The 133965-nt window shown below is 39.9% G+C and overlaps 1 protein-coding gene across 1 annotated transcript; it reads left to right on the forward strand.

Moving 5' to 3' along the window:
• Nucleotides 1-16389: 16389 nt before the first annotated feature.
• Nucleotides 16390-118141, forward strand: LOC134542897 (uncharacterized). The gene is made up of 7 exons (XM_063387482.1): nt 16390-16464; nt 21818-22273; nt 102244-102495; nt 103657-103766; nt 114286-114553; nt 116432-116591; nt 116878-118141. Exons 1-7 carry the CDS (start codon nt 16428-16430, stop codon nt 117500-117502), a joined length of 1908 nt encoding a protein of 635 aa, XP_063243552.1. The 5' UTR covers nt 16390-16427; the 3' UTR covers nt 117503-118141.
• Nucleotides 118142-133965: the final 15824 nt, after the last annotated feature.

The raw sequence follows: 133965 nt of genomic DNA on the forward strand, positions 1-133965 counted from the left end.
CGTTAACGTGTCCCGGGCTCGACTCTCCGCGGGGTTGGAAACAGTTTTCTTTTTGCGCAAGTTGGAAACGTGGTGGACGTTTCTCCCACTCATAATCACTCCGTCCAACGCTCCATTCTTATCCTATAGTCCTTTATTTACTCTATTGATCTCAGCATCGACTAGACGTTAAGCCCATTTATTCAATCTTTCTTTCTTGAGACGTGTGTCTGAGTTAATAGACATAAGCTTGAGATAACGCATGAGGTAATCTTGAGGAAGTTAAATACGAATAGGCGTACCACCTTCAACCATCAGCTATGAAGTGAGAGTCCTAACGTGCGTATCTGAAGTGATGTTTAAGGATGCTGTAAACAAGCCAAGCTGGTGACGTGCTCACGTCATATGATCTCGGGCACATGTTGCTGTGATTACCAGTAAAACTAAATGAATAAGATTTTTCATAAGTCTGCAAGTGGCACAAAAAATAAAAGAAATCTATATAGGCTAACAAAAGATTTTAAGTGATACGCCTTTCGTCCTATAAACAAATTATGTTTAAAATTTGTACAATACTTTCTGATAGGAAAAATAATAGGCAATAATAGAGGAAAGTGCCCAAAAGTGGACCCCCATTTTGTTTTTTAGTAAAAACACAAAGTAAACTGTAAAAAAATATGTTTTTAAAGCATGAAATATTTACTTGGTTAAGTTGTAAAGTATTTACATTTGTAATTTTGGAAAATATAATTAAAAATTGAGTTAAAAAAATTATTTACCAAACCCTTACACTTTGACGATCTTAAAAATAGTTGCCTAAATCGGACCCCCTGTAAAAACTATCTAAATAACACAGAGTAAAATAACAAATAAGGTATTAAATCAAAGAAAACATAATATCTATTGTTTCAAAATATACATAATATAAACAGTTACTGATTAAGTTTCAAATAATCCTACAGAATGTCAAGATACAGAAGTAATAAACAGAATTACATCATTTAGCGACAAAAGTCGCAAATATAAACGTCCTGTTCAGCCCCTGCACAATCCACATGGGCCCACAGTAAGCACATAACACACATGACCCAAAGTTCCCCTTTAGAATCCTCCGTAAATTTCCTGTCACAAAACATACACGAAGTATCATCATCTTTTATGGGGAGACTCCCGGAAGAAAGTCCAATTTGGATCTTCCAGATGACATGCTGTTTTCATCTTCGGTGCTTGATTCTTTCACATTTCTCTCAAAATTCAAATGCCTTGTCACGAGCACTTTTCCTTTTCTTGATGGCTCTGTTCCTGAACCACGTCCCCGGCCACGATTCCTTTTGCGTCCTTGACCATGATTTCGTTCTTGCTGTTCTGCTTCCTTGGCTTCTTTAGCTTTTTTAGCTTCCACTAATTGGGATTCGTAAGGAGTGGATGTAATGACCGTAGAACTGCAGGCCTTTCGTCCTGTGTTCGAGGTCCTCTTTTTAATTTTTGGGATGGGAGTGATGTCAAATGGGCTTGTCTTAGAAGATGTGGAACTCTGAGGATCCTCAGTTGTAGCTGATGGCCGCGGAATATCATGACGTGCCAAAGACGTTGATGGTTGACTTGGTTCAAACTCTACAATAACTCATGGTTCCTCTGTGTTACATTCTTTTCTGCTCTCTCGATAGCTCTGATTTTCTGCAGTTTGTTTCTTCCACACAGATTCGTAGAAACTTGAATCTCGTTGTTTCTTTAACACAGATTCGTAGAAACTTGAATCTCGTTTTTTGTTTGCCTCTTCAATGTATTCAGCATCAGAGAACAGCTTCTTGTTCAAGGGGTATATGCCTGATATTTTAAATCCATTGATTGCTATTTGAGCAGTTTGACATCTAATATAGGCTTTGCCAAACAGTTCCATTATATCAAAAGGACTGACGGCGCGCTCATTGTGCCTTAACCACTGCCTGATTTCCTCACTGTAATAAGCTTTGAGAGGACCCATGAAACTTCTATCCAGCGGTTGTAGTTTGTGCGAGGAGTGAGGTGGCAGCGACAGAATGGTAACATTATTCGCTTTTGCCAAGTGGATCAGATCAATATTCTGTGTGTGGCTAAAGTGGCCATCCAAGAGCAACAGCACAGGTTTTACATTCGTAGGATGGGCAAACTCGAAGTGTCGAAACCACTGAGTGAATGAGTTGATTTGGATCCACCCTGAAGGGTGCGCTGCAAAGATTGTTCCTGGTGGAGCACCCTTTTTCAACTGTTCACTCATATTTTTCCTCGGAAAAATTACTAAAGGTGGTTCAAATGAGCCACTAGCATTCATACAAGCAACAATTGTTATAAGTGCCCCACGTTCTCCTGATGTCAAGGCAGCAACCTGTTTTTACCCTTAAGGCCAATTACTTTTGCTACTTTACTTTGTACCACTGTAATTCCACTCTCATCAACATTGTAAATTCTGTCAGGAGAAAATTTACCTTTCTCATAAATATCTTCCAGAACATTATAGAATTTCTCTGTATTTTCTTTGCTGAACCCGAGAGCCCGGCTGTAGGATGTTCCAGTAGGCTTCCTTTCTGAAAGTTTGGTTTTGTGGCGTTTAAGAAAAAGTTTTACCCACTTTTTCCCAGCAATTCCGTCTTTGAAAGGATATTCAATGTCATTTCTCTCTGCCAATTGTACAGCAATTCTTCGCAAGTCATTACGAGTAAGTCCAAAAAAAGAAGCTTCCATAGCAAGACAATAATGAACAAGCTCATGTTCAAGATCTTCACCCAAAACTGTAGGTCTGCCTCTTTTTGTCATTGCTGCTTTCTCAGGAGTACCGTACTTCATGTTGGACAACCTCATTAGTGTGGTTTTCGGAACATTAAACTGTTTACTGGCCTTCTTCCAACCCATCTTTTTTTTCCGAACTGCATCAATAGCTTTAGTCATTTTAGATGGATTCCACTTTCTTTGATCAATTTTCCCCATTATCCTTTTAGAATCTGCAACAGAATTCCAAAAGTATAAGAGTATAAACAAATAGAAGCCGATATAAGACATGAATATGTAAGGGGTCCGGTTAAGGGAACAAGGGGTCCGGTTTAGGCAACTGAAGGGGGTCCGGTTTGCGCGACTGTAGCTAACAATTTGCTAACCCAATAATATTTTAATCAAGCATCTAAATGAAACGGGTTTGATACAAACATTTACAGTACACCTTACCATTAAAAAATATATAAAGGTCCAAAGCTTACCTGCCAATATCTTGGAGAAATTATTAATTATGTAGCACACTGCAAAAACTTTTTACACTGCCACAACACACAATGGCGGTTGGACACGCTACAAGTGAAGCGAGCGAGGTGTGCGCTCCGCTACGACATGGCAGAAGCCTGGACTACTGTTTGCACTCGGTACCGCTAGAATTCAGGAGAATGCAGAGCCAGGAGACCGGGGGTCCGCTTTAGGGGGGGTAGTCCGGTTTTGGGCACTTTCCTCTACCACTAAAATCATTAAAATATTAGTTAATGACATAAATTATAAATTGTAAAGCGTAATTCGATCATCGAAATTCTGATTATAAATAAGGAGGTCTGCGCGATTGGAAAAAGTATTTGAAAACTCGATTTAGTCACGTAGAGTTTAACTTGCCTGAATTAAATAATTAATTATGCGGTAATTAAATCCTACCCTTCTTAAAAATTTTATCAGCATTATCTAATGAATCCACCGTAAATGCCACATATTTGTGAACAGAACTGTATGCATGACAAATACAGCTAACGGCTTAGGCCCTAATTGTCTATAATTTCAAATTTTATGACAACCGCCGTTTTCGTATGTTATTTCATTTCAGTTTCTCAAAGTTGTCACCGCTCTCTTCCACCTAAAACTAAGTAACATTGATTTTTTTAGATTATTTCCATTAAAGTTGATAGCATAAATTTTAAGGTTCGTTTGTAACGCAAATTATGGCGCAGCCATTTATGCTTGAAAAGTTGACTGGTAGCAAACGTCTAAGTATATAACTAGCTCTAAAATTGTTCGATGCTTGGTAGGGTTTTGCTATCAAAATTGCGCCGAAATCTAAAATAGAAAATTGTAAACGTTCCCCATACAACCATCCACTGAGGCAACAGTCTAAGATTACAACAAACCGCTTTTAATAGCCATTACACTTGACTATACAAATTTTTGTTTAGGGTATAATGAATTGTATTTCTTTTAATAGCGAAAAAAGAGCTCAAACCCGGGGGGGGGGGGGGGAGGGGAGGGGTGTTTTGTCCACAAACTTTTCATGTATGAAAAATTTGTTACATGGTGGTGGAGATGCATATGGACGTTTAGGAAACTTTTTTTTAATATTCCAGCATTAAATTGCAGGATAAATCTATGAAGTCCCATAGAGGCGCCTCGACGAGAAGACTACACGTTATTTAGATGCCTGGGGCATAGAGGAGAAGAGACGTGTGAGGCGCAAGCCAGAGTCGCCCTTAGCGACCCTGGAGTTGTCATACCTCGTTCCACCCACCACGAGGCCCCCTTAAAATAGTGGAATAATTATACCTCTGTAAAGCTTTACTGATAATAACTAGGTCATCGCGATACCAAAATGTGTCGTAACTAGAGGCATGTAAGTAGTATAGCTTGGCCGGTCCGGAAACAGGCCTCAGGCGGTGGTGCCGGTGCCGGTGTCCGCCATCTTGGATTCTGACGTCACGGCGGCCATCTTGGATGGTTGTGACCTTGACCTTTGACCTTTACCTTGAATTTGATCCCCAAAAATCGCCAAAATTGGGCAAAATTTGCCCAAAATTCCTCAAAAATCGCCAAAATTTCCATTTCTGTGGAAAAAAGTTCCGCCAAAAAATCTCAAAAAATTCCACAAATTAAAAATTTCTCTTTTCGAGGGAAAAATTTCCCGTTTCGAGGGGAAAATTCCCGTTTTTAGTCCTTAAAAATCCCAGCGGCTGAAAATTCCTAAAACTGGCTTAAGCATCCTTAACTCAAGCCTCAGTTAAGCCATTTCTAGGAATAAGGATACAATGACCGCCATACTTGAATTGTGACGTCACGGCGGCCATCTTGGACGAGCGTAACGTGACAATGTGCGTAACGTGACACTTTTTCGTGCGTGCAGCCGGCGTAACAGGACACAGCGTAACGGGACACATCGTAACGGGACATAACGTAACGGGACAAGTATATCACGGTGGCCATTTTGGATCCGTCATTTTTATGACGTCATTGTGTTCTCGAAAATTCAGGCGATGTGTTTTCCGTCATTTTGAATGATGACGTCACCGTTGCAATTTTCGTTACGGCCGCCATCTTTAACTTTTTTATTTATTATCCGATTTTAACGAAATTTTTTTTCAAATTTATAAAAAAAATTAAATTAATAAAATTTTAATAAATTATAAATAAAAAATTACAAAAACGACACGGAGTTCGGAGTCCTCGGTTCGAACCCGGTGAGAGCAAAAAAATAAAAATGGCGACCGATCCTTCCCCTGTGGCGGGGTGCTGGCAGACTGACCCCCACCACTTATGTCAATGCACATATACCATCAGGTAGTATGACGTCATGTCCGCCATCTTGAAATTTGGACGCCATCTTGAAAATCTTTATTTATTATCCGATTTTAATGAAAAAAATTCCAAAATTCATCAAAAAATTAACGTATTTGAATTCTGTTTGATTATATCGATGTACGTCCTTGGTTCGATTCCCGACGAGAGTAAACAGTCGATCCTTCCTCCATGAAAGCTACCTAGACTGATCTATCACCACCAATACCAAGGTATATATCGTCAACTGGTATGACATCATGTCCGAAATCTTGTCTTCATCCACTGGAGACCACCATCTTGTTTTAGTCTGCTAGAGTGTGCCAATATCATGTAGTATAATTATCTGGTCACCACACCTTTGACCTTGACCTTGAACTTTGACCTAGACCTTGAAATTTGACCTTGACCTTGAAATTCGACCTTAACCTTGAAATTTGACATTGACCTTGAACTTTGACCTTGACCTTGAACTTTGACCTTGACCTTGAAATTTGACCTTGACCTTGAAATTTGATCTTGATCTTGAAATTTGACCTTGACCTTGAACTTCGACCTTGACCTTGAACTTTGACCTTGACCTGGAAATTTGACCTTGACCTTGAAATTTGACCTTTACCTTTGACCGTGACCTTGAAATTTGACCTTGACCTTGAAATTTGACTTTGACCTTGAAATTTTACTTTGTCCTTGAAATTTGACTTTGTCCTTGATGTCCATCACGGATCCGTCATTTTATGTTCAGTACATGCTACCAGGAGCGACCACCTGCTGGAGTACACCATCTTGTGCGTGTACTCGTATTACCATCATGCTAGTTTTATTCTAACATGCTACAGTGCAGTAATCATTTATTACTGAGGTACCCACCATCTTAAAATTTGACCGCCATCTTGAAATCATGTAATTATTTAGCTAGAAATGCGGGAAAAATTCCAATAGTCTCCGAAAAAAAATCAATTAATTTACAAATTGAATCGATGGATCCCTGTCCACGGTTCGATTCTTGACCAGAGACAGTTGTAACTAATTATTAAATAAATGTTAGGTTCTGTTTTCCATTACCTTTCGCGGAGTTTATTAATCATTCACTCTACGAAAATCAACTCAAGTCAATATACCGGACCAACGAATTAAATCAGTGCCGATTAGCCTATTATGAAAGTCTAATTTTTCAATAATCTGAATAACATATAAGCCGTTCATGTACAAAGCCACACATATAGATCAATTGCCTTCAGTCCATGAGACCGAGTCATATCATTATCAGATGTATAGGCTAGTCATTTCAGGACCACATGACCTTCGTAATCCATCGTGACATTTTTATACATTCTAAAGGACCAAGTAACCTTGTAAAATATTTTAGTAACACCAAGAGGTGATAAACTAGTAAATATTCAATCACTACATTTTGTACTACGCGCAATCAACAAAAAAGGAAGCACCAACAACGAAAAGACAGCACCACCAACGAAAAGACAGCTCATTTGGAAGCACCGACAACGAAAAGGCAGCACCGCCAACGTAAATACAGAACATTTGGAAGCACCGACAACGAAAAGACAGCAGTGACAACGAAAAGACAGAACATTTGGAAGCACCGACAACGAAAATGCACCACATTTGGAAGCACCAACATCTAAAAGACAACACCGCCATCGAAAAGGCAGCACATTTTGGAAGCACCGACAACGAAAAGGCAGCACCGTCATCGTAAAGGCACGGACCGCAAGACCGGGTCATGTCAATATCAGACATATAGACAATGAACTCAGTACACACAGGAAAAAGGAATGTACACGCAGGAAAACGGAATGTACACGCAGGAAAACGGAATGTACACGCAGGTAAACGGAATTTACACGCAGGAAAACGGAACGTACACGCAGGAAAAGGGAATTTACACGCAGGAAAACGGAATGTACACGCAGGAAAACGGAATGTACACGCAGGTAAACGGAATTTACACGCAGGAAAACGGAACGTACACGCAGGAAAAACGGAACGTACACGCAGGAAAAAGGAACGTACACGCAGGAAAACGGAAGGTACACGCAGGAAAACGGAACGTACACGCAGGAAAACGGAACGTACACGCAGGAAAACGGAACGTACACGCAGGAAAACAGAAAGTACACGCAGGAAAACGGAACGTACACGCAGGAAAACGTAACGTACACGCAGGAAAACGGAATTTACACACAGGAAAACAGAAAGTACACGCAGGAAAACGGAACGTACACGCAGGAAAACGGAACGTACACGCAGGAAAAAACGAAACGTACACACAGGAAACGGAACGTACACGCAGGAAACGGAATGATCACAGGCTCCAAAATTCATTGGCTCCAATATTCATTTACTCCAATATACATTGACTCCAATATTCATTGGCTTCAATATTCATTGGCTCCATCAGTCATTGTCACCAACAATCTTTTGGTTCCAAAAGTCTTTTGGCTCTAAATATATTTGGCTAGAATTCTTCGAGTCTAAGAGACTATGAGGCCACATGGCTACGAGTCTAAAATGATCTAGATATTTACGAGTTATACACGGCTTGCGAGGCTAGAGCTACGAAGCTTCTAGTTCACAAGTTTATGTGACTGCGAGGATACAGGACTACTAGTCTACATGAGTACTTGACTACGAAGCTACTCGTCTACAAGGCTCCAATTGCAGCATCTGTCTTCGTCAGAATTTTCTCTCTTGCTCCAACTGCACCACCACCATTATGTTATAAGATTACATGGATACTTGCTTACGTAGCTTCAAGTCTACGTGGCTCCAATGTATCATGACTACGCGACTTCAAGCAATGAGGTTACGAGACTAAGTGAATACAAATCTTCAAGTTTACGAGACTGCGAGGCTACAGAGCTACGAAGCCTCTAGAAAAAGAGTTTACGTGACTGCGATGATAGAGGTCATCAAGTCTACATGAGTACTTGACTACGAAGCTACTCATCTACAAGGCTCCAGTTGCCGTATCTGTCTTCGACGGAATTTTCTCTTTTGTTCCATCTGCACCACCAGCATTATGTTATAAGATTACATGGATACTTGCCTACGTAGCTTCAAGTCTACGAGGCTCCATTACACCATGTCTACGCGACTACGAGCCATGAGGATACGAGACTACGTGACTACGAATCTTCAAGTTGACGAGACTGCGAGGCTACAGATCTACGAAGCCTCTAGAAAACGAGTTTACGTGTCTGCATGGATACAGGAATACAAGTCTACAAGGCTACAATTACTACATTTGTCTTCGACGGAATTTTCTCTTTTACTACATCTGCTCCATCACCATTATGTTATAAGATTACAAGGCTACTTGCTTACGTAGCTTCAAGTCTACGAGGCTCCAATGCATCATGACTACGAGACTACGTGCCATGATGTTACGAGACTATGCGATTGCAAGTCTTCAAGGTTACGTGATCCCGAGGCTATAGGGCTACCAAGCTTCCAGAACGTATGGTTACGAGACTGCATGACTAATTGGCGGCGCGGCTACGAAACTTCATGCCTCTAACTGACTACAATAGCACTATTCAGTGGTGAGAGTTAATTTATCTCATGCAAAGGTACTTGCTGCAAGTAGTTCCGCTTTTCAACATCAGATGACGTCACGTGTTGCTTGCAGGTCAATAATATTTATTTCTTATATGCGGGATGCTCACTATCGATCGCATAAGAAGAATGGCTTCGTTAGTCTCCAAGGAGAAGGAAGTTCGTCCTTCCTGCTAGTGCTTCTCAGATTTCTCACGGTCCACCATCTTGGATTGCGACGTTACGGCGACCATCTTTGATGGGTGTGACTTTGACCTTTGACCGAAACCGCAGGAATGATCGCAAGCACTCGGATTAATCATCAAAATATTGTTAAGCATAATCAGGAGCACACGGAGAAAACCATCACAATATTGATAAGAATAATCAGAAGCACACGGAGAAAAACGACACATGTTTTCTTTGATATCATAAAATTACAGGAAAAAAATTTAAAAATAAAAAGAAATTAATAAAAAAATTAAAAAAATTAAAAAATACATAAAATTATGGCTTGTACTAAAACTCTATCTTTGCTCAACAATGATAAGTTTACAAGCTAGCAGAATCAGTTTATGTATTTTTTAATTTTTTTAATTTTTTTATTAATTTCTTTTTGTTTTTAAATTTTTTTCCTGTAATTTTATGATATCAAAGAAAACATGTGTCGTTTTTCTCCGTGTGCTTCTGATTATTCTTATCAATATTGTGATGGTTTTCTCCGTGTGCTCCTGATTATGCTTAACAATATTTTGATGATTAATCCGAGTGCTTGCGATCATTCCTGCGGTTTCGGTCAAAGGTCAAGGTCACACCCATCAAAGATGGTCGCCGTAACGTCGCAATCCAAGATGGTGGACCGTGAGAAATCTGAGAAGCACTAGCAGGAAGGACGAACTTCCTTCTCCTTGGAGACTAACGAAGCCATCCTTCTTATGCGATCGATAGTGAGCATCCCGCATATAAGAAATAAATATTATTGACCTGCAAGCAACACGTGACGTCATCTGATGTTGAAAAGCGGAACTACTTGCAGCAAGTACCTTTGCATGAGATAAATTAACTCTCACCACTGAATAGTGCTATTGTAGTCAGTTAGAGGCATGAAGTTTCGTAGCCGCGCCGCCAATTAGTCATGCAGTCTCGTAACCATACGTTCTGGAAGCTTGGTAGTCCTATAGCCTCGGGATCACGTAACCTTGAAGACTTGCAATCGCATAGTCTCGTAACATCATGGCACGTAGTCTCGTAGTCATGATGCATTGGAGCCTCGTAGACTTGAAGCTACGTAAGCAAGTAGCCTTGTAATCTTATAACATAATGGTGATGGAGCAGATGTAGTAAAAGAGAAAATTCCGTCGAAGACAAATGTAGTAATTGTAGCCTTGTAGACTTGTATTCCTGTATCCATGCAGACACGTAAACTCGTTTTCTAGAGGCTTCGTAGATCTGTAGCCTCGCAGTCTCGTCAACTTGAAGATTCGTAGTCACGTAGTCTCGTATCCTCATGGCTCGTAGTCGCGTAGACATGATGTAATGGAGCCTCGTAGACTTGAAGCTACGTAGGCAAGTATCCATGTAATCTTATAACATAATGCTGGTGGTGCAGATGGAACAAAAGAGAAAATTCCGTCGAAGACAGATAAGCAACTGGAGCCTTGTAGATGAGTAGCTTCGTAGTCAAGTACTCATGTAGACTTGATGACCTCTATCATCGCAGTCACGTAAACTCTTTTTCTAGAGGCTTCGTAGCTCTGTAGCCTCGCAGTCTCGTAAACTTTAAGATTTGTATTCACTTAGTCTCGTAACCTCATTGCTTGAAGTCGCGTAGTCATGATACATTGGAGCCACGTAGACTTGAAGCTACGTAAGCAAGTATCCATGTAATCTTATAACATAATGGTGGTGGTGCAGTTGGAGCAAGAGAGAAAATTCTGACGAAGACAGATGCTGCAATTGGAGCCTTGTAGACGAGTAGCTTCGTAGTCAAGTACTCATGTAGACTAGTAGTCCTGTATCCTCGCAGTCACATAAACTTGTGAACTAGAAGCTTCGTAGCTCTAGCCTCGCAAGCCGTGTATAACTCGTAAATATCTAGATCATTTTAGACTCGTAGCCATGTGGCCTCATAGTCTCTTAGACTCGAAGAATTCTAGCCAAATATATTTAGAGCCAAAAGACTTTTGGAACCAAAAGATTGTTGGTGACAATGACTGATGGAGCCAATGAATATTGAAGCCAATGAATATTGGAGTCAATGTATATTGGAGTAAATGAATATTGGAGTCCATGAATTTTGGAGCCTGTGATCATTCCATTTCCTGCGTGTACGTTCCGTTTCCTGTGTGTACGTTTCGTTTTTTCCTGCGTGTACGTTCCGTTTTCCTGCGTGTACGTTCCGTTTTCCTGCGTGTACTTTCTGTTTTCCTGTGTGTAAATTCCGTTTTCCTGCGTGTACGTTACGTTTTCCTGCGTGTACGTTCCGTTTTCCTGCGTGTACTTTCTGTTTTCCTGTGTGTAAATTCCGTTTTCCTGCGTGTACGTTCCGTTTTCCTGCGTGTACGTTCCGTTTTCCTGCGTGTACGTTCCGTTTTCCTGCGTGTACCTTCCGTTTTCCTGCGTGTACGTTCCTTTTTCCTGCGTGTACGTTCCGTTTTTCCTGCGTGTACGTTCCGTTTTCCTGCGTGTAAATTCCGTTTACCTGCGTGTACATTCCGTTTTCCTGCGTGTACATTCCGTTTTCCTGCGTGTAAATTCCCTTTTCCTGCGTGTACGTTCCGTTTTCCTGCGTGTAAATTCCGTTTACCTGCGTGTACATTCCGTTTTCCTGCGTGTACATTCCGTTTTCCTGCGTGTACATTCCTTTTTCCTGTGTGTACTGAGTTCATTGTCTATATGTCTGATATTGACATGACCCGGTCTTGCGGTCCGTGCCTTTACGATGACGGTGCTGCCTTTTCGTTGTCGGTGCTTCCAAAATGTGCTGCCTTTTCGATGGCGGTGTTGTCTTTTAGATGTTGGTGCTTCCAAATGTGGTGCATTTTCGTTGTCGGTGCTTCCAAATGTTCTGTCTTTTCGTTGTCACTGCTGTCTTTTCGTTGTCGGTGCTTCCAAATGTTCTGTATTTACGTTGGCGGTGCTGCCTTTTCGTTGTCGGTGCTTCCAAATGAGCTGTCTTTTCGTTGGTGGTGCTGTCTTTTCGTTGTTGGTGCTTCCTTTTTTGTTGATTGCGCGTAGTACAAAATGTAGTGATTGAATATTTACTAGTTTATCACCTCTTGGTGTTACTAAAATATTTTACAAGGTTACTTGGTCCTTTAGAATGTATAAAAATGTCACGATGGATTACGAAGGTCATGTGGTCCTGAAATGACTAGCCTATACATCTGATAATGATATGACTCGGTCTCATGGACTGAAGGCAATTGATCTATATGTGTGGCTTTGTACATGAACGGCTTATATGTTATTCAGATTATTGAAAAATTAGACTTTCATAATAGGCTAATCGGCACTGATTTAATTCGTTGGTCCGGTATATTGACTTGAGTTGATTTTCGTAGAGTGAATGATTAATAAACTCCGCGAAAGGTAATGGAAAACAGAACCTAACATTTATTTAATAATTAGTTACAACTGTCTCTGGTCAAGAATCGAACCGTGGACAGGGATCCATCGATTCAATTTGTAAATTAATTGATTTTTTTTCGGAGACTATTGGAATTTTTCCCGCATTTCTAGCTAAATAATTACATGATTTCAAGATGGCGGTCAAATTTTAAGATGGTGGGTACCTCAGTAATAAATGATTACTGCACTGTAGCATGTTAGAATAAAACTAGCATGATGGTAATACGAGTACACGCACAAGATGGTGTACTCCAGCAGGTGGTCGCTCCTGGTAGCATGTACTGAACATAAAATGACGGATCCGTGATGGACATCAAGGACAAAGTCAAATTTCAAGGACAAAGTAAAATTTCAAGGTCAAAGTCAAATTTCAAGGTCAAGGTCAAATTTCAAGGTCACGGTCAAAGGTAAAGGTCAAATTTCAAGGTCAAGGTCAAATTTCAAGGTCAAGGTCAAAGTTCAAGGTCAAGGTCGAAGTTCAAGGTCAAGGTCAAATTCCAAGATCAAGGTCAAATTTCAAGGTCAAGGTCAAATTTCAAGGTCAAGGTCAAAGTTCAAGGTCAAGGTCAAAGTTCAAGGTCAATGTCAAATTTCAAGGTTAAGGTCGAATTTCAAGGTCAAGGTCAAATTTCAAGGTCTAGGTCAAAGTTCAAGGTCAAGGTCAAAGGTGTGGTGACCAGATAATTATACTACATGATATTGGCACACTCTAGCAGACTAAAACAAGATGGTGGTCTCCAGTGGATGAAGACAAGATTTCGGACATGATGTCATACCAGTTGACGATATATACCTTGGTATTGGTGGTGATAGATCAGTCTAGGTAGCTTTCATGGAGGAAGGATCGACTGTTTACTCTCGTCGGGAATCGAACCAAGGACGTACATCGATATAATCAAACAGAATTCAAATACGTTAATTTTTTGATGAATTTTGGAATTTTTTTCATTAAAATCGGATAATAAATAAAGATTTTCAAGATGGCGTCCAAATTTCAAGATGGCGGACATGACGTCATACTACCTGATGGTATATGTGCATTGACATAAGTGGTGGGGGTCAGTCTGCCAGCACCCCGCCACAGGGGAAGGATCGGTCGCCATTTTTATTTTTTTGCTCTCACCGGGTTCGAACCGAGGACTCCGAACTCCGTGTCGTTTTTGTAATTTTTTATTTATAATTTATTAAAATTTTATTAATTTAATTTTTTTTATAAATTTGAAAAAAAATTTCGTTAAAATCGGATAATAAATAAAAAAGTTAAAGATGGCGGCCGTAACGAAAATTGCAACGGTGACATCATCATTCAAAATGACGGAAAACACATCGCCTGAATTTTCGAGAACACAATGACGTCATAAAAATGACGGATCCAAAATGGCCACCGTGATATACTTGTCCCGTTACGTTATGTCCCGTTACGATGTGTCCCGTTACGCTGTGTCCTGTTACGCCGGCTGCACGCACGAAAAAGTGTCACGTTACGCACATTGTCACGTTACGCTCGTCCAAGATGGCCGCCGTGACGTCACAATTCAAGTATGGCGGTCATTGTATCCTTATTCCTAGAAATGGCTTAACTGAGGCTTGAGTTAAGGATGCTTAAGCCAGTTTTAGGAATTTTCAGCCGCTGGGATTTTTAAGGACTAAAAACGGGAATTTTCCCCTCGAAACGGGAAATTTTTCCCTCGAAAAGAGAAATTTTTAATTTGTGGAATTTTTTGAGATTTTTTGGCGGAACTTTTTTCCACAGAAATGGAAATTTTGGCGATTTTTGAGGAATTTTGGGCAAATTTTGCCCAATTTTGGCGATTTTTGGGGATCAAATTCAAGGTAAAGGTCAAAGGTCAAGGTCACAACCATCCAAGATGGCCGCCGTGACGTCAGAATCCAAGATGGCGGACACCGGCACCGGCACCACCGCCTGAGGCCTGTTTCCGGACCGGCCAAGCTATACTACTCATGTATTTTCCGCGAGGAGAAAAAAATAAACCTGAACGCTCACTAGACAGTAATGTCGTATGCCTGCTCCAACGGTTCCTTTCTTGTGATCGGCGGATGTCTGCAAGAGCAGCCATTTTCCTTATTTGTCTGGGCTATTCAGGACGCGCTTGCTTTCGCAAAGAAATGCTACGTTTCGTGTGCCGACAGCAGACGTGTAACTGAAATAATCAACACACAGACGACGCTGCATTGTTTCAACCCACAGAACATTATTTTGCAGTGATACAGCTATTTACACGTAAAAAGTAAAAAAAAATAATTTACAAATATGTATGTAATTTTACACGAATATTTCTGGTCCACGTACAAAAAAAATTTACAGTGTAGTCAAATTCTTCAGCGCACAGCGATAAAAAATACGCACAATGAACTCCAAATACGGAGGTATGTAGGCGCGGTGGTCCAGCGGTTAGAACACTCGCCTCCCATCAGAGACGATCGCGCTTCGGTGCCCGGCGGGGCTTAACCCTCAAGTTTCGCGAAAGGTAAAACGTGGCGGACGTTGCCGCTGTCTGTGTTTTCTCTGGGAGTACTCCCGTTTCCCCTCCAGCAAATTCATTTTTGTCGCTGCTCCATACTCCATACCCTTCTCGCCTCTCGCGTTCTCCAGGCTGGACGGAACGACAGGTCTTGCCCCTCGGGCAAGACAGCCCGCTCCCGTGAGTGTCAGTATCATTCCATCCATGCAGACCCTGCCTCGGGCGATCTTCATTTTCATTACAAACACGACTGATTTATTTTCTCGTTGAAAGCACAGTGGAAGCAGCTCTACACCAGAAGTTGACCGCAAGTTCTTTAACAAATACAATTTTTATGCGGGAAGGAAATATAAAAAGGGTAGGAGGAACTGCAGGGAGAGGTATCTTTTGAGAAATTTTTTTTGTACAACGCCGTCGTCCACTTGAACGGATAACCCTTTTGGGAAGGGGGGGGGGGGGGGAGCTTGGTCTGATGCCGACGTCTTTTTTCGTAAACACTTCTCGTCCCGAAGACGTCCCTCCTTTTTATCGCCGCATTTCTGGACTCGACCTCCGTTTAGGTGTTTAGGTGCGTGTTGGTGTGTGTGTGTGTTTGTGTTCACGCGAGCCTGAAGGATCTTCTCTGTCCAGGTATGCGCGCGGGTCGCTCCTCCGATATGCAAAGCTCGTGCGCGATGCGGCTACCTTCACTCCCCCGTTCTCACCACACGCCAACACACACACACACACACACACACACACACACACACACACACCTCCCCATCCTGTCGGCGACTTTTCGACGATGTCTCATCTCCCTCGCTAGATCTTTGTTCTCATCCCCGCGGTGGCAAGGGATGGTCGGGGGGGGGGGGGAAGTTATTGTGTCCCCTTCACAATGGCAGTGAAGAGTCTGCCCGGCGTGGAGTGTAGAGGAGAGGAGGGAATTAAAAGAAGCTCCCCCCTGGGCGGGGGGGGGGGGGGAGGGTTGGAAGGGAAGTAAGGAGGGGATACTCGACGGCCAATGTCTTCTTCTGTTCCCCACCGTCCAGCGAGGGCCGCGGCCAGTTATTGGGGGGAAAGGCACCCTGTTTTTGGTCATTCTGATTCCGAGCCGCCGACAAGCGCCGAGGTCGAGAGACGCACGGAGTCGTGGGAAGTTCGGGTGGCTTCCGATGAACTCGGTCGTGTTTCGCGCGGGGGCCTGAACGCGCGTGGCTCGGCCCGGCGTCTCCGTCGTCGGCGGACTTGATGTTGACTCACAGGGTGAGGAGACTTCAACTGGCCGGTGAGCTTCTTTTGGGATCGTTTTAACATTTAAGTTTGCCTGTACCGTGAAATGGAACACAGATATCCATGTAAAATTTGTGTATTTACGTGTACATCACTACAAAATAGTGTTCGCGGTAATACCGGGCGGATTCTTACCCGGGAATATTATGCTTGCGTGTTGTTTCTGTACATCTCCAATAGTTAAAATTGTTTGTAAATCGTTCCCTGAATAGCTTTCAAGTATTAACTGCGCACGTAAAAAGCATGATACAACAAAATAAAGGCAAATTGTTTAATATTCAATTATGTTTTACATGGTTTGAAAAAAAAAATGTTTGAATGAAACATCAGTTAAATTATAAAATTATATGCCAATTTTTGTAATAAATATTCAGTATTATCTCGGAAAACTAATTTAATATATGCAAAAATAACCGTAGCCATGTGTTGTACGAATTAAAAATATATTTATTGTAGTATTAAAAACTATTTCTTGCCAAGTGGTTTCCCCGCAGTATAAAAGTGAAAAATCCCAGATCCAGCCAGAATTTCTAAAAGTTCGGCAAATATGTGGACATATAAATAGTCCAAGTGAACCAATTAATTAACTTGATACTATAGGTATTAATTTCTGCATTATTAACTAATTAAACGTTGAACCCCTTAATGAAAACTTGGAAGGAGATCGGTGGAACGAATGCCCTCCTCCCCCTAAACCTTTTTCTTGGATCTTCCAGTGCGTACAGAACACTGATGTTTCGGCTAAAATTGCGTTTGCCATCTTGAGTGTTGCATGACATTTATTTAACTTATATACCTTTGAGATGGTAAATTAATTAAAAAATCACTTGCACTTTTGTTTAAGAGCAGTTAAAGACTATTAAAGTGGTTTTAAGTGCCCATCATTACGCGATAGACGTACCTATTTCAGTTCTCAGACAGTTGACAAGTCATCTGCTGTGTGCTAGTGGCAACACATTATCATTGTTATTATGATCTTTAAAGAAAATTTTATAATTGTGCAGCACATTAAAAAATATCTTGATAGGTTACTTTAAAATATATTATTTTAATGAGTGGCATATACAGAAAAATTTTTTTCTCCAGAGTGAAAAAAATTAATTTAGAATCTTTGTATTTAAAAAAACTTACGTCAACAAGGGGTATGGACTGTTACATTACCAAATCTGAACATGAGTCACTTCCCGTATAGCTTGTTGTTCAGGCGTGGTGATAACTCACCCTGCGTCACCAAAAATAACATACCGCCTTCACTGGAGCATGTAAATTTTTTTCATAACTGCGACCACCACTCTTTTTTGTTGTACATATGTTTTTGAACAAAATTAAAGCATATAGAAACGATGTTTTTCAATTATCATTGCTCTCACTTCTTTGTTTAAAATATAACACTGTATAACAATCACTACAATAATGTATAGCTACGTTAGAGACCTTAATATACCAGAAGTCTTTTTATTTCGTCACACGTAGGGTCACAGTCACAGTGAATTTTCAACTCGATGAGCCACTTTCTGGATTTAGAACGTTTCAAAGCTTACCATAATAAGCAAACAGCACTAGCAGTTACTGACCATTTTCTGTTGAATTTAATGTTTGGCTTTTGTTTTCCGGTCCAGCACTTGCCGATAAGAACTGGTGAGATATAAATGGCTTCATACGTAAACTGTGGTTGTTTACTGTGAGAGCGACTGACCAAATGTTTACCTTTAGCAAACGGATGTTCATCTTACTGTGTACAGCCGTTAGTGATAAGCCATTTACACTTTTTCAAATTGATATTTTAGATGCATAGAGGTTTATACATGTTTCTTAGTTATTGATAGTGAGTTTATTATACATTGCGATGAAGATTTGTTTATACAAAATTAAACAAAATTAAATCAGGTCTAATATAATTACTAAACAAACTCACAAAGCATGCAATACATTAAAAAAAATTTACTTCCAAGTTCATAAAATAACTGCACATAAGATGATTTATTCAGTTGTTTTATTTACTAACGGGTGCAAATTATATTGTATTTCCATCATCGAAGAGTGTAGAAAATAAATAAATATCTACCATATTTATAATAATCTTGTATTAATTAAAAAAACATTAACTTACATAAATTGTTTACATTCCAAATGGCCTTAGTGCGCATTCATGTACATTTTATGCATGTAACCGAATGTAATAAAAAAGAGATATAAGTTCATTAAAATGTGTACTCGAATAAGCGTATGTGTGGTTTTGATTGTTTTATAAAAAAAACGGGCAGAGAAGAATAGTTACGAATTGAAATTTACAGGGGAAATAACCAACGAAATGAAAATATTTATTTTCATAATAGTTCAAATTGGTTTATAAAATGCTAAAATATATGTCTTGAAAATATTAAGTAATTAGTATGAGCTAAATTATTATCTATGATCGTATTTGTGTGTCGTATCATTGATACGTTTTCAGCTTATATCTCTGTTATGATCTTAAACGTCGTTTTAATATAAGCTACTCTAATGAAGGAGGGAATGTCTAAATGATATTACACATTCTTATCCTCGACTCAAAATGAATACCTTTACCATACTAGAATCAATGCTCAAATTAAAAGTGCCATAGAAAATGCTGATGGTAACTTTTCAACTTAGTAACTCACGAAGCACTTAAATTATCAGCACCGAAAGTCAGCTTAAGTAGGACAAAGACATCTCCATGACGTAAGTGCGATATGAATAGCTGATATGTTTACCTTTTTACCTCGAGTGCTCTACACCAAACGTAGCTTTATTTTGCTTCCATTTAAAGGTAGAATGTGAAGAATAAATACATATATTGTAGTCATTACAACATTTCTACATAGTGTTGCAGTTTCATGGTCTATAGACCGCCAAAACCCATCATTAAAAAATTTAACTTTATATTTACATATTTTTTATGTGTACGATAACTTTCACAATTTAGCATAAATTATTTCTAGAGCGATACATATAATTTAGAGATAGATTAAATTGGTCCATTTCATTAATTGGCAAAATCGGATCAAATTGGTAGAAATGGGTAAGGTTTAAAATATAAACAGAAAATTCCAAATAATTCAATATATATATATATATATATATATATATAATATCGAATCCGTTTGAAGATATAATACCTCGTAAGAGTAATGTCAACAACTTTTTTCCTAAATACATTTTTGATACCTCTAAAAATGACTAACAGTGAAGGAAAAAATAGGATTTGAAGGACAAAAAAATCATAAATATTTTAGTATGTACTCTATCACTAGATTGAAATTCATTGAAAAACTTCTAAATATTTCCTTAAACTCATATGTGTAACAATTTTTGATAAAACTAACAATTACTTTAACGGGAAGAAAAACGAGGTGTTGAAAGACAAAACAAAAGTTAACTTTCTTGTTTGGCACACTATCTAATTCTTTTAGATTAGTTGGAAACCAAAAACTGGAATAAAACTTTTCTCAGAAACAATATGACAATTCATTACTGTAAGGAGTGGTCACATTTAGTTGTGAAGGATACAAAATTATAAATTCCCTTAATTGTCTTATTCTGGAGTTAGTTGGTTGTTACTGTAAACCATAAAATTATTACCTAAAAATTCAAGAGAATCAAATTTTGATACTACGAACCATTACTTCAAAGGGTGAAAAAATTGGAGTTGGACAAAAACCTTCATATCTCTGTTAGTAAACACAATATAAAATCCGTCCGAATTTTTTGTAAATCTATACTAATATTATAAAGCTGAAGAGTTTGTTTGTTTGTTTGTTTGTTTGAACGCGCTAATCTCAGGAATCACTGGTCCGATTTGAAAAATTCTTTCAGTGTTGGATAGTACATTTATCGAGGAAGGCTATAGGCAATATTATATTATCAATAACATTAGGGATCCTTACTAAAAGTCAAATTTAGAATCAAATGCGTTGGAGGGGATTAGATACAACATGCAGTACACGTACGAAGTGTGTGTTGACAATGCCGCAGGCGCTAGAAGTTTATTTCCTATTGCCTATTAACATTGTTGCCACGCACTAGATGCAATATCATTCTTAATTTTCCCATACAAGTAAAAAAAAACCGTGTGATATTAACAACGAAGCAATCAGTACCCTCATAAGAGATCAATTAGTATTTAAATACTTTTTATCACTTTAAATCGCAAACCTAAACTAGTGTATTGTTTTTTTCCTCTGTCTGTGTTTAATTTGTTTTTTATTGCCCTTTTTTCAAGTAGGGGCCTATAAATATTTTACAGACTTGAAACTTCACAGTAATGTTCCTTATGTTACGCAGGATGACATTTTCCGAACATTAGATCCCATGGGTGGTTAAAACCAGGCAATAGTGGGTACTTTGTTTGCATGAGAACAGGATTTTGCATTGTTCATGCCTTCTGCGTCTCCATGGCAACGGGCATCGCGCGGCAGTGGCGTACCCACAAGGAGGGGCATGTATAATGAGCGGCGCAAGAGTGATCTGCCTGTAGACTGCCGTAGCGAAGTACGGGTACATCAGTTGTACGTTGCTTGCACAAGTCGGGAAACCATCGGTGCTATTCATTTTCTCTCCGGTACATTATACAGCATTGCAATAAATTTTCATTAAATTTTTTTTTATTTACCATTACTGTAAATGGGAGATTTGGCTTAATTATTTTCCATTAGTATAGCCATGCGAAGCCGGGTCGGACAGCTAGTGTTCTAAATATTACCAAAATATTTTGTCTTAAACTTTTTTTTATAAGTGCAACCCTTAGCTCAAGGGGCTAATAGATTTTTATAAGGTTCAGCTTATGGATAAAATTTGATATCTATCTTCATGCTAACGTAATTTTTTGCGAAAAGGGGGGGGAGAGAGCTAAACTGGCAGAGTAATATTATATAGATATTTACTTGAATATCGTAGTGTAAGAACACAAAATACATGCATACCATCAAATATTTAAATTTTCAATATTGAAAGTTGAGCCTGTTATTTACAGACTTAATGGCTCATCAGTAGAGACATGCAAAATTCGCGGATTCATTTCGCGATAGGCTAGCATCAAAAAAAAAACAACTATACCTTCGTACCGCTTCTGCGATTGACCCACATTTTTTTTCCGGGGGAACTGTGAGCCAATGGGAAACAACTAAACCAAGAAAGTGCCGAATTACGGACGGCCTAGTTGAGACGTCTCACGCGTCAGTAGCCAATGAACGGGTGTCATTTCCGCGAGTATTTAAAGGACTGCGTGGAGTCTGTCCCAGAGATCAATGAATCCGCGAATTTTGCAGGTCTCTACTCATCAGGTGACGGTGTAAGTTGTGGTGTGATGGTGACGTGTGTGCCCGCAGACAACCCGTCCTACTTCACGCTGCCCTCCGGCCCGCCCTGCCGCGCGCTGCCGCTCTCGCTGCTGAAGAGGCGCGGCGCCGGAGTGTCGGCCAAGATGGGCGGCGGGCAGTCCAGCTCCGCCCCCAACACGCCCACCTCGCCGCCGCCGCCGCTCCGCCGCAGCTTCCGCTCGCTGCTGCGCTCCACGTCGGCGGGCAGCCCGCCGCACCTGCTGGTGCTGGGCGAGCCGCGGCCGTGCGACGTGGCGCCCGGAGCCCGCCCCCGGCCGCCGCCCCCGGAGGAGGAGGAGGTGCTGCTGGGGCGCGAGGACGCGCGCTACTACAACCTCGCCGCCCCCGCCGGCCGCCGCCACTCCACCGGCACCTACCTGGGCCGCGAGGAGCCCGGGGACCCCGCCGCGCGCGCTCGTCCGGGACACTCGCGCCGGAGGTGCGACCGCTGCTGCGTGCCCAAGGGTGAGTGCAGCCCGTCGGGCCCCTCTGCCGTCGCCTCTATTGTCCGGCGGGAAGCCTAAGATGCACGTAAAGTTCTGCCATTCCCGATCACACCCGAACAATTCACCTTCAGCCAACCTCGGGTTCATTTATATACTTATATTTATATTTCTCTGTTTTATTTTAATGTAGCTATACTAACCTAACTAACCGTCCACGGTGTTTTAATGTAGCTAACCTAACCGACAACTTTTAATATTTGAATTCATTTTTTTCCTGCGCAAAAAAATAAAACAAATCCCCGAAGTTGGCCGGAGGTGAATTGTTCGGGTGTAATTGGGAATGGCAGAACTTTATGTGCATCTTAGGTCTCCCTTGTCCGGCGCCCAGCTCCCACTGTTGGCAACTTACTCTCTTTCATGACTGCTCATATAATGCTCATCAGTTACCCGAGAGGGGGGAAAAAAAGGGAGGTGGGAAGGTTGGTATATTTGCTTTCCGCACCACCAAAAGATCACATTTAGTCTTCTAAATAGTCCAATGTCGAAATCAAACAATACTGGACATCTTGGAAATCTCAACTGGTAAATCTAATTTGTTGATTTTTTATTAATGACATAATTTATTTTTTTTACTGATACAATTTCTCAGTTTTATCTCAAAACTGAATCGGATTAAAAGCAGGCGAGAATGGAGAGGACTTCTAGGAACTGGTAAGACAATATACTTATATACGAAAAGGCGCTAATGTGTAGGATTCGCACGGGAAGCGTTGCGAAGGTTTGTTGGGGGGGGGGGGGGGAGGGGGGTGGCGTAATCTGCGGCCCAAAGGATTGTGCATGGGGTTAACCGACGCAAGTCATCAGTGAGAATTTTTTTTAAACTGCAAGGAGGATCTACGCCCACTCATTCAAGTTTTCCGCTGAATTTTGTAACTTACGTTTTACGTAAAAATAGGCCACCTTTGCTAGTGGCTAGCGAGTTGTTGCGAGGCGTGCTATTTGTCTGCTCCGGACTGTGCAGGCTGACTTCTTAGGTGACGTGGCAGCCATTTGAACGTGGTTCATCACATGACTGCACGCCACGTGTTCAACTGTCAGGCCTACGGCTGCTACGGCTATTAATTTTACGCAGCGTTTTTTTGGTTCAGTATTTTTTTATGTATAACATTTTAGCTCTCGGTACACGGCATTTGGAAGGCATAATTTCATGAATGGAACGGAAATCTCATGGAACGGAAATGTGTAACAACAGTGCTGCCATCTCTGGTAGATGGCGCGAACTAAAGTTCATCGGCACAAAATGAAACTCTATATAATTAACTTTTTAGTGAATTTTAACAATATTGGCCGTGATTTAATAAAATGTCATTTTGTAAATCAGGTCCAAACCAGGTTTTAAGTATAAAGTCTTTTTTTTTTTCCCGCTTTTATCGGTGCAGTTTCATCATGTAATTAGTTTAAAATTTAGGTCTGCGAATTTAATGATTCGATAGTCTATGTAGCTGCTCCGGCAACGAATTCTAGTGGCGGGTGAGGGAAATACGTGTGATTCGCGTCCGGAAATTTAGTTTTAAAACACAATTTGCGTATATTTAGGGTATCACTCTCGACATTACTTCAAAGAGTTCTACGTTCAAATTCGCGTCCGAGTGATGTAAGTTGAGTTAAGTGTTTTTTTTTTTGCAACATGAGAATATACGAATTTTTCTCGTCGTCGAGAGGTTAGATTTTTTTACGCATCTCTTAGCGAGCACTGGGAGAGAACGCGCTCGTTGGATTCAGCCCTGCCGGGCAGGAGCGGGAATGCCAGGCGGGACACGTTGGCATCGCGCGCGGGCCTGTCGCCCGGGGAAGGGAAGCCTTCTTTTCACAGACGAGACAGCCAAACTCCCAATCGTGCATCTCCGGTTTTTTTTTTTGTTCATTGTAAATAAATATACAAATCATGATAACTAATGGTCAATTGGGTTAGGTTAGCTACATTATAAATACTTTAAAACATTGTGGACGGTTGATTTGGTTAGGGTAGCTACATTAAAGATACTGTGAAATCGTGTAAACGGTTTCCCCCAAATAAATACACCTGTTGTGGCACGGAAGAAGAAAAAAAAGCGAGCATGAACTTCGGGGAACTACGGGTGTGGCTCTCTCGTCTGTGAAATGAAGGCTTCCCCCCTGGGGAACGCCTGCAGCGCCGCCCGCACCCGGCAGCTGCGAGTACACGTCACGAGCTGCTCACTGCGCCGCGTCGCGCCGGTGCAGCGCTGCCAACTTGGCGGACTGGGCACTAAGCTTGAAGCGAGAGCAATTTTTACCAGCAAACCCGTTTGAATCAGCGAATTAAAGACTTTTATGTAAATTAGCCAACAAACTTTTTTTTTTTTTCAAAATACACAGAAAGAAAATTTTTTTCTGTGCATTTACAAAAGATACACTGGAAACCAGTTTCCAAGAAATAGTTTGTAATACTACAGGAAAGATATTGGAAATTTGTACAGCACATGGTTATGGTTACTTTTGCCTATGTGTAACACGTTTCTCTAGATCATACTGAGTATTTCTTGCGAAACTTGGCGCGTATAATTTTCTTTTTATGTGAAACGTCTTTGGGCCAAATTTTAATGCAAAGTTTCAATGAAGAATATTTTTTTTATTTTTAGACCAAGGAAAATATTATAGAATATTTAACATATTCACTTTATTTTGTTGTATCATTCTTATTGTGTACACATTTAATACTTTAAAGCTATCAAGGAAACTGTTCACAAATAACTTTAACTATTGGAGGTACTCAAAGCATAAATGCCCGGGTAAGAATCCAAACCCAGTAGTACTGCGCACTGTATTTTGTAGCGTTACTGTTGTTTTAATGTAAATGTATAAGTTTTACATAATCATTTTACTTGAATATTTCTGGTTCATTTACAAAAAAAAATTACAAATTGGTAAATATCGAAATCTAGCTACAGTTTTAAAATCAAATTAATGGCCCCTTTGGAGTATTTAGTGACATTTCAGCGACCACGAAACGACTTTTTGAAACCGGCCATGTTGGCGAACCTGCGGGTCTCGGTGGGATCGCGTGCGGCGGCCGCGTCGCACGGAACTGTGGGTATACGAGGCCTCGCCGACACACGTCACTTCGTCCTGCGCGACACTCGCGTAACATGCTGTCACGCCTCGCGCCTGACGTCTGGTCGACGCGGGGTTGCCAAGTTCGTGACTGAGCACCGCGGCTAGTCACAACTTGGGCGATCTTCGGAAACCTGTTGTCAAGAAATAGTTTGTAATACTTCAAGAAAAAAAATTGTAAATTTGTACAAAATATGGCTATGGTTATTTTTGTACATATGAAATACGTTGTCCCAGACAATGCTGACTGTTTCTTACGAAAATTTTTAATTTTATATTTTAATTGATGTTTTATTCAAGTATTTTTTTTTCAAACCATGGAAAAGATATTCAAATATTCAATAATTTGACTTAATTTGGTTTTATTGCGCTTATTAATAGCACAGTTAATACCGAAAAGGTATTCAGAGAACGGTTTACAAAAAAAATAACTATTGGAGGTACTGGGACAACACAAAGCTTAAATTCCCGGTAAGAATCTGAACTCAGAATGACTGCGTACACTGTTTTGTATTGATGTAGTTGTTTTTTTATGCAAATGTACAAATTTAACAAATATCTCTAATTTTACATGAATATATTTGTTTCATTTACAATAAAAAAAAACAGTATCGACTTTGGACTGTGATGTACCCAGAACCTTTCCAACCCAGTCACACGTAAAATAAGTAAGGTTAGGGAAAAAATATTTGACCGTATTTGAAGAATTTTCGACGTAAAACACAGTCACTTTAATGGGATACATTCCTTTAAAAACGTTCCCACACTGCCAATGATACACTTCACTCAATGTTTAGAGTGTCCGGAAACATGGCACCTTTCGCCAGCTGTAAAGTAATGCATTAATGGGCACCTCTTGCAATACATCCGCCAAATTTTCCGCGCGTCTCTCTCTCAAAAGCTACTTATTTTTTTGTGCTCAAGTGATAGCGTCTAACTGGATGTATTTTTAATGCGACGCTCTAACACACAGAGTTTACGGAGCTCGGATGCACATGCATATGCATGTATGCAAATACGCGAGTCTGTGTACGAGCTTTGACGAGCTATATGCAGACACGCACACGTGCTGGCTGACAGACTTGAGTAGCTAGAAGGAAATCAAAGCGAAATTAATGCTGCTATAAAATGGAGAGAAAAAAAATTACGTGCCACGATCGAATTAGAACGTTTGAATTGGAAGATTTTAAATTCTGAATACAAGAATTTTTGAATAAAAAAAGTTACTGCAATAATTACCACTGGTCAAAGCTTTTATTTTGAAATACGACTAAAATCTTTCAGATTTTTTTTTAATCTTACCACTTTCATTTGCCTAAAATTTACTCAATTTTTATTTCCCTAATAAATTAGTAAATTTTAATTGTGTGTTGTGAAACCATTCATTAAAATAATTTTTGTTACTGATCGAAGAATTTCTAAGGTTTGCTGCACCTTATCCTAGTAAAAACAAAACAAACCTAATTATAGAGCTAAAATTAAAAAAAAAGGTTGGTATTATTTAATTTTCTTGGCATGTTCTGTGGCACTTGAGACAGTGCATAACATACGGCTGTTTTAATATGCCACTTGACGCCTTACATTTCAAGTAATACGTAATTTTCAAGTTTTGCAGTCAGCGCGACAAAAATGGTGGACGCGACAGACTTTCACGTTAAAGATATTTTCGATTTCAATCGGGCCACGGGCGAGACGTTACTGAAATAAACCTCAGATTTTTTTCGCTGTTAGATGTAGGCAGTGGTAACACCACGCACTGTAAAAAAGTTTGTACTTTTTACAAATAAAATCCTTGGAAACATATTTTCGAACATAAAAAAAATTAATATACGCGCCAATTTTGGTAAGAAATACTCTGTATGATCTCGAGAAACGTGTTTCACTTATGCAAAAATAACCATAATCATTTTTTGTACAAATTTACAATATATATCTTGTGGTATCACTTTGTTAAGCTGATGGTTCAGAATATGGTAAGGGTGGTGCTATGGTAGTAAGAATAATAGTTTTTTTAAGTTTGGTTTTTTAAAATTTATCTGCGAATATTTAAAATGTGTTCACGCTCAGTGGTGCACAGTTAAAAATCTTCACCTTCAATTTACGAAGAACGGTGGTTAAATATTAATCAGGGATCGTCGTAAATTTACGGACACTGAGTTCACTTATTTTGAACATGAATCCAAAAGAATATTCATGGTATATTAAAGGAACGTTTAAAAAACTGGTCAAGTCTACAACAAGAAAACTCTTTATTTTGTCCATGTGTGTGTACGTATGTTTATAAAGAAGCATATAACTTGGAAGTCGAAAAAGGTTCGTAGTTTCTACGAAGATTCAGTTATTTTAAAATACAAAGAACTCTCGTTTCGGATGAGTTATAGGCCTATTCTTCTTTGAAAAGTTCGTAAAGTCAATGTTAATTTTTAAAGTGTGTAGGTATCATTATGAATGTTGCATTTGAATTAAACATATCGCCCACGTCGATTTAAAAATCCTATAGGCCTACACATTTATGTTTGATGTTTATGTAATTGGGGGAAAAATTATATATGGTGGTTTATTTTTGTTCGTCACATAGGTGAGAACAGCACATTCACAAAAACCCGAAATTCTTCTGTCACACCCGTCGCATTATCGCCATTACGGACGCCCAACGCTTCAGGGATAATAATCAGTGCAACTACACACGATGTTACATTGCGTTAGTTAGCATGTTTGAGAAGTATTTTTTTTTTATTGTAGTGTGCATTCTGTCGAAAAGTGCTTTAAAATACGTATGCTTTGCTTGTGGTTCAAGTAAAAAAAAAAAAAAAAAAACATTGGCAACATTGAACGTTTTAACGGTTATTTCGGATACACACAGAGAAAACATTTTTTGTACGTTCAGAAAAGATTCCTTTGGAAACCAGTTGCTAGTAAATATTTGTGTCACTACAAAAATATATTGTGTCTTTGTAAAAAAACTTGGCTATGGTTATTTTATTTTTTTAGAAATATGAAATACGGTTTTTCGATATGATACTAAGTATTTATTACGAAAATTGGCGCAATTATGCTTTAATTAATGTTTTATTCAAGCATATTTTTAAAAACCACGTAAAAGATGATTAAATTTTCGATAACTGGACTTTGTTTTGTTTTATTTTATGCTTATTAAGGTGCGCTGTTAATACTGGAAAGCTATTCAGGGAACAGTTTACAAATAACTTTAACTATTGTAGGCAGTGGGAAAACACAAAGCATAAATGGACGGTGTTATGTGAAAATGGTTCAACCCACAAACATTTTCAACTGAGTAAATTGAGCTCAAAGTTGAACACACAATAACCGGTATTGTGGCAGTGCGTTGAATGTTTGGTCGCAAGATGGCATAGTAGCAAGGAATGTCGGTTAAACAATTTTAGCTCAATTAAAAGTGTCATTTTACCTACACAATTATTTTAATAACTTTTTTTTCCTTTTGTTGGTTAACTCATTTTTGCATAACACCATCCAAATGTCCGAGTACGAATCCGTACCCAGTATTACTGCGAACGCTATTTTGTAGTTATACAATTTTTTTCATGAATGTGTACGAATTGAGAAATATCTGTAATTTTACGTGAATATTTCTGTTGCATTTATAAAAAATATTTTGTGTACCAGACATAGGTAGTGCTTCTACGTTTGTATGATTTGCGTCTGGTCCGTAAAAAAAAAAAAAGAACAAGAAGGGAGTTGACGTGAATTAAAAACAAAATTCGAATTTCACGTATCTATCAGGCATTTTAGTGAGGGCGAAGTTTACTGAGAATTCGGACGGTCGGGTCCATTCTTGAATTGAGAGAAAAGGGAGAGAGAGAAAAAAAAGAGACGCTCTCCGGAAGTAATGCGGAGGAATTCAAGTATCGTAGGATCAAGATGTCCGGATGAGATGGACAGCCGCCTGGAGTGGAATTACAAAGCAACGGAACTGTCTGTGGGTGGTATGGCGTGTTTCTGTGCTCGCCTGCGGGTGCTTCTTTCCCCAGCATCCAGGGAAACACGCGCCTTCCTAGTGTGGCGTGTGGACGTGGAGATTTGTCCGTCGACGTTCACCTCTGCTGCATTTGTTTCGATACTGGCCGTGATTGGATAAAAAAAGTTACAGCCATGCATTCCTCGCAAGATTTACAGACCAGCCGTGTGTTAAAAATTTGTAGCATTGTCTGTGTTTAATGATTGATTGTCTGCTGTCAGCACGCCAATCACAGCCGTCCAGCGCGGAAGCAAACGCGTCCTAAATGGCCCGGCCAAATAGGGGCAATGGCTTCTCTTGCAGACATTCGCCGATTACAAAGGAACAATCGCTGTCTTGGAAAAAACTTATTACAGTCTCATGAGCGATTAGATCATTTCGCAAAGAATACATGCTCCTACGAATAGTTGATTTGATTTAAGCGGAATGATCCGTCGTGTCCGTCCGTCATGCGTACGTCCTTCATTTGTCGTCCGTCAAATTAGTCAAGGGTAGTAGGGCTTGGCCGGGTCGGGCACAGGCTGAAGGCTGTGGTGCAGGTCAATGACTCCGGTGGCCATCTTAGATTGTGATATCACGGTGGCCTTCTTGTATTACCTTTATCCTGATCTTTAACCTTGTCCTTCATTATTTGCAGAAAATTTGGCAATAATGCTTCAAAATTTGCCTAAATTTCCAGTTTTTAAGAAAAAATAATTGCACAAAAAATCTCAAAAATCAGATATCATACAAATTCCATATTTCGAGAGAAAAAAAAAATCCATTTTGAGGGAAAATTTCTTATTTTAATCTTTATAAAAAGCTAATGGATTGAAATGTCTTAAAAGCGGCATAAGAGTAATTAAAAATCGGAAAATTTAAGCGGTAAGTCAGGATCGTGACCACTTCATCGATGCAATATTCATTACGACCTCCATCTTAAATTCCGCAATGTTGGAATTGAATGACCCTCTCCCCGTTTCAATTATCGTTATGCCCGACATCTTGAGTTCCGCCATCTTGAAATCGAACGTCCCACTCTCTGAATGTTGCACTTTTCGTTACGATCACCAAATTAAATTCCAATGTAACGACTGCCATCCTGGATCTGATTGTGCAGAGGACTGTGGAGTTCATCCTGGAGGTCACTGAACCCGCGAGTTTTTCCAAACACTACTTAATGTCTAGGGGCAGGCATTTTTCGCGAAAAGATCTGAACGTCTATTAGGCTGCAACAAGGTTTACCCGCCCCTGTGGTTTCTTCCTTGTGATGGGCGGCCGTCTGCGAGAGAGTCGTTGCCTTGTTCGACCTTAGCCACTCAGGACGCGTTTTCTTCCGCACTGAATTACTGTGATTGGTGTTGTTACAATCGATATGTATCTGGAAGAAACTCGCCCAATCACGAAACACAGTCTATGCTACAGTGTTTTAACTTTCAGCTAGTCTTGAAATCTTTTCGCGAAATCTGCATGGCCCTACTTAATGCCACGTCAGAAACAAAATGTTTGAAATCGCAAGACGGCGAGGCCTCGTCTCCCTTAACCCACATTCGATGCTGGGATAGCGGTGGCCGTGGGTCAGAAAAACACGCCAGCTGGCGACATCTGGCTGACGGCCCACGCGGCGGAGTTGATCAACGCGCGAAAGTAATTGGACGGAGGCGGGGCGGAGTGCCACACCAGAACAGATCACCTGCCCTCGTTATTTTTCCGCCCGTATTTCTCTCGGCAGCGCCCGGATGGAAGCCGCTAAACTCGTGGGCAGAGACTGGAAAACATTTCGCTGCTTCAATGACCTCCAGGATAGACTCCACGATCCTCTGCATACTCGGGCAAACGTCGTCCCTTCGTTGGCTGCTGGCTTGTGAGGCGCCACAGCTGGGTAGTTTGTGATTCGATGGGTTTTTTTGACTAAAGGTCTCTCATTGGCCAAGAGTCCTCCAGATTGACAGTTAAACAATAGCAGAAGCAGAAAAAATGTATAATTATTTGAATTTTAGCATATTACGAACGGAATCCGTGAAATATTCAGGTCTATACTCTACTGCAGATAGGCAGTCATTTCGTTGGATTTTATTTTATTAAGAACTCGCGTCATTGTTGGCAGATTCGCTCGAATGCATACTGTTGGACCATAGGTTGTTTAAACATACCTCGAAGGACAATAAACAAGTAACAACATTATAATACTCAAATTACCCAATCGCATGCAATCCGGCCGGTGTGGGGTGGGGTTAAATTTTTCAGCAGGCAATGGGCAATGGATACCTAAACTTAAATGTGTAAGTCTGTAGAGTTCATCCCGGTACCGGAAAACAAAGTCTAACTTGCAGGTCTCTCATTCTTATACAGTAATTGTTTCATTGGAAATGTCCGAAGCTGTCACCTGGCGTTATGTAATCACTAGAGACCAATTCGGGTATTAATTTCAAGGTAGACTTAAATACAAATACGTTTAACTTAGAGATGATTTAATTTTATCTCTCGGGTTGCCTGGAGTACGTTGGGTCAATTAGAAGTCCTCCACCGAAGTATTATCAAATCGCGGACAACCCAGTTGTGACGTCTCACAAGTCAGCAGCCAATTGAGCAGGGGATGTTTGTTCATGTGTCCAAACAACAGCGGAGTCTAGTCTAGAAGCAGTTGACACCACGGATGTTTCCTGTTCCTAATTATGACTAAATACCTGCATAATACTCGTTATTTTCTGATGCCAGGTTAGGCTTCACAAACGTGTACGCATTCATATCATTAAGTGTTTATTGGCTGCTGCCACATTATAACTTCTCTTCGCGCAAAGCGGCGTAACTGTGTAGGATTACCGCGCTGGAAAAGGGGAGAAGGGTGGAAATACGTTTATAATTCCCATTTCACATATACGATTTTGCAAGAACAAGAGACCCCCCGTCCCCCGTCTCCCCTAAGGCATTTTTAAAGGATAATTTTAATTCCAGGGGGGGTCACTCTGTCCCTTCCCCCCCCCCCCCCAACCACAATGGATTTTCGCCTAAGTCTCCGTGTCGCACATTATTCGGTCAAATGTTTAAAGTTTTCGTCATTGACTTCTAATCCCTCAGGTCGTATAGTAAAAACCGTGATCCAATGAAAGGGGCCGTTCAAATTCATTATAGACTGTCGCAAAGTCTAGAATAATCACTAGGGCCATGCTATTTTCGCGAGATAATCCAATCGCTCATTAGACTTGCAATAAAGTATGTCTGAGCTAGCGTTTGTTTCCTTGTGATTGGTTGCCGTCTGCAAGAGAAGCCATTGCCCTATCTGGCCGGGCCATTCAGGGAACTGGATGGCCATGATTGGTGTGGCTGACAGTATACGCGTACCTGAAATAAAAGCCAGCCAATCACGACATCCAAATAATGCTACAAAGTTTTAACACACAGCTGGTCCGGAAATTTTTTCGCGAAGAGGTTATATTGCCCTAATAATCACTAGAGGACCCAGAACTTTCGAGGATTCTTTTTTTTTGGTCACCAGTTTGACTGCAAACATCTATACCTAAGCATTGCTTTGCTGCTAGGTTCACTATTGTCCCGCTACTCCCCCTCTGCGAGATAAGCAGAGAGATCGAATCACATCTATCAACTCAAAAGGAGAGGTTCTGCTTAATAAAAATCAACCAATTGGAAGCACACGAGAATACAGTATACACAGGACTGTGAATTTTGGCCCGGACTGAATTCGCGAAATTTCGTGGCCTCTGACAATCACGTTTCCACCGAGAATCGTGTTTGTTATGTTAACCCAAGACCCCAAGCACTTGGTGTAGCTGGGCCACACAGTGCGCGTCACGGAATAAATAATCTCCCCAGAAGTGGAATGGGAGGCGGATGTTTTGACGTGGAGGCGCTCTTTTTGTTATTTAGTGGCGCGGGGCTGCGGTTAGCGCGGCTCTTGAGAAGGGGTGGGCAGGGGAGGGGAGATGAAAGCCCCTCCACAGCCTAAATTTTATTATAATTTTTATTTTATTCGTGGGGTATGTTTATGTTAACTTACGTGTTGAATTTTCAGTTCATGAAAGTTGTTTGAAACTATTGAAAAAAAAAAAACTGTTTTTTTAGACCATGAATTTGTTAATATTCCAAGCCTATCACTGATATATTTAGGCCCCTTCACACTGGTCCAATCATGACGCGCCACTGTGCGGGCATAAGGTATGTCAGAAAGACGCGCAAGAATTTCTCAAGCCACGGAGAACGCGCTTCTCCGCTCATTTACAATTGCGCGTAGAAAAACAGATTTTTTAGGAAGCAAGTGCAATTTTTTGTGTTGTTAATATAGCGAAAGAAATGACTTAAAAACAAAAGATATTTGATTTATATGATTCTTTGTTTAGTTACATGGCGAGTTCTAACCAACACTTTTTTTTTTTTTTTTACTCTTTGAGTATTCTTATGCAGTCATGTCACGCTAGTTGATTTAGGAAGCATGCATTATGTTAGTTACTGCATGTAAGAGCTCGAAGATGGAAATTTGGGCCACGCAGGGGAATGAGAGTTTCCGAACTAGTTTCTATGCTACGCGTGACTTTAGTCACGGCGTACTGGAATCTTGGTACGCTGCACTTAAATTAACTCTGGACAAGAGAGAGAGAGAAATTTTCGTGCGCTGCACGTGCACGAGGGATGAATAATTACGGTACGCCCTCCTGGCCGCCCGCGCCTTTGTCTACCCTGGCTCCGTGGTTGCGCTTCTGCACGCCCGCCTGTTCTTGCCTCTCAGCTCGGGGCCGGCGCGCAGGAAATAACGGTTACGTCCTCGCCGGCGGCGGGGCGTAAACAGCGCGAGAACTGCGCCGCGCACGTGCGCCGCCCCGTCTCAGCGCGGCGTCCCGACTCGTCCCGGAGCGCGCCGCAGCTGCCTCGCCCGGCCGGCGGACGGTCTCGTGCCGCACAGACGCCAAGTTGGCAGTAGAACGGGAAGAATCTATGACATATTGAATGGTGGGCAACCGGTGTCGTGCAGCATAGACACCAAGTTGGTAGTAGCACGGGAAGAATCCATGACATATTGAATGGTTCGCGGACGGTCTCGTGCCGCATAGACTTCTAGTTGGCAGTAGCACGGGAAGAATCCATGACATATTGAATGGTTCGCGGACGGTCTCGTGCCGCATAGACACCAAGTTGGCAGTAGTACGGGAAGAATCCATGACATATTGAATGGTTCGCGGACAGTCTCGTGCCGCATAGACACCAAGTTGGCAGTAGCACGGGAAGAATCCATGACATATTGAATGGTTCGCGGACGGTCTCGTGCCGCATAGACACCAAGTTGGCAGTAGTACGGGAAGAATCCATGACATATTGAATGGTTCGCGGACGGTCTCGTGCCGCATAGACACCAAGTTGGCAGTAGTACGGGAAGAATCCATGACATATTGAATGGTTCGCGGACGGTCTCGTGCCGCATAGACACCAAGTTGGCAGTAGCACGGGAAGAATCCATGACATATTGAATGGTTCGCGGACAGTCTCGTGCCGCATAGACACCAAGTTGGCAGTAGCACGGGAAGAATCCATGACATATTGAATGGTTCGCGGACGGTCTCGTGCCGCATAGACACCAAGTTGGCAGTAGTACGGGAAGAATCCATGACATATTGAATGGTTCGCGGACGGTCTCGTGCCGCATAGACACCAAGTTGGCAGTAGTACGGGAAGAATCCATGACATATTGAATGGTTCGCGGACGGTCTCGTGCCGCATAGACACCAAGTTGGCAGTAGCACGGGAAGAATCCATGACATATTGAATGGTTCGCGGACGGTCTCGTGCCGCATAGACACCAAGTTGGTAGTAGCACGGGAAGAATCCATGGATTATTGAATGGTTAGCGGACGGTCTCGTGCAGCATAGACACCAAGTTGGCAGTAGTACGGGAAGAATCCATGACATATTGAATGGTTCGCGGACGGTCTCGTGCCGCATAGACACCAAGTTGGCAGTAGCACGGGAATAATCCATGGATTATTGAATGGTTAGCGGACGGTCTCGTGCCGCATAGACACCAAGTTGGCAGTAGTACGGGAAGAATCCATGACATATTGAATGGTTCGCGGACGGTCTCGTGCCGCATAGACACCAAGTTGGCAGTAGTACGGGAAGAATCCATGAAAAATTGAATGGTGGGCGACCGGTGTCGTGCCGCATAGACACCAAGTTGGCAGTAGCACGGGAAGAATCCATGTATTATTGAATGCTTGGCGGACGATCTCGTGCCGCATAGACACCAAGTTGGTAGTAGCACGGGAAGAATCCATGACATATTGAATGGTTCGCGGACGGTCTCGTGCCGCATAGACACCAAGTTGGCAGTAGCACGGGAAGAATCCATGACATATTGAATGGTTCGCGGACGGTCTCGTGCCGCATAGACACCAAGTTGGTAGTAGCACGGGAAGAATCCATGACATATTGAATGGTTCGCGGAAGGTCTCGTGCCGCATAGACACCAAGTTGGCAGTAGTACGGGAAGAATCCATGACATATTGAATGGTTCGCGGACGGTCTCGTGCCGCATAGACACCAAGTTGGTAGTAGCACGGGAAGAATCCATGACATATTGAATGGTTCGCGGACGGTCTCGTGCCGCATAGACACCAAGTTGGCAGTAGTACGGGAAGAATCCATGACATATTGAATGGTTCGCGGACGGTCTCGTGCCGCATAGACACCAAGTTGGCAGTAGTACGGGAAGAATCCATGACATATTGAATGGTTCGCGGACGGTCTCGTGCCGCATAGACACCAAGTTGGCAGTAGTACGGGAAGAATCCATGAAAAATTGAATGGTGGGCGACCGGTGTCGTGCCGCATAGACACCAAGTTGGCAGTAGCACGGGAAGAATCCATGGATTATTGAATGCTTGGCGGACGATCTCGTGCCGCATAGACACCAAGTTGGTAGTAGCACGGGAAGAATCCATGACATATTGAATGGTTCGCGGACGGTCTCGTGCCGCATAGACACAAAGTTGGCAGTAGCACGGGAAGAATCCATGACATATTGAATGGTTCGCGGACGGTCTCGTGCCGCATAGACACCAAGTTGGTAGTAGCACGGGAAGAATCCATGACATATTGAATGGTTCGCGGACGGTCTCGTGCCGCATAGACACCAAGTTGGCAGTAGTACGGGAAGAATCCATGACATATTGAATGGTTCGCGGACGGTCTCGTGCCGCATAGACACCAAGTTGGTAGTAGCACGGGAAGAATCCATGACATATTGAATGGTTCGCGGACGGTCTCGTGCCGCATAGACACCAAGTTGGCAGTAGTACGGGAAGAATCCATGACATATTGAATGGTTCGCGGATGGTCTCGTGCCGCATAGACACCAAGTTGGCAGTAGCACGGGAAGAATCCATGACATATTGAATGGTTCGCGGACGGTCTCGTACCGCATAGACACCAAGTTGGCAGTAGTACGGGAAGAATCCATGAAAAATTGAATGGTGGGCGACCGGTGTCGTGCCGCATAGACACCAAGTTGGCAGTAGCACGGGAAGAATCCATGGATTATTGAATGGTTAGCGGACGGTCTCGTGCCGCATAGACACCAAGTTGGCAGTAGTACGGGAAGAATCCATGACATATTGAATGGTTCGCGGACGGTCTCGTGCCGCATAGACACCAAGTTGGCAGTAGCACGGGAAGAATCCATGACATATTGAATGGTTCGCGGACGGTCTCGTGCCGCATAGACACCAAGTTGGTAGTAGCACGGGAAGAATCCATGACATATTGAATGGTTCGCGGACGGTCTCGTGCCGCATAGACACCAAGTTGGCAGTAGCACGGGAAGAATCCATGGATTATTGAATGCTTGGCGGACGATCTCGTGCCGCATAGACACCAAGTTGGTAGTAGCACGGGAAGAATCCATGACATATTGAATGGTTCGCGGACGGTCTCGTGCCGCATAGACACCAAGTTGGCAGTAGCACGGGAAGAATCCATGACATATTGAATGGTTCGCGGACGGTCTCGTGCCGCATAGACACCAAGTTGTTAGTAGCACGGGAAGAATCCATGACATATTGAATGGTTCGCGGACGGTCTCGTGCCGCATAGACACCAAGTTGGCAGTAGTACGGGAAGAATCCATGACATATTGAATGGTTCGCGGACGGTCTCGTGCCGTATAGACACCAAGTTGGTAGTAGCACGGGAAGAATCCATGACATATTGAATGGTTCGCGGACGGTCTCGTGCCGCATAGACACCAAGTTGGCAGTAGTACGGGAAGAATCCATGACATATTGAATGGTTCGCGGACGGTCTCGTGCCGCATATACACCAAGTTGGCAGTAGTACGGGAAGAATCCATGACATATTGAATGGTTCGCGGACGGTCTCGTGCCGCATAGACACCAAGTTGGCAGTAGCACGGGAATAATCCATGGATTATTGAATGGTTAGCGGACGGTCTCGTGCCGCATAGACACCAAGTTGGCAGTAGTACGGGAAGAATCCATGACATATTGAATGGTTCGCGGACGGTCTCGTGCCGCATAGACACCAAGTTGGCAGTAGTACGGGAAGAATCCATGAAAAATTGAATGGTGGGCGACCGGTGTCGTGCCGCATAGACACCAAGTTGGCAGTAGCACGGGAAGAATCCATGTATTATTGAATGCTTGGCGGACGATCTCGTGCCGCATAGACACCAAGTTGGTAGTAGCACGGGAAGAATCCATGACATATTGAATGGTTCGCGGACGGTCTCGTGCCGCATAGACACCAAGTTGGCAGTAGCACGGGAAGAATCCATGACATATTGAATGGTTCGCGGACGGTCTCGTGCCGCATAGACACCAAGTTGGTAGTAGCACGGGAAGAATCCATGACATATTGAATGGTTCGCGGACGGTCTCGTGCCGCATAGACACCAAGTTGGCAGTAGTACGGGAAGAATCCATGACATATTGAATGGTTCGCGGACGGTCTCGTGCCGCATAGACACCAAGTTGGTAGTAGCACGGGAAGAATCCATGACATATTGAATGGTTCGCGGACGGTCTCGTGCCGCATAGACACCAAGTTGGCAGTAGTACGGGAAGAATCCATGACATATTGAATGGTTCGCGGACGGTCTCGTGCCGCATAGACACCAAGTTGGCAGTAGTACGGGAAGAATCCATGACATATTGAATGGTTCGCGGACGGTCTCGTGCCGCATAGACACCAAGTTGGCAGTAGTACGGGAAGAATCCATGAAAAATTGAATGGTGGGCGACCGGTGTCGTGCCGCATAGACACCAAGTTGGCAGTAGCACGGGAAGAATCCATGGATTATTGAATGCTTGGCGGACGATCTCGTGCCGCATAGACACCAAGTTGGTAGTAGCACGGGAAGAATCCATGACATATTGAATGGTTCGCGGACGGTCTCGTGCCGCATAGACACCAAGTTGGCAGTAGTACGGGAAGAATCCATGACATATTGAATGGTTCGCGGACGGTCTCGTGCCGCATAGACACCAAGTTGGCAGTAGTACGGGAAGAATCCATGACATATTGAATGGTTCGCGGACGGTCTCGTGCCGCATAGACACCAAGTTGGCAGTAGCACGGGAATAATCCATGGATTATTGAATGGTTAGCGGACGGTCTCGTGCCGCATAGACACCAAGTTGGCAGTAGTACGGGAAGAATCCATGACATATTGAATGGTTCGCGGACGGTCTCGTGCCGCATAGACACCAAGTTGGCAGTAGTACGGGAAGAATCCATGAAAAATTGAATGGTGGGCGACCGGTGTCGTGCCGCATAGACACCAAGTTGGCAGTAGCACGGGAAGAATCCATGTATTATTGAATGCTTGGCGGACGATCTCGTGCCGCATAGACACCAAGTTGGTAGTAGCACGGGAAGAATCCATGACATATTGAATGGTTCGCGGACGGTCTCGTGCCGCATAGACACCAAGTTGGCAGTAGCACGGGAAGAATCCATGACATATTGAATGGTTCGCGGACGGTCTCGTGCCGCATAGACACCAAGTTGGTAGTAGCACGGGAAGAATCCATGACATATTGAATGGTTCGCGGACGGTCTCGTGCCGCATAGACACCAAGTTGGCAGTAGTACGGGAAGAATCCATGACATATTGAATGATTCGCGGACGGTCTCGTGCCGCATAGACACCAAGTTGGTAGTAGCACGGGAAGAATCCATGACATATTGAATGGTTCGCGGACGGTCTCGTGCCGCATAGACACCAAGTTGGCAGTAGTACGGGAAGAATCCATGACATATTGAATGGTTCGCGGACGGTCTCGTGCCGCATAGACACCAAGTTGGCAGTAGCACGGGAAGAATCCATGACATATTGAATGGTTCGCGGACGGTCTCGTGCCGCATAGACACCAAGTTGGCAGTAGTACGGGAAGAATCCATGAAAAATTGAATGGTGGGCGACCGGTGTCGTGCCGCATAGACACCAAGTTGGCAGTAGCACGGGAAGAATCCATGGATTATTGAATGGTTAGCGGACGGTCTCGTGCCGCATAGACACCAAGTTGGCAGTAGTACGGGAAGAATCCATGACATATTGAATGGTTCGCGGACGGTCTCGTGCCGCATAGACACCAAGTTGGCAGTAGTACGGGAAGAATCCATGAAAAATTGAATGGTGGGCGACCGGTGTCGTGCCGCATAGACACCAAGTTGGCAGTAGCACGGGAAGAATCCATGGATTATTGAATGCTTGGCGGACGATCTCGTGCCGCATAGACACCAAGTTGGTAGTAGCACGGGAAGAATCCATGACATATTGAATGGTTCGCGGACGGTCTCGTGCCGCATAGACACCAAGTTGGCAGTAGCACGGGAAGAATCCATGACATATTGAATGGTTCGCGGACGGTCTCGTGCCGCATAGACACCAAGTTGGTAGTAGCACGGGAAGAATCCATGACATATTGAATGGTTCGCGGACGGTCTCGTGCCGCATAGACACCAAGTTGGCAGTAGTACGGGAAGAATCCATGACATATTGAATGGTTCGCGGACGGTCTCGTGCCGTATAGATACCAAGTTGGTAGTAGCACGGGAAGAATCCATGACATATTGAATGGTTCGCGGACTGTCTCGTGCCGCATAGACACCAAGTTGGCAGTAGTACGGGAAGAATCCATGACATATTGAATGGTTCGCGGACGGTCTCGTGCCGCATAGACACCAAGTTGGCAGTAGTACGGGAAGAATCCATGACATATTGAATGGTTCGCGGACGGTCTCGTGCCGCATAGACACCAAGTTGGTAGTAGTACGGGAAGAATCCATGACATATTGAATGGTTCGCGGACGGTCTCGTGCCGCATAGACACCAAGTTGGTAGTAGCACGGGAAGAATCCATGACATATTGAATGGTTCGCGGACGGTCTCATGCCGCATAGACACCAAGTTGGCAGTAGTACGGGAAGAATCCATGACATATTGAATGGTTCGCGGACGGTCTCGTGCCGCATAGACACCAAGTTGGCAGTAGTACGGGAAGAATCCATGGATTATTGAATGGTTGGCGGACGGTCTCGTGCCGCATAGACACCAAGTTGGCAGTAGTACGGGAAGAATCCATGAAAAATTGAATGGTGGGCGACTGGTGTCGTGCCGCATAGACACCAAGTTGGCAGTAGTACGGGAAGAATACATGGATTATTGAATGGATGGCGGACGGTCTCGTGCCGCATAGACACCAAGTTGGCAGTAGTACGGGAAGAATCCATGAAAAATTGAATGGTGGGCGACCGGTCTCGTGCCGCAAAGACACCAAGTTGGCAGTAGCATGGGAAGAATCCATGGATTATTGAATGGTTGGCGGACGTTCTCGTGCCGCATAGACACCAAGTTTGCAGTAGCACGGGAAGAATCCATGGATTATTGAATGGTTGGCGGACGGTCTCGTGCCGCATAGACACCAAGTTGGCAGTAGCACGGGAAGAATCCATGGATTATTGAATGGTTGGCGGACGGTCTCGTGCCGCATAGACACCAAGTTGGCAGTAGCACGGGAAGAATCCATGGATTATTGAATGGTTGGCGGACGGTCTCGTGCCGCATAGACACCAAGTTGGCAGTAGTACGGGAAGAATCCATGAAAGATTTTAAAGGTGACCCGCTGAGGTTTTCTCCAAGGCCCAGGATTCTGATTGGGTAGGACACGTACTTGGTAGTGGTGCTCCGATCGCTTGGAGCAGGCTCCAAGGGTACTCTAGCCCGATGCGGAGTCTTCGTGGTGAGCGACGACACAGCTCAGGTACCAGCCTGGACGGCTAACAGAGGTTGGACAGTCCTCCACCGGACCACGGGTTAACTGGATGTTTTGAGGGGTCCCGGTGTAATGTGGGAGATCGGGGAAGGCGCCAGCAGTGCTGATAAAGTCTTAGGGCTCAGGACACATCCAACTGTCTGGTTGGTTGAGTGAGGTACGGGGCTGAGGCTGTGACTATGCTGGGTTGGTGGCCCCAGCCTCTGTCGAGGCCTGCGATCCGTCGAAACCACCGCCGATCCGTCCCGAACAAAACCCAAGTTCGCCGCTATTTCGTGTAGCTTCTACAAGGGGGAAAAAATACCTTTGATTATTTTCATTTCAGTTACAACTACGTAAACTTGAACCTTAAATAAGTCTAATTCAAACAAGCTAATTTTGTATTTTTTACACATACTTATTTTTAACAGTTTTGTTGGTAAATTGAACGCCAAAATTTAATCTATGTGAAGAATAGAAAATAATCTATCTATATTATTATCATTACATCAGAACTAGCACAGTCGTTGAGATCTTTACAATTAATTTTTTTTTCATCAATGCATAATTATAGACTCGCAAAATTCGCGTTATGTTCTGCTGACAGGTGTTGTGCATAATCATGCCGATGTCATATGTTCATTGGCTCCAGCCATACTTAGCCTTCTATCCAGTTTGGACTTGATTCGATCAGATATTTTTTACGTGTGTGTGGTTGGCCTTTGGTTTTTCGTGGCGTGTTCAATTATCCCGAAACACAATGGCAAGCTTCATTCAAGTGTACAATCTTTTGCAGTCTTAAAGTAGTCTTTCTTGGCCGTTGTCAAATAAACTATCTTGACGATGCAGCGCGAAACGTCGGCAGGCATATTTCACGAAAAGATTCTGAGACAACAGCTGAAAGTTAAAACACTGTAGCATCGTCTGTATTTTTTAATTGGGTTAGTTTCTCCCAGGTACATGTCAATTGTTACAACACCAATCACAGTAATTGAGTGCGGAAGGAAACGCGTCCTGAGTGGCTCGCTCAAATAAGGCAACGACTTCTCTCGCAGACGGCCGCCTTGTGTTCCGAGCATCCGTAGTTATTTGTTATAGTCCTCGTTTCCCGCGACGCACAAACGCTCCGTAATGGCTTGTAATCTTCCTAGAATGAACCATAGACGACATTGAGTCAGTAATGAGCAGAGAGAATGAATTTCAAAAATCTTCTGACCCAGATGGGCGGAGACCACTACTATTAGCCCCCCCCCCCCCCCCCAAAACAAAAAATAATTAAAGGTTTAACGGAGATGTGATTTATGATTCAGGCTATATATTAATTTTTTTCCAACCTTTATAACATACTTAACATGGTTAACCAAGACAGAATACACATTATGGGCTTCACGAAGGATCGTCTTGCAAATCTGAATGCCCAAGTGAAATAGAAATTGGCGGACGGCAAGGTGTCTGAAAGGTTTGGTAGCTGACGCTAGTGAGCTCTAGAAAATTTGCAATCGAAACAGACGAGCGAAACTTGAGCACACGAAAATAGAAGCTAATATTGCTGCCGGGAAGTTTCATCGGCGGGAGTATTATTATTAGCCTTAGTGGTAGTGGAGGGGGTTTGTCAGTCTTCTAGGAAGCATTGCGTAGGAGAAAGCTTGCTCAGTGGTTAAAATAGAGTTTTATTTAAGAAATACACGTTGTTAAATTTTATTAGATTTTTTTTTAATTTTTCTATTAAAACTAATATGGTGGACCCCAATCTGGCTACCGTGAAATCGGCGAGGTCGTGTTGACAACGAAGATTGCTTCCGACAATCTTCAACCACATTTCCGACACCAGAGACAGGAGTCCGTTCTTTTTTTACGCGCTACTCGCGCTAGCATCTACTTGTAGCCACCAGTAGACGTCGCGGTGCGTAGTAGCGGGGTCAGAATCCCGTTGAGTGTGCTAGGGAACGGGAAAGGAGCGCAAGTATAAAGTCCGAGGCAGCGCGCCTTAGTGCCCCGACATGGCAACTGCATTTCCTGTGGCATTAATTCCCTGTGTCCGTGTTCGCGGCGGGAAATCCGCTGTGGATCTGGACTGCATCCGAACACTAGCCCAGTGTGTCCACTAGCTCAGGGATCCACTGAGAGTGCATCGTACTGAACGCGACCATATTTGCGTTGCTTCGGAACTCCCCAACAAGGGGTGCCGGTGCATCCATCATACATGCGTCGACTAAAATAAAAAATTTTAGGGATGCGACACTCGCATCCATTCGCTTTGGAATATTGTTTTGTTTGTACATAACATTACTTAGGATTTTTGACATAAAATTTTTTTAAAACGTAAAAAGCGTAAGTGATTACTCTAACAAACACAAATATAAAAGTTACTAAAAATTACCGAAAGGTGAACTTAATCTTTGTGCAGTAGTAATTGTTCATTATATATATATATTTTGATATTGTGGGATTAATAACAACAAATTTTTTTTGATCGCTAATATTTATAACATCCACGCTACATTAAAATTTAGAAATTGGTTGTTTTTTTACGTTTTTCAGAATATTCGCAGATATCTCGATTCAAAATGGCTGCGTTCACATTAGTGCAACCAAATGCTTACAGGTAAAACCATTCGAACACCATCCATCCATTAGAAATGCGTCCATTATAAAGCAACTGGATTTGCAAAGGGATGTATAAATGTGTCTGCTACACAGAAAGAAAGAAAAAATCCTGTACTTTTACAAACATTCCTTTGGAAACAAATTATCAAGAAATAGTTTGTAATACTACAAGAAATATATTGTATCTTTGTACAACTATGGGTATGGTTATTTTTGACTATATTAAATATTTTTTTTCGCGATAATAAGCCAATTGACGTATAATTTTATATTTTAATTGATGATTCTTTTAAGCATTTATTTTAAAACCATGTAATAGATAATCGATTATTTAATAATGGTCTACAAACAACTTTAACTATTGGAGGTACTGGGACAACACAAAGCATACATGCTCGGGTAAGAAGAATCCGAACCCACAATTAATTTGAAAAAACTATTTTGTAGTGATATTTTTTTTCATGTAAATGTGAAAATTTACAAATATATATTTTATTTTGCATGAATATTTCTATTACACTTACAAAAAAAATTACTGTGTTTGGACGCAATCCTGTGGGTTCGGATACAGACCTGGTTTCCAAGCAGCGCGCGTGAGCCAGATTGCAACAGAGCCAGACGGCGCAGTTGGATGCGCTCCGGCATTCAGATTCAAGGCAAGGGCGCACATTTGTATGGTAAAAATTCATCACGAAAAAAAGTCAAAGTCACTTAAACTTTGAAATAATAACCTGTAAATAACAAATCAATAAAGGAGAAATGGTTGGTGTTCGTTAGTTATATTAAAAAAAAAGACCAACCGGTCTGGCCATTCATATTTCGGTTTCTCTCAATTTCTCGAAATCGCTCGCAGGAATATTCTAGGACGATTCCTCACTTCGGGATAAAAAAAACACAACTTGGAACAGTGATACTTTGGAATTTCCGAAGAAAAAAGATCTAGGTAACTCATAACTTTCCAGTGAGAACTGGCATAACTTAGAAACGCACAATGCCGAATTGCACAACTTAGAACTATCCCAAGCCAGAACCACATGACTAGGGGCAGGCATTTTTCGCGAATAAATCCGAACGTATATTAGACTGCAACAAGGTATACCCGCACCAGCGGTTTCTTCCTTTTGATTGGCGGCCGTCTGCGAGAGAAGTCGTTGCCTTATTTGGCTGGGCCACTAAGAACGCATTTGCTTCCCCACTCAACTACTGTTATTGCTGTCGTAACAATCGACGTAGAACTGAAATAAACTCACCCAACCACAAAACAGAAATGATGCTACAGTGTTTTAACTTTCAGCTAGTCGCGGAATCTTTTCGCGAAATATGCATGTCCCTACTGACATGACTTATCAATAGGGACCGGAAAAATTCGCGGGTTCAATGACCTCTAGGATGAACTCCATAGTTCTACGTACACTAGGTCAAATTTCACCCACTCATTGGGCTGCTGTCTTGTGAGACGTCCCATCGTAGCAGCCTGTGATTCGATAAAGCTTTGGTCAGGTGTTTCTCATTGGCCCAGAGTCATCCAGGTGAGTGTGAGCCAATAGCAGAGGCGGCACTGAGGTATAACTATTTGTATTTTAGCCTATCGCGAAATGAATTCGCGAATTTTTCCGGTCTCTACTTATTAACGGGCGTATTTTTATGACATCACCTCCCTGGCATGGGGCGTACCACTCCCGGTCGGGGACGGGAAGCAGGCTTGCCAACCCTCGCGCGCTCCTCCAGTTGGCTTCTGGACGGTCGTCCACGCACCGGGTCCAATCAAGGGCCGCGCGTCCCTCCTGGCGGTCCCCTCGTCGCCGCACATCCTGACTCTGGGCCTAAGTGCAAGTGTGGAGGGGGGGGGAGTCCACACACGCCATCACGCGTCGCGCCAAGGCCCGAGAGCACCTACTGGAAGCAGGCCGGCTCGGCAATACCACGAAGCAAGACCCCCTTTCCCCTTCCCAATCCTCGTGACGTTTCCCGACCAACACGCTGGCTTCACGACCGAGACGCAAACAGAAACACTTCTTCGGAAGACGTGTTTCTTACTAGCCCAGTAGTGCCAAAGGTGGAGTGAATTTAATTATTTTTTTTCTCGGTATGTTAACCTCCCTCTTGGATGAACCAAGTTTTTGGACCTTCACCCACTTGTGCGTTTTTCCGCCATCTTAAAAAAAATCTGCTAAAGAGGCCCATTCCTAACCTCCCCCCCCCCTTTTCCGTTTTCCCTCAATAACTAGCGTCCAGTTCAGTTTAGGTAAAAAAAAGCATTATTAATCATTCTAAAAGGCATTCCTGCAAGTTTCATGCATAACATGTCTGAAAATTCTGAACAGGTACTGAGATTAAGGGCCGTGAAAATCTGCAAATTTTTCATAATATTACAAAATGTCGGATTTACCTTAGGTTTCAACTAACCAACTTAAAAAAAAAAAAAAACTGTGCAGTTGAGTGCACAATGCACACTAATCATTCTTTAAGAGGTTTAAAGTATCTTCAAAATTCATAAAAAAAATTACTTTCAATAGATGCCGAGAAGTGTTAAACTAACCACATTAGTGAAATTGTGCTGGAAAATACAAATATCACTCTGAGCAGAAATTAGTATCCATTATGTGTGTGATTATATATAGTTCATGTATGAAGCACGTAAACTACATGCAATTATCAGATTCATGTAAGGGAATATATATTTTTTTGAAAACGTAAGTCAAGCTTACGATTGGAAACACCAGGCATATACCCACGCCCTAGTTGGGTTTCGAGCGCAGGACCCTTCGCACGGAATTCAGCGATTATTCAGCGATTGAAACAAATAAGTCGGCGCCTATCGTCCACTGAGCTGCCACATTTTACCTTCCGTCTGGAACGCAAGTGATTGGGTCATTTGAATCATGTAATGCTGACAGTGGTTTCGTGTCCTTCCAGGAGCCTAAAATCTACACATGGTCCAATGAGAACTCAGTTATAGTCTATAATATAAAGCTAATATTAGAGACTACAAAAATCGAGGGGTTAATGTACTCCAGGATGGACTCTACGATCCTCTGCATACTTGGGCAAACGTCGCCCGTCCATTGGCTGCTGGCTTGTGAGGCGTCTCAGATGGGTAATTTATGAATCGGTACTTTTTTTGACAGTGAACCAATAGCAGAAGCAGCAAAAAGTTATAATTATTTGTGTTTTAGCGAATTGTTCCGGTCTCTACTAATTGTTAGAGACCGGAAAAATTCGCAGCTTTCTTTCGATCCAGGCTGGAATCCAAACTCGTTTAGCTTAATGCTGCGTCAGTGATTGGACCGCAATTTACCTGAAGGACTCTGAGCCAATGGCAAACATTCAACAAAAGAAGTATCGAATCATAAGAATCGCAGTAAACAGGTGTCCCGAGTCGGTTGCCAATAGCCAGGTGATAGTTAACCGAGTACATAGAGAATCGTGGAGTCTATCTTAGTGGTCATTGAAACCGCGAATTTTTCCAGTCCCTACTAATTGTGTATGTTCATAACTATGAGATGTAAACCAAAAACGTTTTTTTTTCTTCATTATTTCACCACTACATTTATAAGGCTGTAACTGAAATAACCATGTAAAAGTACAATAAGGAGTATTGCTGAAAGAATAAAAAAAATTAATGCTTAGCTGAATGTGAAGAGTCTCGTGGGTCGCGGACCACGAGTTGACGACTGTCCCTCCGGAGTCATCACGAACAATCTCTGCAGGCGATGAAACTGCCTTCCTCCTCTTTACTCCGTAATTCCTCATTGGCTTTCGACGCACGTTCCCCCTCTCCCGCAGCTTCCCCTTCTCCTCCCCCCACCAATCCAGACAGGTCCCCCATGCGTAGCTTTGTTCGCTCCTTGCCGTAACTTCCGCTGCGGGCCCCCTCTTCATCCTGCCCCTGGCGGGTCCTCCACCTGCAGCGCGCGGCGGTCGTGTGGGCTGCGGATGTTTGCAGGCGGCGCAGGCCCCTGCCAGCGATTTCGCCGGTAATAAAGTAGAAACAGTGAGGGTTTTTAATTGTATCCAAATTACTTCCCGTTCGTTCTTATTCTTCGCACGTTGGCCGTCGGAGGAGATTAGCCGGTAATTGATGCCGTTATAAACCATCATCATTTAACATGTGCTTGGTTTTTATTAGTTTACCATGTTATTTTGATGCCATATTTTTATATCATAATTATCGCGCGTCATATATAAGTACGAATTATTATAAATGTATTTCTAAAGCTGAAAAAATAAAAATTTAAGAAATTTACGAATAACATAATCGTATGTTTATTTAACTGTCAGAAATGTCTTGTAAGAGTCCGTAAATGTAGAGATTTAGCCAAATTTGATTATGATGTTGAAAAAATTATTTATTATAGCATTTGCAATAAATAGATGCTGATTGTGCTGAAACTATGTACTTAAATTCTATAATTATGTTTTCCCCGGTATTGTTCGTTTACAAAGAAAGGTGCGCTTTAGAAGTTATAGTTATTGTTTATTTAATACCCTAATAACTTTATACTTTATCATATTAAACTTCCGTCCATGAACCGCGCGCACTTATTGCAATCCAAAAAATAAAAAATAAACAACAGAATAGTGACGACAGACATAGAGAATTTTGATCGGTATATGTACACGTGTGTTAAAAATTACGATTGCCTTCAGTCTTCAAGCTTTTGCACGTGATAGACTTCAATACCTCAGGAGAGGGACAGTCACTTTACATTCCAACTCGCTGCGTTTCTTGGCATGGTTTTAGTTGACCGAGCGAGGTAACGAATTAGGGAGGAAGGAGGATGGCAGGGAATCTCGCAATCCGAAAAAAAACTCGGATCCGAATGCGGGTCCATTTATCATGAATTCGATTTCCCGTGGTTTTCTGAAAGCACTTTTTACTGTCTATGGAATGCTTTCTCACCGTAGGCCATGTAGATCCACGACCATTTCAAGGATTCATTTCACGCTATGCTAGACTCAACTTTCCAGTACATAATGAAGCCATTTTTTAGAAGATTCACTGGTCAATAACAAGTTCAGGTCATATGGCAGGTTATACATAGGGGCATGCAGATTTCGCGAAAAGATTTCGAGACTAGATGAAAGTTAAAACACCATAGCATCGTCCGTGTGTCGTGATTGGGTGACTTTCTCCCATGTACATATCGATTGCAACAACACCAATCAAAGTAATTCAATGCGTAAGCAAACGCGTCCTGGTTGGCTCGGTCAAACAAGGCAACGACTTCTCTCGCAGACGACCGCCAATCACAAGGAAGAAACCAAACGTGCGGGTATATACCTTGTTGCAGTCTAATGAGTGTTTAGATCTTTTCGCGAAAAATGCTTGTCTCTATAGTATACACGATTGGGCAGCCATGATCGTCAAGGGCTCTGTAGTCCAATTATCAAAGTGAAGCAGATGTATATGTGCTTCATATATACTTTTCTACCCAATGAATACGCGAAATAATCGTGTCTCCAATCACAGTACTTGCAGAAAATTTAATACATTATTTAAAAAAAACATATTTATCTTATTTACCACACACAGAGCCTACGCCCATGGTGAAATCATCGTCTCTTCAACTACAAATTCGGGATAAAAAGCACCTGTTAAGTCAAATATAACTCTAAAGCTGTACCCGGCACATATGTCAGGGAGTTGGAATTCAAGCCGATCTCTAAAATCCACGATTATTTCAAGGACCCACTTCGCACCTGGATTGTCTGTATGTTATCAAACCTTTTTTAAACGTTCATTGGTCGACAACAAGGTCACGTCCTTGGGTGGTTTAAAACGTCTCGTTGTTTATCGCTGGCTGAAGATCGTCAAGGGCGTGTCCAGAGAACTGGGGTTCAGTAAACGAACGAGAAGCAGATGTGTCCACGGGGTTTACTTCCTGTATGTGAGCCTTGTTCGATGCGCGAGGCGAGACTTGTTTACAAACACCTCGCCCGGGTTCGCCTGGGCGGGTGTGGTGGTTGGGAAGGGGGTGGGGGGGAGTTGTGTCCGCGATGGCTCCGACAAGCGCCTGCCTGTGTTCTTCCGCGTGCGCCTCGCTTGTTCACACGCCAAACTCGGCGACGTCCTGTTGTCGGTAGGGGGGGGGGGGGTGGTTGGCGTGCACGCACTTTCATGGTGGTGGGGGGGAGGGAGAAGGGGAGGCCGACGCACCCCGGCTTCCTGCGGCGGCCGTACACGGCGCTACCGGAAGCTGCTCTTCGGACGCGCGCCGGGAGGAAGCGGGTGCGACGTCAGAGCGAGTCGCCGCTGGAGGGAGGGGGCGGGGGAGGAGGAGGGTCCGCCCTTCTGCACGAGGCGACGCGTGTCCCCGGGTTGAACGAACCCCGTACACCTCCCCTCTTCCCACCTCCGGCTTTACCATATATGACCACGCGACTTACGTCTAACACCCCCCCTTCCGCCCACAACTCGACTACATGCCGATAGCAGACATCGTATACGTAGGGTGAGTTTCAACTCGAGCGTCAAACTGCTGCAGGTTCATCACGACAAAATAAGTTGGTCCAAATTTCTTCCCAAGGCTGGTACACGTCTTTGAATTTTTTTTATTGTAAATAATAGAGAAAGAATTTAGGGGAGAACATTGAGCGTCTGTAGCCTACTATGTTTGATTGAATAAAGTTCTACAACCACAGCGAAATTTGTTGCTGAAGCAAAAATTATTTCATTGGTGATAGCCAATTTAGGAATAACACCTTTATTTTAACATATTTTTTGTGGCGTTGTTACTGTCCCCAATTATTTCAATGAAATAATTTGATTTTTTCTTAATTTGTGGCACGTCAAGGCGCATATCACATCTCCCAGACCTTCTGTACATAGTTGCAACCAAGCATTTGCTAACAGGCTCAAAACTGTAAGCGCCGGGAAGTTATAACTTTTTAGTTCACGCGGGCGGCTACAACTATCTTTTTTTTTGTCTTCAACAAGTAGCCAAAGCAAAGTCCTGTGCCACGTAAAACAAACGAAAAAAAAGTTAGCACGGAAGCTTTACTGCAAGTGGTAGCGAAATATTTAAAATGTCATGACTAGAGACCGTAAAAATTCGCGGGTTCAATGAACTTCAGGATAGACTCCAATATCCTCTACACACTCTGGCAAATGCCAACTGTTCATTGGCTGCTGACTTGTGAGTCGTCTCGACTGGGTAACCTGTGATTCGACACTTCTATGAGTGATGGGTCTCTAATTGGCCCTCAGTCATCCAGATTAACAGTGAACCCAATGGCAGAAGCTGCACTAAGGTATAATTATTTGAATTTTAGCATAACACGAAATGAATCTGCGAATCTTTCAGGTCTCTAGTCATGACGGATAGTCGCCAATCCCCTTGGCCGGCGCGCGGCGGGGCCGGGAGCACGTGGCGCAGGAAGTGGCGTGTCGAGATCGCCTCCTGTGCAGTGGCGTAGCCAGGATTTGTGTATGGGGGGTCTTAAGAAGCATGGCTTCCCCCCCCCCCCCCCCCGTATTAAAGCGGGGGGTCCGGGGTTCCTCCCCGGGGAAAATTTGGATTTTAAGGTGTAAAATAGTGCTATTTTAGCAGTTTTCGGTACTTAAATTTAAATATTGTAATAGTAAAAAATTTTTTAATTTTAATATGAAATTTGTTTGAGTGATGAATAAGAAATTAATTAAAGAATTGGTGCTAAGGGGGGGGGGGGTTTGAAACCCTAAACCCCCCCCCCTGGCTACGCCCCTGCTCCTGTGTGCTTCTCCCCCAGGCGAGTCGGGGTACAGCAGTCGACCCTCTGGGCGGCCGCGAGGGGAGGGCGGTGGCAAACACCCGCTTCCTCCTCCGCCGGTGCTTGTTCCCTCGCTGCAGCCGCCTACTGGCGGCCCGCCTCGACAGTCTTACAACACACGCGTCAACCGCCATTCACAAGCCGTGTTTGTTGCGCATGTGTGCAATAAGTAGGGACCGGAAAAATTCGCGGGCTCAATGACCTATAGGATGAACTCCACAGCTGTATGTATACTCGGTCAGATGTCACCCACTCATTGGCTGCTGTCGTGTGAGACGTCCCAACGTAGTAGCCTGTGATTCGTTACAGATTTGGTTGAGCGTTTCTTATTGGCCCAGAGTCCTGAAGATGAGTTGTGAGCCAATGGCAGAAGCAGCATTGGTGTATAACTGTTTGAATTTTAGCATATCGCGAATTGAATACGCGATTTTTTCATGTCTCTAGTAATAAGTAGAGACCCGGAAATTTCGCGGATTCTTCTGGCCTCAGGATAAAATTCAAAGTTATAGGTGTGCTCGACCCATGTTTAATTTCCCATTAGTTGATTTCTTAGCGAGAACATTTTTATCCTTGTTATTTGGCACTACCTGATTCGCTTACTTCTCTCCTAGCTGGACGTCATTGGCTCACGGTCGTAGAGGGGCGTGTCCAAACAACTGCGGGCCAATCATGAACACAGTGCTTGCGAGAGTGTGAAAGTTTTGCATTCTAGCTTGCGACTAAATGAATCCGCGAAATTTCCGGGTCTCTAGTAATAAGTAGCGGCAGGCATTTTCGCGAAAAGATCTGAACGCCTATTGCACTGCAACAAGGTGCACCCGCACCAGCGGTTTCTGCCTTGAAATTGGCGGCCGTCTGCGAGAGAAGTCGTTGCCTTGTTTGACCGAGCCGCTCAGGACGCGTTGGCTTCCGCACTCGATTACAGTGAATGGTGTTGCCACATTCAACATGTGCCTGAAAGAAAATATCGCAATCACGAAACACAGACGCTGCTGCAATGTTTTAACTTTCAGCTAGTCTGGGAATCTTTTTCGCGAAATATGCATGCCTCTACTCATGGACAAAAGACACCGACTTATTTGTGTACAATTGTGTGTAGTTCATCCTGGTACCTGAACACAACGCGAATCTTGTATGTCTCTATTCATACATAAGGGGAATTTGTAGGAGCATGTTTTTTTTTTTTTGCGAAAATATTTCGAGAAGCACTGTAGCATCGTCTGTGTTTCATGATTGGGTGATTTTCTTTCAGGTACATGTCTACCGTTAGAGCGGAAACAAAGGCGTCGGTCCAATAAGGCAATGGTTTTTTTTTTGCAGATGACAGCCAATTGAAAGGTAGATACCGCTGGCGCGTATTTAAAGGAATTTAGTCATGCAAAAAATAATAACAGCACAGACGAACACAACGACGAGACAGTTTAAACAATAACGTAAAATGCAAGCAGACAACAATATTCTGTCAACGCATCAAATATACAAACACAACGACGAAAATCAACATATTTAATGGACAGCACAACGACGACAACAGCAAAGAACACAGTAATTTTCTTATGACAAAACATTTGCGACGTTTCGGGAACTGGAATATGTTCCCGTCATCAGGCAAAATAAAAAGACTGATATTGGACTAAATTCCTTCCACGAAATTCTTGTACTGTCTGATATTTATGTTTGAAATGTGTTCGTCTGTGCTGTTGTAGTTTTGTTGTCCATACAACCTGTTTAGTTTCATCGTTGGGTTTATCTGTTTGACATAGCTGATTGAGGCTTGTTCTCTGTGGATTTATTTTTCATTTTTATTTCTGAATTTGCGTTCTTGAATTTTTTCCATGACAAACAGTGCAAAACTGTAAAGGCGCATGACCAAGAAATTGTATTAGTTCAAATTTACCCATGAATCATTTAAAGAACGTAAATATAAACACAGTAATTTTCTTATGACAAAACATTTGCGACGTTTCGGGAACTGGAATATGTTCCCGTCATCAGGCAAAATAAAAAGACTGATATTGGACTAAATTCCTTCCACGAAAGGCAGTTGCACCAGAAGTAGTTGTAATGGTATACCAGCCTTCTTTTGTTCATCCCAGAACTAGGTATGTTATTAAATTATTCATAAATAGGGACATATATTTTTCTCGAAAAGATTTTGTACTAGCTGTGTGATGAAAAACTGTAGCGACATTTGTGTTTCGTGATTATAATAATAATTTTCCTTTTTTCACAGCACATAAGTTTTTCAGGAAATTTAATAGTCACTAAAGCAAGCTTGTTTATGAGTGCTATAGCCTATATGTTGCGTGCGGATATTAGCCATATTATGGAAAAATCACAACAAAAAGAGTACAAGAAAACACCAAATTACAAACAAAATGAAAAAATGATCAAAAAATACAACTATTCATACCTATTTATTGAATAACAAATATTTATTTAGTAAGATAAAGTATCATATCAAATCAAAAAAAAACGTGCCCCTATTCATTACTCCGACAAACTGAAGTTTCCAAGATGGTTTCGATAACGTTTTGGCTGCGTTGCTAACTTGTGCATTATAAATAATTAGGGACCGGGAAATTTCGCGGGTTCAATGACCTGTAGGATGAACTTCATAGTTCTTCGTACACTCGGTCAAATGCCACCCACTCATTGGCTGCTGTCTTGTGAGACGTCCCAGCGTATAGTAGCCTGTGATTCGATAAAGCTTTGGTCGGGCGTTTCTCATTGGCCCAGAGTCATTCAGGTGTGTTGTGAGCCAATAGCAAAGGCAGCACTGAGGTATAAATATTTGTATTTTAGCCTATCGAGAAATGAATTCACGAATTTTTCAGGTCTCTATAAATAATTCTGCTTATAAAAAGTAGCTTAATTCACGCTTACACGCCTACATGCTTCGCGAGTGGCTACGGGAAACTTCGAGCTGCGGCTGTTTAGCACTCGGTTTAGTATGCGAGAGCGACCCCTTCTGTACTCGAGATACATTATTCACGGGGTAAAGTGGGGGGGGGGGGAGGGGGGAGAGACTCTCCGTCGGGCAGAGTGCTCACGGTGCGACTATGAAGTACCTCCTCGGGTCTTCAGCAGCGCCGAACCGCGACCCGACATGAGGCGCGACCTCCCAGAGGAGACGTCGGATTCGGCGTCGGTCAGGAGTCCGCGTCTTCGGCGAGGGATATGTCTGGGTGCACAGAAAAAAAATGAAACAATTACGTACTTTTACAAAAAGTTCCTATGTATACCAGTTACCAAAGAAATAGCAAGAGACCTGTAAAATTCGCGATTACAAATCCCTAAAGGATAGACTCCATGATCCTCTATGCACTCGTGCAAATTACATCTGCTGATTGGTTACCGACTCGTAACACCTGTTGACTGAAATGATCGTGATTCGCTAATTCTTCTGTTAAAGATTTTTCATTGGCCCAGAGTCCTTCAGGTAAACTGTGGCCCAATCACTGAAGCAAAATAATGACAAAAGTATTTGGACTCTATCCTATCGTGAAATGAATCCGCGAATTTTACAGGTCTCTAGAAATAGCTTGTAATACTCACAAGAAAGACATCGTAACTTTGTACACCAAATGGCCACGGTTTTATTGATTTATTTTCATATATGAAATACGTTTCTCGAGATAATACTGAGTATTTTTTACTGGCGCATAATTTTATTAAATAATGGAAAATTTAGTCCAATATTAAATTATTGGATTTTATTTTGTTGTTAAAATTGCGCAGCTAATACAGAAAAGCTATTCAGGGAACGGTTTACAAATAAATTTTAACTATTGGACAAAACAAAGCTTAAATGCCCGGGTAAGAATCCAAATACAGTACCTAATTGCTGCGAACACTATTTTGTAGTGCTACAGTTTTTTTCCATGTAAATGTACAAATTTACAAATATATGTTTTTATATGAATAATTTAGTTCCACTTACAAAAAAACATATAGTGTACCTATAGTCTGTCCCACGCTTAGATAGCAGTACAGAGTAAATGCCAACCACTGTTGCCTAACTGTAACTAGCCGGCTTGTTAACTTTAAAAGTCCTGTTTCGTATACCTTCTTTAGTTACAATAAGTTTCAGTATTTGTTTTAAATTTTACTATATTTTTATATTTTTTAAGTCCTTAAATTAATGTATGTTGATACCTTTTTCACAATTGCAGTCATTCTGAAAAAAAAAATCATACTAAACACCAATTATTATTAAACGGGAGAAACAATTTGTGGCGATCGGTCACTATTAACATAAAGGAATCTTTAAAATTATCTGCTATGCTCAAAAGAGCAATCTATTTTTATATTATTAATGTTATAAAAATGTCGAGAAAAAACAGCTGAAAACAAAGATGGCTTTTTTTTTTCAATTACTACTACTCAGAAATTAAAATATTAGTATTATCTGATGATGCTCTCAATGAAACAGTCAGTAAAACATACTTCCTACATTTTCGTTCCTAATTTCCCTTTACAAAATACATTTTAAGTAAATTTTAATTACATTGCAAAGTTGTGTCTGAAACGGTTTTACTCTCCGGCGTATTACTGGCAACAGAGCACGCCGAAACGAGGCCTGCGCTGATGGCATGGATCGTGCAGTGGAAAGAGAAAGTAAATGCACATTGAAACAAAAAACTGCTATCTAAGGATGAGAACTGCTACAGGTAGGAACCAGGAAAAATTCGCGGTTCCATTGATCTCTAGGATGCACTCTACAGACCTCTACATATCCCCCTGCTCACTGGCAGCTGACTTGCAAAACGTCCGCAACTATGAGTTGCTCGTGATTTCGATACTTCTTGGACTAGGAGCCTCTCATTCGGCCCCAGAGTCCTGCAGGTAAACCGTGATCCCAAGAGCAAACTGATTGCAAAGGTGTAATGTTTTGAAGTGTTTAGCCTAGCGCGAAATTAATCCGCGGATGTTTTCGGTCTGTATCTACAGGACGCACTCCAGGCGCGGAATCTCAGACACGAAACTTTGGATCGCGGCGATAGTCCTCTGTTGGAAGGAACGCGGAAGCTGCTAGCTTCAGAAAGCGCCTGTCTGTGAAGTGTGTGTGTGTGAGGGGGGGGGGGAAGGAGAACACGAGCGTTTCGTTTCTTGACCCTGTCATGGAGTAAGGGATGACTGGGGAGTGTTGGTTGGAGAACAGGGTCCAAGGCGGCAGACTAACTCGTCTCTCCGATTGCGAGAACTGGCGGGGTATGTGGTCAGACGAGCTGCGAGTGGATGTCTTGGGATGTTCGAAGCGACCGCATCGAAAATGGGTGGGAAGATAAGTTACTCCAGACACGATACCACGGAGGGGGAAACCTTTTAAGATAACCCACCCCCTAGGGCGTCTGGCAGGGAGTCTACGCGGCTCTACCGTTGTGCCCTGAACATCGTTCTCGGCCTACGATAATCCTGGGGCCATCTAGTCCACGACCGTTCCTGGGTAAAGCATCTGAGGTACGTGAAAAAATTTCTGAAAAACCAGTTTTCATCTGAGTATTTCACAACCATCAGCGTAACACTAAATTATTTGTGTTTCGTAACTGGTAGAGAAGTAACCTTGAAGCTAATGCACATCTGATTCATTTAAACTAACGGGAAACAGAGGTCTTGGCACGCTCCGTATGTCTCTGGGTGAGTTGAAAAAGGAGAAGATGTGTTGACGTAATTGTTTACAACTTAATGCAAAATATCACCTCGGTATCAGCCAATAAACAGTTACTTGATGATTAGTATAAACGTTTATGCATCATGCATCTAAGGTTCAGTCACCATTTTATTTTTAAAAACTTATATTTGTTTGTACTTTATCCATAAATTGTCGTAACACTAACATATTTATGTTTGTAACAATTTTTGGAGTTCTACGTGATAGTGAACACAAACCTTAAAAAATCCAAAGGATAATAAATGCATAAAGGAAGGATACAGATTGTAAATAAATACAGTTATTGCGTCAGTTCTTGCGTTCCGGAGGACACGTATTCGAATCCTGGTCCGACCATCACTGATTTATTTTTCCCATGGCTTTCTCTCCAGACAAAGATTCGGACTGTCCTTGCTAATGGCAATGGCCAAATCCTTTCCAAAATATCTCTGATTTTTGCCGAGTGCTTCACACGCCAAGTTAGCTTATTGCATTTTCATGCCATTTTTTAAAGTTGTTTTTATGACAATTCCAAAGGGATTTTCCACTACAAGAGCATTGAACATTCCGTTTTCTTGCAAATTTTTCCAGTAAAAGCCTTAAATTAAATAATTTAAAAAAGCTTTACCGTGATAAATCTAAAAAGGTGTGAACTTAGGGAGTACCTATGTGCAATTTTCATAATTAAGTCAAAATGAGAATGATTTCCCAAGACTTTCCCATCTGAATATACATATACACTATAATGAAGTTGTGCTGTTAACATCATTGTTTAACAATACTTTTTTCAAGTTTTTTTTACGAATATTCCTAGTGAGTTCTTTTCATGCTATTAAAAAGGCTTCTTAAATTGGCCTTCATACAGCTACGTCTTGTTTTGCTTACCAGAGCGACTTGAACTTAAAAAGAAAAAAATAACCTCCATAGAATAATACCACCGTGGTTTAACACTACTAATCAGAACACGTGTTCTCGCAGAATAATGCGATATGTATCTAGTTCTTGCACCCGGACGTGTAGTCTGCTAAGCAAAAAATTGTTCTTTTGGTTGATAAAACATGATAAAATTACAGTATTTCATATCAAATAATAAAATATGTAATTTTTGAATATGTGTGTGGGGGAGATATAGTCGCGTTGACATATATATATTTTTAAACGAGACATTTAGTCCTTCCTATTCAATATTAACATTTGACATTTTGCAATGCGCGGGGGGGGGGGGGGGGTAAAGCGATCTAACTTTCCATTTGCATTTTTTAAAATCGATATATTTATAAAACTATGTTTTTTAATCAAGTAGTGTTTTTGTTTGTTCAAACATGATCAAATGGCACTCTATCATATCCAATATTAACATTTTTAATGTTTGGCGGTGGGGGGAATTCGCTATAATTTTGGGCAGGTCGTATTCTCGATTATGTACATTAATTTTATCAAATAAGCTCAATTGATGAACAAACGCTCCTATTTATAAAATATTTACTAACGTACTTGTTGGTGGTGGGGGGAGGGGCTAACTACGCACACGTGACTGGGTTGACTGAGGCCTTGGAGGGTATGCTTGGTCGCCGCCCGCGGTGTAATGCTGGCGCGGGCGCTCTGAGCACGAGCCGCCTTTTCACAGGCCCGGATCCCGAATCTACCCTTCAACCCCTCAATCCCGACCCCCCGACAGCAGCTTCTTTCAGTCGCCGAGGTGCGAACTGCAGGCGCCCTTTTGTCCGGCTTTCCCTATACTTCTCTGTCGGCCAATAGGCGTGGCTTCCCTTGCTGGAAGGCCGTCGAGGCCAAGCCTTTTATCTACAACAGCCTGCACCCCCTCTCTCGCGCTCACATTGTTCCCGTTGGGGCGTGAACTTCCTTGTCTAGAGAAACTTTATCCCAACCACCCCGGCAGTTTGTGGTGGGGCCGGGGGGGGGGGGAGGATGGACACTTTTACTGGCGAATGAACTGAGAGAGCCAATCTCTACGACAGAGAGCTTACCACGTACTGTAAATAATTTTTTTTTGTAAATGGAACAGAAATACGTAGTCATGTAAAATTACACATATTTGTAAATCTGTACATTTAGTACATGAAAACAACTGTATCGCTATTAAAAAAAAAAGAGTGTTCGCAGTAATTCTGGATTCGGATTCTTACCTGGGAATTTATGCTTTGTGTTGTCTCAGTACCCTTAATAGTTACCTAATTATTTGCAAACCGTTCCCTGAATAGCTTTACAGTATTAACTTGTCACATAAGTATGAAACAAAAAAATAAAGTCTAATTTTTGAATATTCGAGTAACTTTTCCATAGGAAATATATATATGTATGCTTGGATGAAACACCAATTAAAATTTAAAATTATGTCCCAATCATCTCGCAATATCATCTCGAAAAACGTATTTCATATATGCAAAAATAACCATAGTCATGTGTTGTACAAAGTTACAATGCCTTTTTTTTTGGCAACTTGTTTCCAAAGGAATCTTTTGTAAAAAGGTTAGAATTTTTTTAATCTGTGCATACAACAGAGCATTGTTCCGGGAAAGAAAAACATTATGTGTTAGATGAAAATATATTTTTGACGAAATGCTATCGTTGGGCCTTCTACCAAGTTAATCACTGTATGTATTAGTCGTGTGAATTTCCTTTTATTTATGCAAAAGAAAACACAAATAAGCATCTAGAACTTAAAAGAATTTAAAGTAGACATTTAATAACAACTTTAAACATTTACAAAACAATGATTCATATTATTCTTTATTTCAAATATAATATAATTTTTTTGGAATTCTCTTTAGTGAATATATTAAATTGTTTAGCTTTTACAGTGTCAGTTTCGAATTGTTATTGCCGCAGAAATATTAATTTATGTGATAATTAAAATCCAAAACCTATTTTTGTGTGTAAAAATATTGAGTCAGTGAAATTACACTTAATTTTATAATAAAAATTTTCCAGAAAAATATTTTTTCCCCGCTTTTATTTTTTGGGAACACATTAAAATTTTTGACTTTCCTGATTACAAATTTTGCTTAAAACTTTAAATTTGATGTTTTATTCAAAAGCGCACCTAGCTCAGTAAGCCCCGTGTTGAACTAGAACAGTCTACCTGCTGCTTCTCTCAGAACACGGAGTTGTTCAACTTCCCAAAATAACTCATCTGTTTGTTGACATCACGCCAGACGAAAATATGGGCTAATTAAAAGAGAACAGTGTTCTGCCTGGGAACAGCATTGATGTCTTCTCTGGCTTTGAATGCATCTCAGTTTTAAACAGCATTTTATAATGTAATTATATAATCTTCTGGCATTTTATGATACATTAAACATTTTTCTGTAAATGCAACTGATATAATTTTGTAAAATAACATACATATATTTTTACATTTTTACATTTACCTACATGAAACCGATTGTATCGTTACAAAAATGTTCTTAGTAATACTGGGTTTGGATTATTGCCCGGGCATATATGCTTTGCGTTGCTAAAGTACCTACATTATTTGTAAACCATTTGCTTAATAGCTTTCCAGTATTAACTGCGCACATTAATAAACATTTTAATTAATCAAAATAAAATAAAATGGTTGAATAATTAATTATCTATTCCATGGTTTAAAAAATTATGCTTGAATAAACATCAACCAAAATTTAAAATTATGCGTCATTTTTTGTAAGCATGACACGAAATATTCAGTATTGTTTCCAAAAAAAAAGGTATTTCGTACATGCACAAATACCATATCAATGTGTTGTTCAAATCTACAATATATTTCTTTTAGTATTACAAACTATTTATTGGCAACTGGTTTCTAAAGGAATATTTTATAAAAGTACATTTCATTCTGTGAAGTGATTACAATGTTCTACGAGGTAGCTTGGTTTTGTCTTCTTTGTCGTATTGAAAAATCGAATAGATTTTCTGGATTTTGCAGTACGCATAATACGTATGATGAGTAAAAACTGATTAATTATCTAAAATTCCTTAACTGTGATGTAAGAATGTAGACTGTGGGATAGGCTGGATTTAAATAGGTCAGTATATGACCGCCAAGTTAACTTAAGTAAGTGAAATACTTTCAATGCGTGAAAAATGTTATTTATGGTAATGGTTTTTTCTTCATAATATCGTAGAAAGCTTAGATTGTTAGAGGTAATTAAAGGTATTCTCAAAGTCATTTATTTTACCTGGGAATAATTTAATGTGTACAAATCATAATTAAATCGGTATCTTACGTCTATTTCACTTAAACATAGTTTTTGTTGTGCCAAACACAACCTAGCCTTCACTTCTTTAGATGCCCTTTCGAGGAAAGATCTCTAATGGAAACTCTCTCAGCAAAAGATAAAATGAGACAAAACACTTCAGCTAAATGGAACTGTGGTTTGTTTTCTACGTCGTTATGAAATGTGATAAAATGCGTGGACATTCTCGTTTTCTTATTCTACCTGCATTCTAACCCAATTCTCTCCCAGACGCATAAAGAGAAAAAAAAACTAAACGGGTCGCTTGTGAACGTTTTACGTCATTGTTTTACAAAATGTAAAGGCAATAATTTAACGACAGCTTATAAGGGCATTTGGTAATCTCTCGCACAGAAAAAAATTATGTACTTTTACAAAAATGGCTTTTTGGAAACCAGTTGTCAAGAAATGTTTTGTAATACTACAATAAAGATATTGTATCTTTGTACAACACATGGCTATAGTTATTTTTGAAAATACGTTTTTCGAGATAATACTGAGCATTTCTTACGAAAATTGGCCCATAATTTTATAATTTTATTGTTGTTTCATTTAAGAATATATATATTTTAAACTATGTAAAAAAACAATCGAATATTCAACAATTTAACTTTACTTTGTTGTGTAATGCTTATGATGTGCGCAGTTACTGGAAAGAGCTATTCAGGGAACGGTTTACAAACAACTTTTAATTATTGGAGGTACCGGGACAAAACAAAGCATAAATACCCGGGTAAGAATCCGAAATCAGTATTACTGCGAAAACTATTTTGTAGTGATACTTATAGTTTTTCTCATTTAAATGTACAAATTTTACAAATATCTGTAATTTTACACGAATATTTCAGTTACATTTACAAAAAAAAAAAAATAAACATGCGGGTGACTATTTGTGTTTAGTTAAAACCCTGAAGTGTTGTAGTGATTCTGAAATGGGGTTCAGGTAACAGTCAGTTCCAAAACAAAACAATATATATATATATATATATATATATATATATATATATATAAGTTCGCGGCAGAACGCCAGTATCGCTGATGAGTGACTACTGTGTCTCCGCGGTTGAGGTCTGAGGACCAGCCACAGCATCCCTCCCGCTTTTTCCGCCATTCCTCCATCCCCTCCCCCTCCCCAATCACCCCCCCCCCCCTCCCGGAGTCCTTGCAGCCCCAACCCCCGTCGCCCGGAAACGCCTCACCTCTCCCAGTTTCCCGGCCGGCGGAACGAGGGAAAAGGTGCTGACTATACTACCGGGCTTGAAAACATTCAGCGTCGTGTTTTTCCCTTGCCACCTGAACTTCCCTCTTCGACTTATTCGATACGTGATTAGAGAGAAAAACAATTTTCTACTTCATGATGAATTTACTGGGTCAGTAGATTTGTCAAAAACACGGCAGCGCCTGCCTTCTCACTCCTCTGGTCAGTAGGATAAATCTTTTACAGTAACATTTTCCATTGGCCTTGTAAAAATACACTTTAGACAAATTTTTTAAGACAGTATTTAGAAAGTTTGAAATAAATAAGAACGGATTCGAGGGTGTACACGGTACGGAAGTTTTATTTATTTTATTATTCCAACCCCTGGTTTTTCATCCCCTTGTAGTAATGGTTCGTCTTATCAAAAATTGTTTCAGAACAAAGTTTTAGATTTATTTTAGAAGAATTACAATATAGGTTTTAGATATATAATTGACCTAATAATGGAGTTATGGATTTTTTGTATTTTAACCCCAGTTTGTAACCCCTTCGTATCAATGGTTTCAACAACAACAAAAAATTGTTTCAGACAAAGTTTTAGATAATATTCATAAGGTTTTCAATTTAAACGAATTTCATAGTGTGCCTATTAAAAACTCATGCATTTTTTTGTCCTTCAGTCCCTGTTTTCTCACATCTTGCGGGAAAGGTTGGTCGTATGAAATATAATTTCCACCCCTGTTTTTTCAACCCCTTGTAGCAATGATTGGTCTTTTAAAAAATTGTTCAGAATTAACTCTAGATAATTTGTAGAAGATTTACAATTAATTATTATAGATTTTGTAGTTTGCCTAATAAGGGAGTTATTAATTATTTTGTCTTTTAACCCCTGTTTTTTCCACCCCTTGCAGTAATGATTGGTTGTATAATAAATTGCTTCAGACGAAAGTTGTAGATATATTTTTTTAAGGTTTTAATTTTAAAACTAATTTAATGTGTGCATGATATGGAAATTGATTTTTTTATTACATTCTACCCCAGGTTATTTTACTCCTTGTAGCAATGGATCGTCTAAACATTTTTTTTTTTCAGAAATTGTTTTTAAATAGAAATTATGAGATTTACTAACAATTCGGAAGACCTTCCCCATTTCTGTCTCTTTGATCGAATTTTGCCAATTAATGAACTCGACTGAGATTTTTTATTACTTTATTTGATTTATTAGTTGGGAATTGATTTGTGCAAAATTAAGTACAGTTATCGTATCATAAAAAAATATTATATATATGTAGGTATGTATAAACTTTTGAGTTGACGTTGGCCTTGGGTTCTATGGAATATGAAAAAAAAAAAAACCTATACAACAATTTTTTTTTAAGAAATCGCACCATTGTAACGACTTCAACAGGTAAACTTTCCTTCGAAATCTAACTGAAAGTAAATAACCAACTCGGGGTGTGCCGTGGCTACGAATACGTTAATTAATAATAACCAAACGCGTTGTTTCGTTTCTGTCGCATCGGGTGTAGGTCAGGTTCACCCAGGCGGTCGATTGCGACGTTGATTGTTTGATCTCTCCCTAGCAGGTCACAAACTCAACCCTCCCCCCTCCCTTCCTTTCCGTTTTTCCCCCCAAACCCCTCTGAGCCAATTATTCGTCAGGAAGTGGCTAATTGGCTATTCGGGCCCCGTCGTCGGGCTTGCCCATTGGTCCGTTTGGTTGGATCGGGAAAAGGGATGGAAAAGGGGGGGGGGGTTGAAAATTGGAGATTGATGAGGGATGCTGACGCAGACGCGACGGCACAAACGCGCTGGATAGGTCATAGGTCACGTCCCGTTGGAATATGCAGTTTCGGAATTCTATCAAGTGGCGTGATTCCGAGCCGCAGTCGTTCACAACTTTTGGGTGTATTTCGAAAAAAAAAAAAAAAAAAAACCTAATGCAGTTGTCTCTGAAGTGTGAATTATTACGGGAAAGTCCTATTTTTTATATATATTTTTAATTTTAGTGGTTTATTGACCCTAAAATCATTGTCAACTCATAAGTTTGTATGTATGTATGTATGTATGTATGTATATATATATATATATATATATATAATGGACACAATAACTGCAGTAATCTTTAACAAAGTACTAACCATTTGTAACATAAAATATAGACAAATAAGATCTCGGTCGAGTTCTTACAAAGAAAAATATTTTATGTACTTTTACAAAAGTTGATAAGAAATAGTTTGTAATACTACAAGAAAGATATTGTAACTTTGTGCAAAACATGACTGTGGTTATTTTTGCATATATAAAATACTTTTTTTTTTTTCGAGCTAATACTAAATAACTTTAACTATTGGAGGTACTGGGACAACACAAAGCATAAACGCCCGGGTAAGAATCCTAACCTAATATTACTGCGAACACTATTGTGTAGTAATACAGTTGTTTCCATTTAAATAGCTGTAATATTACATGAATAATTCTGTTAAATTTACTAAAAAAAGGAAAAAAAATTGTTTAATGGAAAATCAGTCTAATAGAGTACAACTGGGGAAGTTTTACTGAAAAACTTAATAAAAAATCATTATAATTCATTTGATCCATAAATAAAGTAACCGTTTTGTTTGTGGATTCTGTACCCAAACACTCAGCTCAGATTTATGGAGCCGTAATTTATTAAATTGATGAACGTTCGTCAGGCTACTACTATGCTATAAATCTCAGTTAATTTACGTGCTCTTCAACGGGGAATTAATCTCAAATAAACTAATAGTTCTTCGCAGTTCCAGATAAACTGGATTTTCGCAGAAACTACCTACGTCTTTCAAGTTGTTTGCTCTGTTGTAAATTGCATAGTTATGCACGTGAACTTATGAAGAGCGTTTCGCTTTAGACTTAGCAAGTTTGTCAAAAAAAAATTTTTTTAATACTCACAGATGTTTATTGTTAGTTGCTGATCAAGATGTACTCTTATATTCACAAATATACGAAGACCGTGTGTCTAATGTTTCAATTTAATTGCCGTCGATATATACCTATACTTAATTTAGTTATCTTGACATCCGTTTTTAGTTGTGTTTTGTAATGTTTTAACCCTTGTTTTTACTAACATTTGACTAGGGCTTGATACCTTTTTTTGTCTCAACTTAGTCATCTTGAATATAATTTTTTTTAATGTTTTATTACTAACACGATGGTTATTTATTTACATATTTGATTAAGTGTTTGTGAGAGAGAGTAACACAGTAATTTCGCCAGGGCGTTCAATATTAAATAAATACCCAATGAAACAACTATAAAATAATCAAGAAAGTTGATGACATGATGAAATACCGTTCGTTCAAAGAGAAGCAGCACTTGTGTGTTGGCATTCTAGTTTTATGTCTAGTTCGTGGGAGGTTATATATCCTATATTGGCCGCTAACGTTTTCACGGCGCGTAGTATAGGCCGGTTCGTACGTGATCGCAAGGCGGGTGTGGGCGGCTTGACGTATTTCCGTAAGCGCCGGGGGAGGGGGTTCTTACCTCCCCCTCACTTCAACCAATAACTGGTTGTAGGGGAGGGGGGAACGTCGCAGGACATGTCGAAACTCAGTTGGCCTTCCGGTCGAGATGAGGATTTCCGCCATCTTGCTGCTAGTCATGCTGGTCTCATCCGGGCACCACCCCCGTCTACCTCTCCTCCCTCAGTTTGCTTCACGTGCAAGACATCTGTGTGGGTTCCGGGGGCGCCCTCCCCCCTCTTTTCACGTTTTCTCGGAAATAACATATTGACAGCGTTATAGCCAACTTCGGGGACTCCTCCACTTCCCTGTCGCACTGCCAGTTCCACCCTCCAATGAGCCCTTTTCCCATCGCTAGCTTTTTACTTTCAACATTGTGCCTCATGCTGGACTGTTCAGAAGCGATGGTCTCCAGGAAGTAATTTTTATTATAACTCCAACCTATCTATTCATGCTGCCTAGGCAGAAATTAATTTTTACTCATTTTTCTTTTTCTTTTGGTTGTCCACTTGTTCCTCAGCCCTTATCATTATTTTCTGGTGAAATTTTATTCCAACATCTAAGTGAGCCAGAATGAGCAATATTAAAATAGGAAGCGAACATAATTTGTTAATAAATTTAAAAAAATATATCTTGTGTATACTGTGATTTTGTGACTAAACATGGGACTGTGGCAGAGAGAGATAGAGAGAGAAAGAGAGAAAGAGAGGGAGGGAGAGAATAGAAGAAAGATGCAATCCATAAACAAAATCACGTTCATTTACTTTTGATTTGTGGAGGACAAACATTTTTAACGTTTTAATTTCTGAGATAGCAGTTATTTTTTGGTTAGACAAAATTTAAAAAAGAGTGCTATTACGAATGTTTTGATTACGATTTCTGTGAAATAAATAGAGGTTATAAAACGTCAGATATGTGTATGAAAAATTTAAGGTGTTTCCTCAAATTATTTCAGTGAAATATTTTTTCGACACCAACTGGTTTTGCCTTGGTTGTAGTACTTATTTCGGTTAAACCCTTCCCCAACTAAATTAAAAATAAAATGTTCAGCTCGTAACTCAAAACAATTTACCAGTCTCGGGGAAAAAGTTAGAATATGTGTTCAACTTACTTTTACGTGACGAACCTGCCAATTTTCGTAAGAAACACTCAGTATTATTACGGGGAAAAAAAATGTAGGTATTAATGAAACAAATAATCATAGCCATGTACTGTACAAAATTTACAATATCTTTCATGTAGCATTACGATATATTTTTCGGCAACCGGTTTCCAAAGGAATATTTTGTGAACGTACAGAAAAAAAAAAAATTCTGTGTTGGTTTCATTCTGTCCCTGCAGAGTCCATTCAGCTGCTCCTCCTGGGGAAGGGGGGGGGGAGGAGGGAAGCGATGCATTGTCTCGCCAATGGCCGACTTCGTCCGGTCCTCTGGACGGACGTCCTTCCACTTCCTGAGAGGCTGTCCTACTCCCCCCTCCCCAGTGAAGGCTTTCATTATCCTGTGGCCCTCGTCCCGGGGCGGGAGTTGTTTTCGGGCGTCCTCGAGGGATGTAGGGGGGGGGGGGGAGGGGAAGGCGATGCTGCCCCCCTGCCCCCCGGCGCCCGACGACGTCCCTCCAGCTGTCCCCGCGGGGCCGCACATCTGCCTCGTCGAGTGGGGCTGCGCTCTCGACTTTTCGCGCCAACCGGTCAAGGGGCGGACACTCTGTAAGGGAGGCCGTGGCCAGTCTCCATAGCAGCTCCACGCTATTAATTTATTATCGCCCTTATCGGTGGCGAAGTTAAGGCCATACGTTGGGACCGGAGAAATTCGCGGGTTCAATGACGTGTAGGATGAACTCCATAGTTCTACTTACACTCTGTCAAATGTCACCCACTCATTGGCTGCTGTCTTGTGAACGTTCCAGCGTAGCAGCCTGTGATTCCATAAAGCTTTGGTTGGGTGTTTCTCATTGGCCCAGAGTCATACAGGTGAGTTGTGAACCAATAGCAGAGGCAGCACTGAGGTATAACGATTTTTATTTTAGCCTATCGCGAAATGAATTCGCGAATTTTTTCGGTCTCTAGCCATACGTCTTTAATTATACGTTGGAATGTTACAAACACAAGCACAACTAGGGAATGAAAAAAAAAATCGCGGGTTTAGTGACCTCTGGGATAGACTCCACAGTTATCTGCATGCTCGGAAAATATGTTACCTGTTCAATGGCTGTCGTCTTGTTAGAAGTCTCAGCTGGACAGTCTGTGATTCGGTACTGCTTTGATTAAGAGATTCTCATTAGGCCAGAGATCTCCGGTTACACTATAAGCCAATAGCTGAACTGGCAACGGAGATTTGAATTTTTAGCCAGTCGCGAAATGAAATCGCGAATTTTTTTTCCCAGTCTCTAGTGATGGCCAACTTCACTCTTTTTGGACAGATATCTTTTTTTTAAACCAATCCCTAGATATATTAATTTACAGTAAATATTTTATAACAAGGTTTTTTTTATAATTAAAACGATTGCCTATCTGTTTCCTTAATGTGATGCTATTTGAAGACGTTCTGGAATACGGCCTGCGAGTTAGGTTACGGTTTTGTCTCAACAAGGCTTACCCGAATGTCTTGGGACACCGCCCTAAGAAACCGAGCGAAATCCGTTGCACTTGTTCTTTCCTCCCTCGACGCCGCCTTCTCCCGGGCGATTATTTCGGGAGCGGCCAACTTTCCGCGTTGGAAATAACGCGAACTCTGGGTCCCCGAAGACGTCTGCCGAAGAACCGGAATGTCCCTCCCGACAGACACGACACTCCTCCGTCTGGTTTCCGGAGGGTGCGTTTTATTACAGTTTCAACGCCTCTGAAAACCTTTTCCTTCGCAAGTGTTCGAACCTCTTGCCACCCCGCCCGCCGCCTCCCCAGCACTGCGTTATTTGTAGTGTCTGGGCGGCCGTCTCTCCGATGTTTGCATCTCAACCGCCCTTCCCTCCAGGAGTGCAACTTGAAGTGCTTCGCCCCGCCTTCATTAAAAGTAAGTTGAACACATATTCTAACTTTTTCCCCGAGACTGGTAAATGGTTTTGAGTTACGAGCTGAACATTTTATCTTTAATTTCGTTGGGGAAGGGTTTAACCGAAATAAGTACTACAACCAAGGCAAAAACCAGTTGGTGTCGTAAAAATATTTCATTGTAATAATTTGAGGAAACACCTTACATTTTTCATACACATATCTGACGTATTATAACCTCTATTTATTTCACAGAAATCGTAATCAAAATAATTGTAATAGCACTCTTTTCTAAATTTTAAAGATTATTATTATTTAAAATTTACCCGTTAGGAGACACGAATACTATTGCTACTATTATTTTTTTTATCTCGTCAGTAGTGTAATAATGCCGATTCTGGTGCAATGTATTTCTTAGAGATATGCAATTATGTGGCTTGCTCGGTCGTGTCTTGCCTTTCGAGATACCTTCGGTTGTGTTCGGGCGTGTTCGTAGCTCGATGACTATGATAGGGATCCCTTCAACAGTAATTTAGGTATTCTTCGGTTCCGATTTCGACCAAAATATTGTCAGATGGTTCACTGGTGGCGTACCATAGTAAACTAGTTCCACATGCGGGGTGAACTACTGCCACTGACAGCCACATTTTTATTTCTTTAAAATTGATTTGTATTAGACTTATGTTTTCACAAGTTCATGAATTGAAAAAAAAAAAAATAGTGTCTGTGTTTTGTCGAGCTTCAAATTGTAAAGAATAGTGTCTGCGGTTTGTCAAGCTTTAAATCTTAAGAATAAGCTTCGTGGTTTGTCGAGCTTCAAAATGAATGTTAAGTTTAGTCACGGAAAAATTCCCTTCTTCGGTGACCTCCAGGATATGCTGCACACAGTCCTCTAGCACACTCGAGAAAATGTCACTTACGAGACATCTCAACTGAATTGCCGTGGATTCGTTACTTCTTTGGTGGTTTCTCATAGGTTAGCGGTACTCAATATAAAATTGTGGGCAGAAGCAGCAAAAATATCATTTTGTTTTTTAAATTCTAATCTTTCACCAAATGAATCTAAATAACAAATCCGTACTTCCAGTCCGTAGTTAATATTTTATAAATCCAATGTGGTGTAGGTTAATTCCCCCCCTTTTTTTTCTTGTGTAAGTCTAGCGTGGTAAAAAGTAAAGCAAAGCCGCCGCGGATGTTTCTACCTCTAGCTCCCCCCCTACCACCATGTTAGCGTTGACAACTGTGTGGCTGTGCCGACACTACTATAGTGTTCTCCTCATCCAGCTTTCACACCACGAGGGAGTGTCTGTGCGTTGTTGGGAGCAGGAAAGAGGGGGGGGGGGGTTTCCGACCCTCGCTGCTGGGGAGGAAAAGGCTGACGCGGACAGACAGTTTATGGCTGGTTAAAGGTAAACACTTAACCCGATGAAAAGAAGGACAGAAAGACAACACAGTCGCCCGCATTCTAGTCTTGAGTTTTATTTTTTTACAGCAGGAAGTAAATGTCGACCTCGTTGCAGCTACGAGCCGCCCGCCCGTTTGGGAGACGGCGAATCAAAGGCTCTAGTGCACCGTCGTCGGTCGGAAGGGCTGGAAAAACCTTTACACGTCTGACGGTCTGTAAGTGCCTCTCCCATGACTGGCACACGTCTACCTATCTGGGACTGAACAACAATTTTACTGTACATAACAAAGAATTTCAAGATAGAACGACAGTGCATCTGAATTATGTTCAGTTGAATGAAGTTCTATACAACCACCACGAGTTTAGTCGCTGTAGCATCGTTCATTGAAATAATTGCAACACTTTTAGTTTTCATGAGTATATATAACTAATATATGAGCTGACCAATTACCTATTCCTCTCTTCACTTTGCTTGGTTGGTCTTCATCTGTTACGCCCTTTTCTTAAAAAATTTTCACCTTAAACATATGCTGTAAAAATGTTTTGTAAATAAACCAGAAATAATTTCGTAAAATTATATAAACAACTAGCTAAACCCGGCCACGCTTTGCTGTGGCACAGTTTAATATTAATTCATTGTTTAATTTAATATTTTACTGTGCATGGCTGTGGAATGTAATAGAAGAAATAAAAATGTGTTTAGCTTAAATATTTTTATTGTAAAGCTAATGGAAGGACTACATTCCTTGTTTTCCCATTTTTTGCATAAACATATAGATCAGATGGTTTACCGACTCTGGAGCACCCGACATATAACTGTCCATGAGAGAAGCATTCATTTTCTAAATTCAAACCGCACACTTGCAAAGATTGTCCTTGTGCTTTATTGATGGTCATAGCGAACGCAAGGCGTATTGGAAATTGAAGTCGTTTGAACTCGAACGCCATATCTGTCGGAATAAGTGGCATTCGTGGAAGTAATACGTCTTCACCTTTATGAAGTCCAATCAAAATTGTTGCTTCAATAAGATTATCCATTAATTTTTTAACTACTAATCGTGTACCATTACATAATTTAGGCTGACAGATATTTCGAAGCAATATAATTGGCACACCAATTTTCAAATTCAAAATATGTGGTGGTAATCCTGGAACATCGAGTGAATTGAGAAATTCCGTTGGAAAGTTCACTGCTTCATTTTGGTGCACTACTGAATCAATAGATTTGTATGTCATTGTTTCACCTTCGATTCTGTTTATAATACTATTGTTCATATCGTGTACGTCAACATTTTTAGCCGCTAGAATGGCTCTTTCGCTCAACCATGCATGATTTTTGAATTTTGTTTCGATGTTTTGGAATACCTTGTCTACTAATTCCTCTTTTGAATCTACGATGTTGCATAAATCAGATGATAAGCTGATTTTTCCTGTTTCTGGATTTGTAGGTACAGTGCCGTTACCAACTTCAATTAATTGTCTTGAAAATATGACTGCTGTTGGATCGTTCTGAAGTTTAACTCGCATATTCGTGGTTAAATGCATTTTTTTTACTGTGCTCCAAAAATTTGAATATTTTAAGCAGGCATGCAATTCATCAGCAGGTGTTGAGCGAGGTATCACTGGGAGCGTTTGCCTGAAATCACCGGATAGTAACACCAACACTCCCCCAAATGGATCTGGATTATTTCGCAAATATTGCAGTGTATGGTCTAATGCTTCCAATGACTTTTTGTGAGCCATTGTACACTCATCCCATACAATGATTTTGCACGTCTGAAGAACTTTTCCCATTCCTGATGTTTTTGAAATGTTACATGTTGGACTTTCTGTGCATTGCATGTTTAGTGATAGTTTAAGAGCTGAATGCGCTGTTCTACCTCCTTCCATTAATGTTGCAGCAATACCCGAGGAAGCAAGAGCTAATGCAATATGGCCATTTGAACGGATCGTAGCAAGGATTAAGGAAATTAAGAATGTTTTTCCAGTTCCACCTGGAGCATCCAAAAAGTACAATCCACCGGATTGGTTGGCCACAGCTTGTATGATAGTATTATATACTATATTTTGTTCTCGAAGGAGTCTCGGTGTATTTTTCTGGACGAAAAATTATCATAACAACGTACGTGATTATAACAAATTATAATAGCAATATATAAGATATAAGCTATAAGATAAGAATTATTTAATTTTCAAATGTATTGTACGAAATGTATTTTTTGATTTAAACGTATTTTTATCAATAGAGTCGAAAGAATATACTTTCAAATTAAATAAAGTTTTTTATTCTTTCTTGAAATATATATATATATACATACATATTTGTGTAAATTATAGTCGTCAAGGCACAATGGTCGCGTAGCCTGATGTGCTTGAACTTCGACAATATGGTACTGCATCGTCGAGCGTGGTCACAACTAAGTTGGGTGACCATGATATTTAGTTATAGAAACTTTTTTTTCCGACTTTTCCGGTGGATTTTCCCAAACTTTTATTTCATATAAACACTCTTCTGTTAAGATGCAATGTTCTGTAAAAATTTCAATCCAAACCATCGTATACTTTCCGAGTTTTGCGGCCAAATACATACGGAAGCTAAATTTTTATATATATAGATTACATGTATACTTAGATTTACTTAGGACAGAAATTATGAAAAATATTTTTAAGAAGTTGGTATTTTTTGGTGATAAAAAGTGAGTTGCTTCAACACCTACAACGAAAACCACACAGGAAGTGACGCATGTTGAGAATTATAATATAACAACCCAAATTACTTGTCGACGTAAGGTTTTTAAAACACACAATTCCTTATATATATATATATATATATATATATATATATATATATATATATATATTCAAAGACTCCCGAGGAAAAAAAAAAATATATATATATATATATATATCTGCCATTGACTGGAGTCTTCCCTGACAAATATCACATCTTGCTCATGTTCTTTTAAATATTTTTCCCATTAGCCATATAATTATTTCTGCTCTGCAAAATACTGCTACATTATTCAATATAACCGATTCCTTAAGGGCTGAATATAACTGCCCGTACAGCTTTGCAGTAAGTTCTGTGACGACAATGTATTCAAAACTGAAATTTTGTAACTTTGCATAAAACATAATCAAAATTGTATGACATCGAGTGTTGATAGGGTGTAACCCGGGAAAAAAAATAGTTTTGTCAGTACTGACCTCTCAAAATTTATGTTGTTTTGATAGAAAATTGATTAGAGATGTCTCACTTTTTCGAAATGAATACTAATTTTTATTCTCATCAATCGTGTGACAGAGATTTTTTATCATAATTTTTTTTACTACTTAAGAAACATTATGTAGGTTCTATTAAGTAGTCACAGCAAAATATTATACGTCTGTGTTATAACTAGGGCCATGTATATTTTGAGCAAAGATTTTCAGACCAACTGTCTGTTAAACCATTGTAGCAGTGTCTGTGTTTTTCGGTTGGCTGGGTTTATTTCAGGTACGCGAATACTGTCACCATACCAATCACAGATATCCAGTGCGGGATCAAACCCGTTCTGAATGGCTCGGTCAAATAGGGTAATGGTTCCCCATGGAGACGGTGGCCAGTTACAAGGGAAAAATCGCTAGCGCGAGCATACCTCATTGCTAGAGACCTGCAATATTCGCGGTTTCAATGGCCTTCAGGATAGACTGCACATACCCCTGTACACTCGGGCAAATAACGCAAGTTCATTGGCTGCTGACTTGTAAGTCGTCTCAGCTGGTTTGTCTGTGATTCGTTCCTTCTTTGGTTGAGGGTTTATAACTGGTTGAGATTCGTCCAGATGAACAGTAAGTCAATAGAAAAATTATCTAAGAGGTATATGTGTATGAGTTCTAGCCTATCACCGAATGAATCCGCGAATTTTGCAGGTCTCTACTCATTGCAGTTTAATGAGCGGTCAGATTTTTTTTTTTTTTTTTTCACGAAAAATATGGTGACGAACTTTCAGAAGACGCCTTAGTGATGCCATCATGCTGCTCGGAAGTTTTTATTTTATTTTTTTTCCAATTCGTTATCCGCCACGATTCCAGGCGTTAAGCTAAGCTGTTGTACGCTGTAAAGGGGACAGCAAAGCCGAAGAGAGATTGCCTAAGGTGGCCAGGATTACCTGCGCCTCGCGCGGCTATTTCTGGTGCCACCGCCTCATGTCGGCAATTTTCCTCCTGGCTGCAGGGGAGGCAGGATAAGCCCTTTTCCCGGGACTGACAGTCACGAGACTTGACGAGGACGTCACTCGGACCAAGCAGCGATCCTTGAGCGCATCTCTCGTCTGCGCACACACAAAAAAAATTGGTTGTCTGTGAAGTCGGTTTACGGACGATAGTTTAACGTGACAACGTCATAACAAAACATTGGTGAAATGATTGCATACTTTTATGAATAAAATTGAATCATTTTTATTGAATTATCACTATTTTGTATGGATACAAAGAAGGAGTGAAATGAAATCTACAATTTGATTGATAAATGTACTTTTATTTGCACTCATTAATTCAAATATGTTTATTGCTTTAACGAAGAGATTATTTTAACTGTAACTTTTACACATGTTTGCTATTTAACTTCTTCCAATCTGTGTTATTCTGTTAATGATAGGACGATGATAGGAAAAGTAGGAAACGAATGGGAGTGTTTCAAGTTTAATGTGCCTCGAAAAAGTCAAATCGATGGTTGTTCCAATCGATTGGAAGAGAAATAGATGCGGCGCAAGCGTACAATGAGCGTAACGGGACAATGTGCGTAACGGGACACTTTTTCGTGCGTGCAGCCGGCGTTCATCGATTTATTAGACGTTGTCACGTCAAAAATAAAAAAAAAATTGTACTTTTACAAAAGATTCCTTTGGAATCCAGTTGCCAAGAAACAGCAATACTACAAGAAAGATATTGTAACTTTGTATAACGCATGGTTATGGTTATTTTAGCATACATTAAATACGTTTTTCTAGATAATACTGAGGATTCTTTCCGAAAATTGGCGCATAACTTTATATTTTTATTGATGTTTCATTCAAGCATAATTTTTTTAAAACCTTGGAAAATTGAATCAACTATTCGTTAGTTGAACTTCATTTTTTTTTAAATTATGCTTACTATTGTGCGTGGTTAGTACTGGAAATCTATATTCAGGGAACAGTTTACAAATAACTTTAACTATTGGAGGTGCTGGGACAACACAAAACATAAATGCCTGGGTAAGAATCCGAACCCGGTAATACTGCGAATACTATTTTGTAGTGGTACAGCTGTTTTTATGTAAATAAACAAATTTACAAATATCGGTAATTTTACAAAAAAATATTTCTGTTACATTTACAAAACCAATTTACAGGGAGATGATCAAGAGATTTTCCATTTTACAATAGCTATGATTTTATGTTTTTTCTACCTTCAATAAAAGTTTTTGGGAACCTTTGAATTCGCCCCTAGAAATTTTTTTTTGATAATCTTGCATGGCTTCTAGATTCCAAGTAGAAAGGAGTCACCGAGACCTATCTAGAAATTATTTAAAAAATTTCTTACTGTAAAATTATTGTAACATGTAAAAATAAACTTAAAACATACAAAACAGATATTCCACACTGAAAATAAGCTAACATTTTTGTGGATTAAAGACCCCTACCAGATGTTTTGTGAATACAAAAAAACTATTCCGTAGTTTTAAAAAAACACATTCATTAGTAGTAACAAAATATTTTCTATTCAATAATAAGTATACACCTGAAAAAAAAATCGCGTTATTTTTCGTCACCAGGTTGAACTTCACATGCCTACTTATATATAAATAAGTCCGTGTCTAATTGTCCACTGGCTGCTGCTACATTTTACCTTCCAGATGGATTGGGTCATTCAAATCTCTACTTGTATGTATTCTAGCCTCCCTCCGAATGAAAAAAAAAAAACGGGAAATTTACGCGATTCTGCTGATACGCCATTTGATGTCAACACGATATCTTTGTTCGGGTGAATATTGACGAAATTACCTTAGCTCAGTCCTGTTCACAGGAGATCTTTGCTCAAGTATCGCGGATTTCGCAGTGAATTCCACAACTCCAACGCACATTCCCAGAGAACTGTAACTCTGATTTAACAGTCGAGATCTTTGCTCAAGTATCGCGGATTTCGCAGTGAATTCCACAACTCCAACGCACATTCCCAGAGAACTGTAACTCTGATTTAACAGTCGATGAGAATGTGACTCAGTGACTTAACAGCGGTTCCGACGGATTTGCAATCATACTTCACTGAATGGGCAGCAGTTTCCTGTCTTCAGTAGTGTTGTGACGGCCACAGAATGTCTTCTGTCGACGCAGACATGTCTGAGTATGCTGAGGTGTCAACCAAATAACTTTGTATTGTCAAAAAAAACTACTCATTGTCATTACTAACCAAATGAATGGATACGTTGCCGCCGCGCGCGCTAGAAGTGTAACATCACACTTGTGTAATCCATTGGAACAATGAAACCAAACAATAATGTACACTAGGTAAGTTCACAGTGGGAGCAAACAAGGCGATGGAAGACCTGCAAACAGAGTTTTGCAGTGGCCTGATTCCCTACTTTATTCCTTAATACCCCCGTTCTTCCGTATTTTAGAGCTGCGCTTCTGAGTGTGGCAGTGTTTTTTATGCTCGCCTCGACTAAAGCTGGACTTGCGGTGATCATCCGTCCGTCACCCGTCCGTCAATCACGCGACCTGCAGCCAATCAGATGACACGGAGAATTCCATCCATCCTTCCGTCAAAGCCTCGCCAAGCTTCATAACTTTCGACGAACGGTCGGATGAAACAACCTCCAAAATGTTAGCAAGATGCCTATTTCCAGCAACATTTACCATCTTAAAGGTTTTTTTTTAATTTGTTTATTTTTTTAGCTGCTTTCGTGAATTTTTTTTGTTAACTTGCGTTTGAACACATTTTTAACAAGGATTTTAATAAATATCAGAGCGAATATATTGAGTTAGATGATTTCGTAAGTGCTTAACTTTCATGATCGTCAATCTAATATGCCTCCAAAATATAACTTTTCACCACTATTTAAGCCTTCTTGGGTGTTGGCAGCAACAAAATGGAAATGTACTTGATAGACGTGGGGATCTCTTTACCCTTCCGACTGTAAAGAAGTTCGTTTCAATTTTTTAAAAAAAGTCATAATTAAACGTATTAAGCCACTATCTGTACATTACAAAGGTTATTTTTTCATGGTGTATATTGGAACAATTGTTTTATAGTGGTCAAAGAAAAGATTAGTCTTTTTTTTTCAGTGCAGCCACTCTGGCCCACCGATGTCTCCTGCAAGCGGGTTCCTGATCACGCTATCAAACAGGGTTTCGAGATGGAGTTTTCGAAATTCCCCCATAGCAGACAAAAATATTCCCCAATTTCGGCAATTTTTACCAAATATCTTAAATCTACCTTACCTATCTATAGCTTTAAACTATTACTTATTAAAGTGTGTTCAGGGCTGTAAAATTATCGTACATATAAAAAAAGGTACAGTAGGTACATAAACTAAAAAACATGAAGACACAACAACACTCTAACAGACACAGAACACAGACGACAAAAATATAGGTGTATCGATTCATCGATTGATTTGAAGAGAAAGAGAGTGACATCTAGTGAATGTCTTGACTCCAGAGAACTAAGTAGGTGTTGTTTGAACCGTAAAATCAGAGATGGCATTAGTAGTAAGTCAAGGCAGATAAAATAGTTCCCCAATTACCCCGATACCAAAATTTCTTCCCCAAAAATTTCCCCGAGTTTTCGTTTCCCAAAACGTTCCCCAAAATAGATATTTTTCCTCGAAATTGCTAAAAATAAACAATCTGGAAACCCTGCCCTCAAAGGACCCCGCTTGGATTGTGGGAAGGGGAGGGGGGGGGGGGAAAGGGAGACGTGTCGTGCGAAAAGACTGCGCAGTTCTTTTCACGCGTTGTTTCCAAAGGAAAAAAAAGTTTATTTTCGGTGCCTGTAAACGGCGCGCCTTCGCTTCGACCTCGCCTCGTCTAGCGGCGGGCCCGACTCCCCCGAGGTGTAAACAAGGGAACTCTGCTTTTACCCGGCCCCCACAGTCGCTTCCGATCACAGACAGAGTTCGCCGCCCGCTCGTGCTACTTCGCGGTTTGATGTTTCACACTCAGTTAGATAAACAAACCTATCGTTTTTATTTACGATCACATGGATGTGCAAAACCCTACATTTTACTTCTGAAACATAAAAAAAAAATTGGTACATGGTTGCCACGCGCGTTTGAAATGAAACTTCACAGATAAGAGTGATATGAAATTTGTATGGCACTCTCGTAGTAATGCGTTGAAAATAATCTTCTATTTACTAGTGTCTGCCCGGGTCTTCAGTGGGATCCAAGAACGAATAAATGGGTTTATACGTAACCCTATTAGAAGTGACTATACAAATGTTCTCAATAATAATTCTAACACCGGTACCAACCTTAATAGTTGAGAGTTGAGTAGTGTTGCGAAGGTATGAGAGAGTAAACGTTTACAGAAGTATTGGCAAGTATACGGAATCATGCGCTGCTGCTGCGTCCATCAGTAACCGGCTGTAAAGATGTTGCAATTCGAAAAAAAAAAAACACCTGCACCATCAAGCGTAATCGTTACATACGTTACACACGTTAACGCTGTTGCCTACTCACTTCTGTTACTATGTGATTCTAAAATTACTCTACCGGCTGTTTCATTTCAAAAAATACTATTCCGGAGTTACACGAATGTGGAATTTTTTTTTTGAGGTAATCTGACTCGGGGTGTATCATGGATAGCCTACAATTCACATGGATTAAAGCCACAACCACAACTCGAACAGTTCCGAATTTGACCAAAGTAAAATGTGAGGTTCATTAGAGTAATAAATAATAGTTATTAATTACCCCCCCCCCCTCCTGGGAGGTTAGGTTAGGTAAGGTTTGGTTATCGTAACTAAAATGAAAGGTTGGTTAGTATAACAGTATAACTGTAAAATATGTAAATATTTGATTTGCAATATAGTTTTTTTTCTTCTACGAGCGATCGGCAGACTTGGGAACAGCACGGGCGTTGTTGGTGCCGGACGCAGAGAGTGAGAATGCCGGGGCAGAGCGCGGGCGCAATGACGCAACTACGAACGCGCGAATCCGTTACGTCAGGCGACGTAGATAAGATGAATGCTGGTCTAATTTCTTACTGGGAAACATTTCGATTTACCCATTCATTTGTAGCAGAGTAAGTTTGTAGCTGCTCACCGACGAAATAGCGCTTAAGCTGGTCCTAACCTGTGCGTCTGGTGGCTTAGCTCGCCGCAGGGCCGTCGATTTGCCGTGCCGATAGGGACGGGGTGGTGAAAGGAGGGGTGCTTGTGGAGAAAGGGAGGGGGGGACTTTAGGAGGAACTGCAAAGCCTGCCAACTCCATTAACGCAGACGAGTTCATGAAATGTGTTATGTAAATTACTCCAGCCGGAAGTTTACCCCTGCCAAACGCATTTCAGGTCTGTTTAACGTTTCACTGAGTCATCTTAAGAGGCCGTGTCAGTAAATGTTTATTTCCAATATTCTGCTCTAGAAGTTCTCTCTTTTAACAGTGAGATTTAGTGGCTTTTTCAACCGAAGGAACTGTAGCCGCAGCGCGTGATAAAGCTACTATACCCTTATCACAGGATTAGTGGGAAGGTTGACAGCTCGAGTTTACTCGACGAAAAATGTATCTGGTTCCTCGACAATCTGAGAGGATGACAATCTGACCGGCGGCTCACTAGGAAATTGCGGATGCAGGGATTCAGAATCAAGAAACCTCACTTATACAACTATGGTATGAGTCAAATCTAAAAATTTTAATACTTTAAACGTATCGGAATACAATTAATCTTCAAACATGTGGTAATTATTCTTTATCTGGATGTAATAGTCCGTGATAAATAATGTTAGTTGACATTAAAAAGTATACGAAATTCATCATGTAACGTTTTAAAAGGATAATAACATAAATGCATATGCTTAGATATTGCATATGCATCACACACAATCTAAATACAATCTCACTTAAGTCAGACTACCTAATTTTTTACAATGCACCATCATACAGTTTAACAGAGGTAGGTGAACCTCTTATCGACGTTGTTTCAAAGAATTTAAATTTACAAATATTATACTATTTATCTTAATACGATATGTAGCCTACCTTTATGAATACGAACTTACAAAAAAATTATTGAATTTATCACATTACACTTTAACATTACACAAGACTAAAACACTAACAAAACTTAATTTTATACATTGCTGTAGCATATTAGAAGACGAAATAACTCACAAGACTAACATTAAGAGGGCTGCATTACAAATTTACTTTACAGAGAAGAAAATATCCTTTCAAGATATTTCATTACCTCATTCATTACATAATACTGCCGTTGATGTGATCGTAGATATAAAGTATTTAAAAAATATATTCCATTATGTTCATGTAAATATTTTGAAAACGTTATTGCTTAAAGATGCTCATTATTTAAATAATAACGAATCTTTTACTTTTATGTACTGAACAAACAAAATACTTATAAGTTAATAAGAATAAGCTTAGTTGAGTAACATCTTCAATTTGTATTGAATTCAATGTACATATCGAAAATCATGTACAATGAATGCAACAGATTGAATTCAATAAATATTTGATCTTGTGAAACGGCCATAATATTGATGTAGATTAGGGACCGGAAAAATTCGCGGTTTCGACGGCCTTCAGGATAGACTGCACATTCCCCTGTACACTCGGGCAAATAACGGCAGTTCATTTGCTGCTGACTTGTTAGTCGTCTCAGCTTGTTTGTCTGTGATTCGATCCTTCTTTGGTTGGTGTTTTATAATTGGTTGAGATTCGTCCAGATGAACAGTAAGCCAATAGCAAAATCATCTAAAAGGTATATGTATTTGACTTCTAGCCTATCGCCGAATGAATCCGCGAATTTTTCCGGTCTCTATTAATTTAGATGCTCACATGCATCGTGAGAGTCCGTATAAAGCCTATTACAATTCTATAAGTATACATTAAAATGCTTTTAAAATATACATGTGTAATATAATTAAAACTTGTTTAAGTAAGATCATCACAAAAAAAATGAAAATCCTTCAACAGTAAGTGATGTTTTATAAGATTTTAACAAAACACACTTACAATAAGAGGATACTAATCATACCACATAATTCAACACAAAATATACATTCCAGTAGGCGCTACGTAAAAACAACTTCTATTTTTATGCTGATAACTCTGCATTGTTTTATATATATCATTATTTCTAACTTTTAATATTCTCTACACATTAACTGAAATTACTTATTTACAGAGTCTTGGCTAATGTTGGTCTGTACCACATACAGTTCGTACGATATCTCTACGCAAAACACATACAGTTCATTATTAGTAATATCAATTATATTTCATGAACATAATGAAATTAGTATAGGCCCTAGGTTGTTCACTGTTAATTGAGTACTTCTGAAGTATTTTCATTGTGAGTTAACATACATACCAAATGCCATTCTTCCAGTAAAGTTACAAAGAAGACAACAAGATAATATAAATATGTATGTAGTACCATATTTTAAACCCCTATTAAATGAATAATAACTCAATCTCTATTCTGGACTATTAAGTAATAATTTTTATTAATGTTATTTATAACTTAAATAAAATGACAACTAACAAATTAGTAAAAAAATATAATTACGTGCGATATAGTGTGACATTTGTACTTGGACGGCAAACGAATATAATAAAATGTCTATGACAATGTTAACTTTACTCATTATTATGGAAAGAAACAAAATGGGCAGATAAGCATATTCTACGCTGACATTTAAAATGAACATTCCAAGAAAATTTATTTTATATCACCACAAAAAATCAAACTGCGGCATCATTTTCCCGATGACAAACAAAAAAGTTGTATGGTCGCGAATAATACATTCGTATGGCGTCACATCAGCGGAATATTCCCTTGGCATAAATGTGTGAATTCTGTGGCACTAATGGAGAAGTAAACCTTCGCTCGAACACAAAAACAAATGAACGAACAGCTTTTTTTTTTTGATAAGATGTGTAATCGGAGACCCCTGGGGTGGTTGAAGAGTGTCAGGTCGGTCGCCAGACCAGATAGTAAAAGCTCAGGGGCTGAGGATAGAAAAGGCATATCTCCAAATTATTTATAAATGTTGTCATGTAATAGTTAAAGACTTGATTACACCCAGGTTTATAAACCCATCATGATCATGAAGACACTGATCGGAAGGTAATATGCAATACATTTCAATGGCGTTTTCAGTTTTTGCTAAATAATTATAAATATAAGCAAAATTTCAATGTATCTGGACAAATCAAAATATTGATAATATTATTTTCATCACAGAAATAATATATGATATGATAAATAAATTTGAAAAAAGCGGTTATGTTAAATGTATTGTATACTTTCAGTAGGCAAAATTTCCGGCCCCTACCTCTTATAGACTTTGAGAAAAACTGCCTTTTAAAATAACATTGATATAGATAGGAGCGCAAATTTGTGACACGGCCTCTTAACTTCGTGGATGTGATGTTTTAGCCACGAATTAAAGAGTCATCATCATTGTTTAAATCATTCATTGTTTAAGGTCGATGACCAATTACACGAAGGTAACATATGCGTTATACTGTCTTTGATAGCGCGTTATTATTTAATAAAATTTAAATGTTTTTATACCTTCAGCTTGAATAACAGCGATATAGGTTCTTATAATTTCTATTCAGCCTGTGATTAATCGTCGATTTTAATTTAATGTTACAGAGCTGACCAACAGTGTTGGACCAATTATCATTCAGCTTATTTGTCATACTTAGGACCCTTGAAAAGTTAGATGAACCTGCTTTAAAAGGACATAAAAAACATTTTTGAAGATATAAAGATATTCGGTTGGGCTAGAACCTCTTGGGAAACAGTAATAAGACAGGCTACCTTATAACAAACGATTAGGCCTAATTACTTTTCAGACGATTACACACGGGAAATTTCTTGTTTTCAGGAAAACTGCTGATAACAGTTAGAGGCCATTTAATGAGAGTTAATGGTTGAAATTAACTGCTAACTTTTAACTTAAGTTCATCTAAGTTGCAGTTAAAACATAAGTTAAAGGCGGAATGGTTCTAACAGAGTTATAAATGTTAGCGCAAATATTAGACTATTTCATAAACGTTTAAAACATATATTCAGCGCACATTATCGGGACTGTATGTTACACTATCAGGAGAAAAGTGGGGGGAAAAATCAGTACTCTAGGTTTTTTTTAAAGAGTGTACCAAACTGATTATTTTTACATGTCTAAAAACAATTGCACCGCAAGCTATGATTAAAATTGGAAATATTGAATGGTTTAACATTTTTAGAGGCGAAACCTAAAATAATAAGATGTATTTAGTGAATGAATAATATTTAACTGTAACGTACTCTTCAGAATTCGCCGCTTATAATTTCAGGCAGCAACAAGAAACAAGCATTATCGCTTAAACAGTTTGAAAAGTCCCAGTAACTTTCATATAGTATAAAAAGCTTGATTGCATCAACAGAATGATTTCTAAATAAAAAACTAAAAAAACTCTTTTCAAAGGAAGACGCTTTAATCATCTGTCTAATTACGGATTTCCGTTAAATATCCTTGTTATTTTATGACGTATTCGAATTAATTTTTTTTTCAATTGCAGAGAACAACACAACAGTAAAATATATCCTTGTATGACGTTAGGACTGCACAGTTTACATTGGTAATGGATAAATGTACCTACTTAAATAAAATAATATATAAAATATTGTGCGTGTAAGCGTACAAGAATCTGATGAATTGTAAAAATTACTCCCCGTCGGCGAAACTTTATCACAAAACAAATGCTTTTCTAAAATCGCCGATGGTCTAATCAATATTTCAAAACTTTAAATTTTTTAAATTATGATTACAGATGTAGAGTAGCCTAATTTTTATCAGTCGACCACAGTCTCATTATGCAATTGATAGATACGTGCAAAATTCGCGGTTTCGATGGCCTTCAGGATAGACTGCACATACCCCTGTACACTCGGGCAAATAACGCAAGTTCATTGGCTGCCGACTTGTAAGTCGTCTCAGCTGGTTTGTCTGTAATTCGATCCTTCTTTGACTGAGAGTTTATAACTGGTTGAGATTCGTCCAGATGAACAGTAAGCCAATAGCAAAATTTTCTAAGAGGTATAAGTGTTTGAATTCTAGCCTATCACCAAATGAATCCGCGAATTTTCCAGGTCTCTAGCAATTTATTACCTCACTTGCGAATCGGTTGAAGCTTAAGAATAGAATTTTTCAGCACGCAGTATTTCACGGACTAAAATTCACCTACACAAATATTTATTTTTATTTTTATTTGTTGGACAGTTTAACTTGCCATAGAGGGCTGCAAGGGAGTAGGTGTTTGCAAGCTTTAAATTTCACTAACTTCTAAAAATGGCTCACGGACTCACTGCTTAGCCGGAATTTCGTGGTCCTAGGGTAACTTTCGAGTTTTGAGCTCATCAGTTAAGGCAGGTTACCCACACGAAGCCAAGAGATGATAATCTTAGGAAACAGACGTTTTATTTTCCGGGAACTTGGAAGGATTAATCAGCGGCCTCTCTCAAATACTGTATCGGAACCTTTTAATGAGGGTCAACCGCAAACAGGAAGTCTTTTCTCCTGGAGAGAAAGGTGGTTGTGTGAACACGGACAAAGCCAACTCCTGTTTCTCCGTGTACCTAGGTAGGGGTGCGTGGCAGATGGGCAACACTCGGAAGCCTATAGCACAGGGGCAGGAGAAAAAAAGGGGGAACTTTCACTAATTAAATGCCCAATGGTGCTCAGGTGGTTTGGTGGGATGAATAGCAGAAACTGTGCATGCTGTTTTCCGATATTCGACTCCACTCGCCCTCTAGCACAGTGTAGTCTCGTTAATTAAATAAACTGTTTGGCTCGAAGTGTATGGGTGTGTGTTTGAGTATTATTAAATACTTTAACCTTCAATTTACGAAGATTGCTAGTTACAAATCAACCAGGAATCTTCGTAAATTAACGAATATGTCCGTAAATTTCGTTAGATACCTGGATAACTTGTGATTTGTAACGAATGTTCGTAAGCTGAAGGTGGAAACACTTTTCAATGCTTCCCCCTCCCCCCAGGAATTTTGACAATTTGGTGCAGCTTCGTCGAGAAGATCAGGGAGTAAACTATTTTGGCTTTCGATGTTTAGTAGCGTCTAAGTGGTAGGTTTTTACCGAATCAACTGATTTATCAACCCTGAAGATGCCCGCTGCCATGCAGAGCCAAACGTAAGTGCAATCTACCACCTCGACGCGAATCAACCTCGAAAGTCAAAATAGCGTATAAGATATAGTTTCTTTGGTTCTAATTTAATTATTATGGTTCAGTGGCTTTGTGTCTTGTGGACTTGTCGTCTTGCTATTCGTTAGGATTATACCACTATTGGACGTGTCCGCCGTACGATGCTTACAATGTGACTTTGTTTTTTGTAAATGAGACAGAAATATTCATGTAGAATTACAGGTACTTACTTGTAAATTTGTACATCTGCACGAAAACAACTATATCACTACAAATTAGCGTTCGCAGTAATACTGGGTACAGATTCTTACCTGGGCATTTATGCTTTGTGTCGTTCCAGTACCTCGAATAGTTAAAGCCATTTGTAAACCGTTCCTTAAATATCGCTTTCCAGTCGTGACTGTACACATTGATAAGAATAATAAAACAAACTAAAGTTATATTATAGAATATTCTATTATCTTGTCAATGGTTTGATAAAAAATCATGATTGAATGGAACATAAATTAAAATATAAAATTATGAGCCTATTTTCGTAAGAAATTGACAGTATTATATCGAAAAAAAAAAAGTCTTTCTTGTATGCAAAAAGTAACCAAAGATGTACAAAGTAACAATATCGTTCTTTTAGTATTTCTTGGCCAGGGCCCCCACAAGGCCGGTGCTACCGTTGCTATGGCAACGGGGCCCATGGGTATAGGGGGCCTGCGAAGGAAAGAAAAAAAACTTAAAACAAAAAAGTAAACAATTTTAAATAAATCAAAGAAAACAATTAAACAGTAAGGCCTAATTTCAGTTACCGATGAAATATTACACCAGAGTAATATTATTCGGAATATGCTGTGCGTACAGAACGTGTCTGAATCTACAACTGTGAGTAACAAAACCACCACCAATTGACGTGACACCATGTTGACAGTGCAGAACACTTACACTCATTTATTTGCCATTATTCAAAATAAATTTACGTTGACAATCGAAACACTGACTTAAAACTAGTTTTAATGTGTTTTAAAAATAATTGTGAAAAGGTTAAAAAAAATATAACTAAAACAATGTACATAAAGGGAAAACAAAAACATTTTTTTATCCCTGTTAGAAAAAGAAAAGGGGGGGGGGATCATGACTTCTAGCAACGGGGCCCACAGAATGATGTGGGGGGGCCTGTTCTTGGCAAGTGGTTTCCAAAGGAATCTTTCGTAAAAGTACACATCGGGAGCTCGTCGACCATGATCGGTCGCCTTCGGTTTCTACGTCCGCAATGATGCCTAGTAGTTAACTGGTTGCGAACTAGAGTGCGCTGATGTTGCCCACTACGATTACCTTTCCGTCGTCGGTGGCAATATTTTTGTTATTTTTGATTTGGATATAATACCATCGCAAAAATCACTTTACGTTAGGCCTTGAAGGTAGTTTATTAAAACTTTTAAATAATTTTAAATATTTATTGGAAGTGGTTGTACTTTCGGCGGGCTCGAAACATGCCGAGAAGTGCGGATTTTCCTTCGCCAGCGCTTCGTCTTGATTCCTCCAAAAGAGTAGTCAATCTCCTACAAAAACACGACAATTTGGGTGAACGCAATTGATAATTTAATTACTCATCTTAATTTGTATATGTGCTGGAGCTAAGTTGCTGATGATTTAATTTTACTACAAGAACAAAAATTAAATATAAAAATTAAAATATTTAAGGTTTCGACAAAAAAAGCTGAATAAAGATAATATAATTTTAACTGGAAACCACTGAACACTAGAATAAAACATGTAAGAACTAAATACATGACTTACAAATTAAACCTAAAAAAACTATTACGTGAGTATTCTCTATCAATATCAATGTCAACAAACTTCTACTCACTCTGAGCATAGCACTACATGCGCTGATTTTGTTTCCCCCCTCGTGAGTAACAAGGGAGAAGCTAAAAACGAGGACTGTTAAATTATTAGTTCCCTACATGTTATTGAAACGTCGATGCCAAAGATCCTGGATTGGATTCCTGACCGCCAGGGCTGTGACATTCAAGTTGAACCTCTTCGCTGAAGCTGTTGACCCTTCACCTCCGTGCTACAAAGGCAATGGGAAACAACTGCAGAAATCATTTTAGCGCTGAACCAACTATCACTTTGTTTCATGGGATTTTTAGACCCGAAAATTATTTTTTTGAAATCAGCGACGCGTGGTCGCATGTATTCGCTTTTATTAAAAATCTATTGTTCACAAAGATCTTTTGATCACCGGGAATAAAAGTTTCAGTGTTTTTGGGGTGAAAGTCGATCCCTAGCCGTATCGATTTTTCGGCCCCGTGCATTTGATACGCCGCTGAATGAAAGCGGCTCATGTTCATGAAGGTTATCAATAATATTATTTTCCTTCAGTAGTGTTTGTTATCGAAACATACCCTGGTGTACTGTCGGGTGCAAGTAAAATTTTTACCTGAGGAACAGTAACTAATAAAAAAAAAAGGCAGAGTTTTTATCATAACCTGTTTCTGGACCGAATAAGCCTAGTATATAATTTTAGGGTTTTTAGCATTATAAATAAGTTACTACATAATGCTATTCTTAATCAATCTCTTCCAATAAATCTTGAATGGTTTGTAAATGGCGCGCAGACATTCAGAGGTCTGAACGCCGTTTGGCGACCCAGTCAGGCTGAGTTCTCATTTTCTCGTCACTACTTTTATTAAAGACCACTTATGAAATTTTAAAGCGATACCTCCGTTGAATTTTTTTTTTGTTATGTCACTTTTAAATTCAAGGAATATTCACTAAGCTTAATACAATGGGCGTAAAAAAAGTCACGGAAGTAATAATAATTACGAACTTTTGCGTGACTCTTCACACCTATGATAGTACCCTTAGTGAATGAATATCTGTTGATAATAATGGTGACAGGAAAACAAATACAAATGAGGTAGCTATAGCGTTAGAATTTCAGACAGTTGCTCTTAAATAATAGTTATGACAATAAAACGAAGGGCCCTAGGTAAGAAAAAAAAGAGGGGGTGTAAACAAATATACGCTACGGCGTCTGAGTAGTTCTGTCTCACTGATTTAGTTTTTAATCTGTATTTTCAGAAGAGTGAAAATGGCTTTAAAAAAAAGAGTGCGTGGAGTCCCTCCGCGCGGAAGAAGTGAAACTTCGTAATGTGAAAATGAAAATAGGAAGGGGTAGAAATTGATTTTAAGTGAAATCATATTGTATCAAATCAAACTAAAAAAAAAAAATCATGAAATCATTCAACGATAAAAGCAGTTTATTTAACTAAGCGGACGGGTTCGCCCCAAGGAGAAAATTGACGCGGCGAGACCTCGTGTTAAATAGAGAAATGACACACACTCACTATTTACGTGTCTATGAAACATGATTTTTTTCTGCAATTTAAATTGTAATATACAAAAAGGGTATTGAAAATTGAAACAAATATGGTGACACTACAAACTATCAGGATCTTTATTTTTTTCTTACTCTCTACTTAGTTCCTTACTCTCGCTCTGTCTCTTTCTATTCCCCCTCCCCAGGAGCGTTAAACGTTTAACGCAACCTTGTTGGAAGTCGCATTAGAAGTATAACTTAAAAAAAAACGCGTGTTTTCAGATTAATTTTTCAGGCCCGGTACAGATTGTTGTGTTAATTTCTCCCGTCGAATCACGTCATGGTCGCCGCTCAGATGTCTCGTAGTCGCTCTGTGCACGACGAGCAGACTGCGCGATCCAGCGGAGACTCCGTGCTGGAAGCGCACGCATGAACACCCCTGACGAGGACGGCCCTTCGAGGCGACGGCGGACTGGAGTCAACCTTCGTCGGGGCGGCGTGAAGGAGCGACTTGGCCAGATGGGCGGCCCCCTTCTCCCCCCCCCCCCCTTTCCATCCCCAAACACGCGTGCGCACACGCGCGCGCTGACCCGTCGCCGAGTTGGCCCGCGCCCAGAGGGGACCCCGGGGGCGCTCGGAATGCGTGTTGTGCGTGTGTCGCCCACGCGGCTGACAGTCGCGGACAGCCGACCTCCACATTCCAGATCGCAACTGTCAGGGACCCGGGCCTCCCCTGGCCACTCTCTCTCTCTCTCTCTCTCTCTCTCTCTCTCTCTCTCTCTCTCTCTCTCTCTCTCTCTCTCTCTCTCTCTCTCTCTCTCTCGGCAGGCGCCCGCTTGCGCTTGCAAAATCGTAACTACGGACACGGGAGTGATAAACGTTATTTCGCGGGCTCCCCCCCTTGGAATCCCTCAGATTTTCTCCCGTGATAACCTTCCGAAACTTGCTCTTGTTATTTGCGGAGAAAACTGATTCGCAGATGATCCGCTGATAGTATATCTTACTGTCATATTCGTAGATAAAACGGGTTCTGAGCTTGCTTAATTCAAACACGAACTTTCAACAAAGAACCTTCTAAAAACATTTGGGGGGGGGGGGGGGGAAAGGGGCATTAAAAATACTTGAGACTGCAGCAGAAACGTGGTTTCAGCAGTTTTTTTTTATGCCTTTACAAATTTCTGGCGTTTTTTAAAGAAAAGGCGTTTTACCTTAATGAAATGTTTGAAGTTAATAAAGATATTCTGCCACAAATAATTTCCCCTGTGAATTCCTTGGCGTGTATTTAGTATTTAACTCGTTTTTATTAATGACTACAAGTGTAATAACACTGGCAGTACATATTAAGTTATCGCATGGTCTATGTTAAACCTCTTGGTGTGTGATATATACTTCAACGAAGGCAAATTTTCAATACTAAACGAGAAAAAAAATAGTTAAGGAATCAAAATTTTTGAAACCAGTCTTGAAAGAAGGTAAATTTTCATAGTAGGTACATCTCTATATACAACAATTGTGAAATTTGCGTGACTAATAGCTGTAAGATGGAACTTCGGAATAAAACCAACTTTTTCCTTGACAAAGTAAGTGTTTAGTGTTAAATATAAATATATATAGTTAAATTTGATCATAATTTCTGCATGGATACAATTAAAAAAATATGTAAACATTGTACTTAACTGTTTAAATATAGAAAAAAATTGGTTGTCTGTAAAGTCGGTTTACGGACGGTAATTTAACGTGACAACGTCATAACAAAACATTGATGAAATGATTGCATACTTTTATGAATAAAATTGAATCATTTAAATTGAATTATCACTATTTTGTATCGATACAAAGAAGGAGTGAAATGAAATCTACAATTTAATTGATAAATTTACTTTTATTTGCACTTATTAAATCAAATATGTTTATTACTTTAACGAACAGATTATTATATCTAGGTAATACTTTTATACATGTTTGCTATTTAACTTCTTCCAATCTGTGTTATTCTGTTAAGGATAGGACGATGATAGGAAAAGTAGGAAACGAATGGGAGTGTTTCAAGTTTAATGTGCCTCGAAAAAGTCAAATCGATGGTTGTTCCAATCGAGTGGAAGAGAGATATATGCGACGCAAGCTTAAAATGAGCGTAACAGGACACTTTTCCATGCGTGCAGCCGGCGTTCATCGATTTATTAGACGTTGTCACGTCAAAAAATTGTTATTGAATCTCTAAAAAGAGTTAGATATCTTTCGACGATTCAAAATACTTGGATTGGTATGTAGTAATATAATTTAGTTCCTACAGAGAAAAAAACATTTCCTCTACTTTTAGAATATAATCCTTTGGAAACCAGTTACCAATAAATATTTTTGTAATACTACAAGATTTTACAACTCATTGCTTTGATTAATTTGGATATAGCGTACGTCATACGTTTTTCGATATAATGCTGAGTATTTCTGACGAAAAAAGCCGCATGATTACATATTTATTTAATTGATGTTACATTCAAAAATATTTTTTCAAACCATAATAATACAGTGATAATATTCATTAACTGGACTTTATTTTGTTTTGTTGTGATTATTAATCGGCGCAATTTATACTGGAAAGCTATTCAGGGAACGGTTTAACTATTGCGGGTACTGGGACAACACAAAGCATAAATTCCCCTGGTAAGAATCCGAACAACACTATTCCATGCAATTTCACACGAATATTTCAGTTCCATTTCCAAGGAATAATAATTTCACGTTGTCTGGAGGCCTCGGGGCAACAGAGGAGCGGAGGCCCCCTGGCCCCAAATTATTTTCCAAATAAAATGAACAATTTTTTTCAGTCGAGTTTTCCAATAAATAATTTATTGTGAAATCAAGTATATTCTCGTAGTATTTAAAAAAAAATACATAAATATAATCGGAGACAAGAATTATATGAAATTAAATTTTAGTGTTAATGAATATTTCTGTTAATATTTAACAATAATATAATGATGTATGTACAAAGTACTGTAGGTAAAGGTAAAACAGCGAAAAAAGAATATCAAAGGAAAAGATACTAGTGTTTACTTGTCGGCATTTGAAAGATTTTTTTTTCCGAAGTCTCTATTGTGGTTTGTGGGGGGCCCCTCCATTTGTGGAGGCCCCGGGGCTTTCGCCCCGGTTGCCCTCCCCTAAATCCGGCCCTAGGGTGTAGGCGCATTCTTGTTTGGGAAGTCCGTAAATTTGAGTGTGTGATCCCCAAGCGGCGCGGGCGATGCGACGTCGACGTTTCCAGCTGGTCCTCCCCGCCGCTGCGTTCACGTGTGTTCGGCCGCACTTGGTCGGCGGCAGTTCGTTAGAAGCGGTTGGTCGACTTGGCCCTGGGCCTACCGCGCGTATCACCCTCCCGGAGATGAGAGGACCCTGAACGAGCGCACCTGGGGCCGGCTCCCAGCTGGTCTCGGCGCTCGCCGGCTGAAACCAGAAGAAAATACACCCCTCCCCTCCATTTTGTATGAACCAAATTATACTACGTCCACGCATTTTGAATCGTTGAAAGATAAAGATAACTCTATTATAGAGTTTCAGTAACGAAAACAATATTTTTTTTTTTTTTCAAAATGTTAAATAATTACATTTTTCTACATATTTTTGATAATTTTCATTCAGATATTATGATCAATATTTAACTATATATTTATTTTTTTGTCAAGGAAAAATCTGCTTTCATTCCGAAGTTACACCTTAAGGCTATTGGTCACGCAAATCTCTTAATTTTCCTATATAGAGACTGGTTTCAACAATTTTCATTCCTTAACAAAAAAAAAAAATTCCTTTAGTTTTAATAATTTGCCACGTGGCCCTAGGAATACTCTACTAAAATTTAAAAAAAACATAGCTACCTAATCATCACCTGTTACACTTTTTTTTATTTGTTAATTGAACAGAAATATCAACTTAAAATTACAGATACTTGTAAATTTGTATATTTACATGAAAACAACTGTATCGCTATGAAAAAAAAATGTCCTATTAATACTGGGTTCGGATTCTTACCTGGGCTTTTATGCTGTATGTTGTCCCAGTACCTCCAATAGTTAAATTTATTTGTAAACGGTTTCCTGAATAGCTTTCCAGTATTAACTGCACGTATTAATAAGCATAATAAAATAAAACAAAGTCAAATTAATAAATATTCGATTACATTTTCTGTGGTTTAAAAAAATTTGTGCTTGTATAAAACATAATAAAAATTTAGAATTATGCGTCAATTTTCGTAAGAGCGACAAGAAATACTCAGTATTGTTTCGTAAAAATATTTCATTTCTGCAAAAATAACCATCGTAATGTGTTGTAATCATCTACAGTAGTTTTCTTGTAGTATTACAAATTTTTTACTGGCAAATGGTTTCCAAAGTAATGTTTTTAATTACTAAAAAAAGTGTCTTCTGTTCAGTGAAAATTCAGGGAATTCCTTAAATAGTCATAGAATTTTTGTTTAATGATGAGATTACTAAAAATTAAAGCTATATTAGAAACCAATTTTTATTTGGACCGTTTCCAAGTACCCAATAATTATTTTACTTTTTCCAACTTGAATCTCAGTATTACAAAAAGGTATTATATCATATATCAAATAGAATTGCTAGTAATTATATTACAGCATTTTAACCATGAGCATTGACTTCAGTGCGATAGTATAATTTATAGCTGACTTGCATAGTGATGTGTGTTATGCCTACGAGTTACGATTTTGAATTTAGTTTATAGTTATTAGCGACTAACTAGTATGAGTGGTCAGGGAACCCATAATCCGATTATTTTTACAGATGACTTATATCTATCTCTGTGCGTAGTATTCTTTCTTAAGTCATGTGACTTTAAGATAGTAATGGCTCATTATATATTCCAAATTATTATTTGCAATTCTAAATGCTATCTCTAGGAAGTTGTTTTGAGTAAATTTCATTTAACTTTTTAGTTTGGTTTTGTATCCTTGATTCCCCAGAATTTTCTTCTAAGTGGGGAAGAATGTAATTTTCTTATTATAAATATAATAGAAAATAATAAAAAAATATTATCCCACAATTTAATTCGTAATCAGGCAATTTCGAGAAATTTTGAACAGTTTGTAAATGGCTCGTTAACACCTGAAGCTCTGCAAGCCGTTGGGTGAGCTAGCCAAGCCGACAACTTAGTCGAAAAGTAGCGCTATTTGCAGAAACCGTGCACTTTTAGACGGATATTTCTAGGAGCTATTTGCAGTTTCGGCGTCTTTATTTATAACTGGACATCCGCGACTTCTCCGCTAAATTCATGCTGGCGGACCACCAAGGCGCGAGTCGTAAATTGGCCAGAACCTGACTTCCACGCACATCGGAACTGAGTGACGCGCCGCCGCCCTGCATTCGCGAGGGATGAGGCATGTCGAGGGGCAAACCTTTTTCACGAGAAAAAAAAGCCCATTGGATTGCAATATGGTAGGGCTGCGCCATTGGTATCCATAGGGCCATGCATATTTCGCGCAAAGATTCCCAGACTAGCTATAAGTTAAAATACTATAGCACCGTCTGTGTTTCGTGATTGGGTGAATTTCTTTCAGGCACAGGTCGATTGATACAACACCAATCAGAGTAATTCAGTGCGAAAGCAAACGCGTCCTGAGTGGCTCAGTCAAAAAGGCAACGACTTCTCTCGCTAGACGGTCGCCAATCAGAAGGAAGAAACCGCTGGTGCGAGTATACCTTGTTGCAGTCCAATTGGTGTTCAGATTTATTCGCGAAAAATTCCTGCCCCTAGGTAGCCACCTTTCAGTTGGCTGTCATCTGCAAAAAGAAGCCATTGCCTTATTTGACCGACGCATTTGTTTCCGCACTAACGGTAGACATGTACCTGAAAGAAAACCACTAGGGGCAGGTTTTTTTTCGCGAAAAGATCTGAACGCCTATTAGACTGCAATAAGATATAACCGCACCAGCGATTTTCTTCCTTGTGATTGGCGGTGGTCTGCGAGATAAGTCGTTGCCTTATTTGACCGAGCCACTCAGGACGCGTTTTCTTCCGCACTGAATTACTGTGATTGGTGTTGTTACAATCGATATGCACCTAAGGAGAAACTCACCCAATCATGGAACACAGACGATGGTACAGTGTTAACTTTAAGATATTCTCAAAAACTTTTCGCGAAATCTGCATGCCCCTAAAAAATCACCCAATCATGTAACACAAGGCGATGCTGCAGTGCTTTACCTCTCAGCTAGTCTCTAAATCTTTTCACAAGAAAAGTTAATGACCCTACTAATTCCTCTTATGTATGAATAAAGACTTACGAGATTCGCGTTGTGTTCAGGCACCAGGATGAACTACACTCACGCTCTCTCTTTTTTACATCAGCTCCATCTGCAGGTCCGATGCGATAAGCGGTGGGTAGGGACCTGAAAAATTCGCGGTTTCGATGACATTCAGGATAGTCTACACATTCCTCTGTACACTCGGGAAAATAACGCCAGTTCGTTGGCTGCTGACTTGTGAGTCGTCTCAAATTGGTTTGCCAGTGATTTGTTACTTCTTCGGTTGAGGGTTGCTCATTGGCCCAGAGTCGCCCAGATGAACAGTGAGCCAATAGCAAGAGCAGCTTAAAGGTATATGTGTATGAATTTCAGACTATCGCGAAATGAGTCTGCGAATTGTTCCGGTCTCTAGCGGTGGGTGGCAGAAGGCGATGCCTCCCGGTGCCTCGGGAGTGAAGGGGGAAGGGAGGGGTCCGCAGCGGGCCCAGGGAGGCTGTGTCATCCTGCGGTCGGAGACGCACGCGGGTCCGGGAAGCCCGCAGCATCCGCGTGCTGCAGTCAGGCGCGGACTGAGATCCGGTGATCACGCGCATTCTTTTGGCCGCAGGTTTCGACTGCACACATTTTATGCCTTCGCATTTCTTTGATGATAGCTAGAGACCTGAAAAACTCGCGGGTTCATTTCGTGTTATGCTAAAATTCAAATAATTATCCCTTAGTGCTGCTTCTGCCATTGATTGGTTCTCTGTCAATCTGGAGGACTGAGGGCCAATTAGAGACCCTCACTCATATAAGTGTCGAATCACAGGCCACCCAGTCGAGACGACTTACAAATCAGCAGCCAATGAATAGTTGGCATTTGCCCGAGTGTGTAGAGGATATTGGAATCCATCCTGGAGGTCATTGAACCCGCGAATTTTTCCGGTCTCTAATGATAGCGTAGGGTCATGTAGATTTCACGAAAATATTCCGAGTCTAGCTGAAAGTCAAATCACTGTAGCATCGTCTGTGTTTCGTGATTGGGTGAGTTTCTTTCACATACATGTCGATTGTTACCAAACCAATCACAGTGATTCAGTGCAGAAGCAAACGCGTCCTGAGTGGCTCGGTCAGATAAGGCAACACTTCTCTCGCAGACTGCCGCCAATCACAAGGAATAAAACGCTGGTGCGGGTATGCAGTGTTGCAGACTGATAGGTGTTCAGATTTATTCGCGAAAAATGCCTGCTCCTAGCAATGGCTTCTCTTGCAAACAGCCGCCAATCACAAGAAAGGTCTACTCTTTTGCGGTACAATAAACGTTCAGATCTTTTCACAAAATATACATACCTCTAAAAATTATTTAATATTTCGAGAAAATTAAAGGTAGGATATTAACATTTTTATCAAGACATATACAAAGAGCATGTAAATGTGTGGTGAACATTTTGTCGTAAAATACTCCATATTTAGGATATTATAAACATTTCTTAAAAATTTCGCAGTACGTAAACTAAGTTATTTTAATGATTAGATTTTACTGTTATGATTTACTTGTATTTCGGTTTCTAATAATTCATGTTATTGCTGAACGACAATGATAAAAATTACTTTAAATTTACGGATTTTTCAAAGAAGAATTAACTTGAAATAAACGAAGAGTTCTTCGCAATCTCAGATAACTGGATCATCGGTGAAATGACGCCTGGTTCCGACATCGAGTTGAGTGTTTCGTTATAAACAAGGTATTAAATACAAGCGTGGAAGAAAAGTAAGTATTTTTTTTTCTTTATATTCAACAAGATTCTAAATGTTTTTATATATATAATATTGTTATTGAATCGTGTTGAAAATACGTTAGCTCAATACCGTAAAATTACGAAGATCCCTGGATAATTTTCAACCAGCATTATTCGTAAATTTAAGGAGAAGATTTTTAACAGAATAATAATTGTGACTGTTTAAGTTCGGCGAGATTTTTTATTCTGCAAGTGAATAAACGCCTGTTTGAAATAGGTCGCATGAACCGACCGAGCCAGAGATTAGAGAAAGTTACAGATGGAGCATAAACACAGTTTGTAGGCATCTCTGCTGAAGCCAGGGGACGCAAGGGGGAAGCAGGTCGCCGCCATATTGTGACATGAAGAAAATCGCATTTTCTCATAAGTGATGTACGTATGGTGGTGGAAAAGTGCATGGATATTGAACAAATAAAGACAGTTGACTCGAGAGAAATGATTGTGTACAAGAGTATGTAGTAAACTACATTTCTATATAGGTACTATATAAACAAATGGCCGCCATCTTCTTACGTGAACAAACTGGCCACAGTGCTCAGAGCTTATGCTCCATCTGTAACTTTCTCTAATCTCTGGACCCTAAAGACAGCTGCAGGACGTGTTTCCTTGCACCCGGTGCTCGAGAGACGCGAGTACGGCGCCAGACGGCTCCCAGGCGGGGTCTTCGCACGCATGTCTTCAACGGCCGGTCATCCGCCACACACAGCGTCGGCCTCGTGGTTCGCTCATCCCCCGGCTCGCCCGTCCACGGCGGAACCACGAAGTCCCGGCCTATCCGGTCACGAGGAGGCGTTCTTCCCGTCCGAAAATATCCTTTCCGATCCTTTCTTTCTTTTTATCTTCCTTTTCCATTGTGTCATTCCGCGCTTGAACGCGCTGGTATCACGCGTGCATGAATACATTTTTTTTTTTTTTAAAGCGCCTTCCTTCCTGCTTCTCCCTTCTCTCTGCAGAGTATCTATCGACGCTTGCGTCATACTCCAATCTCGGTGTCTCGACGTCCTTCCGCCAGCCAGCTTGCCAGATGCAAGGGAGAGAAAGATGGGGAAAAAAAAAGAAAAGACTAAACGAAATTTTGAAACTGACGAAGACCACCGTCGGCGCACGCGCGCTGCTCAAATACGCGAGAGAGAGGAAAAAAATTTTTTTTTTAACGGCTCCCGTGTATAATTATTATTACGTCTCGTAAACAATCCTGACACATGGCTCTCGTCTCCATGGGGATAAAGTGTAAACAACACGTGCGCAGGGCATCAGCCCCTGGGATCTTCTGGACCGGGCCTCTTTTTCGTCTAGCGAGCCTACTTCCTGCCAAAACGCAGCTGTTTTGAATCCCCCCCCCCCCCCTTCTCATAATTATTCTCGCACCAATAATGGGTTCATGGGCTGGCCCGGCCCTGAATTCGAGTTTCTCTTGAGGCTCGGTTACATCCGCCATGTTTGATTGTTTTTATTATTTATTTGAATTTCGCAGACATTTACGGCCTAGCATTTTCCAAACTTGGTCACAGCAGTTATATTATATGCAGTGCCAATCTGCAGAAACACAGGAAATAAATATCTGAGGAGTGGCCCTAATGCAATAAATCAGACAAACGAATGTTGACGTGCTTGATGTTTTACGAATATCGAATAGCTTGTAGCATCAAAATAAAAATTAAAAAAAAATACAACGCCTTCGTACAGGAGTGTTCCGAAAATCGTGGTTCATACGAAACCTGAGTTTTTCAGGGATTCGGGAGAGCGTGATTTTTATTGATTTATGAATGATGAATAAAAAATAAAGAGTTATAAAATGAAGGCTACATACGAACAGTTAATTCGAAACTGTATACCACATGATTTCATGTTTTCAGTTTAAGCTAGGACTGAAATAAGTAGTTGACTTTAAGTTTACAAAAACCATTAGATGACTTGTTTAGTGGAAAATAAACCTGTTATAAATAGTTGAATTTGGTTATAATAAGAATTCATTTACAACCATGTGCAAAAACACGAAATGTAAGAAGCAAAATAATTCAGGATATAATACCTTTAAGTGATCAAGAAACGCAGCTATACAGGCACAAGTCACCATGCGGAACGTACAAAAATAGGTGAAGCACTATAGGATATATTCCTGTGCGATCACTCGATCTCTCGTGCTTAGACGTTTTTCCTCTGATATCATACGAAAAGTCTTATCTGCTATGTAATTCGTGTGGATTCGAATGAAGACCTTGTTGCCAGGATTCCCTTTTGCTGCTGGCTTCATACGAGACATATACCTGGTGTTTTAGCAACACTGTAATTTTTTTTTTTGTGAATGGAACAGAAATAATCATTGCAGATATTTGTAAATTTGTACATTTAAGTGAAAATAACTGTATCACTACAAAATATTGTCCGCAGTAATATTGGATTCGAATTCTTACCCTGTCAATTTGCTTCCTGTTGTCCCAGTAACCCCTATGGTTAAAGTTATTTGTAAACCGTCCCCTTTGTCCAGTACTAACTGAGCACATTAATAAGCATAATAAAACGAAATAGTCCAATTATTGAATATTAGAGTAAATTTTCCATGGCTTGAAAATTATACTTAAATGAAACATCAATTAAGCGCCAATTTTCGTAATAAATACTCAGTATTTTCTCGGGAAATGTGTTTCGTGTATGCAAAAATAACTATGGTCATGTCTTTTTTTTAAAGTGAAACATCTTTGCTGATGGGGCTACAATTTTCGAGCGTTACGAAAATTCCGATCGCATGAGGAGAATAGATAGGTTCGTGGTGGGGGAACCGGTAGAGGAGGAGAATGCGTAAGCGGTGACGCCACTCCAACGCATGCGCTAGCGGTCGAATGGGAAGACGGCAAACAGGGAGGATAGGTACGTAGCGTAGCATTATATATATATGCTAGTTGTAACGGCTGGAAAGGGGAGACGTCAGGGGAGAGGTATAAATGACGCAGCAGTGATGCTACGGGATTCTAACGCTGCCCTGTGTTTGTATACTCCTCAGTTTTCGTAACGGATATGTGCAGTTAACTTTATAAGTATCATAGTGTGATTGGAAATGTTAATAATATATATATAGCTATACCTAAATGATAAGCAAGAATATTTCACTTCTGTCACGTGTGGACTTCACGCACACGCTTTTTTTTGTTGCTTTTTTTAGCATTACGAACTATTGCTCGACAACTGGTTTCCAACGGATTCTTTTGTAAAAGTAAAGTAAATTATTTTCAGTGTAGCACATCACCGGTTGTGTTCAGACTTGTGATCGGCTAGTTGTGTTCCCTAATGTGTGTACCACGAATTTGGAAACACCTTTATTCTTTTAACAGCATTTTTACAGTGTAAGATTTCAAACGACCATTTGGTTTGCAGGAAAACCACTTACCAGTAGATCATAGTATGTTTTTTCAACTGTCCAATTTCAACTCTGCTTGGTACTTACACGCAAGTTTCTTCATGCGTTTAAAAATTTTAATAAAATACTGTCCCAAAAGTGAGTTCCTTAGAATGTATATTTTTAAATTCTTAATTGCTTTGATTTTTAAAAACGTTTTGATAAAGGTTACAATTGGTTGTAAACTTTAATTAACGTTCATTTATTCTCTTGGAACCGCGATAACTTTGATAGAATGATGTACCAATTATAGATTTTAAAGATATTTTTACTTGCGCTAAGCCACTGTATGAATGAATAGAAAAAACTCACGAGCTTTGCAGGTTCGTATATAAAAAACTGAATTTAAAAAAAAACTAGATTAAATGGGTTGGAACCGTAAAACTAAATGAATGAGTTCGTATGGATAAAACACGTCAGAAACTGTAGGATGTCTTGGTCGGTCCTGTTCATTCAGTTAATTTTCTTTTTTATTTATTTCGTTCGTTTTCGCTTTAAATAACACTACTGTGGCTGCCAGTGGCAGCTGGGAAATAATTTATTTCGCCCCGCCTTTCGAAGTCGTAAATCCTCTCTTCCTCAGCACCTACATCGCTCCCATCCATCAATGAAGAACGTGAAGAAAAAACACACACACGCGCGCGCGAGAAGAATGAAGGCGCACCAAGAGAAGAGGGGATACGCAACCCTAAACTTGATATCCCTCTTACAAATATGTGACAAGATGAGATCGGACCGCTGCTAGAGCTTAGAAACATTTTTTCCCTACCCTAGCTTCAACAGCTACTTCATTTCCAAGTGAAAACACAGCTTATTCACTTTAAAAGAAGCTGAATGACGCACGTAAATTTCGTCGTTATATCACATTGTTAACAGAATTGGGTTCTGGGTACTGTAGAATTCTCTGATGTGTAATTCATGTTCTTGCAAAAGGGAAAATGAGTCGCGTGAAAACCAGAGATATAGATAAAATATAATTAAAGCATTCTTTGGTAATATTTAATATTTTAAGTAGTTTTTAAAATAATTTTTACTTTCTCCTATGGCTGTGTTAGCAATCGAATGGTAATTTTCCTTCCCACTGTCGCGGCGCAGTGAACATCGGAACACAACACACGCCCCGCTGGAAGTCGCAGCACGCGGGGGTGTGGGGCGGTTATCTTGGCAACTGTGAGGCTGATGGACGTCGCTCGGGGAGCGAGGTGTGTTCCTGCGCGGCGCGACACTTTCCCACGCGACGCGACCTCTCTCGACCAACCAGCGACGTGCGCGACGGCGCGAGGCCCGCTGCCAACAAGCGCTGGGATGCTGACCACAAAGTACCCTACACTATGCTGGACAACTACCGTAAGGGAAAAGCACCAGGAGAATATCACCATTTTTTTTTACGTGACAACGTCTAATAAATCGATGAACGCCGGCTGCACGCAAAAAAAAAAGGGTCCCGTAACGCAAATTGTCCCGTTACTCTGTGTACCGTTAAGCTCATTGTACGCTTGCGCCGCATCTATCTCTCTTCCACTCGATTGGAACAACCATCGATTTGACTTTTTCGAGGCACATTAAACTTGAAACACTCCCATTCGTTTCCTACTTTTCATATCATCGTCCTATCCTTAACAGAATAACACAGATTAAAAGAAGTTAAATAGCAAACATGTATAAAAGTTATAGTTAAAATAATCTCTTCGTTAAAGTAATAAACATATTTGAATGAATGAGTGCAAATAAAAGTAAATTTATAAATTAAATTGTATATTTCATTTCACTCCTTCTTTGTATCCATACAAAATAGTGATAATTCAATAAAAATGATTCAATTTTATTCATAAAAGTATGCAATAATTTCATCAATGTTTTGTTATGACGTTGTCAAGTTAAACTATCGTCCGTAAACCGCCTTTGCAGACAACCAATTTTTTACGTGAGAATAGATACATTTTTTGGAAACAATTGTTTCTTCTCGTGCGCGATCTGTTTAATTAACGCAGTACTGGAACTACAGCAAATCACCGTCAGAAATGCAATTTCAAGTCTTTCGAGTTAACTGAAGAAAATGTCGACGTATTCTATGCACTACCCTGAGAGCAAAGCCGATGTACCCATTCCTTGGAGTGTATAAGGTAATTATGTCAGATTTTTTTTTCCTAGCCTAACAAAAAACTAAGTTATGTTACCGAACACAAAATACAAAGCTAATGCAGTGGAACTTTCGGAAGTAATATACTTAGATTTAAAATGACATGAAAATGCAATAGCCTAATGTGGTGGTCTAATCCGGGCCTAAAGGTACTTGAGCGTTCTGCTGTGTCCTCAAGTGATGGTGGCTATACCGTTCCGTTGAAAGGGTCGAAGAGACATCTTTCGGCAGTTCTGTTGGTACCGCCGGACGTGTTTACAGCTTCCCAATTGACCTCGTGTCAAAGGGCAACCGTTCGAACGGAAGAATGCGCTCGGACTGTACGCGCGGTGCTTGCGCGGACGTTGTTGGCGTGGTCTGTACGGCAGAACAACGCGGTGGCGACGTCTCGGACGCACGGAATGCCGTCGTGAACACGAAAAAGAGCTGCGGCCAGAATTTCGCCCTTCAGAAGTCGCAGCGCGTGGAGTCGGCGCACGTACAAGTGTTTACGTGATTAGAAAAATAAAATAGATCACGAATTCCCCAGGGTACCTTCTGACATCTACGCACTTCTCGGCTGACAACATTCCAGCACTTCGTGTGTCCAGGTGAACTAATCTTGATCTCTTGCAAAAATGAATAGCGCGTGGGATTTGGAACCGAAATACGCAATTTTTTATTCCAACAGTATTTATGACATAACTATTTTCTATCCGTTTGTATAGAAACGTTTGTCTTCGTTATGAAAGAAAGAAAACATTAAGGCCACTCCTATCCGGGCACACACACGGTGTGCAGAGCTTCAGAAGAAACAGCTCGATTTGAAAACTGCTAAAGACATCCGAGTGGTGCCTGTTTACGGAAACCAATTAAGAATGTTTTGAGGGTGGATGATTAGTTGTGTTTCCAGATTTCATTTTTAAAATGTATTTTTAGAAAAGGGGCGGATGGAAATTGATTAAACGCGTGTTTTCCGAGTAATTTTCACGCATGTTACTCCATGTAGAGATTCTTGTCTTGGAAGCACTCAAGGGCCATGCATTACGCCTTTATCTTCATTTCTCTGCCATATAATGTAATGGTTGCCGCTCAAATCTCACAGTTGCCCCATGCGCGACGAGAAGACTGCGCGCCAGTCCAGAGCCTTTTGCTCAGCTATTCGCTATTAACTTCAGTTATTTCATTAAATTAGAAAATCTTCCTCAACGTAGTCAAATTTTGAAAATAAAACATTAGAAAATGGTTATGACCATAAGAAAACCTTTGAAACCAAGATGGCGTTTTTAGGCTCCTATCTCTAATCCTTAAACAATATTTGAAGTACAGCGAGTGTTTGCGCAGTGGGTAGATGGTGAACTTGCATTCTAGAGGTTCCATGTTCGAATCGTATTTTCGGTGTTCTATGGTTTCCCGAAATTATTCCGGGCAAATGACGGGACAGTTATCTCAGGCCAGTTTGCTTCCCCTCTTCCTCGCCCATGTACGAACTCTTTGGCGTTGCGGGAACCTAAGGTTCATACCATTCCATTCCGAGGCCGCGTTCGTGCATGTTCTGATTTTTCTCTCTCTTTCTCTCTGTTTACCGAAAATCAACTCATCGAGGATTTGAATTTTAAATTCCATTTATAGTATGTATATTTGGTTATAAATTTAGTTGATTCGTTAAAACATTGGTAATTCTGAAGCAAAGTCATATATCTGCATATTAAATATAAAAACTCCAAAATGTTAGTAGTTTACCGTTTTAAGATTTGGTGTAAACATTTCAAATATTTGATATTGTGAGAATGGTCGGTTAGATTAGATTAGCTACATTAGAAATAGTTTAAAAGAGTGGATGGTTGGTTAGGTTAAGGTAGCTCATATAACATGTGCCACCGAAGTTGCACGAGCGAGCGGCGAACATCGGTGGACTTCGCACCTGTTCGTGCCTCGGAATGGACTGGTGTAAATATATTACTAAAGCGTACAGGCCCCGGCCTGAGACGCACTAAGGTCACTCCCAAATCTGGACCCCTCCTACAAATACACGTTATTTTTAGTTAGGTTAGGGGGAAAAAAATGTAAATCTGAAGCTTCTCGTGGAGATGCAGTCGTCGTTCGTCACCAATGGAAGTACTGGAGTTAGAGTGTGCAATCTTTGAATGTTAATACTTGATGCTAAAATGAGAACGACCCCTCGCCCCTCTTTTGTATCTGGATTACAAAAAAAAATTGTTATAAATAAGTTTATGTGTAGCTAATTCCTTGCAGCTGTGTTGTTATTATTTTCAATTAACAATACTCACTTCATTATAGCATTTTTATGTTTGCTCCTGCGAGTTTTTTCAAGCTGTTAAACTTCTATATTTGCTACCCAATTGCTAACCAGAATGACTTCAACTTCTGAACAGACATCCGCTCCATAGACTAATACCTCCATGTTCGTCAGACTTTTTTTTTTTCGAAGGAATTCAAGTTCTTTGCCGCAAGCTTCGTGAATACCGATAACACGAGAGGAGCTACTCGCAAAGGTTTATTCCTCTTTGCTCTATCCGCCGCGCGCTGACCTCCATGGCCCTTTGTTGTTGTCCACAAATAGCTTTGAATTATTCAATAAAAGAAAGGTTAACAGTTTCATTGATCAAGTAGCGCCGCCAGAAGTGAAATTGCTGCTGCGCGGAACACTGAAGCTACTGGTAGTTGCTTTCGAAGATCGACGTAATTTATTGTGTGAACTGCATTCCACAAACTGTTATATCATCCGTCCCATAGTTTATACATAACACAACCATCTATATATTATCTACCCGAAAACAAAACTACGGGATGGTTTCTCTTCAAAACCAAACAGTCACGGATTTAATTTAAATAAACTTTTGTTGGGGTTCAAAAAAAGAAAAAAAACATTATTATGCTATATTGAAAAAGTGGTAGGTCATATTTCAATTATTTTTTGTAGTTATAGTCATCCTTGAACTTTAACGGATACTGTACAGATGGTACAGGTAGTTGTAAAAACACCTTCAGACGAAACTGTATTCCATGTTAGACACACATGTTTTCTATTAAGTTATTTTCTAGGAAGAAACCAGATCAAAGAAAACATTATTTTTAAAATTATATTGATGATTTTTTCCGTGCTGATTTTATTAAGAAAATTTTAATTTCAACTAAAATTAATTTTATCTTTTAAGTAAGTTTATTTAAGTTACGTCTGCAACGTTATTTATATGTCACATAATGCTTTAAAATAACTAAAAAAAGTTTAGTTAAATAGCTGTAATAGTCCACGAGATTTTAGAGAACATAATCAGATAATCATCTTCCCCCTTCACTTTCAAACAGAATATATTTGGTTTCACTTGTACGTACTAACCTTGAAATAATTTTGTCAGAAAAATGAAAAAGAAAAAAAAACAGGAAAATTTCCATTAGAGTTTTATTTTATGTCTATTATGTGTCTTCGTGGTTTGTGTAATATATTTTAGTATTAAATTTGTATTGTTTTCCCGTATTTTATACACAGCTGCAAAACATTGGTTTATTAAAAAGTATTTATTTTTAAAAAAATCTCAGTTGGGGTTAGTTTTCTACATTCCATTAATTATTTTTGTGACAGAATTAGTTCACATGGTATTTCTGAAATCAGGAATATTTTCATTTCTTGTCAGCCGCTACAAGATTTAAATAATGTGCGTTTGGGAGAATTTAGTTACATTTCGATTTAATTCTTTCATTAATTTACTAGCTTTGGGAAAAAATATTTTCCCTGTATTATCACTTCCAACAAAACCAAATTCTTTTTTTTTTTAATTATTAAAAATCAAATTAATAGCACCATAATCGATACCAAATTCTATCATATTTGATGGCACACCTAATAACAGAGTTGTAAACAAGGAACTCAAAAACTTGCTAATAAGATGCAAATAGGTCTAAAATTCAGGTAATACATCCGGACTTTGCTGAAAGTATAGACTGTAAACTGACGAGCTCATGGTGGTATTACACGTTCCAGTATATTTTTTTAATATATTTTCCATTGAATTTAATTTATAGACACGTGGATGCACTTAAAAGATAGGTTCAAAGAAAATTGAAAAAGCTTGTTGAAAGCTTTTTCAAACATTATTCAATTATTTAAACTGTCGCAGTTGTTTTAATGCATAAGCGTAATACTTTATTTTAAAAGTATTTTCTGGTTTGTAGTTTTATCTGAGAGTGAAACTGGGTTAAAGCAGCTTTTAGACAGTTAAAAACTTTTAAATGTTATTAGACTTATAAATCATTGTAGGTTGCAGTTCCTTTTTTTTTTTAATTTTAAAAAGCAAAAATTAAATAATTTCCAGAAATGAATACGATTATTTTCGTAACGCATACAATTATTGCAGCGATAGCAATAAATTCACCAAATTCTAAATTTGAAAAAAAATTAGAACACATCCGAAAATAAAATCATCGAAATAATCAGAGCGTGAAATATCTTGAGCTACAAGATGGCCACGGTATTGAACTCGATAAACTATTAATATAATTTTAAGCGAAGTTTGATAGAATGAAACGCTGTTACAGTCTGCGCGAGCGCAATAGAGCCGTGATTAAAAATTGAGAAGCCGCGCGTAATTTATAAAGGCATAAATTATGTCAGTCATAACTTAGAAACAAATTATTAATAAACACACAATGCTTAAACACACAAATTAAAAATGTCATATCTTAGACAATCGTAACTTTTAAACACACAGTTGCTGTAACTAAGGAAACAACTTATAACTGTCACGTGAATTAGAAGTGGTTAACTTAGAAGATGTCATCGCGTGTGTTTCTATGTTATAGCAGCACTCGTTTGCAACGCGGGCGGGAAACGATGTAAGGAACGAAAGCGAAAGCAAGCTGGGCGGTTAGGAAGAGGGGTTGCTTGAAAGGAGAGGGTGGGAGGGGGTAGTTTGACGACGCAAGGGCGCACAGGGGCACCGGATGTTGTCGTGTTCGACTTCCTTCGTCTCCCTCCCTGAAGGGAGTCGCGCGCGTCCCGCCACATGACGTGAAGGTACACGTGGAAAAAAAAAAAGGGGGGGGGATGGGGACTAAGGCAGAGATTGTAAACCACGCAACGGCGCAATAGCGCAACGCAAGTAGTATTGATTGGGTCCACTTCCAACTTTTCTTGCTTTTAATCCTACCTTTTTTTTCGACGGACATATTTAAAGGGAAGTGTTCCAAAAACTTTTCAAGACGCAGACGCTATGTACGTAAAAGCCCAAGATGTTAGCTTTTATTACCTATATACATCACAGTTTAAGGAAATAAGTTTTTAAAATCAAATTATTGACTTTTTTCGTGATAAAATTGATTATAAAAGAAGCCGAAGGGAGGGGGGAAATATATATATTTTTTACTGTTTTACATTTTTTTCATGTTGCAGGGTTGATGACACCTTGCGACATGCGTGCTTTATACATGACTGTGACATTTCTCGCGTTGGTTGCGTTTTTGCGCTGTTGCGTCCTTGCGTTCCTTGCGAAGTTTCGTGAACCCCAGCCTGAGATTGTCGCGTCGCGTCTCGCCGAGCCGACACTACCGGCCGAGCTATCGAGCCTGCGCCTCTTCCCACCCCGCGCCGCCCCTGGCTGGTGCGAATGCTCGTGCTTTCATTCACGACCGCGCGCGGGAATTTCATTTGGAACTAATAGAACCACTCTTTGGCCGCCGTTTGCAATGAAATTCTTTTCTTTTGAGGGTGGGAATTATAGATATTTTTAAATTAAGAATTTAGCAGTTTCTTCTTTGTGATTGGAGGCCGTCTGCTAGAGAAGTCTTTGACTTGTTCGACCGAGCCACTAAGGACGCCTTTGCTTCCGCACTGACTTCCTAGTGGTTGGTGTTGTTATAGATCGACAATAAACTCACCCAATCACGAAACACAAACGATGCTACATTGTTTTAACTTTCAGCTAGTCTCGGAATCGTTTCGCGAAACATGCATGCCCCCAATTACTAGAGACCGGAAAAATTCGCGGATTCATTTCGCGGTAGGCTAGACTCCAAACTCGTTCATCTTCATTCTGAGTCAGTGATTGGACCACCGTTTACCTGAAGGTCACTAAGCCAGTGAAAAACCTTCAACAAAAGAAGTATCAAATCACAAGCATCCCCGGTAACACGTGTCACGAGTCATTATCCAATGGGCAGGTGCAATTTGTCCTAGTGCATAGAGAATCGTGGAGTCTATCCTAGAGGTCATTGAAACCGCGAATTTTTCCAGTCTCTACCAATTACTACTCATCCGTAGGGACCTAAAAAATTCGTGGTTTCGATGACCTCCAGGATAGTCTACACGGTCCTCTGTACACTCGGGAAAATAACGCCAGTTCGTTGGCTGCTGACTTGTGAGTCGTCTCAACTGGTTTGCCCGTGATTCGTCACTTCTTTGGTTGAGGGTTTCTCACTGGCCCAGAGTCGCCCAGACGAACAGTGAGCCAATAGCAAGAGCAGCTTAAAGGTATATGTGTATGAATGTCAGACTATCGCGAAATGAATCTGCGAATTTTTCGGGTCTCTACTCATCCGCCCTCGGAGTGAACAGACAGCGCTCTGGTAGCGGGAGCAGTTTTCAAACCACGTGGTTTCTTATGAAACTCTGCGCATCGTTAGGAGCAGGTATTTTTAGCGGAAAAATCTAAACGCATATTAAACTGCAACAAGGTATACCTGTACCAGCGGTTTCTTCCTTGTGATTGGCGGCCTTCTGCGAGAGAAGTTCGTTGCCTTATCTGACCGAGCCACTCAGGACGCGTTTAGCTTCCGCACTGATTTGCTGTGATTGGTATTGTCACCTTCGACATGTACTTAAGATAAACTCACCCAATCACGAAACACTTTTTTTTTTTTTACTTTTAACTAGTCTCGGAATCGTTTCGCGAAGTTTTGCATGTTCATAGGCATTGTACGTGTTCCCGGGGGGCGGACCTCGAAGAAGTTCCCAAATCACTGTCAGGATCTTCGATAATCTCCGTCTCACTCGCGAAGCTCGGGCCCGGAGGATATTAGGAAGGAGGGGGGGGGAGAGGGAGAGGTACTGGCAAGGTGGGCACGTTAGGGGAGGAGTAAAAGAAAACTAACCGCTGAGGGGCAAAGGAGGAAAATGTTTTATTTACAAGGTTGGCATCCATACAGGGGGGGAGGGGGAGTATATTTAGCTGTCCAGAGCCGACTTGCCGGTTGCTCCAGATGGTTCGCTGGAGGTAAATATATACTTCTTACAGCACCCCTCCCTCCCTGCCATCCAAGGAGATGTCACTCCAGCCAGAGGCTGCCCACGACCGAGGGGTCCTCGGCCCCTGTCCCAGAATACTGCAGGGAGATGTTCGCACGGGGAGATATTTAAAGACCGGAAAGATTCGCGGATTCGTTTCGCCATAGGTTAGAAATTCCAACGACTGTGCCTTTTTTTTTTTTTGTTTGCTTCTACTGCGATTGGCACGCAGTTCGTCTGGAGGACCGTGATCCAATGAGAAATCCTCATTCAAAAGAATTAACGAATCCACGACAATCCAGTTGAGACATAACTCATAGATAGGGGGCAGGCATTTTTCGCGAAAAGATCTGAACGCTTATTAGACTGCAACAAAGTATACCCGCACCTGTGGTTTCTTCCCCTTGATTAGCGACCGTCCGCGAGAGAAGTCGTTGCCTTATTTGACCGAGCCATTCAGAATGCGTTTACTTCCGCACTGAATCACTGTGATTGGTGTTGTTACAATCAATATGTACCTGGGAGAAACTCACCCAATTAAAAAAAAACACAGACGATGTTACAGTGTTTTAACTTTCATCTAGTCTCGAAATCTTTTCGCGAAATCGGCATGGCCCTACTCACAGATCATGGTTTAAACCCGTCAACTAAAGGAGCGACGAATTTGCAGGCAAAGCCAGTTGAGACGACTCACAAGTCAGCAGCCACCCAACTGGTGGCATTTTGGCTGAAATTAATAACAAATTAAAATTGAACAATTTTTTTTTTCAAACAACTCCTTTTAAAACCCAACCTGAAAACACTCACGGGTTCTGCATATGCAGTGTGATTGTATTGAAGAAAATAAAACTATATATGTATTGGGACACCTGTATTCCGCGAATACATTTCGTGTCAAGGTATGTCACAAAACACTGTAGCTTTTTCTTAGAGTAATGGCGAATCGTGTGCGTGCAGCAGTAGGGTATCCACATTCACATTGGCCCCGTCAAGTGCGGGAAAACACCTCTCGCCGACCACAGCCAATAACTACAAGACAAAAACTACTGTGTTTTGCGATGTACCTAGACACGAAATGTATTTGCGAAATACAGGTGTCCCTATAATATGTACATTATTTTTGCCCTGTTTGTAAGGTAGTGTAATAACCGCGGGCTCACAGCAACGCGACATTTAGCTGGCGCAGCGCGTCTGTGCCGGGCTATTGTGATTCCAGTGCACAGTGCGTGCCGCGCGTCATGGCGCAGACCGCTTGAGCTCCAGAGCACGTGTGGACGATGCGCGAGATTAGCCGGAAGTGACGATGACGTGGACCGTGCGCTGATGATGCTCCTTGCCTTGTGGTTCGCGGAGCTCTCGCCGTTCGCTCGCTGTTGATCAGAGCGCATACCCGGCGCTGAACTAACTGTCACGTTAGACTGGCCGCAAGTTAGAGTAACGTGCAGTTTAAGGGGGTGCCTCCCATTTTAGGTCAAGATTTTATATTTACAGTAATTACAGATAAACTAGTAGACTTTTTCAATTGTTTAACTTTCACGAAATGAAAAATATGTACAGCGCATACTTTTTGCATAATTAGCTGCCAAAGTTACATTTTTCAACGTTTTTGGGTTGTACAAATAAGGAGAATTTAATTTATTGCAGAACTGAAACTTTTTAGGTTTAACTGCAACGCCACTGGCTACACATGATATGGTTTGCACTTCTATCACAAAAACTCATTTCATGTTTCTTGGCTGTCAAAATCGTAACAAATTTGAGATTTTTAAAATACCATGGTAAAATTAATAATAATTTTTTGAAAGAAATTCAAACAATTTCTTGAAGTAGCTAGTGGCATTGCAATTAAACCTAAAAAGTTTCATTCTTTCAATAAATTAAATTCTTCTTATTTGCACAACCGAAAAAACGTTTAAAATGTTGTAACTTTGGCAGCTAATTATGCAAAAGGTATGCGCTGTATATATTTTTCACTTCGTGAAAGTTAAACAATTGAAAAAGTCTATAAGTTTATCTGTAATTACCGTAAATATAAAATCTTGACCCAAAATGGGAGGCACCCCCTTAAGTTTCGCACGGTGAAGCGTTACGTCTGGTCCGTGGACTGAGTAATGTTGATGTAGATCGTGCCCACAAAACTGCGCAGTGGGAAAAAAAATTTTTGTCCATCATTGAACAGCCTTTCCTACCGTCAGAACTGTCAACATCCGTGTATTATCCTACTAATATTATAAAAACGAAAGTTTGGGTGCGTGTTTGTTACTCTTTGGCATACAGTTAGCTAATAACCTGGATGAACACATAGGCCACATATTACTATGAAATGCCATCCCTAATGGAGTGGAAAAAGAAGTAAATTCATTTTTATAACAGAAAATCATGTGTCATAGACATACAAAAAATGTGTGTTATTTATCTATGGCCGCCACACGGTCATATAGTAAGGTCTGGCAACTTCCTATCCTTCTCCTTGGCGAGACCCGTGCGCTTAGTGAAGCTCGCGGAGGCTAGCGAACTAACGGCGCGGCGCTAATAACAGTTCAGTTTTGATCTTCGTCAATAGATGGCGTTAGCTTGAATTTTAAACGCGCTATTGTTTGGGGCGTCCGTCACGTCTTGAATTTTCGTTCGTTTGTCCCGTGTGCGTTCCCATACCATTCATCCGATTGCGATGAAATTTTGATGTGTTGTTACACGTATGCCCGCGAAAGTTACAGAGTTAGTACTGATATTTTACAATAGTTGGCGCACGAATCGTTTCAACAAATGTGTGTATTTCATATAGTTTAGCGGCAGTTCGTGTGTTTTCTGTGTATAAGTGCAGCACACACATTACAGAGTTGAAATTAATTAGATAGAAACAGCGATATTTCACAGAATTCAATTTAATAAAATACAATCAGTAAAATTTCAGTATGTGTGTGATTTAAAAAATAGGTAGCCTGAGATTCGTTTCAACAAATGTGTTTCTTTCATATTGTATTGCGGCAGTTCGTCTGTTTTCGTTGTATTAGTGCGCACGCATGACACAATTGAATTGAATTAACTATAGAAGAGAGATAGAGTGATAGATATAGAGTGAGACAGAGAGAGAGATAAAGGGAGATATAGCGAGGTATAGAGAATGAAATGGAGTTAGATAAAGATGTATAGATATAGTGCTATATAGGGGCATATATATATATAGAGGTAAAGATATTGGTATATAGAGAACAGAGATAGTGGGTGATATAGATGGATGTATGTAAAGATAGAGAGATAAATAGAGATCGATATATATATATATATATATATATATATATATATAGGGACAGAGAGATGTTTGGTATATGTGTACCTACTTTAAACAATATACAAAACAAAATTGAATGAGGCATTGCAACGCATGCCGAGCATTAGCTAGACAATGGAATCTTTTCAAAATCAGTAATCTTTCATAAGGCGTATTTTCAACTTATTTTTTCGTGATGAACCTGCAGTCGAAGTTCACCGGTCGAACTCAGACTCATACTGTGAACATTGAAATGTAACGTCTTCCTGTTTTTATTTTTTTTTATTTTGAGTTGTTGGTGAAACGTTTGAGAGAGTCCCCTCCTCACCGCCTACACTGCTTCCGGCACGGAAGTGCAATCACACACGCGCAGTTTGGAGCGCGCACTAAAAACGCGAGAGGTAGCTACGTTTTCCAAGGACCACGCATGCGCGATGCGCGATGCGTGATGCGTCACTGCGTGACCACGCAGCACTTGAACCTGTGTGTTGAAACGGGGATGATTTCCAAGGCCGCGCAAGCGGGGGTTTCCCGCTCGCCGCGGCTGCGTGTCGCGGATGGGCATCGCGCAGCAGTTGCCTGGCCCCCGACTTCAGCGTGATCACGCATGCGATTTATCTGGAGTCAAAGAGTTTTACTGCAGAACAGGACGAGAAATTGATTGATTTAGTAAGGGAGCATCGTGTGTTATATGATTTGCATCACTGCAAGTACAAAGACAGTATTGTTCGAGAAAATGTGTGGAAGGAAATTGCAGCTTCTTTAAACAAAGGTGGTAAGTAGAGAGTTTAATATCTGTGTTAATAATAAAATAAATACTATGGCTCATAAAACGTGGTCTTAAAAAATGTTCTTACTGCATTAAAAAAACATCTTACGGTTCTATATAGTTGTTACTTATTTAAAAATAGGCCAAGTTTAAAAAATATTTTATGCAGTGTTTAAACTAAACCAAAAATAATTTACGTCGGTGTGCACCAGGAAATGTGGAAATAAAATATGTTCCATTTTGAAGTAGTAGGTGAGCCTAGGGCAAGTTATCACAATAAATTGTTTTCTATCTTTTTTTAAGTTTGATAATATTATGTCTTATTCTTCTAAATGCACAACAAAAATTATGTTTTTTGAAGTTTATAATCATATGTTTTCCTATTTATAGTTACTTAATTTTATGTCAATACTAAGGATAATGGCACATTTGCTAATAAATGATCTATTTTGACATATTATATTTACAAATTTTACACTCAAATACAAAAATACACAGCATTACTATAGCACAAAGAGAATATATTTTTTTTTAAAGAAAAGAATAACATTTGCATTTACCCTTTCTTCACGTGAAAAATACTTTTTAACTTGTTTTCCTCACATGATATAATTGCCAGCTTACTTGTCCTTCTTGGCTGCAAAAGTAATTTTTAAATTTGTCTCGTATGCTATACGCAAGATGAGTAGAATTACGTCCTTGTCTTACCATGGGTATCATATTTTCAGTAGGGAGACACACATTTCGGTCCTCTTCTTCACCCGGGCATGGAATTCTTGCAGATCTTAGATGATTATGTATTATGCATGATGCGATGACCAGAAGATCCACTGTGTCAGGCTTGATGGCGATGGCAGTGAAAAATACTCTAAAATATTGGCAAAGTATTCCAAAAGCGTTTTCACACGTACGTCTAGCTCTACAATGGCGATAATTATATATTGCTTTTTCTTCATCACATTTAGATTGTGCCCTTGGGTAAGGACGCATTACTGAGGAAGTCAGCTGAAAAGCTTCATCACCCAAAATAACGTGTGGCATTAGAGTGTCAGTTCCAGGAAGTATAGCTGGTTCAGGAAATCTGAATGTTCCTTCTGAAAGTCTTTGTCCTAAGACAGATTTAGCAAATATGCCTGCATCACCTTCTTTTCCATAGGAACCAACATCTATTGCTAAAAACTTGTAGTTGTCGTCTACAAGCGCAAGTAACACAACTGAGAAATAGTCTTTGTAATTATAAAACAGAGATCCAGAATGTTCAGGTTTGATTATTCGGATATGTTTTCCATCTATCGACCCACAGCAGTTGGGATAGTTCCATTTGCGATGAAAACCAATGGAAGAACGTTTTAAAACATCTTGGTCAGGTGATGGTATTGAAGAATTCAACATTTTTGAACAAATAGATTGCAATGTCTCTTTTATAATAATACTTACCCAGCTAGGGCATATTCTGAATTGAAACGCCAGTGAACGAAAACTCTCTCCCGTGGCCATAAACCTAAAAGAGAAAAAAATATATGTAGTTATTTATTTTAACTGCTTCAGGCTATCTTGGCACCGAGTCGGTACCCAGAAAGTTCGAGGCCACTATTAACTTAGTGATCCCGTCACCTTAGACTAGAAGAGTAAATCTGTGAGATGTATATCTGTGTGTAAAAACATTAGCTATTTAAACATATTTTATTTTATTTTGGAGGCCTTTTTGGGGAATCGTAAAAACCCAATAAACCTAAGGACGTGAACAATACCAGTACCCTAACTCACGACTCTTATAGCACTTAGGTTGACGTTTTTTAATTTTTTGCTGCTCATAAAAACCTCACGAAATATGTTTAAGAAAAAGTTTGATCATTTATTTACACAGATTTTTGAATTTTACAGCAGAAGACTGCAAAACGAGATGGAGAACCATTCGCGACTCCTACAGAAAAAGCAACAAGAAACTGAAAACTGGGTCGAAGACAGGTTCACCGGCATTTTCAAAATCGAAATACAACACAGAAAGCCTGAAATTCCTTGATGAAACCTACAAAGAAAGAGCGTAAGTACTCTTTACCTTATGTATTAAATAAAATTTGTATAAACAATATAATAATTGTTGAATGTTTATTAAAAATTATATATTCTTTATTGAAATTATTGGAGCTGTTGCAATTTTTTTGGTAGGTTTCAAATGAAATATATATTTATTAGTTGAAAGAACTTCTTATGAATTTATCAAAAAAAAGTTTGTGTAAACCCAAATACACCAGATCAAACTACTCACGCACGCGTGTGTGTCAACATAGCATAGCTGATGGCACTGTTGATTTAATTTTTTTTTTCAGATCAAAATCAAGCATCAACATAAATGAAATAATTGAAAATAATCAAGAAACACAAGAAATGGTGGATGACTGTCCCTCTGAAGAGTGCAACCAATTTCAAGAAGAAGAAAGCGCTCAAGAATCTACAAATTGGCCTAGCGAGCAAACAAGTTCTTCAGAATTGTTAAACAGCTCCATTAAAAAAAGAAAAATTACAGTAAAAGAAAAAATGTTAGATGAAATAAGAAAAGGTCGTGAAGAAAGAGGGAAAATATTAAAAGATCTACTTGAAAACCGCGGCCAAGATCGTTCGCAACATCCGATAGACATATTCTTCCAGAGCATGTCTGAAACTGTTAAGCATTTCCCCCCACACCTCATTGCGGAAACTAGATTAAAAGTGTGCCAAGTTGTGTCTCAGATGGAACTGAGATCGTTGATGGAGCATCAGAACCAGACTAATCCTAATCACCAACAATGTTATCAACATGTGGATATTGGCAGCGGTTTTCCTGTCTCTGTCATAGATCCCACCCAAATTTGTGAATCTACTGGCAGTAATAGCTTGATTCATTCAACAGATAGCTGTAATTCTAGTGGTAACGATGCTAATGTGGAAGAAAGTGACTTCGTGAGACTAATTTAGAAAATAACCAGTATTAGTTCTGTGAGTAGATGAATGCATAGTCAGAGACATTTTAGGAAATTCATCAGTACATGGACATTTAAATTTTTATTAAACCTATAATTTCAATATAATTAAGTAAATATTTTTATATTTTGTTTTCGTTTAAGTACTTTGTGTATATAAATATGAAACATTAAAAAGAAAAACATTACATTAAAGAGGCTTAGTTAAATTTGTTTACCTGAGAGTAAGACATAACTTCTGTTCAGCAGATATTGGCCTTTTGACTCTGTTGCACTGCGATCTCGTGATGTCTTCTTTAACAAAGCCTAATATTGTATCAAATATCTCAGTCGACACTCTGAAATATTCTCTAAATTTAGTTTCGTTATCAATTAAGTGACGTAATATCAACACACTATAACATCCCTCGTCTTCTCTCCTTCTAAATATATCGCTGTCATCTTCTAGGAAGCATGAGAGCAATAAATCATCATCAGCATCTTCCTCCAACAAGACGGCAGAGATCGCTGCTTCCATCGCGCAGACTTGTTTCCCGCGTTCTAACAAAACAGACCCAGGTCAGTGATCACGCATGCGGCGATCACGCATCACGCATGACGCATCGCGCATCGCGCATGCGTGGTCCTTGGAAAACGTAGCTTACCCCCCCCCCCCCCCCCCTTCTTCCCACCCGACTTCGTTCAACTCACGGGGGCGCACGGAAATACACGAGCTCCGCTGTCGATACATTAGCGCTCCGAGGTTCAGAAATAGAGTCGCGTCTCCCGAAAGAGGGTTTCCTCAGAGTCACGATCATCTGGAACCGTGTTTCGTTGCAGGCAACCCTTTTTTTTTTCCTTACTGCTCTGTCACGCAACGCCATGTTCGTTTCGTTCGTTTATTTGAGAGCTAAAAAACGGAAGTTTCGACATGTGTACTACATTTTTTTTCGTTTTGTTCTCTTACAAATCTTTTCAACAGATATTCACTAATTGCAATATACAATGGGTGTAAAACTTCGCGCCAGTTTTGGTAATTGTTATCACCTGCGCGACTTTTTACGCACATGAATATCTGTTGGAAATTTTTGTGGCAGTACAATAAATGCAAGGGAGGTATCGTGTTAACATTTCAGCAAAAGTCTTTAGATAAAAAGCAATTACAAGAAAATGAAGAAAAAAAATCAATATCGCGTGCAATACTGAGCCTTAAGATTCGGTCTCGCGGTATTTTTTTTTTGTCATTACTTGTATTTCAAGGGGTACTAGTGCAAATGTATTACTTTAGATCTCTTTGGATTTATGTTTCATTACAAATGATTTCACCAAAATATTTTATATTATATTATCTTATACTATTAAAGTGTTATGCAAAGTTTTCATGGGTACGAAATTGTGCAGATCGCCAATTACAATTAAGTATACATTTGATAACAAAATTTTCTACCAAACATAAAATGCAAGAAAATTAACTTGGTAAATTTACAGGAATACTGTAATTATGTTATAAATGGAACAGAAATATTCAAGTAAAATAATATATTTGTAAATTTGTTAATTTACGTTTAAAAAAAACTTGTGTCACTAAAAATTAGTGTTCGCAGCAATACTAGGATATGATTTTTACCCGGACATTTATGCTTTGTGTTGTCCCATTACCTCCAATAGTTGAAGTTATTTTCAAACCGTTCCCGGAATAGCTTTCCAGTATTAAGAGCGTTCATCAGAGCAGCAAGTTCTCAGCTCGCGCCTGGCATCTGCATTTGGGTGTGTGTGTGTGTGACCGCGAAGAGAGCAAAAGGAGGAGACAAAAAAAGTGTCGGTTATCGCTCTCGTACTGTCTTCTCCACACCATTCGGGAGGTGTTACCTTTCTTCCCCCCACCTTGCGGGCCCCTTGTCAAGATAAACCCTTCCCAAGGCCACGGACGCACAATAACAGTTGCAAGCCACAGCCACAGTGCTACGCATACGTATATATGTACACTCCAACGATTCACTCATCCTATTTAGTCTTGTTTCATATTAATATATTATAATCACAAAAGTAAAAATGGTGTTATAATACATACCGCACTTTAACTTGAATACATTTCGAATAGTTGTAATGGGAAACTAGGAACTATGATAGAAAATTTTCCAAATTAGTTAATAATTTCTATAAGTGCAAATATTAATTTTTGACGTAACAACGTCTAATAAATCTATGAACGCCGGCTGCACGCACGAAAAAGGATGACTCATTATCCCGTTACGCTCATTGTACCTTTGCGCCGCATCTATCTCTCTTCCACTAGATTGGCCTATGAATCTACTATTATATTAAATAGGTTAAGGCGGGCTTTTCAAAAGTAGCTTTTAAATTTAGTACTTTAACTAAACTATTTTTTTATTAATTAATTAATCATTAGCTTTTAAATTTAGTACTTTAACTAAACTATTTTTGACGTGACGTCTAATACATCGAAGAACTCCGGCTGCACGCACAAAAAAAGTGTCCCGTTGCGCTCATTGTTCCGTTACGCTGTGTCCCGTTACGCTCTTTGTTCCGTTACACTGTGTTCCGTTACGCTGTCGGCCAGTGCAGTAATAATAGGCTATGTAACAATTGACTAAAAAATTATAGTGATTCATATAATTGGTAGATATTTGATTACAGTTTATTAATATGAAAACTTGTTCATAATTATATTTAAACTTTATAGCTAAACGCCAGTTTTTAAAATTAATTACAAGTCATCTACAGGTGAACTGTTTCGTCGACTGTTTATAAAGTGAAAAAAGTTAATGTGGTTTTCAATGCTTATAACAACAATTTCGGCAATAAAGGTTAATTATTCTTGCATTTTAAAAATCTGATTACTAGTATAATTTCAAGTATTTATTCTTTTAATATTAAAATAAAAATGATTAAATTTTATTCATAAAGTATGCAATCATTTCATCAATGTTTTGTTATGACGTCACGTTAAACTATCGTCCGAAAACCGACTTTACAGACAACCAATTTTTTTTATTAATTAATTTTTTGACGTAACAACGTCTAATAAATCGATGAACGCCGGCTGCACGCACGAAAAAGCATGACTCATTGTCCCGTTACGTTCATTCTACGCTTGTGCCGCATCTATCTTCCACTCGTTTGGCCTATGAATCTACTATTATATTAAATAGGTTAAGGCGGGCTTTTCAAAAGTAGCTTTTAAATTTAGTACTTTAACTAAACTATTTTTTATTAATTAATTTTTTTGGTTTTTTTTTCATTTTTCCAAAATAAAGAGCAATAAACAAAAAGAAACATAAAAGAGAATTTTAAAAATATTTAGAAATTTTAATATCAAGTTGAACCGCCTAACCGACGTGCAAGGGAATATACTATTTTATGGAGCCAATTGAACATTCCAATTAAACAATCACTTTCATTCAAAAAGTTATAGTTAAAATAATCTGTTCGTTAAAGTAATAAAAATATTTGAATTAATGAGTGCAAATAAAAGTAAATTTATCAATTAAATTGTAGATTTCATTTTGTATCCATGCAAAATAGTGATAATTCAATAAAAATGATTCAATTTTATTCATAAAGTATGCAATCATTTCATCAATGTTTTGTTATGACGTCACGTTAAACTATCGTACGTAACCCGACTTTACAGACAACCAATTTTTTTTTGATGATCTTTAAATACTACGGACAAAATACGATAATCTAAACCCCCTCGTCAAAAGTCAGACATTCTCCATCTGTATATTTCTCTAATCTCTGGATGTGACACTGAATTTAACATGAAGTACATGTCGCCAAATTACAAGGTTCAGTTTCCTCTATGAGAAACAATGTAAAATCAAAGTCGGAGATATTAACATTCCAAATTAGTTTAAATTCATTTAATTTGCTTTATCTGGGATAATACAAACCAACTCTAGACTAGCATAATCAATTATAGAGAACTCAAAGTTAAATAAAACAAAATATAGCTGGTACAGGCTTGTCAGTTATGGTAAAGCACTTTACGATAAACTTTTCTAAATTGATGATAGTTATGGAAAATTACTTCACAATAATTGGTGCAGCAAATTGAATATTATAATATTGATGTTACATTAATTAATCAGGAATAAATCTACAGATCAACACGTCGTTTGGATTACCTACTAATATTTCAAAGCACTTCACATACATATTTACACTGTCAATGAACAGTAACTCCATACCACTTTAATCCTTCTGTAGTTCCAAACATAAGTCAAAGGATATCGTGGTGTTATTCGTCCAACCATAACATATAGTCATGACACTCCATAAATGTCTTCATTGTCACGGCGTTTGTTGGTAGGTAGCAGTAGAAATAACCAGTAGATCCTTAGACATCAACTCTAAATTCAGAGTTTGACTATCATCATGTATACCCAGGTTCTTCAAGGTATTATGAAATTTGAATTATGGGGTTCTTGATTTAGTTATCCCTCGTCCTGAAGTTCGTGGTCCAGCATAATAGTCGAAGCAAGATATTTCGCAGGACAATTATAAGTTCGTAGTTTTCACTCTAAGATACACGCTGAAGTCGCCAACAGTTCTTTTTTCAATCTCCGTAGTAGCTTAGTTCACATTTTATACGATTAAGTATATATGGATCACAATTTTAATAAATTATAATCACCGTACATAATACAGTCTTAGTGTATAAAATAACATTGATGTATTTACTTCTTTCAAAAAAGAACCAAAATTTTTGCGTTTCAAACAAACAATTTTGTTTCTCATATATAAATTAGTAATACCCAATTTCAGCCACAAGTACAAATAAAAAATACGTAGTGTTGATAGCAACACAGTTCGCATTTCGTAAACAAAATGGCATTTAGTACGGAACTAAATGTCACTTGTAATACGCGTGGCACCCACGCACACAATTTTTATACATTATGTAATTAGTGTGTTAGTAACGAGCGATAGTCATTCCTGTGAGTTACCTCGACCTCGATTTCTCAGTTACTTCCACAACGATCACCAACAGAAGGACAATGAAAAACAAAAATTACATAAACTACAGCAACACAGAGATTGTTCTTGGTTTTCTGTTGTATAGCACAGACATTTTATCCTATGAAAACAATTTTAATTTACATAATTGCATGATTAAGTACCAGTACATAAGTTACAGTGGTTTTATTTTTATCAATGTAGGCTAACAAGAACACACGGCAAAGAACACTGGTCAAGATACAGTAACACAATCACATATACAACATATACACAATATAACAAACGACGTGAACATAAATAAGATACAGTAGTGTACATTTAAAGTTGATACAGTCCTACAAAGTACAAAAAAAAATAATAAGGAATAATGTGTTCCAGAATTTGAATGTAAAAGTTATTGTTCACATATTTGTCCAGTTAAAATTTAAATATTTTCTGTAACTTAAAAGTTACATAATTGCAATTGAACTAATTTATGAACACAGGTTTTATTGCAAATGACCTTCTCAATTGTTGGTTTCAAATTAACTTCAGACTATAAAATACTTTAATGGTGTGAAGTTTTAAGCAAAATGTATCAATTCAAGCAATCAAAAAAAAATATGTATTGGCGAGTTAACTTCACAGGTTGAATAAATCAACTCTATATCTATAATCAAGTAGCAAATTTAGTTATAATCAATTTAATTACATTGACAATAAAATTCATAAAAACGAATGTCGGGTTTAACCTATAATTAATTTAGATAGTTATATAATTATTTTGACACGAACCATTATGAATCAGAGGACCTTTAAAATAAATAACATAAATTTAGTTATAATGGTAAAACTATCGTTTACCATTAAACTGTTGAACTCTAGAAATGGTTTTACAAAAAAATACTTTGTGGAATAAGTTTTTGGATATTCGTTGAAAATGAAGCGTCAACTTGTAGCAAAAATCAGTTCAAAATAATTAATTCGTGCAGAAATATGATGTAATTGATATAAATAATTAAGTACTTAATTTTTTTTTACACTGGTAGCAACCACCAAAATCATCAACACTATCTATGAATTAGAATTTTCGAAGTGCTAACAAATACGATATAGCTGTTTAGTACTTGGTCACCAAGTCTTGGTGCTACATCTAAACACATTTTTATGTATTCATTGGAGGATTGAAACTCTCTGTACACCCTAACAGCCAAAATTTAGACACTTAGTTATACCTTACAGTCTAACAACCAGTCATCGTGCGGCTTATTAATGCATTCAAAATTGCAATTAACTTTGAATAAACTTACTTACAACTTAATTAAGCTTATTTTCTTATATAGTTATCCTTTAAAACACATTAAATGATCAGAGTTAGGAAAATAGTACATTTACAAATTTACAACAAAAAAAATTTTCTTTTGGTTATTTACGAGGGTGGTAATACTTCCTGGTAATCTGAGCTTACGCAGCAATGCCGCGGCGCGCCGGGTCAGGTAGAAATCTATCTTCGTCTCCTCTTTGACGCTTCTTCGCATTCCAAGATAGGAACCGCGAGTATCTCTTGTTCCATTCTCACACATACACGGCAGTCCGGCGCGCCCAGCAGTATGCTATAAACGCATGCAGTGCCTTCGGTTTAGGAAGATTACTCGAGATTTGTCGCGGTGACAATGGGGGACAAAGCGACAAAGTTTCTGGCGAAGAAATACAGTTTTTGCCTATTAAAACAGAATGGAGATGTGCCTATATTTCTTGGCTACAACGTCGTTTGAAAATGGCTAAAAATGGCAATTACAGTATGCTTTTAAAGCAACTTTCAATTGATATTTTCAAAATGTTATGCATTTAAAATGTTCACCAACATTTAAATTCTTTTAATGCGTCAACAGAAATGCTAAACGTGTAAAAGTATAGTAGTAATCTTCCGAATCCTGGATGACTGTATTAGAAAGTTTAACTCCATCTGATGCACGCTCTTAACTACGCACATTATATTAAGCCCCCATTAGGAAGTCTCCATCGTACATGCCGTTGATGGCAGGTTTTTGTTTATTTTGATGTTGGTGTTTTCTGGAGCATCATTCACATCTCTAGCTCGAGCACAAACGTATCCCGTTAAAGCCAACCAGAAGTCAGACATTCTAGGTGTTAATAAATTGTGTGTACCTACATTGAAGACAAAACATTATTGCAATTTATTTTAAAAAAAAAAGTTTTACAATTTTAAGTTGAAGGGTTGCGACTTTAGTGCTTTATAAACGACTATGGTTTTATTGCTTTGGTTGTGCGTTTCTTTGTATCTAGTTGCGTTTCTTGTGTATTTTTATTAAGCTTTCTACTGCGAGCTACGGCTTGGTTAAAATAAAACTAACTTAGATGCCGTGTATTGATTCAGAAACAGAAATGAGGATAAACTTTTCATGGGTACAAATACGCAGTAGAAATATTTTGCGCGGAACGGGTGAACGGTTTATTTGACAACAGATTGTCAGAAATGGTGTAGTGGCGAATAAAAAATTTGGTTGTGATTATAAAAGCTCCTCATTATGTGTGTCAGAGTTGCGATGTAGTGTTTCATATTCCATTATTCCATTTAAATATGTATTGTGTCAAATTACTAATAAATGGCCTTATTATTCAATATTTTTTTATTAAGTCGGAGTGAAATTTGTAAACAAAAGCCCATGCCAGTGTTTGAACCAACTGATTTCGACAGATCTGCCACGTATCACGAATCGTAAGCAAATGACGGCGTTGAGCGACAGATAAAATTTTTAGTCATGGAGGTAGAAGTCTATGGAGTGGATGTCTGTTTAGAATTCGAAGTCAACTGGTTAGCAATTGGATAGCAAAACGAATCGTAGCTATGTATACGCTAATATGCTATAAATATGTTTTAATATCTTGAAAAGAACTCGCTAGGGAGAACTGTAAGGATGCCATCATTGCTGAACAAACATGATACCGACACGTCTGCAAGACATTAGTGTTAAACTTCTTTATAGTCATTTTGCTCTTGCAATGCACATAGGAAAGGGTGGTGAGGGGGTGATTTCTCATTTTAACTCCAAGTATTAACATGACAAATATCGTACATACGAACTCCCATACGTTTTACCTCCATGGTAGGGGCAGGCATTTTTCGCGAAAAGATCTGAACACTTATTAGACTGCAACAAGGTATACCCGTACATGTGGTTTCTTCCTTGTAATTGGCGGCCTTCTGCGAGAGAAGTCGTTTGCCTTGTTTGACCGAGCCACTCAGGACGCGTTTGCTTCCACACTTAATTACTGTGATTTGTGATGTTACAATCGATATGTATCTGGGAGAAACTCACCCAATCACGAAACACAGACGATGCTACAGTGTTTTAACTTTCAGCTATTCTCGAAATCTTTTCGCGAAATCTGCATGCCCCTACTCCGTGGTTTACGCGGCGGGCGCCATCTTGCCGCCGGTGCTGCGACTGGTGGCGGCGCGTCGAACTCTCTTTCTCTCTCGCTGTTTGATTGACGACGCGCTCGGCTCGGTTGTTAATTACTCGAAACTCGAGCCGCGAGCGAGCGGCATGAATTAAAACGAGCAACAGATGGCGAGAAAACGAGTGGGAGGTATGCTGAAGGGGGGGAAGGGAGCAAGGGAGGAGCAGGGAGAGTCATTAGTAGTAGCAACACCACACGAAGTCTCTCTCTCTCTCTCTCTCTCTCTCTCTCGGGTGACAAGAGTTGCTGAGCACCCGCTGGGAGGGAACGGGACGTTTGTAGCGCGACGTCTCCGCCGATGGCGCGGCAAAGCTCCTGCTTGCTACAACGAACCAACCCCTCCCGGATATTATGTCCCGGCCAGAGCCAATGGCTGCCAAGAACAACTAAACTCCCCACCCGAGTTCGTTCATTCATTTATTTTTGATGCACTAGTGATGTTGAACACACATCCCGTGTCTCCTCTTCGGTTGGGCTACCTTTACGTTGTCATCATTCAGGAAACATCATCACGGGTAAATTTCCATTCTGAGCGATACAGCGCCATTGAATTAAATAATTAAATAGTAGGCTGCGTTCATTTACGTGTGAATAATTGAGAAGCAGCGCACAAAAAAAGTTATTTTCTGGAACTGAAATGATCCATAAAACCTGTATTTAAAAGTAATTTCTTTCTCAATAAATTATGTAAATAAAAAGACCACTCGTTCACTATAATACAGGAGATTGAAACTGAATAGTAACTGCATTTTAAGGGAAAGGCATTGCAGTTAAATAAAGGTCGGTTCAGTCCGGGAGACTGCTGTGAGAGAATCGTTTTCTGGGGTTGAGGTGGAGGAGGCTGGGGAGTTAATTAACGCGCGGGGCTTATCAACCGGTGTTTGTGGGGAGGGGAGGGGGGTTTGCTGTTAATTGCCCTTCCCCCCACCACCACTACCCCAACAGGGGGATATCCTCCACAATGGACACCGCGCAGCCCTCGTACCTGCCCTGGTCGCGTATGGCGGGAGCTCGTTAATTAAGGTCGGCGTCGCCGCAGTCCCCCCCCCCCCCCTCCCGCCTGGGCGCGCGGCTCGTGGCGAGGGGGTGTGCGTGTGTGCGTGTACGCGCGCCTCCGAGGAACGCACGGGTCGTTACCCTAACGCCGAAATACCAAAACGCCGAAGGTCAAAATTGACCACAACGCCGACAGCTAGAAAACTTCTGTGTACCACAACGCCAAAATAACAACTGAATTAATTTGTGTGTGTTTCTTAAATGTACCTTAACGCCGAAATACCACAATCAAACCTAACCTTACCTAACCTAACCTAACCTAGCGTAATATAACCTAACCTAACCTAGCGTAATATAACCTAACCTAACTTAACCTAGCCTATACTAGCCTAGACTAACCTAACCTAGTCTAACCTAACCTAGCCTAACATAGTCTAACCTAACCTAGTCTAACCTAACCTAACCTAGCCTAACCTAGTCTAACTTTACCTAGTCTAACCTAACCTAGTCTAACCTAACCTAACCTTTGTGGCAGTCCTGCAATGATATTTTTCGGCGTTAGTGTATTTCGGCGTTGTGGTGCGTCCCCCTCCGAGGCACGTGAGCCTCACGTCCAAGTGGAGATGGACCGTCCGCACGTCCCCGGAGACACGGAGACACGGACGTTTTCGTGGGACTCTTTTGGGTCGCCAGTTGGTCCGAGAACACACCTACCTGCACGCCGTAGCTTTGCTTTGATGAAAGGTTGGGGGGGGGGGGGGGGGCATGTTTCGCGGAAAGATGCCGAGGCCAGCTGAAAGTTAAAAATTTGTAGCATCGTCTGTGTTTCCGTGATTGGGTGATGTTTCTCTCCGGCTCGCGTCGATTGTTACAACACCAATCACAGTGATTCCGTGCGGAGGCAAACGCGTCCTGAGTGGCTCGGTCGAAACAAGGCAACGACTTCTCTCGCAGACGGCGCCAATCACAAGGAAGGAATCGCTAGCGCGGGAAAAAAAAAAAATACATGCCTCTACCTAAAAACATTATTTTCCGAATTCATTTCAGTGCACTTTAGTTGTTTACATCAAATCAAGTCTTTTTTTGGAATGCTCATAGGACGATAACAAAGTAAAATAATCCTTTAGAGGGTTAGACGTGATTGGGTAACCACGTATACTCCTTGTTTATAACTGTCTCTGTGTCATCAAGGGCGGGTCAAGAGCAGCGTAATATAATCATTAATTTGAAGCAGACGTATATGTCATTCACGTGAAATTTGTTTTCCAAAGCATTTGCGAAATCGTGGCTCTAGTGATTTGCTTCGATGATCGGCCCACAGTACATACCGTAAATATACATACAGTGAAAAAATACGTTTGATAGAATACAGATAGATTAGAGATTAGAGACACAGGTTACTACAAACAAATTTGAAATACTACAACTTGAGCTTTTACTGGGTACATATTTTTTAATGGATGCATAAACAATTCATAGCTTAAACAATGTTTCTTGTGGGGGTCATAAAATTCACTTGGATGAACCTGGCTTCGAAATATCACGCTATCGAGTGTTGTCTGTTCTAACGCAACTTATTCGTTGTTAATAATCGTTGTGTCCTCCTGTGTTTGATGTCACGTGTAAGGCAATGAAAATCGTACATTCAAATTCATATAGCTGTAATAGTACTTCATCATTGGAATGGAACTTCATTGTTAAAAATAGTTTACGAACTGAACATAACCTCCATTGCCTCTCTTTTTTAAATCCGTGCATGACCTTCGTTCACATCCTGGACGCTTACATTCGCGAAGAAAAGCCCTGAGAGTGCGCAGGTGTCACTAAAACTGGTTCCAATTGAAAAAAAAAAAAGGTTTCCCTACTTTCAACAGTTTTTTTAGGTAAAAAAAAAAATTCCCACGGAAAAAAATCGTTTTTAAAAGTATATTTTCTGGGGGAAGAAAAGTGCAAGGCAGTCCTTTGTAACGTCGTGTGCTTCATTTTTGAGAGTTTGTGAGCGCACGGCAATTGGGCTCGGACAATAAGACACCTGATACACCAACCTGCTAGTCCGTCTCCACCTTGCAGATGTTCTGAGGTGCTGAGGGCGTGTTTCAAGGTCGCCGGACCCAAAGCCGGGAGCGCTTGTGAGTGTGGGCCCGTGCTCCCCCATTCTCCGATACTTCGCGTCCCCTCCAAACCATCCGATCTTTTCATTCATTTCGTTTAGTTTCATTCATGCGCGCGCCCATCTGGGCGCCTCCCTCCTCTCCTCCCCTCACCCTTCTTTTTTCACCAATTGGAGGCCATGTTTGTCGACTGCGCGAGGACAGTCTGCTCAAGCGACGAGTTGAGAGGAGCACTGTAAGTACAGTCGGAACTCCATCGCGTGCCCTCCCCTGACCTCGAAATATCACGCGATTCCCTTTCGATGGGGGATTTCTTTCCTTCAATTACTTTGGGGAATGAAAAAGGGGCCTTAACTTCTCGTCTGGGTTAAAATTCCGGCGGATGAGCGCTACACTCTAACCTCTCAAATTTGAAATCAGTCGAATTTGATCGTAATAAATCCTAAAATTCACTGCACTGTTTATTCAATGTTTTTTTTTTTTTTTTACTTAACTGATTTTGTAGTAAATCACGCTATCTTGAATACTGATTTTCAAGAAGTTCACTTTATGCAAGTATGTAATAAAATGTTTACTGAATCTTCAGTTGTAGGTTTTGAATCACTGATTTAGGTTAAAGAGAGTTATTCGTGGAGAGGTTGGACTTGAACACTTAAACTTATGGGCATGTATTTTTCGCGGGGGGAAAAAAAGTTCGCTTATTAGAATGCAATAAGGTATGACCGCACTAGCGATTGTATCTTTGCAATTGGCGGCCGTCTGCAAGATACGTCATTGCATTGTCCTATTTAGCCGGGTTTGCTTGAGCACTGGATGACTGTGATTAGTGCGCTGACAGTAGCACTGTACCTGAAATAAACCCAGCCAAACCAAGAAACACAGACAATGCTACAAAGTATTAACATATATTTTTCGCGAAAAATGCATGGCTCTTCTAAAATAGCGTTCTCATTGGACCTTGAGTAGTATTGACGTCCCCCGAAGCTCAGGAGACCAGTGACGACAAAATACAGATAACCCAATCACATGCAACGAGGATGAAGGTAAAATGTGGCAGCAGCCATTTTCCTATGAATTTGTAAAGATACAAAAACATTTTTAAGCAACATTTTATAGAATAGACTCATGTGTTTCAACATAAAAGAAATCTTACAGGGTTGCGTCTAGCGCCTTGATGTTCCTCGTTTTCCTGCACAAACAGCAGCAGGAAAACAAAACAGTCAAGTTTTAGAGAAAGTAAATGATAATGTTGAGTTTTAAGTTTATGACCGGTTTTTAAAGTTTTACAAGTTGTAAAACTTCCCCTAGGCAATTTGGAGAAAAGTGCCAATTAAATTAAATTTATCTATACTCCTTCAAAATATTGCGTTATCCAAGCATGTTTTCTGAATTTATGAACCCTAATCTGCGATATAATTATTTAAGGAAATGAATTTATTTTTTATGAAATTACCTATAAATTAAATCTTTGGGGTTGACTTTTTCTGCATTTTAAATTTAAGAGCTTTCCTTTGAGATGCTTTGTATTTAAATTTGCATCTAAAGGAAAATTAACTAACATAACTTTTCCTGTTAAGAAACGTTTTCAACAATAAATTTGTTTTATCTCTGGCTTGAAAAATTGGGTCGTTTTTATAAATAATCTGGGTTGAATTAAATAGCAAGATTTTTTTTTTAAATTCAAATTGTTATAATTGTTTGCAGCTTCTGCTATTGGTTCACTGTCAATCTGGAGGACTCTTGGCCAATGAGAGACTCTCAGTCAAAAAAGTATCGAATCACAAACTACCCAGCAGAGACGCCTCACAAGCCAGCAGCCAACGAAGGGGCGACTTTTGCCCGAGTATGCAGAGGATCTTGGAGTCTATCCTGGAGGTCATCGAACCCACGAATTTATCCAGTCCATAGTCATTTCACACGGTCAAATTTTTTTCTTCAAAACGAATCCAAACTTGAAAGATTCACGACGTCACTAAAACTTCATAACCGCGGCCATCTTGTCGTTTAAGGGATCGGATATCTAACTTCCTACAAGTCTTGCTTTACGAAATGAGTGTTTTTAGACATGGCCTTACATCCTGTACGAGAATACCAGAGAAACTTTTTTTTTTGTTCCGGGTCGTGTGCCTTGCTTCAGCCATTCTGAACACCTCTTATTTTTACCATTTCGAAATTACCGTGGAGAAAAGTGAGTGAGGGAGAGATGTCTGTGTTGTCTGGCTAGGGGAAGGGTAGGGGGGAGAAACTTCCGGTGGTATTCCAACCCTCTAACCCTCGAAGGAGATGTCATTGACTCCGATCAGAAATAACTTGCAGTGTATTTTTCTTCTTCTTTTATTGTGTGGCAGGCACTATGAACTTGTCTTAACGAACGCCTAGATGTGACGTGCTTTTACTTCCAATTGGATCTAAGAGGCCTCATTATTTCTGATTTACTGTAAGTACCACGAGATGAAAGGAAAAAATTAAAAATAAACAAGGACGTTCAATTTTTCAAGAAGAATTTGTGGTCTTAAAAAATTATGTATTTTGAAGTTTTTTTTTTTTTTCATCCCTTTTCTTGCGACCCTTCGCGGATGGAAAAATTCGCGCATTCAGTATTTTCTAGGATGGCCTCCAAAGTCGTATATACATACTCGGGAAAATGTCACCTGTTCATTAGTTTTCCAATTTAGTTCTTACAAATAAACAGACTTACATCTCTCTTTTAATAGTCTACATCCTATACCTAGGGACTAGAAAAATTCGTAGGTTCAATGACATGTAGGATAGACTCCACAATCCCCTGCATTTTCGGGCAAATGTCACCCGTTCATTGGCTGTTGACTTATGAGACGTATCAACTGGGTAAACTGTGATTCGATACTGCTTGCTTTGGTTAATAGCTTCTCATTGGCCCAGAGTCCTGCGGTTGAACTAAACGGCAGATCCGCCACGAAAGATACAAACCAGCAGTTGAATTTTAGCCTGGCGCGTAATAAACCCGAGAATTTTCCTGGTCTCTAAATATTAGTATAGTTTTCCGAAACCAAAGCTGTAATACACCCTAGGGTATTTACATCCATTAAAAAAAGGGAGGGGGTGTATGCGAGTGATGTCTAGAGTCTATTTGCAGCGGTGTTACGTCACGTGTTTAGTTTCTCTGGAGCCGCTGGCCGCCTATTCATCGTCCGACACTAGCTTCCTCCCGACGCCGCGGGAGAGCGCGCGCGTGGCTGTACCTAATTCGGCTGTACAAACAACCCAGATTGCACTTCGGACCAGACGTAAACAGTTACTGGTCGGTGCGTGCGTAGGGAGGAGAAGAGAAGAAGAAAACGCTTGTTTACTTCCGACCGCAGCTTTGTTCGAATTTTCTCCGCTTGATGGAGTCCCCCATCACAACCCCTCCCTCTTTTCATCATCCTTCAGACAGGAAGATCTCTCCACCCCTTCTAGACCTCGCTAAGTGAAAAAAAAGGTTTTGGTGGAGGGAGGGGAGGGGGGGGGGAAATATAACGTCTGATGGAATTTTTAAATGGAAGAAAAGAGGGTTGGGTGTGTTTATTCACAGAACTATTAAAGCTTTCCGGAAGGTTTATAAACATGAAGCCCTCCGGGCAGTGATGGGGGGGGGGGGGGGGGGGGTAGGGCTACGCAGTACGTGCGCGCACGCACCACGCGCATTCTCTCGATGACGTCACGGAGCGCGGGGTCGCCTCTCCTTCCTTCCGGCCCTGAGGAACACGTGGACACGTGACGCGGTGTCTTTGCGGGGCGTCTTCCGGTTGCACGTGTTGGTTCTTGCTGTTTGAGAGGGGTGGGGAGATACACGCGGCTGCAAGTAATTTTTTTTGTCTTCTTTTCATTTTATTCCATCCTTTTTTTGCGCGCGCGCCTCATATTTTCCCTCTGCCACACTCGCGACAGTACGTTGATCGTCGCCCGACCTTAAAATTACGCTTCCGTTTTTAACGCGGCGGAACGAGCAGGCGGTTGAGAGAGAGAGAGAGAGAGAGAGAGAGTGAGAAGGGGGGAGGGGGTTAAGCTCTCTTCTTGTTAGTTCTGACAGATGGTGAAAATAAAATTTAAAAATATTCGCAAGAATAAGTCTGAAGGTCGAAACAGTGAAGCTTCTGTTTGTTACCCAATCGTTCACAGAGCAAAGCAGGCGGCATCTGCTTTAAAGAAAACTATTCCTGGCATGGGAGATAAACAGCAAATCATTAAACAACTTTTTCCTTCACTAAAGTCTAAAGAGTTTGTGTGTTACGTAAAAACCTTTCTATTTATAAAAATAATTGTATTATTCTTTTTGTGAAAATAAACAAAAATAACATAGTTACCCCTTACTTTCCCCAATGTTGGGATGTGGCAGTTCCATCTATAGAGCATACTTTATTGCAGACTGAAGAGCGTTCAGATATTTTCGTGAAAGATGCATGGCCCTAGTTATGACACCAAAATCTTCACTTAGCGAAGCCAGGTTCGTTTGATAAGTTCGAAAGGCTTGCGTATTCATTAAATATATTGTAGGCCTACGTAGAATTGGTTCTAATGTACGATACAATTTTTCACGGAATCAGCCAATAACAATTGTTCCCAACGAAAACTGAAATGGCTTGCGAGATTATGTCTTCAAGACTTTTTAAAATGGCGAATAACACATAACATTAAAGAGTTTCTAACGGTAAAATAACTAAAATTATTTTAATATGAATTTCTATGAAAATTAATTTATCTGTAATGTCGTATCTTAACTTTTAAACATCGCAGAACATCTTTTTTTAAATTAATAAATACACAAAAATCTTAACTTGTTCGAATTATCCATCCAGTACTGTGACGTAATATTTCAATCTACAAATAAGATCAACATTTAAACGTTTGAGCTAGCTGAGTCCAATAATAAAATTTGATAGTGTGACATGATTTAAAATAA

Source organism: Bacillus rossius, assembly GCF_032445375.1.
Source record: "Bacillus rossius redtenbacheri isolate Brsri chromosome 9 unlocalized genomic scaffold, Brsri_v3 Brsri_v3_scf9_2, whole genome shotgun sequence".
NCBI lineage: Eukaryota > Metazoa > Arthropoda > Insecta > Phasmatodea > Bacillidae > Bacillus > Bacillus rossius.

Bases quoted from the DNA above. Each gene is read 5' to 3' on its own strand.
- LOC134542897 (XM_063387482.1), top strand. From the start codon at position 16,428: ATGTTGACTCACAGGGTGAGGAGACTTCAACTGGCCG. The intron at 16,465-21,817 runs GTGAGCTTCTTT...GTGTGCCCGCAG, and splicing joins GAGGAGACTTCAACTGGCCG to ACAACCCGTCCTACTTCACG. The intron at 22,274-102,243 runs GTGAGTGCAGCC...GTCGCGGCGCAG, and splicing joins CCGCTGCTGCGTGCCCAAGG to TGAACATCGGAACACAACAC.